At 46.0% G+C, this 143,196-nt stretch overlaps 2 protein-coding genes and 1 long non-coding RNA gene across 19 annotated transcripts in view; 1 reads left to right on the top strand and 2 right to left on the bottom strand.

Annotated features, from left to right (window-relative positions):
* Nucleotides 1-14,525, top strand: part of ELP4 (elongator acetyltransferase complex subunit 4) — a 139,130-nt gene extending 124,605 nt beyond the window's left edge. The window contains exon 10 of the mRNA XM_053946050.1: nucleotides 13,941-14,525. Coding sequence (XP_053802025.1) covers nucleotides 13,941-14,072 — 132 coding nt within the window. The 3' untranslated portion in view covers nucleotides 14,073-14,525. The remainder of the gene's footprint in view (nucleotides 1-13,940) is intronic.
* An 11,029-nt stretch (nucleotides 14,526-25,554) lies between these two features.
* PAX6 (paired box 6) lies at nucleotides 25,555-51,128 on the bottom strand. 17 transcript variants are annotated; one of them, XM_053946144.1, is made up of 13 exons: nucleotides 50,970-51,128; nucleotides 46,877-46,997; nucleotides 44,349-44,491; nucleotides 37,613-37,743; nucleotides 36,677-36,718; nucleotides 36,368-36,583; nucleotides 35,627-35,792; nucleotides 31,179-31,337; nucleotides 30,309-30,391; nucleotides 29,910-30,060; nucleotides 29,671-29,786; nucleotides 27,495-27,645; nucleotides 25,555-26,675 (listed from the first exon to the last, which is right to left on the bottom strand). In XM_053946144.1, exons 3-13 carry the CDS (start codon nucleotides 44,359-44,361, stop codon nucleotides 26,590-26,592), a joined length of 1,314 nt encoding a protein of 437 aa, XP_053802119.1. In that variant the 5' UTR covers nucleotides 44,362-44,491; nucleotides 46,877-46,997; nucleotides 50,970-51,128; the 3' UTR covers nucleotides 25,555-26,589. The 17 variants fall into 17 exon arrangements, with proteins under 17 accessions (XP_053802119.1, XP_053802120.1, XP_053802121.1 ...); XM_053946145.1 differs by lacking the exons at nucleotides 46,877-46,997; nucleotides 50,970-51,128 and adding an exon at nucleotides 44,695-44,738; XM_053946146.1 differs by lacking the exons at nucleotides 46,877-46,997; nucleotides 50,970-51,128 and adding an exon at nucleotides 44,596-44,650.
* Nucleotides 51,129-60,625: 9,497 nt separating this feature from the next.
* On the bottom strand, nucleotides 60,626-82,713 carry LOC128789851 (uncharacterized). The gene is made up of 5 exons (XR_008431547.1): nucleotides 82,220-82,713; nucleotides 80,455-80,725; nucleotides 71,972-72,101; nucleotides 64,876-65,011; nucleotides 60,626-60,957 (listed from the first exon to the last, which is right to left on the bottom strand). It is a non-coding gene; the product is annotated as an uncharacterized LOC128789851 (long non-coding RNA).
* Between the last annotated feature and the right edge of the window lie 60,483 nt (nucleotides 82,714-143,196).

Below are 143,196 nucleotides of genomic sequence, written 5' to 3'. Positions count from 1 at the left end.
GACAGGCTCAGGTACAGTGATGTTTGTCAGTGAGTACAGGACAGCTCCTGGAATAGTAATTACAAAAAAAAATGGAACACAATCCCCAAAATTTATTCTAATTTAGGAGAGTGTTTCTTAAGTGCAACAGCTTTAGAAAAGCCATAGAAATATTTCTCCCAAACTCACTGGATTGTGTGCTTCAGTTGTTGTTAGTTATTGGAGGATACCATTAATTTGTTGAGATGGATTGGATGACCTGGTTTGCTGGGAAAGACAGACTTATTAGAAAGGTCAGTAATTTATACTACTACAAAAATTCTTTTGTTCGGCCCAGGAATGACCTACTTTTGCCTTTTCTTTTATATCTCTATGAAACCCAGAGATGCAGAAAGTAGGGCAGGAGATACTGAAGAGACATTTGCCCAAATAATGTGGTGAGCTGCTGTTAGGTTATTAACTAAGTTCTTATTCAAGGAACCAGGTACAAAGCCATAGTGCTGGGGGAGAGGGCCTGTGCACAAGCACAAGAATCTGTTAAGAGCAGATATTCCTCCAAAAGGGGTGACTTACAGTCTGCATTACTTTTCATCTGATATTATTATTATTATTATTATTATTATTATTATTATTATTATTATTATTACTGTGCAGATATCTTAAAGTGATTGCTTTGTGATGTTGAATGAATTCACTGTGGTCTGGTATTGAGATTGGTTTTAGACTGTGGAAAGGATAGAGAAGGAGGAAAAAAATATTTTTCTATAGTTACAGCAAACCAAACCACTCCGTGTGTGCTTCCACTGCATGTTTTGAAGTGAAAACCCCTTTTGTTTTCTATGTCTCTTGTCAAAAATACGAAGCTTTAGTATGTCAGTGTAGTCTATTCAAATGGAAAGAACCATTTAGATATTTTTTTTTCCTTTAGAGCCTCATCTTTTTCCAGTGCTCTAGCTGTTCCCCCTGGCAAGTTCCAGCTACATTCAAAATACTCAAATAAGATGGTCTGATAAGGTTGCCTTGTCTCTTAGGTTTTTACTTATTTAGAGGAAGAAATGTTTAAATGGTATTTAGAAGAAATAATTACACAGGGAGTACAAAATATATTTCTTACTGGTGTTTCTTCCCTCCCTGCAACCTGTTTTCATGCTATGGGTCAGGACTTAACAGCTCTCAAGAGTGTCTGGCTGAATAGTGGCAGGCTGCTAAATCTCAAATCAAGTGCTCTTCAAAGCACCTTACTTCACTTGAGATAAAAACTTGAGGCAGGTTTTTTCTATCTGGCCTATTCATCAAGTATAATCTACTGAATTGTTGACATTTCTAAACACTAAAGGGATTTTAAAGATCTTATTGCTCTAAAGAGACTTACTTGTGGTACAGAATAAAGAAGTGAAATGAAAAAAATACTGACACATGAAAAGTACAAAACTAAATAACTGAAAGCTGAAAGCAAATAGCTATAATTTGGCATATAGTTTCTTTACAAAACATATTTTTCATGTAGGAATCTGCTCAAATGTTCAACCCTCCCCCTAACTTTCTGATAAATAGCAATGTTTATTTTAATCAAAATTAGTCACAAAAGTCTTGCACTTAGTGTGATACCAGTTTCTGTCATTCATATTTAATATATTTGTTTTCATTCACACTGGGAGCCACTGTCTGAAACAGAGCTGTTTAAAAAGAAATTAGGGTGACCTGTCTTTTAACCTTTCCCCTTCTCATTCCGTGTTCAAAGTTCCTTTAAAGCGTGGCTTTCCCAAAGCGTGGGCAGAACCACTGCTTGCTCACCAGTGCAATTTTTCTTTCCTTTTAATGAGCAATATCAATCACTGAGTAAAAACATGCCACCGTGAGTTTTCATAGCAAAACGGGTTGGGCCAATAATACAGAGATTAAATTACACTTCAGGGATTTCTGGAGTCTAAAGATTATTTGGAAGTAACACTACAAAAGCCTTTGTTACCTGGAGTTTTAAAGTGTAGCTCTGAGTCACGGGGGATTAGTGCTGCAGAGATGTTAGAATATGAATTATGTAATGTCTCCATCCTTACCTGGGAGTTACAGGAACTGAACATAATTCAGTGGCAGTTTTAGGTTGAGAAGACAATGACAGCAGAAATAACTTTTTTTTTTCCTCTTCTGGCCTGCCTTTTGCTTCAGCACGATGTGTCTCCCAGTGGCATTCATAAGTTTCTAGCTTATGAAAAGCTGCAAAAATAAACTGGTTGTCTGTTTAGCAGCCCTGATTTGAAAATGTGCAGAGTTTTGTAAACCAGCAATACATTTATCTATCTGAATGATACTTGCTTTTAAAGCAGAGGTTAGTAGCAGTAGTTTGCACTTACAAACTACTTTTTCACCTCTCTCTCACTGTTTTAAAGTGATTTGAATAATTTGTGTTCCTCCACACGTAATAATCCTGCAAAGCAGACCCAGAAAAATACCTGTAGCAAAGAAGAGCTTGTCCGTGCATGAAAAGCAAAATAATAAAAAAATTAAAAAAAAAAAAAAAAGGGATAAGAAGCTCTAGAAAATTAGCCTGCTTCAAAAAGCTATTAAATTGTTCCTATCCCTGAAGCCTTACAAATGTGATAATTGTTGTGTTCTGGTCGTGCAGTATGTTTCTGCACCGAGCTGAAGCCCTCGTGTGTGTGGAGGGAGCAGGGCTGTGGAACAGGGGCAGGGAATCCTCCCCGTGGGCAGCCAGGTCTGAACGCCCAGAAATTCTTCCCAGCCCTGCTGGGCTGCCTAGCAAGGGAAAGCTTCTAATTCCAGCTGACTTTAAAAAGTAAATACACAGCACAGGGCTGTTCCAGCTATAAAACAATAACCCCCCAACACTCCCCCAGCTAACATTTACTTTTGGAGTTGGCAAACCATCACTGAAATGCACTTGTAATGGAGACTTGCCGGGGTGGGTTACCTGTCTTGGAGCAGAACCTTTCTGTGAAGTGTTGAAATCTATCTGGATGGTTTTGTCAAGAGGCAGAATTCATTTTAGCAGTTATTCTGTGCAGTTGTACACCCTCAGTAATGGCTTTTTAAAGGAGGGTGTTAATGAGTTTTCTGAAACATGACATGAGCTGAGACAGAAGCCTGGTGAATTACGGTGAACTTTAGCAGATAGTTTTGGATGCAAACTCAAATGTTTGTTTAGGTTTTCACTTTAGCTGAAATTTTCGAGGGTGACAGTAACACTGTAATCCTGGAACAGATGCTTCTGCTCTGAATGCTGTTTCTCCCTCCTCCCCACATCCACAGCTTTTGTTTGTACACACAGTGCCTCGAACACTCCTCAAGCCTCCCAGCAGAGAGACTCAAGTTGTTGTAGAGCATCGTGGGCATCACCAGCAGCTCTGGACCATTTCCAGTGAACCATCTGTGGTGTGACAGGAAATCTGGGCTCCGTGGCATGCTGCAATGCCATTCAGAGAAGGAGCAGACACACTGCAGGCACTGATTCAGTGAGAGGCTTCACGGAGCTGTAGGACTGAATTCCTCCCCTCGACCTTTTAGACTGGGAGTTAAGAATTTGGTTTAAGCGAGTCACTGGGGTTTCCTGAACGATCAGCAGATATGGACAGGCACTTGCAAGGAGGACTCATCCCACCCTGGGTTTATGATGTAGCTTAGGCTGAATGGCTGACTTGCAGACAGCTGCAATTAGGTGGAATGAATCCATCAGGGAAGAGAATGTGACATGAACATCAGCATCCACCCAGGCTGTCCTGAGAGCCCTGGAATTACCCAGACTTGCCCACGCTGCTCTTACGTAAGCTCAGGGAGGAGATATTCAGCAAAAAGAACAGATCCACAGGAGAAATGCCCCTGCTTTGGACATAGATGATAACATCAGACTCGTGAACTACTACTTGAATTTAGAACCATATTTCCTTTCAGGATTTAGACAATATATTCCAATCTCAACAATATATTCTCAAGCTCATGCCTAGATTATGTAACTAGATTATATTAACTCCTGGCCTCCATCTTTCCCTTTCTTCACTCCATCTTTTCTTCAGCCCTTTGTCTCTTAATTTCTTTCCCTATGGCTGTTCTCTTTCACTCACCTTTCTGAACATTAACTTTTCAGTTAGAAAGGAGAAAAAAAAAAAAGACTTTAATAAAGCATTAATACGGTATTTATATATCATGACATTTTTCCTTCTGCCTTGATATTTTGTCGTACCCATTGTGTGTATTCAGACCATAAACTCTTCAAGACAGAGACAGTCTTTCCATTTGTGCCTGATAAGAACTGTTATCAGCATTACTGTAGTGTGCTGTGTAATATTTAGTCCAGTTCTGCCTCAGATTACCATGGATTTCTCTGGATTCTGGATCAGACCAGCAGTTGAACTCCTTGGGCAGCCTATAACCATTACTGATGGATCCAGCCCTTCTTATAAGCTTCTTCATTATCCAGAGACTGCAGCTAGAATATAAAGGGTCTGTATTTTTATCTTCCACTTGAGTCCCTTCACATGGAACAAATCCACGTGTTGGAATTTTTCTTTGGAATGAGTTTGTTTGGACAATTGTCTGTACTTTCCTTTCCTGACACTGAAAATAATGACTGGAGCTGCACATCCATAAACCCACCCATCTCTACTCTACTGGAACTGGAACTTCTTCAGCCACCCAAAATACCCCAGGGGTGAATTTTTACACAAACGTGTACAGAATTGAATTGTATTGGTGCAAGCAAGAGTCTCTGAACGACAGCCAGTGTTATAAAACTAAGCTTTAAATTCAGACTCAGGAATCCAGATTTTTGGTCAGAAAACAGAAGCAGTACCATGTGGCACATCCAAACAAATCAGCAGAGTTTGAATTGAATTCTCCTGGATATTATCATATCCCTTCTGTAAAGCAGACACACTGAAAAGCGCAGTGTTCTGAAATGTTAAATGGATTTTTGCAAAATCTGTCAGTAAAGGAAGTAGGTTTATTAATGGTTTTTCATTTTTGCCCCGTGCCCTTAAAAATGCTGTTTAAATAATCTGTACTATTGGAAACCCCCATTAAAACATTGCTGTTCTGTAAATCAAGTGAAAGTGAGAATTGCCCTGGTTTTATTTTACATTCTCTAAGTGGTGGAAAATAAGAGCTTTAGAATTGTATTCAAATATTCTCAGTAGTATTATCTATCCTTTAGCAGACAGACTGATATAGGTGGAAGTTTATTACTCAGTTATTCTTCCTGGAAGCCTTCTCTCAACACCTGGGGTTAGCAATAGTTAACACCATGATGGCTTGGGTTGTGCTTCAGCTTAAAAAAAAAAAAATAAATAGGACTTGCATATGGTAGATATTATTTTAACAAGAGTTGATGTAGTTGTAGTTTCTCATAAATCAATCACAGTTACCTGAAATGTAGAAAAATTTAGAATGCTGTTTTTAAAAGTCAAGTCTTTTGTTCTTTATGGCCAGTTTAGAAAATGTATCTCTTCCTGTGAACTAAAAATGGTGATGTAGTGTTGATGAATATAGCAGAGCAAGAAGAAGCTGAGTTCATGTCCATTATACAGAAGAATAGTTACCCGCTGTTTTATCTCCTGGATTTGGTAAAATACTGAGCAAATTGTAACATGAACAGGAACCTAAAAGTTTCATAGTGAATGGTTTAAGAAGAGTTTGTGTAAGACTGAAATGCAGCCATGAGAGAATAGTTTGGCTCCATTCTCTCCACAAGACAAATGCTGTGGATGGTGAGACCCCATCATTATTTGTGAGCCAAATTTCACAGCAGCCATATGATTCCTGCCTATAAAAGAGAATTAATTTCATCAGAATATGGATATCTGGTGCCCCTCAACTTGTGAGCTTGGCAGGAGAAGAAGCCAAAACTTGTAGTAACCTCTATGTCAAATATTTGAGAAAAACCTTTCTCTCTGGAAGAAATTTAACCATGGACCTGCACATCTTAGAAATTACTACTGGTAGTGAAAAGTTAGGTGATAATAAGAAGACATAAAGGGGAAAACATCATGCAGGTGTTGGATTGTGGGCAGCATAAGCTGGAGGGAGCAGTGACAGGAGCTCAGCCTCTATCAGCCTCTGTCTTGTGGGGGCTTTATGGGATGGGGAGAGTTCTGCTGCCAAGAGGAGTGAGTGGGACCTAAAGCTCCCCAACTAAGAGTCTGCATCTTTCATTTTCCCAGCATTCCTCAAATTCTTCTCCCCACCCCCCTCTTCCCCCCTGAACCAAATCCCTTCGGCTTTGGTGACTTCAGTCTTCATGGAGTTGTAGCAAATGGAAGCAGAAGGGATCTGGAGAGGTCATTAACCCATCTCCCTGCCCCAAGGCAGGGCTGCAGCCATACTAGACTGATAAGCTTCTTTTTTTTTATTTTTTTTTTTTTTTTTTTAGTCAAAGATCCAAATAAATGAATTGTAAAGATTTTTTTTGGGAAGTTTGGGCCCTGTTGTTAAAGCTTCGTGTAACTGTTGACAGAGTCTCAAGGTTGACTTCAGTGAAATTTCTTTAATTGGAATCAAATTAAGGACAAACTATCACCTCATTTTTAATGAGATTCAGCGATTTTGCAACATTCATGTTATGGGGTTTTTTTGCTATAGCATTACACTTAAAATAGGTGTGAAAATATATAATGATTTTGAAGTAATACACAGAATTACTCGGGGTTTAGATTTGTGCCAATACACATATATCTGCTTATCACATTGTTGCTAAAAATTTTTGTATTCTTCATTGCTTAAAGGATTTTACAGAATATGTGATTTTTGTAGCCATCTCTAAAGCAACCCCCTTGATAAAGTAAGATACACTGGCAAAAGCACTTGCTAGTATTTTTGTATAGCAGGATTGATTTTTTTAATGATAAATAAATATTGTTTAATAAAAAATATTTAAAATAAAATCACATTAATAAAATTAATTTTAAAATAAATTACATAAATGTTAATATTTGTTTATTAATTTAATAAATTATATTTATTTAAATAAATATTTAAAATACTAATTTTAAAATAAATAACAAATAATAAATAATATTTATTTAATAAATAAACCAAACGTAGCAACCCACTGGAAGTTCCTGGAATAGCCACGATGTGGATATTTACATTCCCAGAAAACCATCAGTGAGTATTTGGTCCTGTGTGCTGGGACTGGACTCACTGAGTGCTCTGTGTCCCTTCTGAGCTGTCCTTTTACATAACTTCATCTTCCACTTCTGCCTGGGTTTTTTTTTTTTTTCCCCCGTTGAGAACAGATAAAGTAATTTGGAGTTTTCTTCAGGCAGAGGGAGGAGCAGACACTAAGTATGCAATAAGTTTTGTCTAAACTGTTTTCCTTTGGTAATGCATGCCCTAAAGCTGTGTGCTTAGCTGGCTTCGGTGTAATTGTTCCTGCCCTGCAAAGCCTTCCTGACTGCCCCAAGGAGCACCACAACTCACACCCAGCCCCTTCCCCAGCTGGGCGCTGCCCCAAAATATCCTTCTTCCAGAGCCAGCTGTTCCTTCAGCCAGTGAATGAAAGTTGAGAGTCTGATTCTGAAGATCCCGACTTTAAACCTTCCTGAGAGCCTCTCTGGGTGAGAAGACAGCGTGACCATGTAATTAAACACGCTGTAATCATGCACAGTCAATGTTGCACAAAGGAGGTTTGCTCCAGCATTCCCTAGTATTTCACTGATAAACTTTACCTTCCACTGATCCATGTCTAAGTTATGCAAGGAGGGTGATTACAGGATCCCATTTTCACTTGCACGTTTACTTTTGCCACGTTATGACCATTTTTGCCATAAACTACTGTTGCCCTGCCAGCTTGCTCTTGGCTACAGAAAGTTGTGTGTTTCTGGAATATTTTAGTGAAATTGTTAAATGATTTGAACTCATGTCTAGCACTTCTGCCATGGATGGGGTTTTTGGGGTCCTGTGCCCTGTTTGGCACACTTGGTGCATAAAAATTGACTCTTCTCCAGGTGTTTACCTGCTTTTAGGTGCAGGGGAGCCACTGGCTGTGCCCACAGTTTGGGCTGAGGAGAGGGGCAGGAATGGGAAGCAGTGCCAGCAGGGGAAAGGAGGACAGAGCCAGAACAGGTGAGAAGAGGAGGAGAACAAACCAGGGGATTGTTAAACATTCTGGAAAAGCCAGTCCTAACTGGCTGAGGTTTTGTTTCTGAAATGAAATAAAATCAATAAAAGTAGATACCTTTTGCTGTGTGTTTTATGTGCCTCAATTCCCTGCCTCTGAAATGGAGGTCACTTTGCTGCCTTCTCTCACAAGAATATTAGGAAAATAACACAGTTGGTATTTGTGAGCACAAGGGGTCGAGGCAAGGAAGGGGAGCCTGGTGCTGAGTTTGAACCTAGGCTTTAGGAACAGGAGCAGGGGCTGGAAACAGAGGCAGGAGAAATGCAGGAATGTCAGGGGCAGGAATGAAGAGCTTGGCTGCAGAAAGCTGAAGACTGGGGACTGCAAATAACATTTTTGTCATGAAAAGCAGTTGTGGGATGAAGGCCTGGGCAAGGATTGCGATTGCCAATGTGAGCAAAATCATCCTGATTCTTGCCAGGCTGATCAGAGAAAGAGAGCTTGAAAGGGGTGGAGGTCAGAGCCTCGGAAACAGCAGAGAAGTCTGTCCACCAGAAGACATTTTGTGTTTCACTGGGACTTTAAATGTGATTGTTTCTCTGCGGTCAGCAAATATCTGTGAAAATATGGTGCTGGTGTTCCAGAAGGATCACAGCCTGTTCATACCATCACTTACTGCCTTAGCTCAAGTGACCACAATGTCCCTATTGGTGCCAAAAATAAAGGGTAATTCCTTAACCTGTAGATGTCTGTATAGTGCCGTGCAATGAATTTCCTGTTTGTTTGTGGCTTAACATTTAGAATCTTTTTTAAATTGTGTTAATATATTTGTTAGGATTAATATTTTCAGCCCTGTATAAGGGCGCACAGAAAACTTCTCCACACAGAAAATATCTCCACACAGAAAACTTCTCCAATACACAGAAAACATAAGGAATGATATTTTGAAATACCTGTGCAGGCTGATCTTAATGACAGGATAACATTCAGCTGTTTTCAAAGGACTCAGGTGTGGTTTGTTGTTCAGAATGGGTCTGGTCTGGGGATGAATGTGGTATATGCAGTGAAATGTGCTTGCTGGAGAGCCAGCAATTTTTCATCATGTTTGAAGTTGGGGTTGTGGAGGGATGGATTGTAGAGGAAAGGATTGCAGGAGGAATGGTCTCATAATTAAGACGTGGAAGAATATCATAGATAATCATAGGAGAATATCATAGGTCTCTGCCAATACCACTGAACTTCTGTGTGGTCATGTTGCTTCAACACAGCATTTTTATTTCAATACTCTTTATTTTGTGTCTCTTGCTTTCTGAGTGCCTGACTTGGGGATCCTTGAAGAAATACTAAGCGCTCAGCTGCAAATTAAGTTAGCATTTGAACACGTGAAATTCTGTAAAATGCTAAATATTCTGGAAAAGCAAGTCCTAACTGCCTCAGATTCTGTTTCTGAAATTAGGAGATACCTTTTGCTGTGTGTTTTATGTGCCTCAATTCCCTGTCTCTAAAATGGAGGTAGCATTGCTGCCTTCTCTCACAAGAATATCAGGAAAATAACACAGTTGGTATTTGTGAAGCATTCAAGTGCTGTGTACTGACATGTGCTATTGAAAAGCCATTCTGTCTTCAGAACAAGGTTTGAATAGTGTACAATAAATATGTCAGAAAAGCTCAGAGTAAACAGTGACGAGAAAATAAAACACTGGCTAGCCAGTCACCAAAGGAATAGCCAGCCACCAAATGAGCACTGTGCATCCTCCTCCCTGAAGAAGATGGGGAAGGAGAGAACGAGGCCTGTACAATGAAATTCTGTGTCATAACCAACACATCTGTAAAAGCCTGACTCACTTCCAACATCCAAACTGAATTTTTTTTGCTTTTCCTATCTGAATCTTTGCAAATTTGTAAACATTCTTCTGTCTGTTTTCTGAAATAGAAGTATTATAGTAGTATATATTAAAAGTATACATTCATTTATAATATATATACTACTATATATTCTAAAAGTATATCTCTATTTATTTACACTTATTTATATTAAAAATACAGTAGTATATATTCTAAAATAATATGTTTATTTTAGAATAAATATTAGCAAATGAACACAGTGTTGACATAAAAGACCTTTTTTGTTTTCTGGCCACACTTTTAAGTCCAGGGCAGTGTGTAAATAGACAGTATTATAGTAGTATATATTTTTAAAGTATATTTTTATATATATACTATTATAGTAGTATATATTCTAAAAGTATATATTTTTTTTTCTAGAATATATACTATCTAGTCTAAAAGAGTGTATATATGTGTATACATATATATGTATATAAAAATATATAATAGATATAATATTATATATATACACTATTATAGTCATATATATTCTAAAAGTGTATATATATACACTTTCTAGAATATATAAACTATATATTCTAAAAGTATATATATATCTATATAAAATATATATAATAGATATATATATACAGTATTATAGTCGTATATATTCTAAAATAACATTTATCTACATTTATTTATATTTAAAATATAGTAGTATATATTCTAAAATAATATGTTTATTTTAGAATAAATCTTAGCAAATGAACACTGCATTGACATAAAAGACCTTTTTTGTTTTCTGACCACACTTTTAAGTCCAGGGCAGTGTGTAAATAGACACTATTATAGGAGTATATATTTTTAAAGTATATTTTTATATATATACTATTATAGTAGTATATATTCTAAAAGTATATTTTTTTTCTAGAATATATACTATCTATTCTAAAAGTGTGTATATATGTGTATACATATATATGTATATTAAAAATATATAATAGATATAATATTATATATATACACTATTATAGTAATATATATTCTAAAAGTATATATACATATATATTATATAAAATATATATAATAGATATATATACACTATTATAGTAGTATATATTCTAAAATAACATTTATTTATCTACATTTATTTATTTTTAAAATATAGTAGTGTATACTCTAAAATAATATATTTATTTTAGAATAAATATTAGCAAATGAACACAGCATTGACATGAAAGATTTTTTTGTTTTGTGGCCACACTTTTAAGTCCAGGGCAGTGTGTAAATACACAGTATTATAGTAGTATATATTTTTAAAGTATATTTATATATATATACACACTATTATAGTAGTATATATTCTAAAAGTGTATATATATATACTTTCTAGAATATATATACTATATATTCTAAAAGTATATATATATATCTATATAAAATATATATAATAGATATGTATACACTATTATAGTAGTATATATTCTAAAAGTATATATATATACTTTCTAGAATATATACTATATATTCTAAAAGTGTGTATATACATGTATATAAAATATATATAATAGATATATATACACTATTAGTATATATTAATAGTATATATTCTAAAAGTGTATATATATACTTACACATATATATGTATACATATATATGTATATAAAATATATATAACACATTTATTTATATTTAAAATATAGTAGTGTATACTCTTAAATAATATATTTATTTTAGAATAAATGTTAGCAAATGAACACAGCATTGATATGAATTTTTTTTTTGTTGTTTTCTGGCCACACTTTGACGTCCCAGGCGGTGTGGCAGGATTCGCAGCTGTTCCCTGTATTTAGTCAGGGATATTTAGTCAGGGATATTTAGTCAGGGATATTTAGTCAGGGATATTTAGGCCCCGAGTAAGAAGAGTTTGCTGGGTCTCGGTTGTGTTTGCAGCCCAGAGATGCCAGCAGGGAGTGGGAGAAGGTTGGATTCGCTCACTTGTCTCTCCACCTCCCACATCCCCCCGCCCCTAGCAGAGTACTGTACACATTTTTCAGAAAGCAAATGCGATTGAGAGATCTGCCAAGTGCTCCTCTGTATTTCCCAGCTTGTCCTTCTCTGCTTTTCAGCACTGTCAGCCCCTCCCACACAATCCAAGGCGTACCTTGGCTCTTCCCAGCAAAGCTTTTGCTCAGCAGCCAGAGGAGAAAGGCTCGTGCCCTGTGTGTGATGTGTTGAGGCATCACGAGCCACAGGCCAGAGCCAGAGCCAGGCTTAACCTGCCTGGGAGTAAGGGGAGAGCTGTGAGTGAAGGATTCTCTGCCACAGCACTGCTTTAATGCAGCTAAAATTCAGAGCTGCAGTTGCTGTGTGGTATTTACAGGGGTGTGGGTTGTGCTTCACAGGCAGTCAACAAATGCACACCTTTCTCCTATTCCAAAACTGAGCTATGGCATCTCATAGCCCTGGACACAGGCTTTCCTGCTCCTCGTGCATTATTACTTTCTGCATTTCCTTCCCTTGGAGAAAACAACAGCCCAGTCCTTCCCCCAGTGCTGCCCACAGCCAGGAGTGGCCAGTGGTGGGAAAGCCTTGGGAGCATCTTCCAAGTTACACCCAGCTGCACGGTCTCAGAACCAGCAAGGAATTCTGCAGTCAGCTCACTGAAAATTCAAAGATTTCCCGCACTTTTTAATCAAATTCTTTTGATAGAGAAGTTCCAAAAGTATTGAAGAAAAGGGAGCTGTGTTTACGTGTGGTAAAAGCAAAAATGTAGCAAAAGCTGAGAGTAAGGATAGGCCACAGAGCCTCCTAATTCAGCTTTGCAGCCACTGCTGTTCTCCTGTTCCCTTCAGCAGCATGTGCATTTTAAAGGAACCACCCAGTTTAGCCTTTGCCTATTAAATCTTTCAAGAAACATGCTCCTTCCATGATACCAGTTTCATAAATTATTGCAGTGTGCAGAAGATGCTCAAGCGTCTCATCTGACCAGCTTTCAGTGCCTCGCTGGGTCCAAAAGCAAGCCAGTCTCTAAGCAAGGAAAACCTCGGTTTTCCATTCATTTTCACCTTACTTTACAAAAGCTAAATGGCAATGCCATGTCTTTTATATACCTCCAGCGTAAAAGACCCTCAGAGGGAGGGTGGAAATATTTTTGTCAGGGCTGAAAAATCAGGTTTATTGCGCGAGGACCGCGTGCTTGTGGGCAGCCGTGTAGCCTCTGTCTCTGTTTCCCCATCTGTAAACTGGATTTAATGTTCCTACAGCCCACTGGGTGGGGGGGCAGGCTTTGATTAACATGTATGATTGCCTTGTACAAATGCAACCGCTGTCACTGCTTGGTTTTATTAGCCACTATCAGTAGAATATGAGGGGGAAACACGTAGCAGAATAATGTGCAACCAGGGTGAGCGCTCTCCTTTTTGACCATCATCTTGTAATTTATTTTCAGACTCTTGTGCACACTCACGTGTGCATATTTAAAATAAAACTCTGCTTACACTGGAGTGCTATAGAAATCAAATAATTTGGTGTAGAAGTTGACATGCAGAAACATTGATTTTTGAAGGGAAACACTGATTTTTAAAGGGAAAATGCACACAGATAAAATAAAATACCTTGAGCAAATTTGTATTTTGTTTAGGAAATTTTCATAAGGCAAAAAATCCGTTCCAATTTAGAGAATCCAGTATATTGAAAACACAAACCTGATCTTTACAGAAATTGTAACACACAGTCAAGAAAGCAGTAACAAAATTTAAAATGCTGTGCCTTTAACACGTCAAATAAGCATTATTTATATCATTTCTGTTGCGTTGAGGTTTTCAAAATATAAGTATTTGGAACATGAGAAGAATATTGTGGTAGATAATTCTTTTTCTCTCTAGAAGAGTGTCAGGGAAGTGCTTTATTTGTGTGAGTAAACACGGATCAGTCAGGGCAAAGACAGCGTTTCGAAATGCGCGATGCAAAAATAATTTCTCTTTTTTTTTTTTTTCTCCATGTTTTTCTCCCTCTCTCTCTCTCTCTTCCCTCCCTCTCCCCTCCTGAAAACCTCCTGCCACAGCGGCTGCATTTGCCTCCAGACTTGTCAGACACAGTGAGCCGCGCGAGCAAACAGGATCTGGCAGGATCCGCCAAACTGCTGAGCTCAGGATGTGGCGCCATGGCCATCGGCAAGAAGCACCTGGACTTCTAGTGATTTCTGCTTAGCAGCTCCACTCACATTCATCTGACACCCTCATTAGGAGTGTTAATGACTTATATAAATATTTTTCTTAATGATTTGACCCAGCAGTCTTTAAAAATACGTGTTGTCATATGATGCCTTCCTTTTTTTCTTTTTTTTTTTTTCTTTTTTTTTTTTTTTTTTTTTTCCCCCCCCGTGTTTGTTCTGGTTTCTTTGTACTAAATTTGGTCTTGTTTGGGTTTTGCTTTTTGTTGGGTCCTGCCATTGTTCTGCTCCATTGGAAACAGGTAGTATTTTCTTCCTTTACTTAAAATACAAAAATTGCAGCTACCCTTTCATTTCTATTTTTTTTTTTACATTAAAAATAAAGGGATATTTTTTCCCAAAAGATTTTTTTATATACTTAACCTATAATATTTTGTATGAATAATGGGTTTATTGAAATAAAGGAATGGAACTAAGCCATTTGTTGTCATGTGTTATTCAAACAGCAAACTACACGTTTCACTTCTGTAATTGAAACACCATTCTTAAATATGAAATAATACATTTATAATATATAAGATTGTTTTTATTCTAATATGCCAGTAATTGAGGATGGGGGTGTTTAAATCAGAATATATTATAGATAATTTCTTTGCCTTATGGCTTACTACATGCATTAAAATGCATTTGAATGGAATTTCCTAGCCAGAGAGGAAAGAATTGATTTCCTTATGCAGTTCAAAACAGTAATCCCAAACAATTGAAGTCAGCACTATGAAATTATGTCAACAGACATAATTCAAGATGGAAATTCAAAGCGACAGCTACGTTAATGCTGGGAAACCAGAAGAGTGCATTTGAGCTGGGGGAAGGATATCACAGCGAGCTGGTCTAAAGCAGGGCAGAATACACAAGTAATTCAGGCTTTTGTACCCTCACATACACAATTTGTGAACTCCTAACTGTTCTCTGGGTATCCCCATCAAACAAAGGAACAGTGAAGCAAAGCTGACCTGGGAATTCAGGTGGTTTGCATTCTTTCTTCTGAGGCTGACTTCCATTTTGAAAGGCAATATCTTCTTCTCTGCAGAACTTCCAAGCCACCCAGCTGTAAGAATTGCATTACAGTTTCAAAATTTAGCCTTTATAATAGTGTATTACATGGCTGGAGTGAAATTGAGTCTTCAAAGAACATGTTAATAGGATGCAGTAATGGTAACATATTTTGATGGGTTTGGAACCAAGACTTAGGGAAGTGGTTTGCTTTTTTTTTTTTTTTCTCTCTGCAATCCAGGTTCGACTTTATTTTTTTCTTGACAAGACCGTGTAAAACAAAGACATAGCTTTTAAAACTGTCTAACTAATATGATGAATGTCAATCACTTAAAAAACTCCACTGTAGCATAAACACATACTGTATACAGCTTTTATTCTGAATTAGAATAATTGAATCAATGACAGTGATTTGCCAGGATGTCAAATCTATCCATCATATCCTGTCACTACCAGTTTATTTTTTGTGATCAAAATCAAAAAGACTACTATTTTGTCATCAGCTATTTCATTAGTAGTAACAATCAGGTTTTCTCTTCTATATTTTTTAGATATGCCTGTTATATTTTTAATTTCTAAAGACACAAATCCTTTTTAAATCTTTTCAAAATAAAGTTTCAGAACTGAACTGTCAGTTTAGTGAAGAAAAAAGAATCTACTTTCCTGTGCCAACATATTTAAAATATTATCATTGATGTCTCAAACATTTTTTCTCTTTTTGTATTATGTGTAACACTGAATGGAAGTTCTCATTAGATACATAATTGTGCCTTTTGAAAGCGTGGAATAATTTAAATACTTAGGATAAAGTGATTTTTAACAAAGGAGAAGTTTTACATAGTACATCTTTTTAATGTAAATAACACAAAACACAGTATTTCTTCGTGGAATATAAAGTCACAAGGCATATAAATTGCTGCCAACATATTTAAATAGGTCATTGACTTAACATACAGGGGAGAAAATATCATTAAAGTCACAGTGCCATTTCTAGCTAAGATATTACCTGATAGTTGTTAGTGTGCATGCCACGTGTGCATCTGTAAGATTTCAGTTTCCAAAACTTCAGCAGGCTAATATCAAAGCTGGCAAACAGTTTGAGTAATAAAAGGAAGTCCTTCTACAAATCTGCATTCGTTTGTTTGGTTTTTTTTTTTTTCTGAGTCACTAAATGTGCTTTGTAAAGGAAGTTTTAGGGAAGGCAGATGGCACAGTGTTGTTTACCTAAGGCAAAGACGTGAGTGTTGGGAGATTTTTAGTTTTCTAAAGATGGGGTAACTGAGTTTAAAAGATGTGTTTTAAAAGATTTTAAAAGATTTAAAGATTTAAAAGATTAAAAGTGTTTTAAAAGATTTTATTCTATTATTAGTCTCGTAGAAGGGTGAGATATAAGAGATGTAATCCAGTTTAATCTCTCTCTTCACAATGTCATCTCTGTTCTTAAGTCATAGTCTTAAATCAGAGTCTTCTTAACTTAATACACTTTATCTCAGTATTTATATACAGATATACAAAACCATATAAACTTTCAATCAAGTTTTCAAAATCTTTTACAAGTCCATTTCTCAACAGTGGAGCAAAATTTCTCTTCTTTTCCTCCAAAATCTCCTATCAGTTACAACTACACGCGACAGTGGCTTGGCTACTCCGGGAAGCTGAGAGGTGAGACAGGGCTTTGGGTGTGCTGCCTGGGGTAGATATGGGGCAGATAGAGGGCAGATATGGGGCAGATAGAGGGTAGATAAAATGTAGATACAGTGTGGATAGAGTGTGGATAAAATACAGATTTCAGTTGTTGCAGCAGCGGCAGTTTTGACTTGGGAATCCAGAGAAATCTTCACCTGGTGATTTTCTGTGCCTTTTCCCCATGACAACTCTGTGCCTGTCAAGCTCCTGGGTACAAAACATCCTTTTCCAGTTCTGGCTTCCCTTGACTTGAAGGCAAATATTTAACCAAGGGGAGCAGCTCAGGTAATTGAAGAATGGGCACAGCCTCCTCTGCCAGGCCGTGGCAATGTGCTCCCAGCTCCTTTTGGCATCTCCAGAGGCCCCTTGCTGGCTTGGAGGGAAATCTGTGCCATCCTCACTCCTGCTCAGAGACTGAACAATGAGGGGGTTTTGTTTATTGCAGTTTTTTTAGTCAGAACTTCCTACTTTTTAGCAGGCTCCAAACAGAAACCACCAAGCTCAGCAGGGAAACAATGGATTCATCCCGGAGAAGACGTTTCCCAATTCAGCACAAGAACCTGATCTTTACAGAAATTGTGACACACAGTCAAGAAAGCAGTAATGAAATTTAAAACGTTGTGCCTTTAATATGTCAAATAACAATTCTTTATATAATTCCTGTTGTGTTGAGGTTTTCAAAATATAAGTATTTGGAACATGAGAAGAATATTATCGTAGATGAGTCTTTTTTTCTGTTTGTAAAGACATTTCAAAAGCAATTTCCAGGGTGCAGCTGAATTCAATTTTCTGTAACAGTAGCTGCCAGCATCTGGAAATGGGCATTCAGCTACTCCAGATTTGATACCTGTGGTAGTACACAACTGGTTTAATATTTAAATTTCATATTAAGTAGTGATGCTGTTCCAAACACAGCTTTTGGGAAAGTGCAAAAGCCTAACTCAAAATAATCTTTTGCCGTGCCAGTATTGGAAGGTGAGCTGCTAACCAAGTTTCTCTGAAACCACAAGCTTGTAACACATCCCATTAAAAATGTGGCTATAAAACAAGAACTAAACTCAACCACACACTCACATGCATTAAACAAGTATTTCTCCAAGATCATATCTTAGAAATTTAAAGTGTTCTTCTTTTACCTGTGCTGGAGAAACATTGTAGCTACAGAGCACAACAGAAATGGGAAAGAAGATGCTTTTATGCTTTTAAGAGATGGTGGAAGCAAGTCCTATCCCCCATGCCATCTACTTGGGATTTCTGTTTTCTCTGGTGAGCTACATGAGTGCAGGACCTGCCTACATTTCTTTTTTTAATCACACTGAGCACATGATAGTGCTTATTCAATAATAAATGTACCTGTGTGGAAGAAAAAAATGAAAGTTAATCCTTTTCATCTTAGGAAAAATAAAAAAAAGGCATCTCACATGGTGGGGAGATAAGAAAACAAATATTCCACCACTCTTTTTTTTTTTTCCAGGTTCTATTTAATATAAGCAAATGTTAGACTGTTTTTCCCCAAAAAATTAGGGAAAACCCTGTATTTCAGCACCTGAGTAGATGGAACTTTCAGGACTGTTGGACACCAAGCATCCCAGAGCATCTGCTGAAAACTTGGCTGCTTCTTTAAACTCTGAAAGGTATCAGGCACATCAAACTAATTTACAGACCTCCTGTTCATATCAAAACAAAGATACCTTTTATGTTTTCAGCATTTTATTGCATGAGGATTTTCTAGACCTGCAGAACTTAATCTCAAAAGTCTTCCAGAGAAGTCAATGATTATTTAGACCAGGAGCAACCTGGTAAGGTAAGGTCCAGAGGATCTTTTACCATTTAGAAGATCTAGAGAATTTTTAACTGCATATTCCTCTATATATTAAAAAAATGTATTTTAATGTCTTCTGGCATTGAAGATAAATGTAAAACCTAAAATATAGCAAGATTTTTTTTTAAAAAAAGTCTTTATGCTGGCAGAGTTTGAGTCTGAATGTTCATAGCCTCAGAATCTTCTCAGCACTTAGAGTGCCAGAGGTATTCTCTTAAAAGTCTTCAAATGGTAAATTTTGGTGCACCTTCAGATGTTTCTTTTGAAGTCATGTTGAAGCAGATGCACTAAAGAAAGCTCTTGCTGGAATTTCATGGGGCTGGACTCAGAGAAGAACAGAAAGGATGAATAGATTGAATTTAGGTATGAAACCAAGCAGTTTTCAGTGCCTGTATTTTGAGATAGTTTATTGTGTGGAGAAAGAGCTGTAAACCTGTTGAAGTGAAACTTTTCAGCAGTTCATTGATTTAATGCAAAACAAGTCAGAGCTTCTACTCATAGGCCAGGGCTGTTTGTGCAGGGCATCATCCTTGCATGGCTACAAAACCAATTTGGCTTCCTGCCCTTTTTTAAATCAGGACAGGGATTCTTCAAGCAGGGCTTGACACCAGTTCTAGCTCCACTCTCTCCAGCTCGCAGCCACAGCTGGGAACTGCAGCTGTGGCACTTCATTCCTGACCAGGGGAGTTTCAGTTCATCCCTCTCCTTCCTGGGCACATTCAACAGTCTCCGTGGATCCAGCAGGTGAATTTGTCAGACACAAAGGTTCCTCAGCTGTGTAATGAAACTCCTGCCACCAGCACGGCCTTGCACTTGGAAAAGGTGAGCTCATCACAGAAACACAGGATGGGTCAGGCTGGAAGGGACACAGCAGGTCCAGCCTCCCTGCCCAAGCAGGGCCACCCCAGAGCACTGGACTGTGTCCAGATGGGTCTGGAATACCTCAGGGAGGCAGCTCCACAGCCTCTCTGGGCAGCCTGTCCCAGTGCTTCATCAGCCATGTAGGAAGGAAGTTGTTCCTCGTGTCCAGGTGGAGTTTCCTGTGCGTTTCAATTTCTGCTCAGCACCACGGAAAATGCCTCCCATCAAATACTGACAGTCATTGATTGACAGGATCCCCTCTCAGCCACCTCTTCTGGAGGCTGGACAGGCCCAGCTCCCTCAGCCCATCCTCATAAGAGATGCTCCAGTCCCCTCATCATCTTTGTTACCCTCCCCTGGATCTGCCCCAGGAGCTCCTCGTCCCTCCTGTGCTGAGGAGCCCAGAGCTGGGCACAGCACTGATAAATAAAACAGCTCAGCCAAGGCCAGATAGGGAGTGACAGAGAGAGGAAAGCGTTTGGAAGAATTCTCCAGCATGATGAAATTTCCATTTGTGGTTCTTCCCAGCCTGTGTCCAGGATAGTTCAGCACATTTTGGAAAACTACTTGAGCGAGAAGGATTTTGACAGCACGAGGAGGATTTTGGCAGCACACTCGTGGAGACAGTGGAGCAGTTAAGTCCATCTGTGTGGGAGATTGTGTGGGAGTCTTCCCAGGAGCCAGCTCAAAACCAGGGGGTTCATCCCAAATCATCAAGGTTCATGGCTGAGGGGCTTTCAACATCATTATTGATTCTCCAAGTTCACAGAGGCAAATAGAACTTGTCCCAAGAAAACAGAGGGAAAAGAGGGGGAAAAGGATGGAAGCACAGGGAGGAGAGTGGATGGAGCCACAGTTACTTTTGCAGTCCTTGGCTGTATAAGTCTCAATGAAGTTTTAAATATACCCTAGCCCAAACAGGTGTAAACCAACAGCAGTTCACAGAGAGCAATTGAATCATAATACAGAAAATCATCAGAACCAACAAAAACTTAGTTTAAATAAGAATCTAAAGGGTTTGAATATGTACTTTGCAAAGTAGCAGTGTTGATTTAAATTCGGAGAAATGAAAGTGGACAACTTGCTTCTTTAAAAGCAAAAAAAAAAAAATTATAATATTTAAATGGCAGGGTTTTTACTTAATCCAGTCTGACAGAGGGAGTTTTAAAAATAAATAAACCCTCCCCTGCAGTATTTGAAGCACAAAGCTGCAGAATACAGACTGAGTATGAATCCAACTTGGCTAAGTAAAATCTAAAGGGTAAAACATAAACAGTTACAGAGAGAAATATATATTTTTTTTCCACTCATTATAAAGTAACATATTTATTGTAACAAGCTGAACATGTTTATCTGCTATATGCAGTTCCACGTAAATCAGAGCCCTTCTGTTGCCCTGTAGGTAATTTCTGTGGAATAACTGTTCATAAACTTCTCAAAATCCATTGGTGTAGGCCTGACCTGAAGGAGGTTTATCTGTGAATCTACAAACTTCTCTGGTGCAGCTGGAAAAGCTTGTGTGTCCCAGGAGAGGAAGAGCTGCAATTTGCAACCCTCACCAATTTTAGCTGCCAGAGAGTACGTGAGGTCTGTCAGGTGCCTGGAGGCAATTGCAACCTCTGCTGGAGGATTCCAGGCGACTTACAGCTCCTGTCAGGCACCTGAAGGTAACAAGGATCCTCCTGGGGTGCTCACAAAACCTCTGCTCACCAGCTGACCCTCCTACGATCCGACCCAGGCGGTGAGGCTCCAGCTCCAGAGACCTCTACCAGCCCAGCAAAACCAGTCTCAGGGTCCTCTGTGGGGGCAAAGCAGCTCCTGCACACATCAGACACACATTTTCAACATCATGAGCCTCTCACCAGGGATATAACCAGGATGGGGAAAGGGAACAGCACAGAAGGCCCTGAAATTCTCAGTGTGCTACAACACAGTCATCAGAGGTCCAAACTTGAAGGAAAGCAGGTTTCTCGGAGATTTCCACCACCTTCCAAAGAGACAGCAGGGGTTCTGGCAGCTGGGGGTTTCATGGAAATCTACAACACATCAGCAGCTTGCATTACCAGACTGATCAAACGGCCTCATTGCTTTGGGGTTTCATTCCTGCAGATCCTATGAAAGCACCTTCATCTTCCACGTGATCACTTTTGCAAACTATCTTAGGAGAGTGAATTCTCTGGGGTAAGCTACCCTAACTGTCTGCTTAGGCACTGGGGTTTTCTTTCTTCACAGCTCAGAAGAGAATGCTGGGGGAGGAATTATTTTAAGCTCCATTCTGGAGCAAGCACTTGCCAACCTGGCTCCTGTCCAAACTGTACTATCTTTGTACTATCTTTGTACTATCTTTGAGAAAACAGGGACTGGAGGAACCTGCACGAGATGCACAGTAGTGCATCTCGTGCAGGTTCCTCCAGCCCCTGTTTTCTCAAAGAAATACTGAATGGTAAAGTGTGTGAGAGACTTCCTAGCACCATTCTCCAGCTCCAAAAGGAGCTTTGTTTTCCACCCAAAGAGGAGGAGCGTGGCTCTGCCACTGGGCAGTGCAGGGCTTTAGGGGTTCCTGCACCCTTCAGCCAGAGAAACACCCCCACGGTGCTTTCTCCCCCTCTGAACAAGAGCAAAGAGCCACCACAGACTCCCCTCCCAGCCCTGTAATTCCGATTCCCTCCCCTGTTTCCAGGTGAGGAGGGTGTTGTTTGGGGTGTCTGTAGGTGCCAATCACACTCTGATCAGAAACAGGGCTGCAAAGAAGAGTTATTTTACAAGGAGATCCTACACCATTCCCAGAGTGGAGAAACCTTATCAGCTGCATGTGGCACAAGGCTCAACTGCTGAAACTGAGGACAGAAGCAAACAGAAATGAACTGGGGAAAACAAAAAAACTTTAAAAGAACCACACATTTTCTGGTTTTCTAGTGCTGTTTTTACCATGGAAAAGTGGAACTAATTCAATACTTAGCATAACTCTAAACTGCACATATTAATTACCCAGAGAAAGGGAGGAAATGTATTTTAGTCGGTAATACCAGAATAATCAATTTTTAAAAAAACACAAAAAGCCAGACACCTTTGGCCACTGAACATGAGTGAAATGAGACTTCCAAATGGTTGGAAAGCCTGGGGGAGGCAATGTGCTGTCAGTCCCGAGTCGTTGTCTGCTACTGTAATCTTGCCCCCACAAACAAATCCCGTGTTAGGCTGCCTAAAGGGAACCAGCCCATTGGGGGCATTTTGCTCGCTTTATAAATAAAAAAGCCCAGCTAAAAAGAAGAGGGGAAACCCCCTTTCAGCGCTCCACCCTGAGCGAGAAAACAGCTCTCCCTGCCTCCTGCGGCAGGGCACATGCTGGCTGGTGCTTACCTTTTAAAAGCAATTAAAGGCGGTGTGTGCTCGGTGCGAGGCGGCTCCAGCACGTGTGTCACCCATGCGTGTCTGCTTCGCCATTGCGTGTATGGCTCATCATCTGTCTGCTCTGAACAATAACTGTTAGGTTAGCAGCCTTTTCACTTGTAAATGTAAATATTGTATCTAGAACACAATATTTGAAACACAAAATACAGTGTTATTAAGACAGCACTCACACATCAATTCTTGTGTGACTATAATTTGTGAAATGCCTTAGGAGGGGCTTATAAATAAAGTATAAGGTGCTATTATGAAATACATTTTAACCAAATGCACAGAAATGTCTCATTCCTATTGAAATCAATAGCAAAACTCCCACTAATTTCAGTGGTGAAAAGAGGAGAGACCCTTGGAAATCGCTGCGTTACACTGAGCAAACACATCACAGCAGATTTCAGTCTTCACAAGCAGTACAGCTCTGGAAGAAAAAAGGGGGTGAAGATGGGTATTAGAGGCTGTTTAGAACGCGCTGAAGATTTTCGTCCCCCGCTCCTGCTGCTGGATGCGGTGCCTGGCGAGGCAGCACGTCCCCAAGCAGCCACGCTCCATCCCCTGCCCGCTCACAGCGGCGCTCCGGGGCCTCGCCTGGCCCCCGGGAAGGGTCGGGGATCCGGCAGCGGGGCTGGGGCCGAGCCAGTGGGGGTTCCCCGCCCCAGCCCACCCGGGGAGATGCCCCTTAGCTGGGCTGGGGACGCGGCGAGCAGGGCAAGGCTGCCCGTGAGCCGCAGAGCCCCCGGCGCGCACGGCAGCGGCTCCGGCGCTGCGGGCACCGAGCGCCCCGGCTTCTCCCCGATGTGCAGCCGGCCGGGGGCTTCTCCCCGATGTGCAGCCGGCCGGGGGCTTCTCCCCGTCCACAGGGCACGGTAAGGAGCCAGTGAGCCAGAAATGCCTCCTCTCCGCCGCGGCCAGCCGGCCTGTCACTGAAATGATCTCAGGGTCCATCCGCGCCCACGCGGCTTTGTCGCACGGCCGCGGGGCAGCCTGCCAGGGAAAGCCTTCGGAAGGGCTGGCGACGGCACGATGGAGGCCACCGGCGGCTGGACCACAGGCGGTGGAGCTGCAAGGCCGGGGGAAGCCAGGAAGGGCAGGGAAGAGCTATGGGGAGCTGCCTCTGGCCGCGCATCGGCACCTGCAGAAACAGCAACCGGCGCACAGAAGTTGTCGGGGGAGGAAGGGATGGGAAGCTCTTTTCCGTTCCTGGTTGAGCAGAAGTTGGCATTTCCATAACAAACTGCATTAGTAGGTATAAACACGATAATTAGCTGTAGAAGTGCTGGGTCGGTACCTGTAATTAATTGTTCCCGGAATCGAGTTAGCTGTGTGAGGAGGCACCTGCCTGTTGTGGTGTTTAATGCAATCTGTTTCTTTCTTATAAATACATAATGTGCAGGTCTGATAAAAATATATGCTAAAGAAGTTTAAAACTGACGTTTCTTTGACATTTGTGAATGGATGGCTTCCAGGTAATTAAAACTTAAAATATACTTAAAACTGACCAGTATCAAACTCAGAGCTCATTTTTGCTTGCTTTAAGCTCTTCATTTTAATAACTATCATCTCATGCTTTGAGCGAAGCTGCTCTTTTCCCCTAAAGGATTCGGATTTGACACGCATTTAATCTCATCTGCAGCACTGCAACCACCTCAGCAGCACAGCCCTGCTACCCCAAGTCTCCAGTGAAGCGCTATCTGCGGTGACAAATATGCCAAAAGGAAAACATAACCAGCCTGGATGGCATCTCTGCTTTACAAAGGCTGCTTGTGATGCCTGTGCTTTGACTCAAAACTCCCCGCACGTTGGCTTTTTAATCATGAGATCCCTTTTTCAGCACAGCATCGAGAGTAACAACTGCAGCACAATGAGCCAGCTTCATAGATATGGGAATGTTTAGATTTCCCTGCCAGTGACTAAAGGCCTTTAGCTTTCACTAGCCAGTCCCAGCTCGCATTGTTGTTGCCTGTTGATTTGTCTTCTCTCATTATTCCTTGACATGCAGCTCTCCACCCACGCCCACACTAACAACCCTCACACAAAGCGCATTGAGGTATTAACCAGGTTACAAGTTCAATGGAAAATTACACTAAGATTGTGCTGTGTGGCAATATAAAGGGATGGCATTCACTCTCCCAAAGAGCCTGTTAAAAACACAGCTGGGTTGGTTTTTTCCCCCCCTTTTAAGCATCCTAACAAAAACAATTTTTAGAAGTGGGGGGGTGTATATCTGGGTGTACGTGTGTCCATACGTCCTTTAGGTACAATGGGGACAGACAGACACAGGCCTGGCACGGTGCAAATCCCCTCTGGAAATTCTGCTGGGTTCTGGAGTTCGTTTAGAGCATCCCCAGAAACCCCAGCTAAATAAACAACCTCCTCCTGCTCTCAGTTAGATAAGTGAACCTATCTTCTTTCTGTTAGCCCAAGTTACAGGCTGGTGGAAGGGCTGAAAGTCTGTAAAAGTGCTCCTCAAGAACCCCTCCTTACTGAAAACTGAAAATAAAATCAAAATTAAACTTAATGTTATCTTCTTTTTGTCAGCCTAAATTACAGGCTGGTGGAAGGGCTGAAAGTCTATCAAAGTGCTCTTTAAGAACCCCTCCTTACTGAAAACTGAAAATAAAATCAAAATCAAACTTAATGAGGTTAACCTAGCACAGTAACAAAATTTGCAACACCACACTATAAGGTTAAAAAGAAAATAGTATAATAAAGGAAATACAAAGGCTTTGGCATGGTTTTTACAATCAACAATGGTTAATCTTGATATGTAGTTGTGAACAACTTCAAAACACTTAAGTTTAAAACTCTTGCAAGCACTTTTAATTGATTAGGAATGAATTCTAGATGCACAAAGATGATTGGACTGTGAACAGTAGTACAACTATATCTAAGAACAATTAACTCTTGCCGACCAAAAAAGAAACGTATGATGCATGAAAATGTGTATAAAACATCTATAGAATATTCTTGTCAAATATAAATGAAATTAACTTTATTATAGAAATCATTCTGGGAGATTTCTAGGGAAGACAAATACTTACATTTCGACATAAAACAAATCGGATTATATCGAAGACACAATCTACCTTTTATCTATCAAACTCTTTTCTTCATCGAAGTTCTCTCTTAACCCCTGTTTGCACATAGCTTCAGCCGTTAACAACCTTTGGAAATACCAACAGATATTTTTCTTACATAAATCTAGTGCGTATTGTTCCAGGTTTAATTATATGCAATGGAATGATACAAACTTGGAACATCAATCCATATTCTATGAACAGATTGGTAGAAGTATTCGATATATCTTGATAAAACTCTTAAATTCGTTAAATTCGTGGCAAAGCTTGTTGATCATGGCTTCTTTTTTTTTTTTTTTCCTTTTCTTTTTTTTTTTTTTAAACAACTTCATGACCAACACAGATCAAACATCCATCCAGTCTACATTGTTCTTTTTTTTTTTTTTCATTATAACATACAAATGCCCATTTACAAATAATACACCAAAATGAATAAAAGTTTGGATACCAAAATGAAGATTTGTTCCAACTGATATAATGCCTTCAGTGTACAAAGGTCCATGTGAAAGTCTTTTCCATGTGTTACAGCATAGGGCACAGTTGCAGTACAGAAGTACTCTGAGAGCCATTCTTCCTTTATAAAATACTGCTGAACATCCAACTGTTGTCCATATAGTCATTTACAGAATTAACACATGTTTTACTGTAATCTTGGCCAGTATTGAGACATATCAGGTTCACTGCCAGGAACTTGAACGGGGACTGACACTCCAGGGGAAATGAGACCTGAAAATCCAGAGGGGAAAATGGATATTTTAGTTTTTCTATACATAGCACAATTTTTGCTTTGTGGTTTCACAAAATCTCACCATCTACCAGCCTGTGGAACCGGGGGTTGGGGGTGTATATATTTTAAAAATTATGCACATCTCAGGGATTATAAAGTAATAAATAAACTTTCATGCTTTGAGATAAATGCCAGAGCCTGGGCTCATTTGTATCAGTTGAGAATTCAGCCCAAAATACACTGAACAGTTCTGTTCTATTATTTTGAAAAGATGTTTTGGATTGCTCCTGTTTCTGCTGACTCTTGCCCTTTTTTGCCCTGATTTGCCTTTTTTATGCATGGGCTAATATTTCTACAGGTTCCCTGCCTCTTTGATAACTTCAAACCTTTAGCAATAAATAACGTCTGACACAGACACGGTAAAAATGTGCCCAGTTCTGCAAACAGTTTCACATACACTTAACCTCACCACTGTGGATACCTCTGCTGAAATGTAATGCTAAAATAAATGCTGATTTAGAATTTAATTATACAGGGAAGATTTTGGGGGATGGGGGGGCTCACTAAAGAGCTTGCCTCTGTCCTGCTATTTCCACACCACCTCTGTTAATCAGCTTTCTTTCCATCTAGTCCTCCAGGAAGCAGCTTAAAAATCGGAATTTTTTGGCTCTAGTTTGCAAGGTTATACATTTTCATCTTCTGCCTGGTATGGCAGCAACCCATCCCAACAGAGAGACCTCCCCCGGTGATGGGGAGAGACTTCTCACAGGGAATACAGGTGAAAAGCCTGATGGCTGGAGGAGCAGGGGGTCACTCACCTGTGGAAGTGGTGCCAGAGGTGCCCATGGGCTGGCTGTTCATGTGTGTCTGCATGTGAGGAGGGGTGTATGTATCATAGCTCCGTCCATTCACCGATGGACTGGTGGGCAGCATGCAAGAGTAGGAGGAGGTCTGGCTGGGTACCGGGGGCTGTGGGGGCAAAGCACAAAGTGGTAAGTGGCCCTGCAGGTAAAGGCAGCATCACACTCTTGGGCACGGACGTGCCAGCCCTCAGACAGCAAAAAAAATGAGCTTCAAGTTTCAAATTCAGGCACCCCGGTGTAAAGACCTATTTAGGAGCCCAACCAAGCAGGCCCTTCCTGGAGGCTTTTGGGCTAAAAACCAGCGTGGACCATGCTGGCGCTTTTTCAGACAGATCCCTACATCCAGATGCTGATGGAGGTGTTACGTCCCTAAGCCTGAGTGCTGCCCTTGTTTATATCCATGTAAAATGAAGATGTCTCCTACCATTTGCAGCCAGAGACAGGGCCAGCATCTTACCTCGCACTTAGTGCTGTAACTACAATGTAATTAACATTTTAGTTGTAGTTGTAACTAGCATGTAAATAACATTTTAGTTACCTCTCACTTGGTGCTGTAACTAAAATCACTCCTCTGAGGCACAGAGGCTGGTCCTGCGTCTGCCAGCGTGGTGCACATACACACAGACCACGTGCAGGGCTGGGGGGACCAAGGCTTTGAAGGGGAACCCCCAAACCCCATACACACACACGCCTTGATCCCCATCAGAGCCACAGCCGCCCCAAACCTGTGCCAGCCACATCCCAGAACAGACATCTCCATGTACCTCAACTCCAACCCCTAAAACCCAATTTGCCAGGGGGAACAGCAGCTGGGGGCAGGGGCAGAGGGATGGCACAGTGCCAGGGAGGGACCAAGCAGGGGCTTCTCCTGCTCCAGGCTGCTGGGTGAGTGGGGACCAGCGCAGCCTTGACCCGTGGAGGTCAAGGTATTCCCAGCCCGAGCGCACGAGAGCCGACACGTCTGCACACAGTTCCTGCCTGCACACCCCTGCCACACGCCTTCTCCAGCAGCACTGACAGCCCCACTTGCTTTGGGACAGCACTCAACGCCCCGTGCACCCGCACAGAGATGCCAGCGGCTCCCCGCTCCGAGCCCGCGTGGCTGCCCTGCCACAGTGACCACGTAGGCAGCGTTTTCCAGTGAGGCTGTGCCCCTGCCCAGGTGCCCGGTGGTGAATCAGGGGCCTCCTGCTTTCCCCAAGGGTCCCCTCCTGGATCAGCCTTTTGATCTTTTGTCATTTGCTCCCAGCCCGCTGCCGGGGACGGCGCCGCCGGCCTCCAACGTCACGAAGCAGCGACCTAGCCAACGCCGCTCCTTTCCACAGACTTGCAAGACTCTAACTTTATTTGGTTAATTTTGGTTCAGCAATTAGTAACATCGTAATTGCCGCAGCGAAGGAGTCAGGCTCTCTAATCTGCTCGCCTGTCTCTAGCAGTGGTCAATGCTGTGTGCCTCAGACAAAGCTGTAAAACTCCCGTAATTGGCCAGCACCTTCCTAGGCCAGCCCCACCATTAAAAAAGGAGGAATTTTGCATCTGAAAGGTCTATAGAAACAGACCCCAAAGGAATAGATTTCTTCCTAACCCAGCTGGTGATCAGCTAATGCTTTCAGGCATGAGGATTGACAGCTCTTGCAATTCTGGCTTAGCTGGCATAACCACTGATGCTAATCACATCCTTCCCTCTCTCAGGTGTTCCTAATGTGCCGCTGCCACGTTACCTACATCCAGAAGGTCGGGTCCCTCCAGCAGCTTATTCAGGCAGCAATTTCCACAATATGGCATCAGCAAGTTCCAGAGGTTAACCACTTTTTTTTTTTTTTTTTTCCCAAACAGCATTCTTTTATCCCAGATTTGTTGCCTTGCAAATCTGAGGACTTTTCTCTTTAAAAACCTGAGAGAAGTGCTTGTTGAGCAGCACATCTTTCAGTGCCCTTTCCCTTCTGATTCCCCCAGACAGGGCATCGTTTCAGATGCCAAGGAAGCCTTTGGGTGCTGGTTTCCCCACAGCGCAGTTTGGGTCTGTAATCCTTCATCGTGCAGAGGAAGGGTCCCCACCCACACTCCCACCCAGCCCAGGGGCTACCAAGTCCCCAGGGAATGTCGTGCCCTGGCGTGGCACTGGACTTACTTGCATAGGCAGGTTGTTGGCCATGGTGAAGCTGGGCATGGGCGGCAGCGCGCTGTACGTGTTCGTGAGCGCCGTGTCCGTCCTGCCCAACATGGAACCTGATGTGAAAGAGGAAACTATAATAGAATAGACAGATAGATGGAACACATTAGTTTAACCACAATTACAACTGGCAGCACAGCCTCAGAGTCTCATTTGGCCCGGAGGATGGACGGACGTGAGCGGGTTGGCGGCATTACCGGGGGTGGTTGGTTGTGGGATCGGCTGGTAAACGCTTGTGCTGAAACTACTACTGATGGGAATGTGGCTGGGAGTGTTGCTGGCTTGTCTTCGCTGGTTCCTCAGCTTCTCTTCCCTTCTCCATTTGGCCCTTCTGTTGGAAAACCACACCTGGAAATACAGCATTTGAGAGACGTGAGTGACCTTACAAGGACTAGAGGCACAGGGCTTCCCCCACGTAGCTCGAGAGCAAAGCAGCGCAGGTGAAAGCAAAGCCAGCTGCTGCTATTTTCCTGAAAGAGGGACATGGGCAAATACCTGATCATAAATATGGGTTGCCCCATGCTTTGAGAAGCCAGAAGTAACAAAATCAGAATAGTAATAGTAAAAACAGTTGTAATTGCAGGGCAAATCAGTACCTGTATCCTTGCTTCAGGCAGGTCTATTTTAGCAGCTAGTCTCTCTCTTGCAAACACATCAGGGTAGTGGGTCCTCTCAAATTCTGCAGAAGGAAATATTCTTGCATTAGCTGCAGAGCTGATGTGGCTGGCTGCAGAACCAGAGCTGCTCCTGTGCTGCCTGTGCTCTAAATGCTCCCAAGAAGCATCACTGTAAGGGCAAAGCTGAGCTTTCCGCCTGTGTGTTAGCAAGGAGGACGCCTTGCCTGCTGTGGAGCACTGCCACGGGGATGGGCAGGCTTGGGTGCAATGCTGCATCTCTCAAGAAGCAGCGAGGGCTTCTGCCTCCACCGAGGGGGTCCCCAAGGCAGCTCTGACCCTGTCACCAAGAAGCGAAATGGCACGTCGCTAAATAACAGCGCAAAAGGAGGACGAAGCTCCGCGGCGGGTCGGAGGCGAGGTGCGCCCGGGCTGGCCAGGGAAAAGGGCACCTGCTCCCAGCCCCGGGCACTGGGGATGGGGAGTGAGCGTGGGGGCAGGCATGGAGGACTCTGCCAGCCCCCTGCCTGCCCTCGCCTCCCCAGCGATGCAGCACAGCGGACGGGAGGAGAGTTATCCCCCCAAGAGAAGCCCGGGGTGCAGCATCGGTGTCATCTGTGCCCTGAACACTTCGCCTTTGGAAACCATTTTAACAGCTTTCCCGGGGCACGCCACGGCCACCAATGAATGTTTGGAGCTCTGTGAATAAAAGAGCGCGGAGGGAGCCACAGAGTTTAAATATATACATATATATATAAGGCACAGGAATGCCGTGCTCACGTTCAGCTGGTAATGTAGTCGGGGCACATTTTGTTTTCTCTCCTGCTTCGGCCGTAGGAAAATGTCACTCACCTTTCTCAAGGGCTTCGATTTGCTCTTGGGTAAAGGATGTCCTATTTCTCTGCAGCTTCCTTTTCAGCTGGAGTCTCATTTGGGCCTCGTCTGAGTCCTCTCCATTAGAGCTGATGGAGTTAGTGTTTTCCCCTCCTCCCTCCTGTTGCGGACAGCCATCTGTGGAACCGAGAGAGTCAGAAAGTGAAATGCAGGTACCCTTGTTTGAAGATCCCTATCAGAGAAATAATGCAACTGGAAACGAGTTCAGCCATGTTTGCTGACACCCTCCCTTAAAAATGTCTCGGGTATCAAAGCAGCACGGCGCTAATGGCACAGGTAACACAGAAACATTTCGGTTTCCAGCCTTATGTAAACATCGGAGATGAGGAATTATGATCACCTGGTCTTAATTTCATTTTGTTTTCCCTCTGGAATAAAACCTGCATAAAAATACTTTCCCCTGAAAGTGATTCTTTCCATGAATCCCTGGTGGAGTGCCATGGCAGTCTCCTCCGTCTGCTGCATTTATTTACCTATTGCTATATTTAAAATAGTGATGTTCAGTATTTCAGATTATCTATAATCAGTAATTCCTATCTAATCAATTAGATGTTGATAGGTTTGCAGAAAATGCTATTAAGAAACCAAACCAAGCTTGTAATCTTTTTAAAAAAATATTTATCCAGTTTTTATTTGAATTCTGCACAGTCAATTTCATTTTAAAGGTTGTGAATTTAGAAGTGCCTGCATTGTTCTGCAGTTTTATTCAACTATTGTATGAGTGTGCATTGCCTTGACACCTATTACTGAGCACAGCTGTAATTATATCATCACCAAGAACAGGCTATAATTGCTGAAAATGGAATTTTATATTTAGATAAAAGGACTGTCCATTCTTTGTAATGTGTTGCACCAGAGAAAAGTAAGATTTCTTTTAAAATTTTAACATGTAATTTTAAAAGAAATAGTAGCGAGTTCACTAACTAGCTAAATACGCTTGTTCTGCAGCTGAGCGTTTGGCATACCATTTAAGTGGTACATTTTTAATTAGGGCATTTCCACCACTTTTAATGTAATTTCTGTCATTAAACAGGGGAAAGTTTCATTGTGCTCGGCGCCCGGGCGGAGGCGGCTGCGGCCCGGGGCCGGCTGCTCTTGGGGGGCTCCGCGGGCACCCCCGGCCGCCGGGGCCGGAGGGACGGAGGCTGCCGGCGAGGCAGAGAAGTCGTTGTCCTAAATGAGCTCTCCCTCTCCTTTCAAAGCATATTTTTCGAAGCGTTTTGATGTCGCATAAAGAGGGAGCCGGGGTGAGGGACGCATGGGCTACTTATGCTAATTCCCTTGAAAAGTTACGCCAAAAATAAATAGCGACACTCCCGCGACATCCTTTAAATATTGTGGGAAATCAACTTTAAAGTAATATCATTTATAATCGGCGAACAATGGCCCCGGTCTTCAAAGCTCGGGGGGAATTGTGACAGGATCTGGTGGGACCCTTTCAACCACTTTGAAATGTTTTAAAACCCGAACTTTCTCCTCCATTTAAACACAGGGATTCAGCGGCCGTGGTCACCATATGGGCGGCCGCAGCCCCATTGAGGCGGCCGGCGGCGGGTGAATAGCGGGGGGGCGGGGGGAGCCGCCTTTCAGGGCACACAAAGCCCCGGGCCCGGGGACGGCCGCCGCGGCGGGGCAGCGCCCTGCCAAGCGCGGGTGGCAGCGCCGGGGGCCGCGCCCGCCCGCGGAGGGGCCGCGCTCACCTCCGCCACCGCCCTCATCCATCACTGTCCGCTCGGGCCGCGCCCGCAGCGCCCGGGGGCCCCCCCCCCCCCCGAGCCCGGAGCGCTCCGCGGAGCGCCCCGAACCTGCCGGGGAGCGGAGGGAGCCCAGCGGGCCGCTCCCGAACCGGGCGCCCCCGCTCCGAAGTTTTGAGGCCGTACTTTGCTGCCGCCCCGTCTCGGTGCGCTCCCCAAAATCTTTCAGCCAGCTTAAAGTTTCACCTAAACTCGCTTATGGTCATTTTCAACCCTGCCCCGGACAATTAAGATATCTTCTTTTTAGACACACACCCCTTTTTTTTTCTCTTTTTTTTTTTTTTTTCTTTGGGTTTTGGTTGTTTGGTTTTTTTTTAAAGCCCCTAAAAGAAGCGATCTCAATAGGGCTGTTCCACCTTCCAGACCTAATCCGTAAGAAAGCAAGTGAATGTCCGTCCCTATTATCCTATAGCCAGACCATCTGACGCTGGGTATAGGATTTGTTTCCTGGAAAAAAAAAAAAAAAAAAAAAAAAAAAAAAGACGCTGGGAAATAAAATCATTCCTTAGTTTCTTAGTGTCTTAATCAGTGAGGCGGAAAACAAGCAAAAAAAGATAGCAAACCAATTGCTGCACCTCTCAGCTATAGAGCCGGGATCAAAACATTGTAGCATCTGTTGAAAGAGAAAGTGTCTAAATCCTATAGAAGGCTTTAGTCTTATAAGAGAGGGAGGGGAGAAAAAAAGATAAGAAACAGTGTCTCGGTGATCCCTAAAACCACTAAATCACTGGAGAATTTCTCCCGGATAGAGATGTCTCTTTTTGTTCTGTCAGCCCTCATGTATCCATTATTTTATTCACTGCTGCATGGCGTTTATCAGATTGAGACCATATTTGTACCCCTCTGAGACCTAACCTCGCCTTATGCTTTTTGAGTAATGGACTCTTAAAATCCAGTAACATACCCCTGCAAGGGAAAAACATTAGAGGGAGCATGAATATTCCAGAGGAAATCCATTTTATTAATTTTAATTTTGCCATGCGGATGTTTTAAGCGCCTGCCTGCCTCCTCCTCGCCTCTGCTGCCCACGCACACCCGCGCCCGCGGCCCGAGCCAGCCCTGCCCGCTCCGCACCGCTTCATTTTGGGGTTTCGGACAGGGCTCCCGAGGCCCTCCGGCCGCGCACGCCCCTGCCCAGGGCCCGCGTTCCCCTGCGGAAACTGCGCTCGTCCCCGCGCCACGGGAAGGGGCCACCACTGGCCCCCAACGAGCCACCGCCCCCCCCAGCCCTCGCCTCGGGCACGGGCGGCTCCGCCGCAGCGCGGCCCAGGTGCGCCCGCACCGCACCCGCGCAAGGGCTGGGCCTCCGAGCACCGAAAATTCCCCATTTAACGCCTTTCCTAAGACAAAAAAAAAAAAAAAAAAAAAAATAAAAACCCCAAAAGCGCTCCCCGGCGCGAGCGGAGGGCGCCCGGCCGCCGGGAGCCGCACGGGCGGAGGGTGCGCTGCCCTGCGCGGCAGCGCTGCGCGCCTCGCCTCTCGCTGCGGGCAGCGAGCGAAGGGAGCCGGGGCTGCCGGGAGAGCCCGGCCGGGCCGGGGCGCTCAGGTAAGGGCGAGGCGAGGGCGGCTGGCGGCAGGAGCCGCCCCGGCTCCTGGGGTGGACATCGGGCAAAACAAAACGCCAAAGGAAAACCCCGCAACCGGACAACAAAAAAACACCGAAGTGGGGGTGGGGGGAAGCGAGGGCTCCGCTCTATCTTTCTAGTGTCCTTCATAGACTGTTTTCTTCTCTTAAAACTGACATGTCTAATTGGCAAGCGGTGCCATATCGTGTCCAGAGGTCTCCTGTGGAACATTTCTACAGCTGTCTCCTTCAACTAGACGCTTATTCATGTCGCCTTAATGAGAAACAAAACGATCTCTAATGAGCAATTACATAGCGACAGAATTGTTCCCATAACAAATTCTTGCGTGTGACAGAAACATCCTTTGTACCAGATATTCCGCACACTGTTACCGATTTTTTTTTTCCTTGCGGGGTGAAAACAAAAAGCAGGTTGTTGTATATAGACACCTCTTCTAAAGGAATGACCAGAGCCAGGGAGAGCCGAGCCTCAACAGAGCCCGCATTCAAAAAGAAGCCATTAACCATCTTAAGTATGTAACGTAACATCCCATTATCCTTCATATTATCCCCTTGTCATTCCTACAACAAATACCTATTAATCTTCAGGATAAACAGTTTCCTATATTTACAAAGTTGTTTCGGGTCCATTGAGGAGGAATTATAATCAGCCCTACGGAGATAGTTACCGATCGCCCCGGCTTTGGGGAGAGACCCCGGCGCGGGAAGGCGGCCCGGGCAGGGAGAGGGACCCCTAATTACGGGGCGATGGGCGAGGTTAAGGCTCGGCCCCGGGTCCCGCCCGGCCGCCGGCACCGCAGCTCGGCGGAGACGCGGCTTTGGCAGTGGGTGCTGCCGGGCTCCCCTGCCCACCACCGGGCCGGGCCGGGCCGGGGCCGGACGCCCACACCGACCCACCGGCCCGCACCCACCTGCCCGCAGCCGCCCAGGGAGGCGGCGGCACGAACGCCCGCCACCCTCCGCCCGGCGGCCGGGGAAGGGGCAAGGGCGACCCGCCGGTGGTCGGGGCCACCTCCACCGGGCGAGGCCGAACCGAGCTGGGGAGCGGCGACCGCGTTGTCCCTTACCTTGTGTGGGCTGCCCGGGTACCGAGGTGCCGGGATACCAGCCGGGTCGGGTGCCCCAGGTCCCCGTCTGCCCGTTCAGCATCCTTAGCTTGTCGTACATCCCGTCGGCACCCATCTGTTGCTTTTCGCTAGCCAGGTTGCGTAGGACTCTGTTTATCGACGACACCTGGAAGGCAAAGGACAGGAAAGGCAATGGTAGTGCGGTAGCGCGCTCCCCGCCAGGCACCCGCGCAACGCCCGCGTCCCCCTGCGCAGCGGGCGGCTCGACCTGGGCGCAAGTCAAGGCTTCCCTGAGCGCCGGCTGCCCCGCACCGCCGAGTCCCAGCCGCCCCGACTCGCTCACTGCTGCTGGTGGTGGTGGTGCAAACAAACAAACAAACCACGGGGGAGGGGGAAGGAAAAAAAAAAAAAAAAAAAAAAAAAAAAAAAAAAAAAAGCAAAGGGGAAAAAAAAAAGCCCCAAACCCAACCCTGCAAAACCAGAGTGAAGGCTCCGACTGATGCTTGCGGTCCTGAGGCGCCAGGCACAGGGGTGACCCGCATATTGTTTTTTATTTTTTTTTTCTCCCTCCTTAAAGGCATTTGTCAGATTCTGTATGAAAAAATGCGTCTGACCCTGCCACATGCAAATGATGTGAACCTGCTATCCTCTCTTCTGATACCAAAACAAAGGAAGCAGAGGCTCGCTACGGCTACCCAGCATTGTACACGGCACACAGGAAGGTTTTTTTCATGAACTTACACTGGGTATATTATCGTTGGTACAGACCCCCTCTGATAGTAATCTGTCTCGAATCTCCCACGCAAAGATGGAGGGGCACTCTCGTTTATACTGCGCTATTTTGCTTACAACTTCTGGAGTCGCTACTCTCGGTTTACTACCTCCGATTGCCCTGGGTCTGATGGAGCCAGTTTCGTAATACCTGCCCAAAATTTTACTCACACATCCATTCGACACCTGGATAGGGAAGCGGACAGAAAATCACATTATTAATAATTTCAAGACAAAAATAAAATTGTTTAAGTATGCATTAAACAATGACAAGCTTACGTTTTGATTGTCCAGCACTTGGACTTTTGCATCTGCATGGGTCTATAACACAAAAATATACCTTAAATGGTATGAGAACTTACTTAGAGAGTCTTTTTTTTTTTTTTCTTAAAGAAAAAAAAATTACATTCGTGGCCCTACCCTCTACAAAAGTGATACTTTAAAAACATTTGGAAGAAAAAAAAAATCATCTGGTCAAAACGTAATTCTCTTAGTATCAAGGTTAAAATACGCCTTAAATGCGAACAATAGGTAAACCAGTCTAGTCTCCATCCTTCTCACTGCTCTTAGCCAAAGGACTTGAGGGGGAAGGGGTGAGCGAAGGGTTTTCAAGACCTACATTTACAAAATACCCCTGAACTGCGCCAGATTGCACGAATGTCCGTAAGGACAGATTCCGGGCTAAAACAGCGTGGCTTTGAGGGGGGTTCTTTTCTCTCTCTCTCTCTTTTTTTTTTCTTTTTTTTTTTAGGTATTGTTTTGCTTTTTGGAAGAAAAAAAAAAAAGTAAAAATAAAAATAAACAGTAAGCCACGCCAAATGCATACAGATATCACAAAATCATAAGTAAATACGGGGGGTAGGGAGGGAAGGAGAGGAAACTGAAATTATGCCGAGCCGTATAATTCAGTTTATTACAGCAAACTAACTGTAACGACAGCGCAGGTTATCACCGGATGGAAATAAGGGGGAACGAAAAGTAAAAAATTTAAATATTTGCAAAGGCATATATATGTATATATACGCATCGAAAGGTCTATTTGCAGCAACAATCGAGCAGATGGATCGTTTTATTAGGCTGGAAGGCGGGTGGTGGTGGTGGTGGTGGGTGGGTGTGGGGGGGTCGCATTAGCGCCCGGGCGCCCGGCGGTGACACAGCGGCGCTGGAGCGGAGCGGACGGAGCGGTGGGAGGACGGGGGGCGCCGCCGCCTTCACCTGCAGGATCCGGGAGATGTCGCAGGGCCGGGCGCCGCTGTGAGCGAGTTCCACGATCTTCTGCCGCGTGGAGTCGGGCAGCGGCCTCCCGTTGACGAACACCCCGCCGAGCTGGTTCACGCCGCTGTGACCTGCGGGAAGCACAGCGCCCACCATAGCACCCTCCGCTCCCGCCCGAGCCGCGCAGCCCCCGCCGAGCGACCCAGCGCACCGCTGCCCTCCGCCCCGCTCCGCTCCGCTCCGCCCGGCCAGGCCGACCGCTCCCCGGCCGGCTCCGGCCCCGGCCCCGCCGCCATCCTCGCCCTCTGCTCCCCGGGAGCCATCGCGGCTCCGAAAATGCGTCCACGGCGCACTCCCCGTCTGAGAAACCCGCGGCAGCCACAAACCCCGAAACCCAACCCAAAACCCCAGAATATTCCTGGCTGGTTCGCCTTGGGTTGTTCCTTTGCTTCGCCTTTTTTTTTTTTTTTTTTTCTTTTCCCTCCTCCCCGCCGAAAAAAAAAAAAAAAAAATAAAAGCCCAAAGCCCAAGTCCAAGCGAGCCTGCCTGCATCCGCCCAGCCGCAGCTCGCTTCGCCAAAAGCAAAGCGAGAGGCTGCCTCGCCAGTGCCCAACCTGAAGCTCCAGGCTTTGAGGGTCTCCCTGGAGAAGCTCTGCTCTACGCGCTCTCCGCTCTCCTCTCTTTGGAGCCTCCTGATAAATTGACTCCAAGAGCCCAGGCTTCTTAGCAATAAATAAGCTCCAAATATAGAAGAGGGGGAAAATATGATGAGCCTCTCTGACATTTGTCTTTAAAATAAAACTAGCTGCACGTCAAGTTTGAGCTTAATTTCTGGAAATAGGCGGAAGTCGCCCCGGATCATGCATGGAAGGCTAATTGAAAAGATCAGTTGGAGCACTTGTGGCAGGCGTGTCACTTTATGACAGTACTCTGCTTTTGAAAATTGCATCGTCACGACAAATAGTAGCATGATAAAACGACCCTTTCTGTCCGCATTTGGATATCACTCAGACTAGATTGAACTCTACTCGCTCTCCCTCCGAGGGAGGCTGCGGTTTGCGGTAGCCGGGGGCTCTGCGCGGACACACCGAGGGGGCGCGCTCCCCGCGCAATGGATTCGAAGTGACATCGGGGCTGGGGAATTTGCCGCCCCGGCCCAGCAGCGCGGCCGGAGCTGCGACCTGCGCTCCCCACCGCGGGGAGGGAGAGGAGCCCCGCGTCCCTCCCCGCCTGTGCCCCGGGGGGCGGCGGGCTGCGCCCCGGCGGGCGGGCCGGCCCGCGGCGGCGGTGCGGGCCCGGGGGCGCAGTCCCGCGGCTGCTTCCCCCCCCTGCTCCTCTGGCCCTCGTGAACGCGTGCGGGGGGACCCTCGCCGACATAAAAAATGGCAGCGGGGAAAGCAAAATCAAAGTTTCACTTAAAAGGTTAAGCCTTAATCATTATATAATTTCCCTGGAGAGCGGTGTAGATCTCGCCCAGTGGCAATGATTATGCGCCTTGTATTCTATTGCTAGTCATCTAATAGGAAAACATATGGTGTCAATTTGGATGCTCTGCACCATATACACCCAGGAGTTATTAACACAAAGCCTGAAGAGCCCGCCGCGACCTTTAAACAAAATAAAGGCTTCACCCGAATGATATCTTTTCTGCGTTTTGCAGTGGCGATCCCAAACGGCCGAGTGAAGGCATCCCCCATTACCATAAACCCTCGGCACGCCACGGCCAAGGGCAGCCGCCGCCGTCCTTGCGAGGCACAGGTAAAACCTTCCCCGGGCTGCCGAGGCTCGGTTTTTGCTCGGGATAAGTGAAAACACATCGCACGCACACGCAGCGGCCCCGGAAGATAAAAGAAGGAGAAAACCCCCACAAAGTGACATCAAAACAAACCAAATTTAAAAAAAAAAAAAAAAAAAAAAAAAAAAAGGGAGGGGGGGAAAAACGCTTCATCCCTAAAACCTCTGCTTTTCCGGATGCTCCTCACACGGGGGACAACTTATTATTGGGTGGGATGATAAAGGGGTGGGAGCCGCGCGTCCCCTGTCAGGTTCCAGAGGAGCGCTGGGGTGGGGGCCGGCTGCTCCGCGCAAGGGCCGCGCAGCTCCACCTGCGCCCCTCGCCGCCGCTACGCGCGCAGGATGACGGGGCCCGCGGGGTGTGGGGCTCACCCCGCGGAGGATCCGCGTCCCGAGGAGATGAGGCCTACTCCGGACCGGCTGGGACCTCACCGGCAGTCCCTCCGCGCAGCCCGTTTCTCCGGGGCGCAAAGAGAGGCCGCTTCTCCCGGCCAGCACGCCCGACTCGGTGCCCGTGCTCTCCCGCCCTGTGCCAGCGCTGTCCCCTCTGAGAAGCGCGCAGGCCTATCCACGAGGTCTTAAACCGCAACAGCAACCCCAACAACAACAACAACACCACCACAAAAAGCCTCTCCCTCCCCCCCCAGAAAATTAATAATCCACAGAGGCATCAGCAAATAAACCCAGAAGGCGGCGAGGAGCTGCACCTAACGCGGAGTGGCTTTTTCCTGCCCAGCTCCCGCGGCAGAGAAGGCAGGGACGCAGCCTGGCCCGGGCCTGGCCCGGTGGCCCGAGAGCCGTGCCAGCGCTGCCGGGCCCTTCCCTTCCCCGCCGCCCTCGGAGGTACCCGCGCCCCGACGGGGCGGGCGGGCGCCGCCGGCCGCGCAGGGCCCCGCTCCCGGCGGAGCCGCCTCCCTCCCCAGCCCGGCCTGAGCCCTCCGCCCCGCTCTGCTGCCCGCTCCTGCGCGCCCGCGGCCGCGAAGGGGCGCGGAGTCACTTACTGTTCTGCATGTTGGGCTGATAGAGCAGTATCCCACGGGGGTCGCCTATAGCAGTCTATCAGTGACAAAATAGGCGTTAATCAGGGGGAGGCAATGCACACGGTTAAGCTGCAGAGAGGCTAATATCTCACCGGCTAACTTTGTTATCCTTAGGCATCTTCCCCCGGTTCGTTTAAGGATTTGGGGGGCTTTAATACCTCAAGGCAAAAAAATGTTCATATCTATCCCTAACTCGCAGGGGAAAAAAATTAAGAAAAGCAGCCCGCCAAGTGGTTTCTCGTTTTAATTGCATGCAGGTGGCGTATTGCCTCGTCGTTAGTGCTCTTCGCTGAGGTGGTGTATTAAGTGGAGCGACAACAATCACAAAGAGAGTCCGAAGTCATGTTTTTAAACTTGCCTGAAAGCGGGGTGGACTGTCCTCTCATACAATTTAGGGACTCGCACATCTGCGTGTCACTAGTTAAAGTCTTCCCTCTAGGACAAAGCAGAAGAAGTACATTAAAAAGTGTGCAGCGACGCCGGGAAGGTGTGCGGGGCGGCGGGACGCGGCCCGGGGGGAGCGGAGCGGAGCGGAGCGGAGCGGAGCGGGCGGCGCTGCGCGGGGGCTGCGCGGGCACCGGCGGCGGGGGGGGCACGGCGGGGGGAACCTTCCGCCGTCTGCCCTGCGTGCTGGGAGCGGGGCTCCATTTTTACCTCCGGGTATTTCCTCGAGGTTTTTTTTTTTTTTGGTGGTTTTTTTTTTTTTTTTTTTCCTCTCCCCCTTTCCGCGCGGCGCTAGCAACTTTTTCTCCCCCAAACTCCCCGTCTTGTGATTAACTTCTTTTTTGGTCTTTAGATCTTCCCCTTTTTCACTGTACTGTGACACACGCTGTCTACCTCGCCTCACTGCTTTAAAAAGTAAGAACAGGAGGGGGTGAGAACTGTTAAACAAAGCCTACAGAAAGCGAACAATGGCCTCCATTCTGCTCCTCTACCCAAACCCCGAGTGCAGAAACCCAGGCTCCTTAACCGGCCGCGCAGCTTCCCAACTCAACGGACCAACAACCCTCCAACTTACAAAGAGCAGAGAAACAAGCCCCTTCTCCCTTCATTAGTGCCTGCCTTGACCCAGCGCCTGGACAGTCCCCAGCGCCTTCCCCCCCACCCCCCCCGCTCGCTCCCTCCTTCCTTCCACTACTCCCTCTCTCCTCCTCTCGCCACCTTCCTTCCCTCCCTCCTTTCCTCTCCCCCCCCCCCCCCCCGCCAACCCCCGGCCCACTTATTTATTTATTTATGCGTCCCCATGTATTTATTTGAAATCGTCGCGGGGTGAAAATGGAAAAGTAATTTCTCGTTATAAATATCTGGCGGTAATTGTGTTACTGGTGCGAGTTGTTAGGGGTTGTAAAAAGATACAACAGCTCAGTGGGGTGCTCAATTGGGGAGGGACAATTACAATAAAGAGCCCATTCAAGGGGGTTGCTAAAAAAAAGGAGGTAAAATAATGAAATAGTCGCAGCCTTCATTTTCTCTCCCTTTTTTTTCCGCCTAAAAATACTCATTCTCTTTCTTTTGCGCCTATAATGAATATTAATTTTACTCTTCCTGCATATGATGGAGAAATCAAAGAGGCACGTTTCCCCATTCAGGACTAGCCACGGTATAATTTATTAAGTAGCTTTTAGTAATCTTAAATCCATAAAAATAAACATCAAACAAGTACTTTCTCGCAGCGTGAAGACTTTAACTGGTAAATATTTACTGCTCTTTGGAGAGCTACCTGATTAGCAGCAGAGCAAGCTACACTGTACTTCAGTGGAGACGTGGTGATATCTCCTTCAGCTGAACTGAACGTGAAGTCATCCCTTTAATACACCGAACACGTCTGCATAGACACACACCGGACGGGAAACCCCCCGCTCCAGACACGATTTCCTCCCCATATTTCATGCACAAATCATAAACGCGGGGCCTACGGGGCGAAAGGAGCCATCCGAAAAGGCACCAGCAAACTTCCAGCTCTCGGCTCTGCCCGCGCGGACCTCAGAAATGACAGAGTGGGTTTAAAAGAAAAGAAGCGGGGGAGGGGGAGAAAAAGGGGGGGAGAAAAAAAAATAAAAAGCCGCGAAACAAAACAAACCCAAACACAGCCGAAAGCGGTTTACAATAGAGGGCGAGGGTAACCAAGGTCTTCAGCAAGGTAAGAGGAGGCGTGGGGCAAGGAGCTGCGTGTCTGCTCAGCAACTCGCCACCGCCTCCAGCCAGCGGCCCGGCAGCCCCGGCCGGGCCCCGCACCGAGAGCGAGAAATCGCCTCCTCCTGCCGTGCCCCGCGGCACCCCCGGGCCCGCGGCACCGGCCGGCTCCCTCCGAGAGCTGGGATGCAATTTGCCGTGCCCCAATAGGCCAGGCCTAATCCTCAACTCGGGTTTTAATCTCGAAATCTTCATATAATCTCGTGGCAGAAAGCATTTCCCCCCCCTCTCTCTCCCGGTGAAACCGTATTTAGGCGTTAAGGGCAAAGTTTCGCCTTCCCGGGGCAAACGCGAAAAAGATAAAATCGAATCGGTTTGCGATGAGTTGCTGGTGAAGGTCCGCAGCTATAAACATTTATTGTCAAGGGCCACTTTTATTATCTTATGCCCCTAAAATAGAGAAGATGCACTCACTTTTCTTCTCTAGTAGGTTGTTGTCGTTTTTCAAAACAACCTCTGCCAGGTACATTAAATCATTCGAGAAAGTTTGTTTTTAAACTTTCCAGAAATTATTCTTGCTCTGCGTGCCCATGAAACCCCTTCGTGCAAAGCGTTACAAGGTTAAATTCAAACCCAGATTTTTTTTTTTTTTTTTTTTTTTTTTTTTTTTTTACAATTGCACTTGCGATTTAAAATGGAACCAAGTTTATTCTTGTGCTTCGCTGGAGCAATTTTTTTTTTTTTCTTGCATGGCGAAAAGTTTATAACTTCTTAAAAATTTAAAATAATAAAAAAAAAGCTTTGCTGTAGTGAGGGATTGCAGAGGCGGATCAAAGGGGCTCTTGTAGAAATAAGAGATGTTAAGGATTTTTAAATATTAAAAAAAAAAAAAAAAGCATATCGATTTAAAAAGGGAGCAAAAAAAAAAATTCCCCGAAGCGGGAGCACGACGAGCCCCAGTGCCGAGCAGGGACGGGGCGGCCGGCGGGGCCCGCCGTGCTCGGTGCGGGCCGCTCCGCGCCCCCGGCGCTTCTCCCGCGCCGGAGCTGGGAAAGTTGCCGGCACTAGGGACAAGTTGGGAAGATCCCCGGGTGGCTGATTAAAGCTGACAGCCCTTCAGCTCCGCTCAGCTCCCCGCCTGTACCGCGCCTGGGAGCTGACTTGGCCTAGGATATGGGTTCTTTTTTTTTTTTTAATTTCTTTTTTTTTTTTTTCCTCTCCCCACGCAACTCTCCCGGCCGCTCTCCCTCTGTTTTTCTCTACCATCAGGAGTGAGCCTCCCCTAACCCAGACCGCAGAAGACAAAGCAGAAGCCGGGGACGGGGCCGCCCCGGGGGCAGCGAGGCGCCGCTTCCCTCCCTCTCTCCCTCCTTCCCTCCCTCCCACGCGGCGTGGCGTGGGGCCGGAGCCCAGCCCGGCTCCCGCCGCCCCTACGAGCCGGGCACCGGCAGCACCGGCACCGCGGACACCGGCGCTTGTGGTTTCCCTGGCCAGCAAACGCTGCGTGGGAATTACTGCTGCTGGTGTTGGCATTGGTTTCCGAGTCAGATGCTTTAGCTTTTCCAGAGGACACGGGCTTATGTGAAAGGCAGAAAGTTTGTGAGCTCCTGGGCTGGAAAGTTCCCTGGGAAGCTCTCCGGAATGCAAATGGGAATATGAGAGAGAAAGAGAGAGAGAGAGAACGAGAGAGGAGGGGTGAGAGAGAGAGCCCTGCCTAAATATTAAAATGCGAGGAGGGAGAAGTTGGGAGAATAAATGAACAGACTCACCTTTATGAGGCATCCTGTCTTGTTGTCAAAGCTCCTGTCAATAGTTTAAGAGCGCACTGATTTGAAATGATGGTGCTTTAAAAAGAGTTGCCAGCAAAATAGTTTTTCTCCACTGAAGCTGCTGGTTGTGTGATCTTGAATTCCTGGGAAGGAGACAGAGATTGACAATAAAATGGGCTGTCAGTGACTGGAGAGCGAGAGATAAAAGAGTGTGTGAGTGAAGTGGGGAGAGAGAGGCAGAGCACACCTATGCTGATTGGTGATGGTTCAAGTGTATTAATGTGTGTGTGCCTTGGTCTCTGCCTCGCCTCCACTGCTCTTCACTGGCCCATTAGTGAAGCCTGACCTCTGTCATCATCTTCCAGCAAAACACTTCCTCCCTGCGCCCGGACCCGAGCGGGAAATGCGGCGGAGCCGGGGCCGGCGGTTCAAACCCACTAATCACTCCGCACCGTGCAAACGCCGCCCGCTCCCACCCGAATATCGCCGTATGCAAAGCGCCGCCAGCGCCTCCCCGCCGCCCATTGGCCGCCGCCGCCCGCCCCGGCCCAATTGGCCCAGGCGTTTGAATATGAATGCGCAGGGCCCGGCGCCGCCGCCGCCGCCCGCAGCCCGCGCCGGCCCCGCTCCGCTCCGCTCCGCCGGCCCCGCTCCGCTCCGCGCTCCGCCGGCCGCGCTCCGCCAGCCCCGCGCCGCTCCGCGCCCAGCCGCGTCCTCAGGTCGGGCTGGGGGAGGGGGCCGCGGTGGTGATGGCGGAGGAGGAGGAGAAAGAGGGGGGGGGGGGATCAATTTGCATTTAAACAGTTCGCTCCAGTCCGACAATGGGAGATAAGGGGGAAATAACATTCAAATGGTAAAGACATAAATATTTGGGAGACAGGCGCTTTGGCAGCGGGGCTCCCCGAGGCCGCCGCGCTCCTTCCCCGCTCCCGGCGCTGGGAGAGGGAGGCTCTGCCCGGCCGGGAAAGAGCAGAGCAAATACACCATTTACTTTGTGTATTGAGGGCTCTTGTGAAAGGCCCTGAAGAGTCCTTTACCAAACACTCACCAACTTCTCCCACGTGCCATTTGTTGACTAAGGGCTGCCGGGCTGATTTTTTTTTTTTTTTTTTTTTTTTTTAAAGATCCCACGGAGGAGTTGGAGAAGGGCAGAGCCGGGCGCTGGGCAGTGCTGTCGCTTTGTGCCCGTAGGAAGAGGCTTCCCCCCTCCTTCCCTCTCCTTTTGCAAGGGACCCCCTTCACTGGCTGCCAGAAACTCAAGGGGGAAAGTAAGTAAATGACTTTGCTGCTCTGACCACACACCACAAGTACATTTGTTGAATGCTGGACTATTAAGACACACCTCAGTAAACTCTAAAGCAACCCCTCAGCGCATGCATTTAAGGTTACACTGGGAGCACCAGTCCGAGCTCAGGGTGTCCCAATCGGTTATGGCGAGTGGTCCGGGGGGGAGGGGGAAGGGGGTCTGCATCGGGAAAAAAAACAATTAAAAAAAAAAAAAAAAAAAAAAAAGCTTGGGGGAAAGAAAGGGAAGAAGGAGAAGAGACAGGAAAAAGAAATTCCAAGAGCCACCGCGGAAAGTGGAGAGTATGAACGCGCAAAGCATAAAATGAAGTCGTAGCCGCATACACTTGACTTCTCTTGACATGTGAAAAGTGCTAAAAGTCAAAGCTCATCAATAAAGTATCTTGAAATTGAATAAGAGCCCTGACAACCATTGCATTCTTAAATAAAGTACAATGAGGAGACAAACGACTCTGCCAAGGAGTTTGCATGTGAGTGAAAGGGCTCCTCAATGGGAGCGGGATAATGGGCTGCTCGGCCGTCATGCACTGTCATCCCCTGTCCCGCCGAGAAGCTGCCACCGCTCCCTAATAGCACAAAATGGGCTCTTAAGAGACTGCTGCCTGTCCCTCCGCCGCTCCCTTCCCTACCCTTCCCCCGAGCCGCGGTGCCGCGGTGAGCACCCCGCTCCGCGCCCGCCGGGGTTGAGGTGGGCACCTTCCCCCCGGCCCCTTCTGCAGCCGGGGGGCGGCCCAAGCAAAGCCTTTCCTCGGAGGATGCGGGGAAGGGAGAGCGGCCGCGCTGCTGCCCCGGGATCCAGCCGGCCCCACCTGCAGCAGCTCGGGGCTCTGCCGCCCTGGCCAGGCCTAGGTCAGCCTGCGGGGCTTGTTTCCTTTCGAGTTTTGCCCCGAGTCACGCGTTTTTGTAGACACGGAGCCGAATTCCGCGATGGACGCACGGGAGCGTTTGGGTGTGATGTGACGGGGATCCCCCCCTGAAGGTAAGGGCAGCCCGGCCGTGGGGCTCGGGGCACCCCAAGGGGGGCTCTGCCAACACCAGGGGCTCGGGCAAGCTCTTCCCTCACCCGGCTGCCCCCAGCTCCTCGCCTCTTCCCCAAAACTTTCCAAAGTATCATCCGCCACCTAGTTGACCTGCCCGTGGCCAGGCATCCTTCCAGGGGCGCAGAGGAAAATTTCCAGAGCGGCAAAGGAGAAGAGAAACAAAGTCCAAAGTGAAGTACGAACCTGTGTGCCGTGTGCCTGCCCCCCCGGGCAGGGTGGGCGAGTCCCGGCGAGCCGTCCCGCGGAGCAGCCGGTCCCCTCCTAGTTGCCGCTGGCCGAGGCCGGCCGTCCCGCCGCACGCATCCTGCGGGCGAGAGAAAGAGCCTGCGATTTGTAAACTCGCACCAATCTCGGAGGATCCAAAGGGATGTTAAAAGCTGGGGTCTAGTCCTTTTTCTGGAGTGAAGTCAGTCGTGTCCGTGGCTTTTGATTTTTTTTTTTTATCCTCCTCTCTGTTGTTGTTGTAAGGGTTTTTTTGCCCTGTTGCACTCCCTCTCTAGCAAATAAGAGATTTTTTTTTTTTTTTAACTCTTGTCCACAGGGCGTTAAAGGGGGAAAAGAGAAAAACCACTTTGTCCGAAATTGCAGGCAAATATCATTTTTACAAGCTCTCAATTAGCCATCCCTTGGATTAGCACCTTCTTACGCCTCCTCGCCAGAATAAAGCAGCCGTAATCTTGTTGCTATTTCCCCCTCGGGCGCCGCGGGCTTTGTGCTCCCTCCACCCAAAAAAAAACTTTTAACGCCCCCACCCATCCAAAAAAAAAAAAAAAAAAAAAAAAAAAAAAGAAAAGAAAGAAAAAAAAAAAAAAAAAGAATAAAAATCCCTCCCTGTGCGGGGAGGGGAGGGCAGGGGTGAGGCGGTGACGTCACGGCGGGGTGCGGGGGGGCGCCGCTGGCGCGGGAGCCCCGAGCCAAAGTTGGGAGGAAGAAAGAGCAGCGGGCCGGGCCGGGCCGGGCCGGGCCGGGCCAAGGCGGCAGCGGGGCCGCCCTCCCGCCCCGTCGCGTCCCGCGGGGCCGGAGCTGTCCCGGCGCCGAGCCCCGCGGGTCCGGCGCGGCTCCGCGCCGCCATTTTACCTCCGCCCGCAGCGGAGGGGCCGTGCGGGACCGGCCCCGCGCCCCGCGGGAGCGCCCCGGGACCTGCCGGGACCGCCGCGCCTGGATACCTCCCAAGGAAACGCTGTGCTTTCTCTTTTTCCTTTTTCCATCTAGCAGATTGCCACTCGCCGCTCTCCCTCCCTGCCCGGCCGGCCTGCTTTTCCTTTTCCTTTTTTTTTTTTTCCTTTCTTGTCTTCCTTTTATTTTTTTCCCTTTCTTGATTTTTTTCCTTTCTTTTTTTTTCATTTCTTTTTTTTTTCCCTTTCTTTTTTTTTCCCTTTCTTTTTTTTCCTCTCTTTTTTTTTTTTTTTTTTTTTTTTAATTTTTTTTGGAAAGTGAATTTTCCACTTTTAAAATGTCTCCGCTCGCCTTTGTAACTGGGGGAGAGGGGCAGCAGTGCTGTGAGGTGCTCGGCGTTCCCTTCGCCCCAAAGCCCTGCCCTCCTGCAGGCTCAGACCGCCCCCCCCTTTTCCTCTTTTTCCCTTTTCCGAGGGGAGGGCTGCGCCGTGGGACCCCGCGGCCGTGGGACCCCGCGGCCCCGGCCCTCGGCATGGACTTAGGCACTCTTTGAAGATTTCTACTTTAAAATCCGCACGGGATTAATGTAACTAGCATTTTTCTGCATCTGGTTTTTGGGTTTTTTTTCCCCTCCCTCCACTTCTTTTTTTTTTTTCCTTAACTATTCCCAACAAAAAGAAAAAAAAGGGTGTAATATAAAAATTGTTTAAAAACCAAAGGTAAGTAACTATTATACGTGGCAAGACGCGCCTTTTTGTTTGTTTTTCCTAATTAAAATATTTTTCACTTTTAAAATATGATCTCGTGCCTTGGTATTGATTTGTATCAAAGAGCAGCGTTTGCTTCCCTTTCGTATTTTGTTAGGTGTTGAAAGCAGAAAGTGCTGAGTTAGAAACTCCACTATCGTCTCGTTGTATTAATATCTGGGCTGCAAACTACCTTTTTTAATACCCAGAAAAATGCTTAAAGTCCTCTTGTCCAGTTCGGTCTAAAACTGAAGAGATACACAAATCCTGACGTCTTAGACTACAATGCTTTTGCCTCCAGGACACTTAATGCCTATTTGTATATGTAGAGACAGTGTTTGAAACCTATAATGCGCAGGACACTGAGTTAAGTGGAGCTTTTCTAGTTTATAAACAATCCGCGAAAAGTTTGGAATCGATTTAACCTCTTTTATGTTGGCCTTTTGCACGAGGCACAGCTCCGCATGGCAGGCTTAAAAAAAAAAAAAAAAAAAAAAAAAAAAAAATAAAGCTTTCTGGACCTTGCCGAAGTCGCTCTGAAACTGGAAGACGGACACACATCTCTCTGTACGAGAAAGCCTTTGATTATAAATATGGGAAAAGTGTCGTGCAACCAGACCCGCTCGAAAAGCCTTCAGAAAAGAACGGGGGGTGAAAGCTTAGAGCATCCTGACGGGCTTTTTAAATGCTATTGATTGGGACAAGCTGTTCAAAACCCCAGTAACAGTTAATCTGCCTGTTAATCAAGCCACTAAGGAGCTCAATGCGAGTTTTATTAGCAACTGGAGAACACAGGCGGCAGAACGGATCAAAAGCCTACACCCTTGATATTTGTAAAACCAGCCTTTCCCAAAAATATATTTTCAATTACACAGTAATTCGGAGCTTCTCAGGGCTCGCTCGCAGCCCCACGCAGATGGTTCCGCAGGCGCTGCCAACGCCACGAAAGCAAAGGGAGCAGCGTCGCGCTGGCCCCGCCGAGGTGCGGGGTTAAAAATAAAGCGTTAAGGAGGTGTCCCGCTCTCGCCTCTCTCCCATCTCGGACCCTCCCGGCCTCCCGAAATAGCAGCAAAACCTCCACATGGCAAATCACGAGGAAGCGATAGAGAAACTCCTCGTATTCACGTCAATTGTGTTATTCGGCTGAGGGGTGGAGGGCTCTTTTTCTTTTAAGCTGATTTATTGCGGCAAGTTTGCAGGGCATATCTCCCTTTGCCGATCCTTTTGGTAGAAGCTCTCATTTAATTGTTAAAAAAAAAAAAAAAAAAGTTTAAATAGCGAGATTCGTAATTTGGAGAACCTAAAAGTTGGATTTCAATTAATTTAATGACCAGAAATATTATTATATCGGCTAAAATCAACATTTGATCTTGTCATTTTTTTTCAATGCAATCCGATTCCTTTATATGTCAGCGAGATATGCATATAAAAGACTATCTGGTCAGAGGTAATTATGTCACAGCTTTTTCTCGGCATGACAGCTGGATAAACACCATCTCCAATAAACATCTCTAATTAGGGAGGAGGATCTGAGATAGATGGTGTTTGATTTATTACTGAAGGAGAATGTCCATTTACCGGTATATTATAGTGAAGCATCACAGGGAGAGTTCCCGCTAACGCGCCATAAGGAGTATTTGGAGACGCTCGAAGACAGGTAAGCGGTGTTTTAGGTTTTAAGCTGTTATTTTGTTTAGCGTTATTTCGGAGGAAGAACGGCCTTTCTAGTGCACCTCTCTTTCCCACCGACGCCCTGATTTAGCAGAGGCACCCAGGGCTGGGAAGGCAACCCTGAGTTTGGGCGCCCGGAGGTGGTCGCCAAGAGGCGACCGGACCTTTCCAAGCCGAGCGGGGCGACCGAGCGTCCTCGGCGAGCGGCGAGCCGCCGGCGATTCGCGGCGCAGAGCGGCCGGGACGCGGCCCCCGACGGCAGCCCGGAGGGTCAGGGACTCACCCGGGGCTCGCCTCCCGCAGCCCCGCCGCCGGACCCTCCTCCGCGGGGCCGTGCGGGCCGGGGCCTCCGTGCCCCGCTCCCGTCCCGGGGGCCGGAGCCCGAGCCGGGCGCCGTGCGGGGTTCCTCCGAGGGGCGCGGTAACCCGCGGCTGCCCCCGCCACCCGAGACGGGTCACGGCGAGGGAGCGGGGCCCGGGTCACGGGGCGGGGGGAAGGGGAGGGGGCCGCGCCGCCCGCGCGGGGGAAGTTTGGGAAACGGCTCCACCGCCGGCCGCCCCCTCCGCCCCGGGGCGCCCCCTCCGACGGGCGGGCAGCGGCCGGAGCCGCTCCCTCCCACCCCCACCTGTTGTGCGGGGCTCCGGCCCGCTGCCCTCGCCTTCCCCGCGCGGGGTGGGGGTGCCCGGGGTCGGGGTGCCCGGCCCCTCCCGTCGGGAGAGGCCGGGGGCGTGCGGGCTCGTTACCTGTCAGCCGGAGCGGAGGGTCCGGGCGCGGCGGTCCCCGCGGCCGGGAGGAGGTACCTGGCGGCTCCGGTGGCCAATTTCCACGCGAGAACCTGCCACACAGTTTAAATGTCAATGACAGCAAAAGAGGGGTGCTGCCTTTGCACTAACTTTCCCTTAATATCCACGCCAGCGCCTCCCCCATTGGCTGGGCCGCCCCGGTGACGTCACGGCGGACAGTAGTTAGCTAATGAGACATTTTAGGCGACACGAGCGCGGACGGAGCGAGCCCGGACACCGCCCGCCCCGTCCGTGGGCACGGCACGGCTCGGCCCGGCCCCGCCCCACCCGGGGCTCGGCCGTGGGACGGGACCCCCTTGGTCCGGGGCGCCCTCGGGCAGCGGCAGGGTCGCTGCCTCCTCCCCGCTGCCTCCCGGCAAACGGGGGGCTGCGGCCCGACGGCTCGCCCCAGCCCAGCCGGCAGCCGGGCCTATCCCCGGCCTCTCTAAAACCTCAGTTTTAGGCTGAGGTTTGGCTTCTTCCCTCCTTAAACGCCCTCCGCGTAAGGGACGCTCTTGCACGGGGAAAAGGAGCCCCCCCCCCAAAACCTGCCGCAGCCCCGTGGCTCCTGCGGGAACGCCGTGGCCCCCAAGCCCTCGGCTCTCCCAGACGGGAGGGCGGCCGCGCAGCGCAGCCCGCCCGCAGTGTGGCACCTCCGCGGGCGGTGCGGGCCCGGCCGGGCTCCCCGTGCGCTCCCTCTCCCATTAGAGCGGGAGGGAGAGGCCGTTATTTGCACACACTTGTCAGGGTAAATAATTCATCGGCCAAGAGAGCCCCCCCGCCGCCCCGCCGCCGATAGTTTTATTGAACTGCACTTAAATGTTTCATGAACCTGCCGCCCGACCCGGCTGGGGCGGGGGCCGCGGGCTCCATTAGGAGGAGGCTGGGTGGGCCGGGGGGTGCGGGGAGAGCGCTGTGCGGGGCGCTGCCCCGGCCCCTGCTCCGCTCCCGAGGCTCGGGGACCCACCCGGGGCAGGGATCCCGCTCGGATGCGGGGTGACCCCGTCCCTTTAGGCGGCCGGGCCGCGCAAGTCCCGCGCGTTTGGCAGGTAGCGACGGCCCCGAGGGCGCTGCCAGGAAGGGGTTTCGCGGCGCGTTTGGAGCCGCTGCCATTAAGGGGCTTGCGGCTCCCTGCAACCCGGCAGGGTCCTCCAGGGAAGCGTTGGAAACACCACGGCTCCCGCCTGCTTATCTGGCTGTCAATAAAAGGAGATGGCTCCTAAAGCAGGGCCAGGTGCTGCCTCCCCTGCTCTCCAGCGCGCCGCTCTCCAGAAACTGCTCAGGCGTGAAGCCAAGTCTGCTTGGCCAGGCCTCGGCGGAGGCAGGCAAACAGCCCCTCGCCAGCGCCAGAGCGCTCTGTTTGCCTTTTTATCTCCCAACAAAAAATAAAAAATAGGGACAGAAAGAGGGAAGCGAGGCAGGAAGGTGGGGGAGCGTGGGGAGCAGAGTCCGTGTCTGGCCGAGAGGTCGCCTACAAAAGAAAAAGGAATTAAAATGATAATAATAAAGGACAGGGGGGAAAAACCCCTGCAAAGGCTGCGCTGGGAGGCAGGCGGGACCCCGGGGGCGGCCTCGGGATGCTCCGCGGCGGGGGAGGATGTGGACAGGCCCGGGGTCACCCCGGAGCGGGCGGGGTGTCCGGGGCAGCGGCCGCCCCCCGCCCCGCCGCGCAGCCGTGCGGAGCCTCCGCGCCCCGCCGCGCCGGGCAGCGGTGCCGGCGAAACGGGGCGGCAAAGCGTCTCCCCCCACGCCTGTGTGTGTCCCCGCTGATTTTTTGCTCCTGTCGCGCTCGGGTGCGCGACCTTTGCCGAGCCGCGGAGGAGGGACGCGGCTCCGCGCTGCAGCGCGGAACGGAGCCCCGCGGGCGCGGAGGGAAGCGGGGTCGGTGCGGGCGTCGCCGCGCCGGGCAGGGGATAGGAGCAGGGGCACGGCAACGTGTTACAAATTTATAAGCATTATACATATTTGATTTACACTACGTTCCGAAGTTGTGGGCTTTTTCTTTTTTTCTTTTCTTCTTTTTTTTTTTTTTTTTTTCCCGAGGATGCCCCAAACCCCCGTGTTCACATAGATTGAGCAATTCTCAACACACACTGTAATAATGAGCTTTAATTCTCTATCCAAGCAGAACTTGAGCAATAATAATAAGCACATCAGAACAATTTGTTTACTGTGGCATTGCACAGGCTGCAGGGTCCAAGACTAGCTACAATAAACGGTAAAAACCAAAGGAAAAGCCCTAGAACAGGAAAAATATTGCGATAGAAACGCGGTTTTGGCTTTCAAGGAAAGAGGTACTTGACTAGCATTGTAGCTCGGATATTTTGCCCTTGTCCAAGGTATGTGTTTTTTAAATACTTTCTTTTTATTCCCCCCACACGTTTCTTTGCTTGTCTAACATTTCTCTTTTGCCCCCAGGATTGCGTTTAAACCTTGGTGCAGAAATGTAATTTTGCTCTTGTTTTGTATTGTTGGTTGGTTGGTTTTTTTTTTTTTTATTTTTTTTTATTATTCTCTCGTCCTGTCGGCTCAGCCCTCTCGCAGTTTAATAGAAACTGAATAGCTCCATCTCTTCGAATAAAAAATACCTGAGTTATTATTGAAATGGCTTTTTGTGTGCTGCCTCGTGAAGTTGGGAGAGCTTTCCGGCTGTTGTGCGGCTGGCAGCCTGCGAGGCTCTCCTGCGACCTGGTAAACGATTGCACCTACCCTTCTTGGGAGCACTCGCCCAGAGCGGGCTGAGCCGGCTGACACGGGCACCCCGGTCTGTGAACCCTGGCGAGCTGGAAACTTGTTGGAACAAGCGGGATTAGTGTGCGGGAGTGTGTGTTTGGGGGGGCTCTCATTTAAGGCGCTGCAAGAAACTTCTGTCAACTGAAGCGTCCTAAAGACAGAAATTTAGCAGAAAGATAACATTTCCCCTCGCGAAGAATCCCACTGTAGCCGACTGTATAATAAGAGTATTATTTTCAATGCCGTAACCTTGTTTCTCATCCGAAAAAAAACAACAACAACAAAAAAAATCAAGGTTAAAAAAATGCTTCTTGCCTTAAAAAAGAGAAACGTATAGCTAGAAATCATTTCTTTATACCTTAACTTTGTAGCTGGGTTTTCTCCCCTCTCGCTCTCTCTTTTTTTTTTCTTTTTCCCCGAAGACTCCTAATGCTATTAATTTGTCGAAAACTTTATTCTGGGCTGTCTCGAATTATTTCCCTTCTCTATCCTTTAAAACATTTTCATAATAAGCGTGACTCCGGACAATGTTTGATTTGTTTTTCTCCCCTCATCCCGGTTTAGACTGAGACATTAGCTGAATTCCCTGGGGGTGATTGGATGCAATTCGCTGAAAGTCGACAGGCACGTCCTGGATGTTAGAAATTCACTTTTCCTCAACGTGACAAGGCTGAGTTCGATCTACAATTGTATTTGAAAGGGCAATGAGCGGAAAGATCTCCCATCATTAAAACCTCCCTCTTCTTTAGCAAAATAACAAGATACTTCATTTGCACACAAACACTCAGGGAAAAAAAAGAATCCCCAAACCCCAACCGACCCGCGATAACTCTTTGATAAAACGCTATCTCTGCATAATTTGGGAGGGGGACACCATATATCAAAAGGTATCGGAGGACCCCCAAAGCGCCCATGTGATCAAGTTGACTTTTTACTTTAAATCTTGAATAAGATGTGAGTTGTAACAAGGGGATTTGCACTTACTCCATGACCCTTGTAATTGGATTAAATATGGACTGAGACGTACAAAAACATACCAAGATTGACACCTGCCAACTGGACTTCCTTATGATTGATTGTGATGCTTCGTGCTGGCAACAATAATGAAATAAATTGTATGGATAAAACAGCACATTTGTCATTTCCGTGCCATAAGAGAGGAAGGCAGCGTGTTAGGCAAGCTGTTATCTGACAGGCAAGAACAGCAGACACAACTAAAGAGCTAAACAAGGATTCCAGACATTGACAAGACAAATTATAACTTGTCACAACCTTTTTAAATTCAGAAGTTTTCAATTAACATATATATTGCTGTTACATATAAGATCGGGTGGACTTAAAACATAAACAGGCAGGGACGGAGGGCGGCGGAGGCTGCGGAGCCGGCGCTGCCCCGGCTGCCGGCGCTGAGCGGAGCCGCGGCCCCGGGAGCCGCCCCGCCGCCCCTGCCCGCGGGCACGGCTCTGCCGGGGCGGCGGGGCCGAGCCCGCGGGGGTTCCCAGCGCGGAGAGGGCCGCGGAGGGTCCCAGCGCAGGCAGCGCATCCCCCGCCCCCGAGGCGCTCCGGGCTTCGCCGGGGATGGAGCGCCGTCCATCGGGCCGGGATGCGGCGCGGCGGCGGCGTGTCCTCTAGGGAAGCGGGCGGGATTTACGGCTCCCGGCGGCGATCCGCGGCGCGGGATGGATGCGGAGCAGGCGGCTGCCGCGCCCCTCCGCGCCCCTCCGCACCCGCGCGGCGCCGCGCTCCCTGCCGGCTGCGGGCCGGGCCGGGCGGCGCTCCCGCCCCCGCCGGCCGTCGGGTCTGCAGGGATCCCCCGCGAACGGGGAGGAGGCGGCCCCCGCGGCACCCCCCGAGCGACAGGGGCCGGGACCCACAGCCGGCACCAGCCCCGCTGCCCCGGGGGCCACCCCGTCCCTCGGCTCCCGGTGGCCACTGGCGACCGCAGCGGGGCCGTGCGCCCCGGCGGGAACAAAGCCGAGGTGCTGCCCAGGTGGGAAAGGTCCCCTGCGGGGTGATGGTGGGTGAAGAGGCACGACACACGGGGCACATGGTGGCACAAGGACTTGAGTCTGGGCTGGCTTTTCCAGGGTGCCCAAAGAGGCAGCGAGACCCGCTGGGGCGGTGCTCGGCTTTGGGCCGTCTGGTCCCGCCAGGTCATTGCTGGGTAAAGAAACAGCGAGGCGGGAGCGGGCTCACCTGAGCAGGGGCCCCGCTCCTGTCGTCACCCTCCAGAATGCAAACGAAACTGCGGAGCGTTTTCCCCCGTGTCGTGGTGCGCTTTGTCCGAGGAGATGCTGACCTGGCCCGGCCCAGCGAGCACCCCCCGGGAGCAGAAAGAAATGCGGCTCTCGCTGGAAACCGTCGGGTCCCGCTCGAGGGGCGACTCCAACTCTTAGACTAATATTTTCCACCCCCGTTTCTTTAGTCTGAGCGGGATTATGCTGGGTTTGAGGTGACCGACAGTAGAAGTGCAGGGGGTGCAGCACCGCGGCTTTCCCGGCCATCCCCGGGGACGGAGAGAAAGGACTTTCCCCCCAAAACCCCGAGTCGCAACTTGGGAAAAAATAACTAATGTTCCAAGGCGACCTTTCCATTTGCTGTAATTACTGCCAAACTCATTCCTCTAAATTAAATGCTGCCAGTGATTTGAATCCTTGTAACGCAAAACCCAAGTTCCATCGAATTAGTTGTAGCCTGCCTGCTTTCCCCAGTGACTGCATCTATTAACATTATAATCTCAAACACCATTTTTTATGTAACACTATTGTTAGTAAATCAACTCCTCAGGTCCACAGAGACGCTGACCTCTGTCAATTCAGTGAAAGTGTAATTATCTCCCCGAATCTTGGACAGATTTAAGAGATTACATTTCAACTAAATCTATATCAATGCTAATTTTTTTTCCAGACTCCAGGTGCTAGGCACTCCGAAATGGTGTTTCTGCCCAGCAGAATGGGTTACAAAGAGGAGAGGGCTTGCTGTGTAGAGGGCCAAAAGAAATGAAGCCCCACATAAAATTACACCTTTTTTTTTTTTTTTTTTTTTTTTTTTTTTTTTTTGCTACAAAACCTGGTTCTTGTATGGCAAAGTCAAACAAAGCAGCTATGCTAAATTAGCGTTAAATAAAGGCTAGTTTAATGCTCGGTTACAGTCAACTGGTGTATATTTGATGGCTAATTGTCTATCAAAATTAAAGAGAAAAGAACAAATGATTCCTTATAAGAAGGTGTTAAAAGCTTCGACAAAAGGACACTTCACAAATATAATATCTGTGGATGGCGAATTGTCCTTTTGAAGCTTTTTTAATGTACTGAAGGCCTGGGACTCCCTAGATATGAATAATGGGGAGAAACGCGCCCTTTTATTCCGAAAGAGCCTCTTTTAAACCAGTCGCTCTAATAAATCGGCGAGGACAATATTCCGGGAGGAACGGGAACCGCGTTGCTGTGATTTCCGACGGCCACTTAAATAAATAATGCCCCGGCAGTAAAAAGGCATTTAAATGTTATTTGGTTTGCGCTTAAAGAGACCTGAGCGCCTTCCCGGCGGAGAGCAGCTCTCCCTTGCAGATCAAGCCCCATCAGCAGGCAGAAAATAGGATTTGTAGGGCTGTGGGGATGGGGATGGGGACGGATCCAGCCTCGGCTGCCCCGCGGCCAGGCGAGGTGCGGGGTCGCCCGCCCCGCATTTATTGCTTTATTCGGACTAATGGCTCAGGAAATATTCCACGGGGCGGAGAGCGAGACGGGGAAGAGAGCCGCGAAAATGAGAGGGGAGAAGTGGCGAGGCCAACCAACCAAAACCTCCCGTGTGAAGTTAATCCAAGAGGATGGCGGCGAAGCGGGCGCCGGGGCCGGGCGAGCCCCGGCGGCTCCGCGGGCGCGCAGCCCCGCGCAGCCGCTCCGCGCGGGGAGGGAGCGGCCCCGGCGCCCCCGCGGAGGGCGTGCGGGAGAGCCGCAGTATGCAAAAGAGCCCCGGCTAAATCATGCAGCAAGAACGACAAACCGTCTGGAAAATGGACCCACGGAGCAGCAAGAATGTACTTTTTTATCTTTGACAACTTGTGTCCTAAAGAAAGTATCTTGAAGATAATTGAAATGATTACAATTCATTGCTGCCTCACTTTGAGTGGGAGCAGTCAAATAATGAAATCTTAGTAATACAGCAAAAATTTAATTTCCATTGCACCGCTGCTCGAGGTTTCCCTTTTTCTTTCTCCCTCCTTTTTTTTTATGCCCAGCTTCCCCTAGAAATTTTGTGCTCGCACATAATTCTTCACTTTGTTGCATTATTTCATCTTTTTGGGGTTAATTCCCATCTCCTCGTGCCCTTTCTCCTTTAGTCTCTGGAACTTCCAGGTGATGGGTGCGGGGAATCTTCTGGAAGGAAATATCCCAAGAGGCTGGGGAGGAATCCTCAAACTAAGTCCAGGCAGGCCGGGATGGGTGCTGCAGCCTGAGAGCAGATTTTGGCTAGCTACCCCCTCCCACAACCACCTCTGGTGATGATGAGCAGGGGCTGGTCTGTCTCACCCGGGGCAGCAGTGAAAATTCATTTTTAGAAACTGATCTGGGACTCAGTCCCTGTAGGTTTATACTATTATTATTAATTATTATTATTATTGTTGTTGTTGTTGTGTTGCTAGCATTTTCATATCACAATTATTATTGTTATTGCGTTTTCTTGCTATTTTCACCAGAAAAAAGTATTTCCCAGAAGCTGCAGGGTGCCCCTGGTGATGCCGGGGGTTTGACTGAGGTGCTTTTTTGCCTGAGCTTTGGGCTGCAGGAGGCCACCAGGGCTCACCCACGCATGGAAATGTGATGGGGCCAGGGCCACCCTCTGCCCCACGGTCCCCCAGTGTCCCCCCCGGCTGTCCCCAGCCTCTGTGGCAGTTGCTGGCTGTGCTGCTGCCCGGGATGCCTGAGCCCCTCTGCAGCCTCTCACCTCGCAGATTGTGCAGGAGGCAGCCTGCCTTTTAATCCAAGTCAGGGATGGACCAGGGTACATCCTCAATGCAACTAACTGTTTCTAAAAAAAAGACCATCTGGTAATTGTCTTCCTTTAGATCTTCCCTTAATTATGCTTTTAATTAAAGATGGTTCAAGGCATTGGACCACATGAAGGGCAGTAATTACAAATTACATTACAAACCCAACAGATGTAGCTCTATCTGCTGGGAAAAAGGTACCGGAATAAAATTTGACTAAACTTTAGGATAAATTAATCCGCTGCCTTGAGAACAGAAGCACATTTTTTATTATGCAGACTCTAGCCAGGATTTAAGTTCTCTGTCATGATTGTTTTCATATTTCTTTGACATCTATTGATTTGGAGGCAGCTGCAAGGCTTTGTCACAAGAGAGAAGAGCAGTCACAATATATTAGCTTGATGGCATAACTCGAATATGAGTAGGAAGGATAGAAACATGACAGGGAGCCACGTGACTGAGTGATGGGTCTCCAACAAAATAAAGAAATTAATTTTTAATAAAAAGCTTTAAAAATACCACAGCTAGTGCAACAGCAAGGGGAGCGACAGAAGTTGTTAATTATCGAGTGTTAGAGCCTCTGAAATTTAGCCCCCAAGACTAAGAGGGGACGGGCTTTTAATTCCCAGTCAGGACTGGTGAAGTCACAAGGAGCACAGCCCCCACGCTCCTGGGCTGGAGCCCACCCTGCCCTGGCAGCCAGGCCTGGCTGGGGAGCTCGGGGCACGGCAGCAGGGCTGCCCTTCCCCGCCGGGCGCTGGGAATGAGCATCCTGCTCTGCCCAGGGTGGCTCAGGGGCAACTCTCCCCGACCCCAAGTGGGGTTTATGCAAAGCAATGCAGACCCGATAGCCTCTGTAATGAGGGAAGGCAGTGCAGGCTCAAAGATTTCCAGGGGGAACATCGCCCTGCTAATCTGTGGTCACTGATGGCTCTGGATATGCTGCTTAAAATGCCTCTTCTGGGGCTGCAGGAATACAGGCACAGGAACCCTTAGAATGACCTGGCTGGCACGTTGGGAGGAGATCAAGAGACTGTGGGTGTAAGGCTTTACAAAACCCAGTTCTGGTTCAGTGGATAAAGACATCACTGATGATCAAGAGGCTGTTTTTAAGTCTACATCCAGTTCAAAGGATGCGCCTCTCTTGCGTTTTGCCAAAATCCTGTGCTAAACGTACAACTGGGAGCTCAAAGTATTTGAGCAGGTTTGGGCAAGGTAACAGAATTTCCCTGTCTGGGGGAGGCTGTTAGTTGAAAGCAGTCATTGAAGTCAAGCTGGGGAGCAGGGACAGTGAGGATTCACATGTCAGACGCTCCATCAGACCATTAAAAAGAAATTAATTTGGGACGTTTCGCCTTCCCCTCTCCCAGCTCCACCTCTGCGGAAAAAGCACAACAAAAAATCCAGGCAGCTCCTGAACTTGGGGGGGGTGTCTCCCCTTCGAGTGAGGCACCTTCAGTGTCCCTTGAAGGTGAGACTGGACATGGGAGGCCTTGGGGATGAGGCTGCTCGGGGCTCCCCCCTGCACTGCACCCCAAAACCCCAGTGAGAGCGGGAGCAGCGGCCGTGCCGCCCCAAAGGTCACACGGAGCACACTGTAGCACATCTCTGCCTTCCCTCTCACACACAGACACAAGCAGGGATGCTCTTCCTTGCTTTCCAGCGTGCCTGTGCTCAGCTGGGCACGGCAGGGCCAGGCCCTGCGCTGGCAGCACAGCCCAAGGACAGATCGGTGCACCCCACCCCAGCTGTGCATTCACACTCTCACACACCCTCTGTTAACAGTGCCACGTTTCTTTCCTTCTGGGGCGTGCCAGCCCCATGGATGTCTAACCCACTTCCTTACCCACTGCTGGATTTCCTCCCGTGTGGGGTGGAGGAAAGGGGAGCAGGTTCTCGTGGCCTCTTGTGGTGTCAGGAGGGGACTGACTTGGACAGACCTCTCTGAATGGCTCTCAGCCAGCTCCCAGTAACGCCGCTGTGATTTAGGATTGCCCAGTGTCAGTAGGTATGGCCACACCACGAGCCCGTGGGCAGCACGTGGCAGCTCCTACACTCTCATTTCATTTCAAAATGGGCAAACGGTAACGCTCCTCTATTCGTAATTTTAGCCCCGTGTTTTGCTATCACCTCCCACTTCCTGGAAGTGGCCCTGATGACAAAATCCCGTAATCCGAAAGGAGAATAATTTCAGGTTTAAAAAGTCCATGTGTTATCCAGAAAAACCTGTGTAAAAAAGGTAAATGGTGAATGTAAGATCACAGAAACTCCCAAAAAGCTCCTACTGCTTATTTATATAGAACTTTTCAAAGGTATTTGCATATCAGCAAAAAAAACCCCTTCTGCCCCGAATTGCAATAGTGCTTTTAGACCAGATGGGATATAGATGAACTTAAATATATTAATATATATTAATTTCACATATTTATATCTATATTTATATTCGACATATATAAAATACATCTTTAAATGAACCCAAATCCAGAATATATTTATATGCTATATAGACAGTGCAAAAATAGAATCTAAATTTTTCTAATAATAATTTTTGTGTGATTTAATTGCTCTGCCCATGGCCCCATGTGTCTCCATTCAGAAAGGATGCAACATGTTACCAAACAAATGTTTCTTTGTGAAATATGTGAAAGACTACAGATGTTTCCCTGATCTGCTGGGTAAATCTCAGAGCCCTTTTGGTGACGTGGTCTGCACTTGTTTACACAGCAAGTAAGCAAGTGAGGCGTGCTTTAGTCTGAGCTGCAAGGCTTGCCAGCTATAAAGCTAAAGCCATACATACAGCCCTGGCTTTCACAGGTCTGATCCAAGGCTGGGTGATGGGATGGACAAATTCCCAGGTCCACGTGATGTGGTCACTGGGCTGAAACCACAGCTCATCCAGTGCATGGTGATGTTTATGTCAATAACTGAACAGCGCAGCTTTCCTCTCTGTTCTTCTTTTGCCATCTACACTAAGCACATTTTTCTCCCTGTTATGGCCTAAAATATTTCTTGAAAAATGAGAGTCCTTACAGCTATTTAGTGTGGAGAATGCGCAGTTTTCTGAATTAATTTCGTGTTTCTGGGTTTCTGCCTGGTGCACTGGGTAGGGGCTGGAAGCAGAGAGCAGCTGAAGTGTGTGAGGATTCTGTGTCTTTAACAGTGCCTCTCGCAGCGTGGTCGCTATCCACGTGAGAATCCTGTCTCATGCAGCAGTGATGGAGCATAAACTCGCAGTTCCAGAGGTGTGGAGTAGATGCAATAATGTTTTTGGAGCTTATTCCTTGGAGTTTCTCTGAGCTGATGTTGTCTGTGGAGGGTCATGAGCTGGGAATGTCTGTGTGATTCTCAGCAGGCAAGGCCAGCCCTGCAGGTCAGTCTCAGGGACCAGAAAATCCTCCTGTAGGGCTGACACATGAAGCCATGTTTTTAAAACGTGTCTACATGGAATATTGTGGTTTTTCTCCAGTTTTAGAGGCAGGTTGTCTCGATTACATATTGCCCTAGCAAACAAAGGGTGAAAAAATACTCACTCCAAGCAGAACAGAAGCAAACTTAACACTTCCAAAAAGCACTGACAGTTACTTTCCTGGGCATGGCAATGCCACGTTTTTCAGGTGTAATATTTTGTAGTTCAGTCCCTGTTAGATGTTTATGTGAGTCACATTGTGCTCAGGGCACAACTTGCTCAGTGGTAACAAATTCATTTGTGGTGGGTCAGATTCCACAGGCTTTACTTGGAGGCCAGAAAACTGCCCATTCTGCACCTCCACCAGCAGGTTATTTCCAGCTGGGTTTGGGAACAGATGAAAATTTGGGCAAAGGAAGAATATATACTGATACATTCTTCTTACAATAAGTGGGGCAAGCTTGAAGCTGCTGCGTCATTTGGGATGACAGAAATAGCCCCTGATGACAATATTCAGGGTTTTTCTGGGAATTCCCAGTAACTCCAGGTCATATCTATTACATGGTTTTCCATGTAATACCCAAATACCTCCCTGGTCTCTGTGTGTGCATTAAATCTTATGGACTAGCTGAAATCTGAACATTTCTTCATACTCCTATTTTTTTTTGTTTCCTGATTAGTTAAAAACTGAGAAGTTAGAGTTATTATTAGGGATTTCTCCCTATTTCCTTTAGCAAATAGCTCAGTTGTTCTGATCCAGTGAGTTGCAAACCTTTGCTGGTAAACATCTGCAGTGCACTGAGGTGGATTTGCACAAAACACCGTGTGGGTGTGTACATTTGAAGGACCCTGAGTGTGTGCATTCACACACCTACAGACATGGCCCCTCAGATTTCTGTGTCTCTCAGAAATAGAATCTCTTTCTGTTACAAGGGCAAATTTCTCTCTTTATAACCTGCTTTGGGGCAAGCATGTCAAAGGGATGAGGCACACATGTAAACTCCAGATAAAGATCCATCAGGACAGGAATTTTTCTGGATGTCCATTCTTACAAACAAGATTTACTGATTGGCACTGAGAGCCAAATGCTTCCTCCACATCCCCAGGTCACCAAACCCCACCAGGAACGGCAGCTAAGCTTGTGCAATACAAGTGGATTCCAAAGCAAGGAAAATTTGGAGCAAAGCAGGAAAGCTGACAAATATTGAAACAGTTTGCCTTTTCTTGTCTTAGGAAAAAGAAAAAAAAAACAATGAAAACGTTGGTGTGTCTGCAATTGTCTGGCTGCTAATTAGTGGTGTGCACCACAGTTGGGTTTGGAAGGACCCACACACGGAGCTGAGCCTGCCCAGCTGGGCAGCAGCAAAGCTCCCTCTGCTTGCATTGACTCTTACACGGTTTCCCCAATAAAATCACAAATCCAAAAGCAAACCCTGCCACTCAGGGATGATGTATAGATTTGTCACAGTCCTTGGAGGACTGGCAATCCTAAAATCAATGGCTGGATTACGCTGATCCTTATCTGTAGACGTCTCATCTGCAATAGATAAAGTATTGATAGGTTGCTTCATTTACTGAAGCATTTTGGATCTCCATGTGGGAAGGCACAGTGGAGCAGTAATTGCATTTTCTGGTGTGGGAAACGCTTCTTAAGGAAGCCAAAGCCAAGGCATTTGATGGGCTGTGAATTGCTGCTGCCTCCTGGCACACGTCTGAGCATACATTTGATTAGGATATTGCTGTGCTGCACATTTTTGCAATAGCCACAGTGCATTGCTGATTCAAGCACTGGCGTGCAGAGACGTGTACATATATGTGAGACTCTGTGTGTGGAGACAGGGAGATGGTCTTCCCTGGAGATGTGCATTTCTAGTATTTGGTGCTGCTTTTTCACCACCCAGATCTCCAGCTAATAGTAAATAGTGTGATGTGAGAAATCCCTGAACAGTCAGATTAGTGGGACTACTGGGACATTAAAAGATCCAAACTCTAATAGTTTATGTTACCTTTTATGAGCTGTAGGACTTTACCAGTAATAGTGGGAGGTCAGGAGTAAAGGGGCTGTGGCCTGGGTATAAATTTCTTGTCGGTCAGATATTGTTAATTACAGAGTTAGAGGATGCAGAGCAGTGGGCAAGTGCTACACACGACAGACCTACTGATTTATTTGATTAATTGATTTATTAATACAAGATTAATGCTGACCATGATGGCAGGAGTGTGCCAAAGCCAGATTTACACCTAGATGTAAAAATCAGAGACTAAAGATGTGCAGGAGAATGCTCAGTGTCCCCGAGGCCGATGGAGTTTACCCACTGCCCTTCCCTTTTCCTGTCTGCTGCTTTTCTGCAGATGTCACTTATTTTACCCACAGTCTGCAGGTAACAGGGAAGAGCTACGACTCAGATACTGCAGATTCTGCACTTGCATGTCCAGGTTTTACAGACAATAGGGTGTTTTTCTAAGGGTTTTTTTTTTCATGAAGTCCCTGTATCCCGCGTGATTTGTCTATGAGTCACATTCTGAATCCCCCTATTCAAACAAAAATCTCCCTTTTACTCTCTGATTTTGACTGACAGCCATAACATCCTCAGATGGTTGTTTCAGAATCTGCTGCACTGTTTGTGCACACGCACACAGCTTGCATCCATAAATAAGTGTGTTAAATTCATGAGGGTGCAATGGAAAACCAGATGTATCAGTAGGTGTTGAAATTCTTAGATAATAAAGGAACTTACAGCAGCTTTATCGATTCATTTTCCTGGTCTTCAGCCATGCTCTTAGTGATGTTTATTGCACAGAGCCATGTTCTTTGCATATTTGGAGGAGTAAATTAAGCATCTGTGTTGCATGCACATCTCTTGGAGCCTACGCCTGAAGCGAGATAAAAAAAAAGGAGCTAAAGTTAAGGGAATATTGCATTCTCCTTAAAAATACCCAAAGAAAGAAGCTGATACAAACAGTGTGCTTCATAGTGAATAGACAGAACCAAATGCACTACTTTTAAATGCCACTCTGGCCGTTTCATTTTGAGTCAAAGCAAAGCAGTGGAAAAAACCATGGTAAAGGGAGGAACCATCAGTGGGGAAGAATAGACGTTAAGAGAGAGTAAAGTGTAATGAGAAGAAACCCAATATTGACAGATCATGTAGAGCAGAAGGAGATGGGGTAGAAAAACGCAGTCAAACACAGACAGAAATATGCTGTCTAGCAGGAGGGAGCAGCCACAGAACCAGCTCCAGTTTGTGTGACTTGCCCTTCCCTACACAGCAAGGAAAGCTCCCTGGAACGTAGGAAACTTTCCAGAGCCCCAAATCACACAAAAGACACAAAGGGAACAAAAACAGAGCCACGTTCAGCCCTCCAGCCTGGCACTTCCTCAGGGCTCCCACAAATCCAGCCTGGCTCATTCTGGGCATGAAGTGCCTGAGGTTGTGGCACCAAACCCCCAATTTTCAAGGATGGCCCAGCCAGGCTTTTGGGCCATTTCTTTTGTAATTTATCCCTGGTGCAGACAATGTTTGCTGGAGTGTGGCCATGGTCCTTGAGGGAGCCTTCTACAAACCCCTCTCCTAGAAATATTCCTCATCTGCTTCTGCAAGGGATTTCCTGGGGTTCTGCATTTCCCCAAATCTTTACAGGCTCAGAGGTCTGGACTTACTTTTAAAGCAACATCCAGGAGTGGAACTGATTTTTGGTTAAGGAAAAAAACTAATGAATATACGGTTATGGTAACAACAGAGCAGCACACCCTTGCATTAGAGAGCTCAGAAATAAATTGGACATGCTTAGGCTTGATGTGCTGCTTTGCAAATGGCTTTGGTCTTGTGTTGCACAAAATAATTTTATTTTACTAATAAGAGATACTCCAAAGTCATAAAGATTCACTGAGTATCCAGCACTTGCTTAATATTAGTGATTGGTGTTGATTGTGTGCACTCTGTATTTTACCACTATTCAGCCACCTATAAATCAATCACCTGAGGAAATTCGTTGAAAAAACTGCAGAGGTGCATTTCTGAGCACAAACCTCTCTCACGCAGTAGAACACTGGAGTTTTACTAAGTGGATTTTACCTCCAGGAATAAAACACTGCACGCACTCATTTTGCACACTTTTAATTATGTTTTATTGCCCAGCAAGGCATATCCACAGACATCCTCAGGTATATTGAGAGCTGGTGTGGTGGCAGAGCACCTGTGTCTGGGGGGTCGCTGGAAACTGGACGTGCAAGCAGAAGCTGGGTGATAACAGCAGATTATTTAGGCTGCTTCAGTACTGCTCAGACATAGCAAAAAAAAACCTCTTCCAGCATGTGCAAAAATGGTAAAAACACAGAAAAATATTACTCTGGCACCAGCTGCTTCCCAGCCATTAACAGTCAGCCTGAAAGGATCTTCGGTGGTGGGTTCAAAATATGGATTTAAAGCTAGAAAAATGCAGTGTTAAATAGCACAGCTGTACTCTCCTGAGCACAAACCAAGGCATCAAACACAGGAAAACACAACATTGCACTCCAAACATTTTTTTTTTCAATCAAAGCAAGAAGGTGTTTGTAAATATTCAGTGTCCAGGACCTGCTTGAAATTCTCGTGCCCAATTTTCAGAGATTTTGTGCCCAGGCATGGGAAGAGGCTCTGTTTGCTCTTGCAAGATGCTAAGTTTTTATTTATATCTATAGGAATAATTTATATCTATTTTTCTATAGATATATATAAATTTATATGTATATTTATATGTATATGTATATTTATATTTATATTTATACATATATAATATATATATATAACATATAATATATATAATATATAATATATATATATATAATATATAATATATAATATATAATATATAATATATAATGGCAATTTATATCTATATATATATTAAAAATACCATATATTTTATAAAAGTGTAATGGAGAAAGAGGCCAGATGCTATCTCAAAATTGCAAGTGATCTCCTATTTTCCCTTGTATCTGCAGAATATTATCAAAATATGAGCTGCACAGTGCAATAGGAGAGGGAATCAGTCCTTGAGATCTTAGAGTCACAATTTTTTTCCTCTGACAACAAGAAAATCTACCCACACCTCCAACTTTAGGAAGAGTCAATGCAAGCACAGAAATCCCCACCAGCCCCTGCCCTGAAACCAAGTTCCTAACTTTAGGATCACTTTTATCTGAGTTTCTTACACTTCAGCAGAATGCAGAGAGCTTGACAAATTCATTTTGCAAGAGAAAGTCTCCTACAACTTGTTTGCTTTTTCTGGCTTTCAAATGGGGATGCAGCAAAGCATTCGTAAAAAAAAAAAAAAAAAAGACATTTTTTTCACTGCAGTTAAACTAAATTTTACAGGGACTGGCACACCATGGTACACACTGGTGGATATTAGTGTTGGTTCATAAGCAGTGCTGTTAAAAATCCTTGTGCACGTTTCATAGCAAGTTCAGCTATTTGAGCTCACAGATTTCGCCTTCTCAGGCAAGCAAAATGATTTTATTTTGCAGATAACATTTTGTTTTTTTTTTAACGCAAATTTACAACAAATTTACAACAAGAAATTATTGTTAGAAACGAATGCATTCTGGCAGGACCCTGAAATTATAAGTATGCATTGAAGTGGATTGCTCAGCTTAATCTCCAGGATCTTTGACTTCACTAAGTAGGTCAGACCAGCAGTGAATGCAGATGCCATAAGACATGGTTAAAAATCTCAGCAAAAATACAGGAAATGAGCAATCCCATAACTCGGCAACTCAAAGGATATTTAAAAACCCTCAAACCCGTTCCCAGGTGAGAAATGATATTTCCATTAGCTCTATGTGCAATTTGCTTTAAAAAAGCACCGACTCAGAGGCAGCTGCTGGTGGCAGAGGCCGTCGAAGGAGCAGTGAGATGACACATGGGTTCAGCAGGACTCTGTCCCTGTTTTGCACAGGGGGCTGTCTGCACACAGGGCCCTTGCAATGCCATCCCATGCCGGAGTCTCCCCCAGACTGGGGTGACCCCGGGTGGTGGTAAAGTCTCTCCTCCAACTCAAAGAAAGACTCAGCAGTCTTCAGCCGTGTGGTCTCAAGGCAGTTCATTGCAATAATCTCAAGGCACACAGACTCCCTGACATTGTCCCTGACTCCTTCTCCCTCTGCGTCTCTCTCCGTCTCCCTCCGTCTTCATCTCCCCCTCCCAAGGGGCTGGTGCCATCTTTTATATCACACATCACCTATTAAATATTTATAGTTTTTCCCCAATGCCTATCACCTATATTGAACAGTGGCTTTCTACTCTAAACCCATCTGTGAGTGCCAACACCACCAAGAACATGGGGAATAGGAAGGAGAAAGAAGGAGGACAGGGCACGCCCAAATCCCTCCATCTTAGAACATCTGACCCACATGTACAAAACTCAGACCCCTCTGTACAAGGCTTAAACCCCCCCTGTACAGCACTCAAAAATCCTTCCTTTCACTTTGTGATTACTTCTATTATAATATCTAAACTTTTGTGATTTCTTGTTCTTCCTGCAAGGTTGGTAAATTGTTCCATGGGTCAAACTCAAAACCACAGGGGTTTCTGGCTGCCTGCCAGGGTCTCAGAGGCTTCTGCCCTGGGCCCGGAACATCCAAGAGTGTCTGAGGGACACCTTGGGTTCCGACAATCCCAGATCTGCTCTTGAACAGCAGGAGCCACCCCAGGCATCCCGGGAAAAGGTGCCTGGGGCCCAGGCCTGGTTCAGGATGCCAAATGCTACCAGGAGCTTCACAGAAAATGGTTTTCTGTGTCGGTGCTGTACAAAAATATCCCCACAAAAATACCCTGTGCCTTCTGCCAGGGCTTTGGGTTGTGGTGAGCGAGGCGGGGTCTGGGGTGCAAGGTGGCTCTGGGGATGTGCCCAGCCTGGGAAGGGACAGAAGTCACAAGCCAGCCTTGGGGGACAGGGTGTGACCAGGGATGGCAGGTGCCAGGATGTGACCAGGGCTGGCATGTGCCATGGCGTGGCTGAGAGCAGCAGCTGCCCAGGGGCAGGGCTGGGGCTGGGAGGGGGAAAGAGCCATACCAGAGTCACCGAGGTGCCCCTAGGTCACCTGCCAGCCCCCAGGGGCACAGGGGTGCAGCCTGGGCACTGCCCTTTCCCTGCGAGCTCCTGGGTGCTCCGGGGCACCTCTGCAAGGTGACATCTGAGCAGGTGGCACCAGCCTTAGCTGCTTGGAGGTGTCACCAGATGGGGAACGAGAGGGTGGTGCCAGGAATTGATATGCACAAATAATTTGTAAATAAATATCTAGGCCATGGGGCTGCAGGTTCAAACCTGCAGAGGGTCTGGGCGGGGAGAAAGAGGTGCTGGCCTGGGGACATGACACTGTCACAACTGGCCGTGGTGGCTGCTGTGAAAGTACCTTTCATAAAATTGTGGCAAGACGGTAAAAACAGCACATTTAGGGGTTCCCTGTCTCCACTTTTGGGGATTCCCTTTCCAGTCATAGACTGGAAATGCGTATCTGAAGGAAAGCCCACGGCTGACCCTGGGAGCCCAGACCCCAAACCACAGCAAGCATCACCTGCCTCTTGACACCTGGGTGAGCCAGGGGCAGCCTGGAACCACCTGGCCCCGGGAGCATCCCGCTGCTTCACACGGGGTGTCCTCAGACTCTGAGCTTCCTGTGCTAGAGGAGGAGTGGGAATTGCTGACCTGGGATGCTGGTGTGGGATGCTGATGTGCGCTGAGGGAGTTGGGATGCGTCCTGCTCACCTGGTGCCACAAACCCGGGCTGCCCATTGCTCCCTGAGGCTGGGATGGCCAAAACCGGGACTGAGCCTGCTGTGGGTGCCACGGGCCGGGTGCTGGCAGCAGCGAGTCCTGGCTGTTCCTGGTGCTCTGGCCCCAGCCCGGGATGGTGTCGCTGCAGCGGGAGCTCAGGCTGTCACTCTGGCCCGGGATGGAGCCCAGGATGGAGCCTGGGATGGAGCCCTGGCCCGGGACAGAACCCGGGATAGAGCCCGGGATGGAGCCCGGGATGGAGCCCTGGCCCGGGATGGAACCCGGGATAGAGCCCAGGATGGAGCCCGGGCTGTCACCCTGGCCCAGGATGGAGCCCAGGCTGTCACCTTGGCCCAGGATGGAACCCGGGCTGTCACCCTGGCCCAGGATGGAGCCCGGGCTGTCACCCTGGCCCAGGATGGAGCCCGGGCTGTCACCCTGGCCCAGGATGGAGCCCGGGCTGTCACCCTGGCCCAGGATGGAGCCCGGGCTGTCACCTTGGCCCAGGATGGAGCCCGGGCTGTCACCTTGGCCCAGGATGGAGCCCGGGCTGTCACCTTGGCCCAGGATGGAGCCCGGGCTGTCACCTTGGCCCAGGATGGAACCCGGGCTGTCACCCTGGCCGAGGATGGAGCCCGGGCTGTCACCCTGGCCCAGGATGGAGCCCGGGCTGTCACCTTGGCCCAGGATGGAGCCCGGGCTGTCACCTTGGCCCAGGATGGAGCCCGGGCTGTCACCTTGGCCCAGGATGGAGCCCGGGCTGTCACCCTGGCTCGCTCCCGCTGCCGCTTGCCAAGCGAGCGGCACAGGGGAGCCAGGGGATAATGCACCACATTGTGCTCTCGCAGCACCTTTTCCCCTTCCACAATCTCACCATTGTGCGCCTTTTATCACTGTTAAACTCCAGATGAACATCAAAGGGAGAGAAGTTCATCAAAACAGGGGCGAAACAAAAGGCTTTGGAAGCGCGGGGAGGGCGCAGCGAGCGAGGCGGAGGCGGAAAAGCTCACGCTGGGTACAGAGAGCCCCGTGGGGCTGCTCTGAGCCCGCACTTGTTGCGGAGCTGCTGGAGCTCATCCCTGCCGTGCTCCCGGCGCATCCCGGCGGTGCCGCGGCTGGCCCGGGCCGGAGCAGCCAGCCTGGCAGAGCACATCCTTTATTCATGCGAGCGAGCGGCACTTGCTGCTCAAAATATAAATACTGAATGCTGTTTGCTAATGAAGGGCTCTCTAACGACAGCTGGGAGGCTTTGGTTTTCCCCAGGAATAAACGCTGGGAACTCAAATAACCGGGAATAGTTTTGCAACTCACGATCGTGTTAATAAGCTATAAACCGTGCAAAGTGTACCAGCCGCTGGAGAATTGCGAATTCCGGTTGCAGCTCATGCACAAACTCTTTTTTTTTTTCGTTTTTCTTTTTTTTTTCCTGACTAAAAAGCACAAAAAGACCTAGTGGGAGATGGGGCGAGGGAAAGGCTGGTTGTGAGATTAGCACTTTTTGCCAGGGGAAGGCAGTGTGGGTCTCCTTAGGAAGACGTTCATTAGCTAAGGTCCCGTTCCAGAATGAGCCCGAGCTCTGCTCCAAAGCCGTGGACATCTGGGACAAAAACCAGTTGGTGGTGTCAATGGCATTTTGATCCCAGAAATAAATATTTATTATTTACTCGATTCCTTAACTTTTACCCTTAAATAAGAATTTTTTTTTTTTTTGGTTAAGGCAAGCTTACATCTTCCCATTTCCCATTCAGTAGCTGCTCCAGTCCAGTGACAGAAAACACAACAAAGGGGAGCAGACACTGAAAAATGTCTCAGCCCGCAGTGAAGGGGGTGAAAAAAGCTCACAGTCTTGGAGGAAAAAAAAAAGGATGACTTTTTTTCAAGTATCTATGAAGAAATACACTGATTATGGATTTGAAGAACTAGATCACAGAAAAGAAAGAGAATGTCTCCTTGCAATCACAGAGCCTACCAAATTCCAGTTGAGGTGATGCTCATTTTGTGCCAGAGAGACAGCATATGGCACAAAGCAATTTTCATTCCCAGCTCTAGATAAAAAGTTTGTTACCACGGGCTTACCTGGGGATTGATTTCTTCAACCCAAAAGTGAAGGCCTGAGGATGATGGGCTGTAAGGTCTGCTTTGGTGGGTACTGGTTTCTCTACTAAAATAAAGTGAAAGGATTTGTAGGCAGAATGATACCTTTATCCTAAAAAAAAAAACAACCCTGCTATTAGTAGGCAGGAAAATGGAAAACAGCAAATATAAATAAATATCAGAGAAGGGGAAAAAAATCCTCTTAAAGTCTTGTGAGATCAAGGCCAGCCATGGTCTCTTGCCTACCTTGTTTTTAGAAGTGACCCATGCAGGGAATATACGTGCCAAAGAAATCCATGGGCTGAGGAATTAGGTGGTGTGATCCAGACAAAGGACATTTTTTTAAGCCCACATAATGCTGAACATAAAGATAATCTACAGCTACAGCTAGGCCTGCAGGTTGCTACAAAACCCCCAAGAAAGCCTCTGCAAGAAGGGGTAAACAATTAACACAAATTCTAAATCAATGTGCTGTCACCTTAATAGCCAGCGAAGTCAGCTAAGACGGGTGTAATATGATGAGACAGTTTAATTCTTGTTATGACATTAGCTGCAGACTTTTACAACAGCTGAAAATGCTGGAGTGAGAAGAGTTTCCAATTATCACTGAGCTCCAATACACAACTCTGGATTAGGCTGAGGCATGAACAAGGGCTCCTCAACCTGGAAAACAACACGGAGCAGAGGCTGCAGAAGTTTCTGAAATCCTGTGAAGATATTCTCTCTTCTCCCTTCTTGCTGATACCTTTTCACCTCCCGAAAAGGCTTAATTCAGATAAAATAAGCCCATTTTTAAGAGCCTTGCTGGGAAACCAGCTCCTAAGCTGTGTGTGCTACAGTATTATACACCATAAATCCCCACATCCAAGGAGGTGAACCGAACCAATCTGAAACGATTCTGTTTTCCCAGCATTAAGCTTCAGAAAAAAATTAAAAGTCACCCAGGCTTGAAGGCAGATAGACAGGTAATAAGCCATGACAGCACTTCACGGGAATCCACAGGAATAGGCAAGCAGGTCTGGGTGTCAGCCATATAAAAAATATGATCATCAGAGCCAGAGCTCCGAATTATGCCGCCAAGTGTGAGCATGTCCACGGTAAAGGCAAGCGGGCTGTGAACAGGAGCCCCAGGCAGTGGCGAGTTTAGCTGAGGGCCTGCCGGCTGGGGAGGCTGCACCCCTTCCCCTGAGAAGGGCTAAGAGCCTGGAAATGCAAATCCCTGAGCTGGGAATTCCAGGCTGCAGTTCCCACAGCAGCAAGGAGCCTCTCCTTCAGGGTAACGCAGCTGCGCTCACTGGCAGGGGATTTGGTTTTCATGGCTTGGGATGGTTCTGCCCCAGTTTTATTTCATACCTTGTTTTTGAACTGGTTTTTGTGGTGTTTTTGTTTGGTTTTGGTTTTTTTTTTTTGTGAATCTCACAAGAGCAACACTCCTCCTGGACCTTACTTACACAGGAAAATTTGTCATAACAAACCATCCACCTCTTCCACAGCTTTTATCCAACTCATGTTTCCCACTGCAAACGTGGGAAGTAGCTGGGTGGTTTGAAACAGTGACTCTTCAATCCAAAAGTGTCCCATTCTGTATTGCTCGTGTCACATTGCTCTGCCTATTTTAAATATTGCTTTTGGGAAAGATTGGGTCACTCTTTCCTGTTCAGATCATAATGAGAGAAATAATTTTGTCAGGCTTTTCCTTGTACAATACTTCTGGGTTTCCTCCATGCTATTTCCCATAGCTGGGAATATAGGCTTTGGAAAGGAGAAAAGTAAACTGGTAAGAGGATAACTGGGAAAAGCCCTACCCTGAGCTGGGAAAGGTCTTTGCTGAAAAATAACTTATAATTCACTAAAAGGCCTTCTCCACTCTCATGAAAGCCCCATGAGTGCTTCACATGGACTGATTACATCCCAGAAGTCCCCCCTGCTTCCAGGCTGGGTAAGACCTTTGCTTAAAAATAAGTCATCTCTCTCGAAAATGCTTTTCCCCCATTCTTTTAAAAGCCACGTGAGTGTTTGCAGGAGTCACCTTGGGTAGCCTGGACTTCAGGGAGCAGCGAGGGTCCCACAGCCTGGGGCACTGTCTGGCAGCAGGCAGGGAAAGAGAGGGAGAAAAGCTGACACTCCACTCAAAGCCCCCAAATCCTGGCAGGAGAGACCTGCCTGAAGACACTCCTTGTTTTTTGCCCCTGTTCAACGCTATTTGTTTGGCCATTCATTTTTAAAAAGGTTGACCTGAGAAGCTGCTGCGTCATGCAGTACCTTATTCTGCACGGTAAGGTAAGATAATTCCTCATTAAAATGGTTGGCTTCCAACCTCCTCCCCTCCCTGGTGAATGAATGAATAAATAAATACACTTCAATGTGTCCTGGATATGCTTTCTCTGCTATTTCTAAGGCAGAGAGGGAAGCTCTGGGTCTGGCATGCATCGTCCTCTCCCAGCTGCTCCAGGGGCTAAAGGGCAGCTGAGGGGTGGCTGTGGGGTGGCACTGAGGGACATCCTGGGGACACCTGTACCCCTTGCAGGTGACCTGTGTCCTCCAAAACATTCCTGACCTGCTTGGATCTGTGCTCAGCCCCTTCAGGTGCCGTTCCCCTCCTCTGGTGCCACCTGCCAAGCTCCTCGTTCAGGATGTCTGTTCCTCTCCCAGAAATTCACCTCCAGCTTTTTTTATTTCACAATGCCAAATCCCCGGAGTGAAAAGGGGATTTCATGCCTTTATATGGAACTGCAAACCTGTATTGAGCCTCCAAAGATGTTTTTATCAAAAAATCTCGATGGCTGCCAACTTCCCTAAATCCCAAACTATCATTACACATTTGGTCTTAGACAGGGGATTTTTCTGGATCTTCCCTCCTGACCCAGTGATAAAGCCAAGTTGGTTTGAGATTGAAGATTCATTTATCTCTCCTTGGCAATTATCTCTATTACTGCCCACAATCCTTCCCAATCTTTTTAAACAACATCCTGCTATTAAAGCCACTTGGCAAGCATTTAAAGCCCTGGGATAAGTTAACCATGCACAAAATATCCCACTTGGGGAAGGATCCAGCTATAAAAATAAATGGTTTACGTTCTGAAGGCCACAGTTCAGGATGGGCATTCTTCATTTGTGAAGGGAGGTCATCATTGCTGACAATAAAATTATGTAGGACCTGATCCTCCCCCACTGAGCTCAATAGCAAAATCCCTCCTGATTTCAATGGTGTTTTCCGGGGTCAGTCGCCGGGAAAGCCGACATTCCACAAAGTTGCTGAAAATCTATAATTGGATATATTAAGAGAGCTTTCAAAGAGATGTCAGATTTGGAGGCTTAGTGTAAACTGTGCTGCAGAGGGGATCATTTCGAATAACCAAATCAATAAAGCTTTTTTTTTTTTTTTTTTTTTTTTTTTTTTTCCCAGCGTTACTTTTCTGCTTGATCCCCGGTGACGGAAAAGCCGAGCTCTGGAGAGACACGGAGGAAGGGCTGGGAGCCTGGGCCACCCTCTGGTGACCTGCTGGGAGCTGTGAGGGGTGCAGTCCTGCGAGTGTTTGATCCAGTGGCTTTGCTTACACCACGGAGGTAACTCGTGCGTGTAAGTCCTGGGATACCGAGCCCTTATTTCCATGGTGCTGCCGGTCTCCTGTCACAACACATCTCCTCGGGAGATATGATTGAGAGTTTTGATTAGTTTTGCTGTGCCTTACGTGTCTATATTTAGTAAAATGCAGCTTGGTTTGTTTCTTTGGAATGAGATATGGATTTATCCCCCAAATGCATTTTTTTTTTTTTTAAACTCATGAGCTGTACTTCAAAGTGTTCTTTAACGCCACTTTGGTAATGCTCACTGGTAGCTCTTTAGGAGCTGGAAATCTTCCATTTCTACTTACATGGTCCTTTTCTGGCTGATGAGCATCCTTTTCCCTTTGGTTCTCACGCAGAGAAAGGGCCACTTGGCACGTGGCAGCTGTGCCAGGCAGGGCAGGCACAGGGACTGTAGCCTCAGGAGGTGGATGCTGCTGTGCCTGAGGGGTTCCACTGTTGTGGGACCTTGGGGAAGGGATGCTCCAGGGAGCTCCAGGTCACTTCACCCTTGCAGCAGCCTCATCTGTAAACCTGTGTGGGTCATCTCCCCTCCAGTGCCCCCGTGCCATCTGCCCTGGGTGTGCAGGTGGGGACAGGGAGACACCCACAGCTCCCACAGGTGACGCTGGCATTGGGAACTGCTGCAGGTCCCCTCTGTGGTTCAACCACACTTTCCCAGTGCTCTTCTTCCCCTACCCTGTCCTCGAAGCAGTCCTCCATGGGGCCACAGTCACAGAGCTTGCTCCTCCTCCCTAGAGAGCTTGATTGTTTTCTCCTTTTCCTTTTCAGAGAAAGCTGAAATTCAGTAGAAGCTGATGAGACCACCATGGAGAAACGCTGGTTCACCACACTGGCTAGCACCAGCTTGGTCTGGCTCCAGCTCCGGGATGTGCAGCCTACAGACACAGTAATGAAAAGAAATATTCTAAAAAGGATGAGTCAGCTGGAGGCCAGTGGGGAGAACGTGCGGGATCTGACTGGAATTTAAAAAGTTGTGAGGCTCCACGTTGTTTTGAGGCCTGCCAGCGGAGAAACTCGAACACGGGAAACGCTTTGTCATCTGGCATAATTATGTCACTTTGCTGGCTAGCTGCTAAACTCTCTTCAAAATGCTTTTAGACAATAGTAACTTCATGAAATGCAAAAACTTCTTGCTGACACTGATAAGGGCCTGCTTTACATGTTATTGAAAACTGTCTTCCCCAGAACCCCACCAGACTGTTGAATGGCCATGAAATGTTTTTTTAGTATGTATTAGATGACTTACCCATTAAAACAGTTGAGGTATCTTCACACCTTCACTGCTGTGCTGTAAGCTGGATGTGAGCTGTGAGTACACCCGTGCTGCTAGTGCAACTGATGTCTCAGGTTTTGCCTTTTCTATTTTTCACATTCTGTGCTGCTTCAGTGTGCACTTCTGAGCTTCACATGAGGGGATGCTGAGCTCTGTGCACAGAGACAAAACAATTCCTGCTCCAGCTGGGCACCAAGGACAAATGATCCAAAGCTCAGGCCCAGGAGCACAAACAGCGTGGGCTGGAGAGAGAAAAACAAGCAGGATGGGAGTGCCTGGGCTAAAGCTGGAATGGGACAATGAACTGCAAGGTGCAAATGGAGCAGAGCTGATCAAAGTGAGAGCCCCTGTGACTGGGGGTCTATTTTTTGTGACCATTGTGGTTCATCCGGGGTGCAGCCCTGGCTGGGTTCTTGTGCTGCTCAAAGTGGATCCATTGAGGCCTTTTAATGAATCCCTGCTTCATTCTTTAGCTCTGTCTACTCTCTGTTCTAGATCAGCCTTCACAAGGCATCACAACCTGGATTTCCCTGCTTGATTTTCTGTGTGTTTGCACCGACTGGGACACCAGCAGTTTTGTGTGAAGCTCCTTCACTCACTCCTCCAGCCAGGTACCAGCACATCCTTCCTGGCTACCCAGCATTTGTATAACTTGTGAGGCACATAACTTTCAAAGATTTGAAGCTTTGGCCATAAGGTTCTTTGAATAAATGACGTCAGAATTACTTCTAATTGTAGCGTGGAAATGCACCCCATTCCTCCCCTCCAAAGAGTGATGCACCCAGTCCTACTTCCCAGCCTGATGGGGAGAGTCTGAGCTCCTTTCTGGAGCACCTCCTAGCTCCAGGGGTGGTTGGGAAGGAAATGCTGCTGACAGGCTCTCACTGGCCATCCTTTACAACTGCACTATGCCTGCCTTTCCTGCATTCCTTCACCTTTCCTTCCACTGAACCTGGTCATTCCCAGGGATGCCGACACAATCTGTGGAACTGGCCATGGAAAGGAAGGGTGAGGCACAGCTGATTGCTGCCTCCTCTGGAAGGAGCAGATCCCTCTCCCACGTGTGGATAAATGAGCCAGCACTTCAAGCAGACTAAACCAGAGCAGGCCACTTCCCTGAGTTATATCCCATAATCTTTAGTGGGAAGCAGGGAAGCATCAGCAATGCTTTATCGCTGTCACGGACATGGTGTGAGAGGTTATTCCCCAGCTGCCTGGGATGGTTAGCAAAGGGCTTGAGGTGAGCTCAGAGCCATCAGCAGCCTTCAGCGAGGGCTTGTTGAGGGCCTTTACACTGGGAAAAGAGGCACTGGTGAGTTTTAGATGAGGCAATCAACCCAGTTTTCACCCCAGGAAAGTGCTGGAACAAATAATCAAACAAGGCCCAGGGGGGAGCTACCAATAGGGATTTGTCAAGAACAAAATATGTTCAATCACTCCAGTTATTTGCTATGGCAGGGGAAGTCCTGGCATGTGGAGAGAAGCCATGGAGGTACCCCTGCCTCCAGTTTTCTCTCACTTCAGGAAGGTAGTCCTTCTCAGGAAGCTTCCTTAAACAGGGCTGGGCAATGTGGGTTGGAGGGAGAGATCCTGCAGCCCCCAGTGACAAGGGGACAGCAGCAGTGCCTTCAGTGCCAGTTTGAGCTGGTTGGGCTGGTGGGTCAGCCTTGCAACCAGCCACTGCTAAGTTGTCACTCCTGTCCTGGAACTGGTGCTACCCAATTCCAGCCTCAGATGACCCAAAGCAAAGAGGGGAGGTGGGTTGGCATCCAGGATGACCATTTTGGGCTGGAAGGAGCAAGGTGCAATGTAGGAGGGACAAGTGTGGTGAAACCAGGGATGGGGTGAAGCACAGCCAGGTGGGTGCCACGCTCCCATTGGGATGTTTTGCTTTAGGAGTAGCAGAGAGCCTTGAAGAGCCTTCAGAGTTGAGTGCTGAAAATTATGAAAGGCTTGGAAAACAGGATTTATATGGAACAGATCAATCACCTAGAGTTGCTGAGCTTAAAGAGGAGAAGGTGCTGAGGAGGACGAGATTATAACAACGTTCAAGTTCATTAGAGAGAGTGACAAAGGGGGAGACTTGCTGTCTGTGTCCTCCCGGGTAGGACTGCAGCAAAGGGGCTCAGTGCGTGGCAAAGGGACTCGGTTCAAGCCCGAGGCGTGTCTTCCCTGACAGCAAAGCCAGTGAGAAGCCAGGACAGGCCGCAGGGATGGGCCACGGGAGTCTCAGGGACCCAGGGGATCTTCTCTTGGTGCAGAGGGACGGTCCCGTTTCTATAACGCCACAAAACCACCGTATGGATTTCATTAGGATACCTCCTGGAATTCAGATTCCTCTCTGGGCTTGTTCCTCTGCCGCAGCTCACCTGTGTGATGCTGTGCTCCGGCGCCAAGTGGGTGTGAAACGCTGCTGCTGGGGGATGGATGTGTGGCTGTCGCACACCTGCGCTCCAAAGTGCAAATAACTCCCCGGGCTGCGAGCCGGGGGGCCGGGCACTCTGATTGATGAATTTTCACAGCAGGTGAGAGCAGCAGGAGACACACACATCACAGATTTCACGTACAGACAGCGGCACTCAGGAAGACGAATGGAGTGAATAGCTCAGGATGTGGCTGCTGGGTCAGCCTCCAGCATCACCCAGTGGCAGCCAAATCCCTGCCCTCAGCCTTGGCATGAGGCACCTGCTGAGATGCGGGGGGGGGGTGACACAGCTCCTGCAGGCAGCTCCCAATTTTCCTCATTACCTGCTCTGAGATTCCCTCAAAGATAAGAGGCTCTTGTGCAAAGCCGCTAATTTAGTCCCAGCAAACAAGAAAATAAGTCTGGATGTGAAAGGCTGGTGGGATTTTGACAAGATGCATGTAGAGGTTGGGCGACTAGTCTTAATTAGGCCATCTTTGTTTACATTTGATGTTTATCAGCTAATTGGCATGGCAAGGTGTGAGTCACACAGCTTCCCTCTGGCATGAAATCAGTTCGCAGGAGAAAAACTGGGAGAACAAATGATCCCAATTATAAGAAAACCCACTGTGCTAATTACCATCCCACGGAGTACGGAGCCTCCCACCCGCGTCCTTCCCCGGCATCCCCCAGGCAGGGGCCAGCCCCGGCACACTCCTCCCAGCCCAGTTCCCAGCCCCGGGACCCTCCTCTGGCACTGCGGGAGCAAAGGTGATGCTTCACCGGCTGCTCATTTCATGCCCCACAGCATTTCCCCGGGACCGAGCCTGCTGCCTTCACTGCTGCCCTTTTTGTTTCCCCCTCCAAGGTTTTTTTTTTTTTTTTTTTGTTCGGATTGGTGGACACCACTTGGCAGCTCGTGGGGAACGTCTCATGCTCCCAACATCATGATACCCACCAAGTCAAAGCCTGGATGTTTGCTCCAGTGGAGCTGGACTGGAGCCTCACTGCTTAGGCTAATTAAAACCAGCAGTCAGACCTTGCCTTGACTCTATCCTCCCTCCCTTCCCCCCGTTAAAAATATTTTACACCATCTCTAGGTTGACCAGTTTCCTGCTCTACCCTCTTTCCACTGCCATGGCACTTCGGTGCACGCGCTCAGACGTATTTTAGGTGTGTATTTACAAATGTACTTACTGTGAATCTCCACCTTTGTCACCTCTCTCCATCCTTCAGGGAGATGTGCTGCCCCCATTCCCTTTCAGGCCTTTCCCCTTTACACTGAGGGTCCAGTGTGCAGGAATGTTTCTTGGCTGCCCTTGAGGTGAGTGATGATCCTGGAGGCTTGGAAAAGCCACAAAGCTCAGTGCTCTCTGTTGCCCTGTGTCTCTCTTGTCTTCCCTTCTTAGTAGGGGTAACAGATGGCTGAGGCTTTCACCAACAGTCCCGAACACATTGTCACTCCCAACTGAAAGTGAAATATTCAGTGGCATTTAAATTAAATAGACTCTAATGCTTCAGTAATATTAATTACGGTTTCATTCATCCCTGGCCTAATAAATCAACACATAAAGATAGGATGATCCTGTGGCTGGCAGCAAAGCAGGGCTATTCTGCCCTTTGTAAGGTTATGCACACAAAGCCCCCATTCTTACAGGGACATGATGGCCCCCTCAAACATCTGTGCTCAGCACCACTTGAGGAGAAGCCAAAGTGGTAACATTTAAACTTTTCTTGTCCAATTTGTCCACGCAACAGGGCTCGATTCAACAAGAACTTGCAAGTTAAAATTATAAAACCCATGTTAAGTGGGCGAAAACTTTTCAACGTTTCGGCCAGGGGGTCCAGATTTATTCTGGCAGCTCCAGGAAGCCAAGGGCAGGGCATCCATTCTCACTGCTGAATTTGTTAGCCCAGCTTCAACCTTTAAAAGACGGGGTTGGGGGTGGAGAAGGCTGGAAGGGTTTGAAAACCTCATGGTGCTAAGCTAAATTTCAAGATTTGAGGAGGCCCAGGGCTACAATTTTTCACAGAAATTTTTTTTTTTTTTGGTGTGTGAATATCACAAGGGAAATAGGCTCTGTACTTCACCAACAACAGGTTTTCCCCCCTCGCTGCTATACATATGTAAAAGGAGGCTAATAAAACGGTTGAAGAAAAGATCACTGCTAGTAAATCTTCTGGAGACAAAACCCTCCACTTGTGATGCTTCAAAGCTGCCCAGAGCTACCAGTTTACCCCAAAAGTCCCAGCTCAGGGCTGCTGATTGGAAAATAAAAAGCCCTGCGCATAAAAACTTCACTCCAATTGTTATGCAGTGAATGTGACGTTTACATACAGCAGCTTTACTTGACCAAATGACTCCCAAGTATACAAACGAAGAGCTTGTCACCTATAGCTCGGCTCCTTTGGAAAGGTCCAGCTAGAGTAGGTTCACAATGAAAACAAGTAGATTATAATGACAAAGCGATGCCGTGTAAGTGCGTCACAGAAAACTGAGGCAGCTGAAAAAAAAAAAAAAAAAAAAAAAAAAAGAAAATGGAACGGGAATTAAAAAAAAAAAAAAAGCCACAGAGGGAAGGTATAAGCGAGCAGCAGCCCTTGAGGCAGGCAGCGCAGAGGAGCAGGCTCCTGGGCAGCCTCTCTGCGGTGCTGTCCGTGCTGCGGGAGCGGCACAGGGGCTCCAGCCGGGACTGATGCCGAGGTTCCAGCCGGGACTGATGCCGAGGCTCCAGCCGGGACTGATGCCGAGGCTCCAGCCGGGAGAGCAGCGGTGGGGAGCCCGCTCCTGCAGGTAGCACACTCCTCCTCCCAGCCAGCGCCCTCGGGGATGCGCTACCGGCATCAGGCTGCGCCCAAGAGCCGACCTGTACTTAAGTGCTTAACAAAGGGATTTTCGGAGCCAATTCCTTAAGAAGAAAACTATTTAAACTACCCTGGGACTAAATGCTGAGGAGCTTACCCTAAATTCTCGCAGGTGGAGGTTTCCACTAATCCTGCTGGACTGCATCACGCCTCTTGTGGTTCGTGCTGAGCCAATAACACCGGGGCTGTGTGGTGCAGGTATTTCTGTCCAGGTGTTTGACCGATGGGATCTGCCACTGTCGGCCTGGGCTTATCCCACTTAAACCCCATTAGCTGCTTGGATAAGCCCTGCCTGTCGTTAATGCCTATCAGTTTGAGAGCTTTTAGCGTGCTTTCTCTGGGTGTCCCGAAAATGACAGCATTTTATGAAGGCGCTTTCTGGCAGCACCACTTCTCTGCAGCCAATGTCCAGCTGCTAGGGGATCTGCATGGTCAGGCTCATCTAATTTTGGAGCTGTGCTTCAGGCTGCTGGGCAGCTGGCACCAGGCTGCCCATCGACTGGGGTGTGCCTGCAGGACTCCTGCAGCCCTGGTTGCAATTTTGGCACGTCAGTGGTTTCCACCTGAAAGTTCAGAACGTTGGTGTGTTTGCTTCAGGGAGGTCTTCTCCCTGTTCTTTAACAAGGCAAAAGAAAAAAATAAGAAGAAAAACCAACCAAAAGAACAAAAAAAAAAACCGAAACAAAAAAAAAACCAACAAAAAAACCAAACCAAAACAAACAAACAAAAAAAAAAAACCCCAAAAAACAACACAAAAAAAAGTGATTTATATTTGTGTTACCCAGAGCAGGATGGGAAGAACATAAGACATAAGAGAGGGGTTGACACCCAGCAGTCTCCTGTGGGTGTCCCTCAGCAGAAGTTACCTGTGAAATGGTGCAGGGCAGGAGGGGCTGAGTGTGGGGATGGGATGTGCCAACCTTTCCACGTTCACCTTCCCAAAGCAGAGCCCGGCCTGGCTGCACAAGCAGGGATGAGCTCCCTGCAGTGAACATCCTCCCAACACAAGAGCGGACACAGAGCCTCTGGAAGGACTTTTTGAAACAGCAAGGATAGGAAAGAGAGCCGGCCCAGCCTTCCTCCTCACTGCTTCTCTGCCTCCCATTAGCCTCGCAGCGAATGCAGCACAGCCGGGTGGGCCCACAGCTCTGGGGATGCTCCTCGGGAGGCAGAACTCTCTTTTGCGTGAGGAGAAAGCCTGGCACCGAGGATGGGTGCCCCTGGGCCACCGATGGCCCCTGCCTTGACTCCAAGACAGGCTCCTGGTGGCGAGGCCAGCCCTGAGCGAGCGGCAGAGCCAGGGCAGGGCTGTGGGCGGGCAGAGCCCTCAGAGCGGGCAGGAAAGGATGGCAAGGGGCTGTGCCACAGGGAGCGGGGGGCTGGGGAAGCCTGTCAGGGAGCAGCAGCAGCTGCTGCACCCCGGGGCATGGCTCGTCCTCTCCCGGCTGCCTCCACCAGCCTGCCTCTCCAGGCGAGCGGCCGGAGCTGGCCCCGGGAGCCGGGATGTCCCCGGGAGCAGGGATGGCCCCGGGAGCAGGGATGGCCCCGGGAGCCGGGATGGCCCCAGTAGCCAGGATGGCCCCAGAGCCGGGATGTCCCCAGGAGCAGGAGCTGGCCTTGGGAACCGGGATGGCCCTGGGAGCCGGGATGTCCCCGGTAGCCAGGATGGCCCCGGGAGCAGGAGCTGGCCTTGGGAGCCGGGATGGCCCCAGAGCCGGGATGGCCCCGGGAGCGGAGCAGGCCCCGGGAGCCAGGATGGCCCCAGGATCGGAGCAGGCCCCGGGATCGGAGCAGGCCCCGGGATCGGAGCAGGCCCCGGGATCGGAGCAGGCCCCGGGATCGGAGCAGGCCCCGGGATCGGAGCAGGCCCCGGGATCGGAGCAGGCCCCGGGATCGGAGCAGGCCCCGGGATCGGAGCAGGCCCCAGGAGCGGAGCAGACCCCGGGAGCGGAGCAGGCCCCGGGATCAGAGCAGGCCCCGGGAGCGGAGCAGGCCCCAGGAGCGGAGCAGGCCCCGGGATTGGAGCAGGCCCCGGGATCAGAGCAGGCCCCAGGAGTGGAGCAGGCCCCAGGAGCGGGGCTGGCCCCGGGGGCCGCTCGGCTGCTCCGTGCCCCAGCTGCTCCAGGGCCGTTGCAGCAGCTGAAAGGGGAGGACGCGCTCCCTGGCATGTCCTAGTTCCCATCAGCTGCCCGGGCAGACCCGTTGGAATCAGACAAGGGCAGCACGTGTTGCTCCAGCCCATCCTTACCCAAGCCCGGCTCATTCAAGATCATGAGAAAAAAAACTGGGGCAGGAGCTGGCTGAGAGCCGGGGTGTGCTGCTGGGCACAGGAGCTGGCAGCAGAACATGCAGGGGAACCAAAGGCAGGGGGTTTGGAGGGCAAATATGTGTCCAAAGGTAACTGGTTTAGGTTAATCCATTCAAAAGAGTTGATGGTAACCTCAAACTAGTCTCTTTTCACTTCTAGTTTGGAAAAAAGAAAAAAAAAAATCAGAGTATCAGGACTCAAAAATTTGTGTGTGGTAATGCAAGTCAACATTTTGTCCTACCTTTACTGTTTACCTATCTTTAGGTGCCACAAACTGCTCTTTACCTGCTGAAGGGTCTTCAAAGCCCATCTACTTCCATGGACTGGGAGCTACAGCAGAAACCAGTGGAGGGGCTTGCTGTCTAGGCCATGTGTAAATATATTACAAACCCCTAATTCATTCATTTAGGCTACATTTAATTTGGAAATACTCCACAGCCTGGTCTGCAGTCAAGGAGTTTGGCTGTGAGGGGACTGGCCTGGATGACACCTCCTCCTCACGTATTTATGAAGCACAGGAAACATCTGAATGAACAACGTTGTTAAATCCCAGACAAAAGTTGCAGAAGTCCCCTGGCTTTAATCAAAGAAGCGTTGTTCACTGCTTGCAGATGAGGTGGAAGACACAAAATTCACCATCCTCTCCCCAAGAGGAGGTCAGCAGAGGTTTTTCAGCGGTGCAGAAAGTATTCCATCAGCCTGCAGGCTGGGGACATTTGGGGACTATTACCTAAAGTGCAACATGCCAGGTTAAACCTTGACTGTTTTTGCTGCTCAGACATAAACCTTATGCAACCTGTTATGAGCTAGCAGGAGAATAAGTTGAAAAACATTTTTTATATGGCAGAGATTAGCAGGGAACATTTCACTGAATTTATCTCAAGGTATAATTTGCTAACATCTTTTTCTTCCTTGCTCAAAACATTCCCTGGTAGTTATTTTTAGTAATGGCATATATGTTTCCTAGTAAGGCACTTTGCATTTAATAGTAATAAGAAATAACATTATCTACTTTTTATGATTGAAGATTAAGGAGTCTATTCTAATAGCTTTGGTTGTCAACACAAGGTCCTCTGGTACTATGTTTCTTAGCTTCCCTGTTGTAAAAGAACATGTCTATGTAGATATTATTAATTTATCACTGCACAAAACAAAGTTTATGGACACTTAATATTTAATGTGCTGTGAATTTAATAATAAAAAATTAAGACTCTACCTTACATCATTTTTTATCTACCCGATTTTTATTCTTCTCATTAGGTCTTTATGGCTCTATTCTAAGGTTTTAAACCCCTTACTCGGGTCTAAAGGCATTTAGTTGTGTGTGCTGAAATGTAAATACTTCATCTCTAGCCTAGCTGAATACAAGGACAACACCATGATGATATTAAGCATTTTAACCATATGTGGAACAGAGGGCTACAAATACAAAGCTGTACTGAAGTCAGCCTGAGGTGCTACAGGGTACGTGATCCAGAGGCCTCTTGCCTGGTCACCACAACACACAGGCTGTTCTTTCCAAAAGCTCTGATGCTTTGCCTGGTGCAAGGGGAGGCACCTGTTGCAGCTCCTCCAAGGGCCTACACTACTTCTGTCTGAGCAGCTTCTTGCATAAGCATGACTTAAAAAAAAAAAAAAAAAAAATTCTATCACAAAAGATGAACAGATCTTATTTCTTCTCTTGGCTTCAGCTTTCCTCAGTGCAACCTGACATTCCTTGTCATTAGCTGGAAGTGCTCAGAAATAAACAGAACTGCTGGAGACCTTAAAGTGGGGAAAGCATCTTTTGATGCATCAACTCTGCACGTTCCAGCCCCAGCTGAGGGTCTGGCTCTGCTGTGCCTCTCCACCCATATGCATACAATATTTGATTTTGTTCCTACAGCACGGTGCATTCTAGATTTCAAGTACCGAACATGATTCACCCTCATTTCTTTTTTTACATTTGTATCATCTAGCCTAGCTGTTGAGGGTTTAGTTGGAAGAATAATTAATGTTTGGTTGATCATCTGAATCCCAACAGCTCATCCCAGACAATGTTTCTTGACAGCAAATCCCGCACCGCAGAGATTAAGGAACACATTTTCAAATGTCAGAAGATGAGGACTGCATGCAGAAACGCAGCCACATTCACCAGCACACCCTGTCCTCTGTGCCCTGAGTCCCCAGCATTCCCACCACAGCATTCCTGAGCCACAGCCCTGCTCTGATGTGATGGCATCCAGCACGGAAGCATTTAGGAATGCACATCACCAGACGTGCATGTAACTGGACACTTGTGCATGCAATTATCTGACCTGAGCACCCAGCGTGCCTGTGCCTCTTGGGGTTGCACATTCTGCAATCCAAAGCAGCCGAGATTTTAAGTGCCTGGAACAAAAATAGAGAAGAAGCCTTCATTTTTTACAAATCTGGCACCGGTTTACCTTTTTTTTTTTTTTTTTTTTTTTCCCCTTGAATGAGACAGAAAGGAAATGTTCTCCAACAAAAGATAAATGACAATCAGAGCTGCAATATTAATATGCCAGGGTATGGGAAACAAGCAGGATGAGCCAGAAAGGAAGCAAACATTGCTGGGTGATAATCCCGGGTGGAGAGCCACTGTCAGGGCTGCTCCTTCAGAAAGAGGGATGCATAGGGAGAGGAGAGAAGCAGGGGTACTATCCATAAAGACATTTAGAAAACAACCTAGGAAAGCATTTGGAGTAGAAAAACTGGTTTTTTTTTCTAATGGATGGGAAGAAAAAAAAGGGGAAACTGGGACTGATGACTGTTGGATGTCACCAGGCCCCCTTGAGAAGGCTCACAATTGCCACTGCCAGCTTAATTTGATACCCAGAGAGCTTCAACAGGAAAAGTTCAGGGCCCTCTTTGCTTTGGCTGCCTTTGCTGGTGGGACAGCATCCCCTGGGCACTGCACTGCCTCTTCCTTTGGGGAGGAGGAGACCTGCCCGAGCTTGGCCTTAGAGGAACCTGCACAGACACTGCACTCAAGAGGAGAGGAAGAATTCATATGTCTGCATTTTATGAGATAAGGCTTCACAGAGTGCCCTGGTACTCCCCTGAACTCCAAAAAATGGTCATCAATTTAAGCACCACCAAAAGATAAGACACTGCTCATCAGGGAGATAATTTGGCATTAGTGGCCAAAGTATAGGTTTGTTTCCCAATAGGTTGTTTCATAGTACTAAAACTGTGATCCCTGGAGAAAATGTGAAAAAAAGGCCAGCTCCTTTCCAGTCACAGGAATCTCCAGCTATTTCACTAGCAATGCCAGGTGTGAGTATCCTCCACACCAAATAACAAAGATGTAAATTTACATATTTACATTTATGGGGGTAGGAGTCTGCAGGGGGGGGCGTCCCTTTGCCTGCCCCTCCTGGCAGTCCCAGGGGCACCTCACTCCTCCCAGGGCTCAGGAGCTATCAGAAGATGATGATTTCAGGGGGTGAAGTATTTCAGTGGGTGAACACAATGGGAAGAGAGGGCTGTAATCACCTGGGCAGCACGAGTTGTCTGTCATGTTCCCCCCTTCCACTCTCACTGCTACTCTGAGGAGCTCGTGTTCAGTCCAAGAAAGAGTCCTCGCAGGTCAGAGCTGGTGTGAAAAGGGGTTTTCCTCTCACAGCCTGCAAAAGAAAATGACTCAGTTCCTCCCTTCTCCTTTCAGGCCAATCCTTCGTGCAGCTTGTCACTGACCTGCTTGTAACAGGTGACTCTCAGCACAACACCCAGGGGACAGAGCTGTAAAATGCCACCAAACACAAACCTCTCGGAGCCTAAACAGCCTCCACCAAACATGAATAATGGCACCTTGCCTTTCTCAGAAGGAGTATCACTTCCTTGAAGAAATGAAAGTAACAGGATTCTCTTTCTAATTTTTCTTATTGTTTTCACACTCCTGCAGCTCTTGGAGTCTATTTCTGTTGCAGTCAATGACTGTGCTGCCTGCAACACTGAGTGACACTTGGCTCCAGAGCCTTCTACACCCACCAAGGCTGGGACTGTGCCCTATCAGCCAGGCTTGTTGGCTCTCACTGTGGCCAACTCTCCCTCAGAGCCAGCCTTGTCTTACTTGATGCTTTGCTGTTCCATAGTTCTGTGCAAACAAGTCAGTTTCGAATCTCCCTCCCAGGCAATAAGCATTTTAGAGACACAAAACCCACACAAAAGTGTATTATAGGGGCTGAGGAATGCTGGGTGACCCAAACAAGAGGCTGCTCCTTGAAGATCTCATGATCCAAGTGCTGCCATATGAAATTTGGAAATACACATTTTCTACAGCCGTCCCTTGGGTCCCAAGCTGGATCCTTTAATTGCAAGGCTGGTGAGAGCTGCTTTGTAATTTGCAGAGGGGTTTGTATAATGAATGTACATATTTAGTGAGAGGTGATGAGCCCTTCTTCACCTCCCATCCAATGAAGCATTAGCACCACCAGTTGGTCACCAGCCCTGAATAGCACCCAGTCCCAGCTGCAATAAAAGCTCAAGAGCTTTGTTCAGCTTCTCCAGAGCAACGTGCTGTGCCCTCCAGATGAGCTCTTTAGTTGGCCTGAAGCTGAGGCAAGTCACGTTAAAATGGCAGCAGTGCATTTTTTCTGGGTTTGTTGATAGTACCTGATCTGTTCCAGCTTGAAATTTAAAGCTCACTAATGAGGGAATCAGAAACCTATAATGAGGAGCTCAGCTAAATCCCAGATCACTCAGCACAGTCATATTTTTCAGTTCACTGGTGAAAGGCTCAGGAGGATCCAGAGAAAACACTGTTAGTGTTTTGGACTCCTTGAGCATCCTGATCCAAAGATGTGCTAATCTGCAGAGGGATGTGGGGCTGGCTTCAGTTCTTGCCAAGCTGCTCCTGCCTGGCACACAGCTGGATATTCTGGATATTCATGGGCACCCATGAAGTCTGGATTCACACACATACCTGCAGTGGTGGCCACGCCTTCAAAGAGAGGCGTATCCACTCTTCTTTGCTACTGGAGTTTGCATAAACTGCAAATATTTTCCCTTTTCCTGCTTTTCTGCCTTCCTCTCCCCCCATGTTTGCTCATAAAGAGTGTACAGGAATTCCACAACGCTAGCAGAGATTTCAAGTTTCATTCCCACTTCTCCTCAGGCCCCTGGCATCACGCAGGGACTCAGAGGAACATGAACCACCTTTGTGCCTCCTTGCAGGCCTTTGCTGTACTGAGGGAATCTAAAAAAGCCTCAGTGTAAAAGGGAATCACCATGTCTGGGCTGTTTCAGCCCTCCCTTTGTGAGTGCCTGAGGTGGAGAAAGGGCTCTCTCCAAGCCCACGCTCTGCAGGGAATAGCCCCTCCTGAGAGAGGAAGCAGTTTTTCAGCTGGGGATAAGCTGAACAGAACCATCAGCCATCACACCAACGAAGTGATTCTGGACACCCTCCCAAATTCCAGCATCAATATCTGGCCCATGGCACCAGTTTGATTGGTAGGTGGGGGTGCCTGAGTGCCTCTCCTCCTCCTCCTCCCTTGCCACCACATCCTGCTGTCCTCCCTGCCAGGGATGGCAGCTGGCAGTGGCACCTGGGGCAGGGATGTCGCTCTCAGAGCCAGCGTGGCCAACACAAGGCAATGCTCCAGACGTTTGGCGCTCGTCAGGGTTTTTTAATTAATCTTGCTCATAGGTGGGGTCTCTGTGGCCTCCTCAGCTGGTCTGCTACAGGCACGGAGCAAGGGGCAGACTTTGCCAAGCCGTTTTTCCCTCCAGGACCTGCTGTGGTGAGACACAGACACCGAGCCCAGTCCTTCACCATCCCTCCTGAAGCCCGAGGGACCAAGACTTGAAAGGCAAGAGAGGTGGGAGAAGGAAAGAAGGGCTTGGACATCACTTTTTTTTTTTTTCCCCACTGGGAAAGTTTTGATATTCTTTGTGGTGGTCTTGCTGTGTGCTTTAGGAAATATTATCCTGGTTTACTCTTGATAGAGTAAAATAAAATAAATAAAATAAAATAAAATAAAATAAAATAAAATAAAATAAAATAAAATAAAATAATAAAATAAAATAAAATAATAAAATAAAATAAAATAAAATAAATAAAATAAAATAAAGCATAAGAATAAAAAAATAAAATAAAATAAAATAAAATAAAATAAAATAAAGCATAATAATAAAAAATAAAATAAAATAAAATAAAATAAAATAAAATAAAATAATAAATTAATAAAATAAAATAAATAAAATAAATAATAAAATAAAATAAAATAAAGCATAATAATAGAATAAAAATAATAAAATAAAATAAATAATAAAATAAAATAAAACATAAGAATAAAATAAAATAAAAATAATAAAAATAAATAAAATAGAAATATTAAATCAAAATAAAAATAATAAAATTAACAAAATAAAATTAAAAATAAAAAGTAAAATAAAAAAATTAAAATATTTTTGCTTCCCCTTTACATTCACATTTCCCTCTTCCTTTGTAACAAGGAGCTTCTGTTTGAGGAAATTCCCACAAAAACACGTCAAGAGTTGAACACAATATAATCTATGATGTGGACTAAGACATCATCGGGGTCAAAACCGTAGAGCAGACTATGCCAGATCTCAGCACGAGTTTGTCCTGCTGCTGGCACACGGTAGAGGAGCTCAGCTCCTCTGAGTAACAGCAGAACTCCTCACCTGAGCAAGCATCAGTGGTGCTCAAGCCCTGCCTTCAGAGGCTGCAGGGGCTTTGGGAGGTTTTTTTTTTCCTTTCAAGAGGTTGTTAAAATTGAGAAACGGTGCAGCCCGTAGCTTGGCTGCTCCTCGCAGGCTCCCTGGTGCTCAGAGCTTTGCTCCCTGGTTCTCGGGCACGCAGGCTCTCTCTCTGAAGAGGCTGGGCAATCTCCAGTGCCACACAGCACTCAGAAGTGGCACTTTTAGACTGTAAATATTATATGCTGCTGTAAGAACATTTGAATGGTAATACTCGAGCAATTACTTTCCTTTCAAGATCATTAAACACAAATCTGACTTGTGTTTTAATAGGACTGCCAATGTATTTAATGGGGGGCAGTAAAGGGTAGGTTTTTTTTTCTAATGGATGAATGTTTATATTATTATCCACTCTGAGACCACATGAGGAGGAGCCTGTATCACACTCATGTGTTTTATCTCAGCCTTTTCCTCCCAGTATTCCATTTTTTCTCAGTTCTGCATCTTACAGCACGATGCTAAATACAATAAATTCCACCACCGTATTCTGATTATGAGACAGAAAAAGGACCAAACAGAGTCATGCTGAAATGAGCTCCTGATTGGCATTTTCATCATGTTTGTTAAGACTGCAGAGAGAGGCAGTGCTTGGCAGGGTGACAGTTTTGGCCAGTGACACCTGCTCTGCAGCCACAGGACAGACTGAGGAACAGCCCTACAATTTATCAACTCCTACATGGCACTGCAAACACACCTGGGCACTGCTTGGGCACATCCCTCAGCAGGGCCAGCAGGTGTTTGTCCCTACACTCGCTCCCACCTGTGCCTGGGCTGCCCAGAAGAGTGGGCAGCAGTGTGGGACATGCCATGGGTGGCTGGGTGTCCTAGTTTAGGGCAAAATTTGGGAGAAGACCTCCGGAAGGAGCCCCCAGAAAACAAACCTCCCACGGCCCCTCCACCACCTGATTCGGGAAGGATTTCCTCAGAGAGAAATGGAAAAAAACCCTGCTTATTTAACAAGCAAAAACACTCCCCAATAAAAAAAAAGAATCAACACCAGATGACAAAACCCTTTCACCGTTCTGAAGAGATGACAAATTCAGAAAGTCTCTCCTGGGAGTGGTCGCCCAGCTATCAGTCTCCGGCGCTGGGGATGGCTGCTGCAGGTCACAAAATGCAGGCTCTCGGTGTTTCTTGGTGTTTCCCAGGTCCAGGTCCAGAGCAGGTCCAGATGATATTCAGGAAAAGGAATGGGAAGGGAAAAAAGAAACAGTCCAGGGTAAAAATTGCACTGCCTAGCTAAACTAACTAATAAGCAAAAGCAAAAGCAAAAGCAAGCAAGCCAAGCCAGCCAAGCCTCTCCTAGACACAGAGCATGGGGGGAGCTGAGCAGGCTGATAACAATACAAACCAATCCTTCACTTTCAGAGTCAGTCCTGAAGGCACAGAACATAATATCAGGCATAAACAGAACAGAGGATTTGGGATACAAACACCATACCATCACCCTAGGACATTGGGTCTGCCCTGGAGCTGGGAACTGCTCTGCCACAACACAGACACCCTCACCATCACTGCCCTCAGCACAGGAAAGCAAAGCAGCTCCCCGGGGTCTTTTCAACTTTGGGAGCAATTTGGACAAATCCATTCCTGACTGCTTATTTCACACTATTTCAACACCTGCATCATCATCAAGTTACCTCACGTATTTTTTACTAAACGTGGAGCATGGGGTGGGCAGGAAATCAAAGCTGAGCTGCTCCTCATCAGGCTGTGCATTTTGGGAGCTGAGGAAACAGCAAATGCTTAGCAGGAAATTGTGACTATTTTTTAAGATTCCCACTCACACATATACCACAAACACACCCCCTCCCCTGCTACCTGCGGGGAGCTCAGAGCAAATGCAGCGCTGTAGGTTGTGTGGTGTTATTACCATTCCCAAAATCTGGGGCTCAGGAGCACATTTGCCTACGGGCAGTGCTTCCTGTCATTCAGAATTTAACCGTGGGCATTTGTTCTTTGGAACAGCACCCAGCTCAAGACTGTGGGCATGAAATCACCTGCATCCTCACTGAAACGTTCCGGGTACAAGTCTGGATGTCTGCTTGTTAGGCAGTTTTGGGCAGCAATTATTACAAGCCTTACAAGTAGATTTTAGGAGATGCTTGTAGGTTTGCATTGTGAACATTGCAATAAAAACCACCAGGAAGGTGGCTTTCAATGCAGAGGTCATTCAAAGATGGCCAGGAGTTAAAGAATAAAGCAAGCTTTGAGGTTGGCTATTTCTTTGCATTTTAGTGGGCTACAGCAAAAGCTATGCAGGACCAAAATTATATAAATTTATAAACAGAACAAAAATTATAAACAGAATATATTGGACCAAATTGATAAACAGAATATATTGTTCTAATAAATCAGAACCTGTTCAGTGGTGAGCCTGTCCCAGAAATGGATGGCATTCCCACTCCTAAAGGGGAGCATCCCAACCACCACAGCTGCCATGTTTGGGACTATTATTACAGAAAACTGTTGACATTTTCTGGGTTAAGGATGGTTATCTGGAATTCATGGATAATTTAGTCCTTTTGCTTGCAGAAATAGTTTGATATGCTCTTTAAATAAGAATATAAAGAGATTGATGTGTGATGTTTGCGGGTTCAGATGTTCTGAAAAGTGATGTTCCTCCTGATGGAAGAGAATAAAGCTTAAAAGGGGATATTATTTATAAAAGCACCACCATGCACAGGCAGTGTTTATTTACCATTTAAATGCCTCATTTCTGTTCTGGCTGTCTGTGCTATAATTTGCACAGGCACTTAAACTTGAATATAAATAAATGCAAAGAAGTGGTTATGCAGAGTTAAGATGAGGAAATCAAGTGCTAAAAGGTGGAGGCCACTCCTGCCTGATTGGATTAGCCATCTTTGGGGACATCTAGGAGCCATCCACGCTGGAATTGGAGGAGCTTGACCAGAACATCAGTGCAGAGATTGAGTGTGAGCACCTGCCCGTGAGTGAAACGCAGGGAATGCCACGAGGCACCTCCAGTGAGTTGCCAAGATCCTCAGGATGGGAACTGCTCTCCTCTGGGCAAACTGAGGCACTGGCTCTGCTCCAGGATGAGGGCAGCAGATGCCAGAGAGCATCCCCAGGATGGCTGGGAACATTTGTCACTGAGAGGGGGAAACCAAACTCCTTCAGCTCTGTGCACGCCCACCCACTCCCAAATCTGTAAACAACTGCTTTGCTTCTGCTTGTCTGACCCCCCCCTCCTGTGCCTGTGGACATATTTATGGTAAAAATGCCATTTTAGAGGTGCACAGCCTCTTGGGATGTGCTGCAAGGACCTGTCCCAGGCAGGGCAGGGCAGGCATGGATGATCCTGGGGTGGGAGGGAACCCTGAGGTTCAACTGCTGGACTCAGCAGGAACTGGGTTTATGGTTGTGTTTGAGGAAGGAAATCTTAGGTAGAGTTTGATTAAATTATTAGGAATATAATTATTATAAAATAATTATACTAATCTGTGAGGAATAAAAATCCATCATCTGGTTGCCCTTATTTGTCTAGACAAAGTTGTTTTGGCAGAGGAAAGGAAGGCACCTGTTGCTCAGTGTCTATTAAAAGGGTGAAAAAATGGCATCTTTTTTCACCTTGCTCCAACAAACTCATTCCTGGAGCTCCTGAGAGCAGGCAGTGGGCAGGCAGACGGGTGTAAGGACAGCTCATGCCACTCACTCACCACGTCTGCTGTGCTGCAGTCCATGGGGAAGGTGTTCTCACTTGAGCTCTCCTCCCAAAGCAGCGGCCGTGGTGGCTTCCAGAGCACAGCTGTGCCATCCCTGTGCCCTGGCACACTGGACAGCCTCTCCTGCAAGGAGTGAGGGAGCACACGTGGGGCACGGGGAGCAATCCAGGAGCAGGGCTGAGCCGGGGTTCTGGCGTGGCTGCTGCAGAGCTGCAGTCTCAGGAGAGGTTTCTGTGCTTGGAACGCGCCGTGTGGGGACAGCCAGACCTTCCCCTGCTTCTGCTGTAGCTGCAGCAGAGAGAAAAGCCTGTGAGGTGTTCAGTGCCAGCTACACTGGGGGCAAAAGAGTGGAGATGTGTTTGGAGTGGCGGTGATCAGTGACTGCTTGTGACTAACTTGTCAGAAGAGCCATCCTTATCTTTCTTAAGCCACTGCTTCCCACTGATATTGATGCCTTTCAGGGCATCAGTATCACTGCAGCATTATCCAAGAAGCACACTGCCACCACACCACCACCAACTGAGCACTGCTGCCTTGCCTCTGCCTGACAGGCAGCAGGCAGAGTGTGAGCCACGCTGTCTATCAATTAAGTGAAAAATAAATAACAGGAAGAAAGTTATATCTTCAACAGTGCATTCGCTGGCACATACATATTTATTAGACAGCAAATAAAATGCTGCTTATATCATGTTTATGTGCCTCATGAAGCCCTAAAGTAGTCTGTGGTGTCATGGTTTAAATGATGGAAGACAGATGCAGTGGTATTGCACATTCCTCAAAGCAACCTGCCTGATAAAGCTCTGCTCTTTAATTTTTCTTTCATACCCTGGTTTCGTTATTGCTCTGCATCCTGCATGGGACACCAGGCCTTTCCAAGGATGCAAAAGAGAATAAAATTAATTCCTAGACATTTCTCAGCCTGCAAGTTCTATTGCAACTTTATCCCAGTCATTCAGTCTTCAAAGACAAGCCAAAGGGAGGCAGAGGGAGCAGGGCTGATCCAATGGAGTTGCAATATGTGGGTGAGGTGAGTCAGGAAACACAGCAATAAACGTGTGAGGTTTGCTGGATGTGTGTGCAGCAAGGGGGACTGTCTCCTGAAACGTGGTTAAATATGTAAACTCTGCCTAGGGAAAATGTTTATTTACCTAGATTGACAGCAATCAGGATAAAAAGCACTCAAGATAAGTGGCTCTTTAGCCAGCTTTAATTTGTTGATGGATGGATTGATGGGAGGATGGTCAAAGAAATGACAACATTACTCTCTGTAATGGAGAGATCTTGTCTGCTGGAGTTTGCAGTACCACTCGGTCTAATTATTCCTGATCCATCTATGAGCAAACTTCTCTCCCAGTGAGACAAGTTGTCATTCCTTCTCTTTAAATGAAAAGATAGGAAGGTAAAATCAAGAGCAATTAGAGCAAAGGATGATGGTATCTTCTGCAGTCAAAAATTTCTACAAAATCATCTGTATTGCTTAAAGATGGTTTACTGTATTAATTGAAATAGTTGTGCATTCTATTATGCAGTTTGTATGGGAACAGATGGCCCATTTCACAAATTAAACCTTGTCTTTTTACATTGCTTCAACAGAATAATAGTCAATGAGCATGGCTATTGTAAATGATCCCAAGTTCAAACCTTGCAGCATCACAACAGGCTCCACATTTCTGGTGGAAGCTAGTGGAAAAGCAAGGAAAAAAAAAATCACTGAATTGACTCACCACGTGTGCTCCACCATGGCCATGGCACAGACAAAGAGCAGCTCATAAAGCTTCAGTCTTGCTCACACCTTTTCTGGAACACAACACAGACCAGGCCCCTGCTCCTGCAGCACGGGATAAACTGGGAGATGGGCTGTGGGCTGGCAGAGCACATGGATTTTGTGGTCTGTAGTGAGAACAGCTTCTCAGGCTCACAGCAGCAGTGACACAGCTGAGCAAGGGTAACTGTGCTCTGCTCTGCTGAGCACTCAGAGGGGACTGCTTGCAAAGCATCCTGAGAAATATCCTGCACTCGCTGCAGGAGCTGCCAACCAGCAGGACAAACTGATGCCTCAGACCTTCTAATCTGGCTGAAACATGCTTGCTCCAGGACTGGCAATAAAAGAACCAGTAGCTGCTTCCCTAGCCAAGGAGGCTGATGAAACCCAGCAGAGCTGAGGGAAATCCACGGTGACACTTGTTTTCCAGAGGTGGATAACCTGCAGTTTTTGAAGGATCAGTTAACTTTAGTTGGATTCACCACATTTGGGTTAACCCTTATCAGTGTCACTGCTGGAAAATGCATCTAGAGTTTTATTTTACGTGGGCTGGCACAGGGTGGGTGGCACGAAGGAGGGCTGAGTTCACAATGTGAGCATGAGCCTCTCAGAGGAAAATCCACCATGGGGGGGAGGTGGGAACTAAATTGGCATCAAATTCCCTTAAGCCTGGACCCACTGAGCATGGGGGTCTGCCCACCAATGTTTGATTTGCTGAAAACACCTGGGAGCCCTCAGGCAGCTCTCCTGAATGCAGCTCTGGGGGAGAACTCAGGCCAGATCCCATCCAAGGCACTTCTGCATGCCTTGGACCAGCCCCAGCTACATGACAAGCACATATGCTGCTCCTGGAAATCTAATGTGGAAAAAAAAAAAAAACCTGGCCTAGATTGTAGTTTATAGGTCTTTTCAGCAGGGCTGCATGAAGCTAATGACACAGAAAGCCATTTGGGTTAAATTGTGAAACTGAAAGATGCAGCACCTGCTTTTATGCTTCATGTGTTACTAGAAATACTTCTTCCTTTCTGAAATGCAACACAAATGACAATACAAAAGAAAACTCTGCAGTGACATTGGTGGCATTATCAAGAGGGGTTTCATCAGTGTCCCTGTGCACAGAAAGTTGCAATCAGCAGAAACAGCAGACATCATCATGCCACTGCTAAACCCTTGGTGCCCTCACACCTGAGATAATTCTTTGCCCTCCTGATCTCTCGCTGTAAAAAAGGGCAGAGGGATAAGTTTTAGGCAAGAGAATGTTCCAAGCTATGGAAGAGCTTCCATATGAGCAGAAACTAAAGAGCATCTAGTTATGCTGAAAAAGGGACTCCTGAGGGAGAGAAACGTGGCAAAAAGGTGTGGAGCAGGCAAATCAACCTGTGAAGTGCTTTCCACAGACAGATGGGAGAGAGGGCTTCAGAAACCAACAGAAGTGCTGAGTTTAACAGAAATGCAACTTTCCAGGGAAGCTGTGGAGGTCAGAGAAGTTACAGGAGGTTATGCTGATCCCTTTGGGGAATGCCAGGGACCCTTGGTGCAAAGGCCACCCACCCTGGCTGCACCCACCTGTGCTGGGGCAGAGCCTGTGCCCAGCCCCTGTCACCTCAGGCAGTGGGGCTGGGGGGCACAGGGATGCCCACCTCACCAGGCAGCCTTCAGGAGGTGCCCCTGGCACCTCTAAGGGCCCTTTTCTGGTGGGTGCAGCTCACAAGACACAAACACCACAAATATTGTTCAACATTTTCCTCTTCCCTCCTCAAAATCCAGAGAAAAGCCCTGACTCAAGATGATTTTTTTTTAAATTTTTTTAACCAGTGAGAAGGGAGCATTGCCAGAGAGTATGAACCCCTGCAGAGATTTTACTTTTGCTATTGATTTTATGCGTGAGAAGCTCAGGTACTCTGATAGCATCTGACAGTATAAGAAGCCAAAGAGAGAACAGAAAGGCTAATACAGTAACAATGTCACCAGAATAACTTGGGAATTTTTTGGAAATTGGGTGTTTAAATCTGTCTGAAATACCTCATTGTTTATCAAGCAGGGAAGTGTTTCAACAACAACAACAACAAAAATCTTTTTTTTTTTTTGGATCTTTTTGGGCTGGGGAGGGTCTTGAGGACGTGTCAGTCCCTCCTGGGGCCAGTGCACTCATGTTCAGGGTTTTTAACATAAAACTAGCAAACCATTGGCATAAGCCAATGCCTGTGGGAAGCGCAGCTCTGGAGAGCAAGGGGCAGAGATTGAAGGCCAATCCCACCCTTCCCAGATGTTTAATGCCACAAGAGGGGCAAGATGTTTGGGATCACCCTTCTGGGCAACCCATTCCTCCCTCCAGAGAGCCTGGTCCTCATGCTGGGCTTCACACCAGAGGCCCAGCCCTAAAAAAAAATAAAAAGTAAAAAAAAAGGTGGTGAAGTCCTGTCTAGACTGCCTCTGCACTGAATCTGTCCCCAGATGTGCCCAATTTTGGGCATTCGAATTTGTGTCACAAATACTCCTTCATGAAAAAGACGAGCTCTTTCCATACCTTCACTGGATGACTGAAAGTCGAGAGACTAAAATATCTTTCATTTCAGTTCATTCAGTGCAGCAAGTCTCCCCCCTGTAACTGGAACCCACCCTGCTGTCAGGGAGGGCACCAGAGCTACTGCAGAGCTGGAGAACCAAAAAAAATGTACATTTGAAGTGACAGCATGAAAAAAGTGCATGGGGGTGAAATATAATTAGCTGAGGCAAGGACAAGTAGGTAAGTCTCCACAGTCATAATTTATGGGGGATATTGTTATAGTTATTGCCATGCAATTTAACAGGAATACACCAGAGCAATTTTCATATCTTAAAACATGTAGATGAATTCATATATATGAGAAAAGTCTCAGAACTCAAATCATCCAAAATAATCAAGAAAGTTATTATCATAAACAGCCACAATTAACACGGGGATCCCAAGGGATGAGTCTCAATTTCTGATAATCCTAAGAGAAAATGAAATTATTAAAACTTTAGTGTGGGAATGGTAACTACATTCACAGCCCTGGGCACACCCCAGCACTCTGCAGTCTCCACCAGTCACTCCTCTACTGTTCCTTTGCCAGTCCCAGAACCAACAAATTTGAGATTTCCCAAAGAGAGGACACGCACGGTAATGAAAAATATTGGGAGTGACCCTGCCAGATTAAATAGAATTTTTTTTCCCTAACAAAAGAGTGTTCAACTACTGAAGAGAAGAAGGAGCATGTTTCAGTACAAGCTGCTGGGGATTTAAAGTTGCAAAGTGCTTTATGACAGCCTGTGCTGCCATCCATAATTTACAGGCTTCCTTCCAAGGTTGCTGTCAATACAGTATTGCTCTTATCAGCTGCATAAATTATTTCTGCCACTGACATAGAATCAAAGAATGGTTTGGGTAGGAAGGGACATTTAAGGTCTTCTAGTCCAACCCCCCTGCCATGGGCAGGTGATGCCTCAGGTTTCAGCTTTTCTATTTTTCACATCCTGGGCTGCTCCAGTGTGCACTTCTGAGCTTCACATGAGGGGATGCTGAGCTCTGTGCACAGAGCAGGGAGACAAAACAATTCCTGCTCCAGCTGGGCACCAAGGACAAATGATCCAAAGCTCAGGCCCAGGAGTACAAACAGCGTGGGCTGGAGAGAGAAAAACAAGCAGGATGGGAGTGCCTGGGCTAAAGCTGGAATGGGACAATGAACTGCAAGGTGCAAATGGAGCAGAGCTGATCCCAGTGAGAGCCCCCGGCAGCGCTCGTGCATTTTGGGACCATTTTGGTTCCTCTTGGCTGCAGCCCTGGCTGGGCTCTGGTGCTGCCCAAGGTGGATCCATGGAGGAGATCCTTTGAATCAATCCCTGCTTTGTTCTGTAGCTCTGCCCAGCCTCTGCTCTGGGCCAGCCTTCACAAGGCATCACAGGAACACCTTCAACTACATCAGGCTGCTCAGAGCCCCATCCAACCTGCCCTGGAATGCTCCCAGGGATGGGACAAGTGTCACCTCTCTGGGTAATCTGTACCAGTGTTTCACATTTTACAAAATGTCCTCCTGCTAGCCAGCTAAATCTATCAGTTTTTGTTTCAAATCATCCCTTGGCCTAACTCAACAGGCCCAGCTTAAAACTTTTTTCCTTCCTTTCTGATAAGCCTTGGAAGGCCACAGTAAGGCGTCCCCAGAGCCTTCGCTTCTCCAAATCCATGTTTCCCCAGTTTAGCAAGGAGGATTTTGGGGCACATGTCAAAGGCCTTACAGACCTCCAGACAGGTGACATTTGGAGCTTTTCCCTTGCTGATGTGGCCACTCCATTGCAGAAAGCCACCAGGCTGGTAAGTGTCCTGGCCTTGTACCATGAGCAAAAGCACTACAGTAAGGCAGGAGCTGCCACGCTGGCTGTCCTGAATCCCCTCTCTGTTGTCCATGCTCCTCAGCAGAGCTCCTGGGAGGATCTGTTCCATGGCACAGCCACACAGGTGAGGCTGACAGGTCCGTAGCTCCCAGGGTCCTCCTCATCTCCCCTTTAAAAGATGGGAGCAAAGTTTTCACTTTTCAGTCACCTCACCTGGCCGTGCCACCATTTCAACAAAAGGAGACATTAATCATTTTAATTCACACTTAAATTGCTGGAGATTATCCACTGTCCATTAGATTTCAACAATACCCAAACGTTAGCTGCTCTAATCACATGCTAAAATACAATAACTACCAACTCTCACAACCATCAGAAAAAATCAATCACTCCCACACTGATCAAGTCTCTGCCTGTCTCAGAAGCCTTTTTTCCTCTTCTTTTCCTGTACTTATGTGTGCCCAGTGTGATTTCAACTTAATATGCAGCCAACCCTCATTCCTCAGAGCTGCCTTCTGAAGGTGACCAGCTTGTGTTTATACCTGTTTCAGTCCACAGATATGGTTTAGAAACACTTGCTCTTCTCTCAGGGCATGAGGATAGGCTGGAGGAGCTCCTGAGGTTTACTGTTGTCTTTAAAAAATCTGTTCCTCAAGCTTCAAAATGTTGTCCCAGATTTGGAAAGGGAGCACTTACTCAAGAAGGAGGGATGAAGTACTGCAGCTGTCAGCACCATTTCAGGCATTTCTGGAGCACAAAATCATTCTCTGTCTGCTTGCCCTGTCCTTAAATAAGAACAAAATGAATCTCCAGATAATGCAATTTAGTGGTTTTACCTTTTTCATTTTGAGGCTGGAGGTGAGCTGAGCCCTTCTCTGAACCACAGCAATGAGCCCCATTAGACCAAGCCTGACTTTCGAACAAATGACTCTGCAATTAAAGCAGGAGCCCCACAAAACTCTTACAAATTAAGGCTCACGTGAAATTCTTAAGATCCAAATTATACATGTATCAAAGAAAGCCCATTATGTTATTCCAGGGTTGGTTTTTTTGCAATTTTTTTTTCCTAATACTGCCAATCCATGTCTGTAAAAATCTTCTTCCTTCTGTTTGCTGAATCATGCCTAGAATCCATATTAGAAGTCAAGTGTAAAAAAAAAAAAAAAAAAAAGAGGGGAAGATGTGCTACAGGCAGCTGTTGTTGTCAATGCCCTTTCTTTCCCTGCAATAAAAGTCACACAAAAACTTCAAACCTTGCTGGGCCCCTACTCCTTACTGATCACCTCCCTTCAGATCTGTAAAAGGACAAATCTTTTCCTAGCAACAGCATTAACCCATTGGCAGGGGTTTGAAATCAGGCTGGCTTTCTTTTCTCCCTTCCCACAGCTGGCAACACCTTTTGCTGTTCCTGCGTGCCCGTGGTCCAGAGTCTGTTTTTAGGATGAGGAGCTGTTCCACAGGAGCCCCAGCGGGAGCAGAGGCTCAGGGAACTCACCAGAGGACGTGCTCTGCTCTGGTCAAGGCTCTGAATGACACAGCAAGGGAAGGGCTGTGGCAGCACTCAGAGGGGAGGGCTACAAGCACACAGCAGGAAGTTTTATAATCCAGCATTAATTTGAATATGTGGGATTTTTTCCGACACCCAAGACATTTTTTTTTCTGAATCTCAAGACAGTAATTAGGTTGTTAGTTGACAAGACTCAATAAACCATGATTGTGCTCCTTAGTCACTGTGAGATGCCCCTCAAATAAGAAGGAACACAGGTAAGCATGACCACATAAGAAAGGTCTACAGCTCATTTCACATATACAAAAATAGATACAGAGGTAGCTATATTTTCTAGCAGCACCTAAAATGTTTTATGTATGTGGTTTTCAATCTTCTGGACCAAATTGTACTGTGTTCCTTTTTCACAGACTACCAACTCAATAACCTTATTTTCTGTCATCACTCTGAGGCACCAACACAATTGTCTGCATCTCCAAGCAGATTTTGGCTGTGGAGCTAAAGGAGCCTTTGGACTAAAGTGCTTGGGAGTCACAGGGCTACCCACTTGTGCATCCTTAACCATGCTAAGGGTGGCCTGCTGGAATCCTGTCTGTTTCTGGGGAAGGACCCACACAAAAAGAATGGACCAGAACAATCAAAGGCAGGTGGAAGTTCAGCTCCAAATCTGAACTTTCTACTGAGACAACACAGAACACTAAAATCCCCCAAGGAATTCACATTACAGAACTGAAACAATGTCGGTTTTGTTTTGGTTTTTTTTTCCTTCTTCTTCTTTGCGTACTTGTGAAAATGTGGTATCTGTGTCTACAAATGCCAGGCAATTCCAAAAGGGAGAGGATGGAGGTCATTTAAAACACACAAACCACCTGGTAATCTGAGTTTTATCATAATGCTACCAACACTTGGTGAGCTACTGCCATGCCTGCTACCCACTGACACTTCTCACACAAGATAAGGGTGAAACCCAAAGATATGTATTTGGTGATACATCAAGGCTGAAATGAAATGAGCAATAGGAACCTGATGTATTTTTTTAAAGCATCTCCTGTCATCTAAGAGGCTTTTTATCAAAGCAGTTCAAAAGAGTTTTTCATTCAGAAATTCCTGAAGAAAGCCTCCAGACAGCTGACCACAGTGGGTCTCCAGAAGTGTTGTGATTTTTTTTCTGAAAGGAAGCAAGATGCAGAATCCTGTAATCTGCTCCTCAACCTATGATCTCCTTACCAGCAGGTGAGGTGGATTTTGAGAGGGGGGGGGAACTGGGCAAGCACTTGAAAGAGATTTACTGAGGGCACCAAAACAGACAAATTGCATGAGACTCAGGCAGGCAGACTCTTGAATCAAACCCAGCCTGAGCCTAGGAGGGTACATAAATATCATAGATATTACTCCCACCCTTTATTTCTTTTAAAAATATATTTCATAGTCTTTAGTGCTTCAGTTTCCTCTCAAATATCTATACCTACCAAGGGGTTAATTCCTAACAATACATAAATGGCTTTTCTGCTGGGTTCCATACAGATTACATCTCAGGTGTTTTAGATGACCTCAGGGTGAGGTGACTTTCCTTACACTTCTGTGATACACCTGAGAAAGTGGTGACACATCCAGAGCAATTCCTTTGCCTTGCACTTCCTTCCACGTATGCATCATCATCCCTTATTATTTTTATTACTTATATTTTTGTGTGTCACTACTAGGAAGTTACATAAGGTGATTAATGCTCTGTGACTGTGTAATGACTTCATTTGATTTGTGAAAAAATAATTAGAGAAGAAAGAAACCGCCCTTGGAAAAAGCCATGAGAGCAGATGGAATGGTATGTCTTGGGCGTGGGAATGGCTCCACAGCAGTTTTTGGGAAACAATCACTGGGGGATTTTGCTCTCCTGCTCTGCTTGCTCAATCACCACCTCAGTGACCAGTCTCTCTTCTAAATAATCAGAAAAGCTCAGGAGAGAAATTCGTTAGGGAAATTTGCCCTTCTTGGCCAACAGGTTCATCTGAGTCAAGCTTCTCTAAAACTTTTGACTGGCCAGGGCAGTCCTTCCCCGTAACTTGAGTGTTTATCAGAGGGTTTGGTTCCTTTTCAGAGGACAAATCATCATGCTGGCATCTCCACACCCAGGTGGGAGTGAACACAGACCAACCTCTGCCAAAATAATAACAACAATAAGGAGAGATGTGTTGAATAAGTGCTTATGCTCGGCCACTTCCTCTGCTGATGGAGGAGGAAGCGAAGGGGAGATTTTCAGAAAACAAAAGCAACCCAGTGCCATCTATTAGCACCTTGCAGTAGGGGCTTCACACTTCAGCGCCATGCATTTAGGACTCCACAGCTTGCAACAGACCTCAAAACCCTTGTAACCCTTCCTGCAGGATTTGGAGCAGCAGTAGCTACCCCGAGGTCATTTCTAAGCCCATGTCTCGTTAGTGAGGGCGTGAGGCTGTTGGGCTGTGTGAGTGCTCCTGTCCAAAAAGCTGTTTGACCTAAGGAATGACTCCATCCAGCATCTTGGACTGCATCAGCCACACAGACCTGGGAGCAGCCCTACAGGGCTCTGGAAGATGTCACTGGAGTGTTTGTGCCTAAGCTGGGTGTTCAGCTAGCAACCGAAACAGAGCTGAAAGGGAAGGATGGTAGGGATGCATGGATAAAGGTTCTCACTCACCCTTGTGTTTCACTACTGAAGCCTGATTCTGCAACAACATCGAGTAGGTTCCATCAAAAACAATCTCCCCTTCAAAAACAACAAATCCACAAAAAAAAGAAGCAGCATTAGGAGCAGAACTTAGGGTCTAATTCCACTCTCTGGCAAAGCCAGGGTGTGCAGAATAGGATTCCTTTCAGTCTTAAAAGCACCTGTTAGCTCACAGTCCAAATGAGCTATACTGGCTTGTTTAATCAGAAATTATGAGAATTTTAAGTCTTGGGGGGGAAAAAAAATCTCAGGATTTTAAATTCTGAGCTTTCTCTATTTACCATCCCTAAAATTCTTAAGCTTCTTCCAACGTTAAAGTCAATACACCTGTATTTGTGACACCAAGAAAAATGTGGGATTTCAGAAACCTCTCAGCATTTGCTGGTAGAGAGAACCAGCTGGGACACAAATCTAGTGTTGATTAACTGATATTTTAACACACTATTTATGCTTAAAATTTCAACTTAATTAAGTGGCTAGTTGGGGTAGAGATCAGAGGGAGCTCATATGCTTATTTCTATATTACGGATCAAGCACGTCCTCAAAATCTTATTTACCTCTGAGAAATGAATTGGGGCAGAGTAACGAGTGCCAGGGATGAGTAATCAGTGCCAGGTTAGGCATGCTTCAGTGGCTTGCAAGGGATGGGAAGCTCCCTGCCACAGCAGCTCCTCAGCCCAGACTTACCCTCTGCCTGGCACAGTGTCTGGTCACCGTGGGTTCCCGCTGTGCTGCTTTTCACCACCTCAGATGGCCGCTTCTGTCAAGTTTATACCATCTACTTTTTTGGCTTTCTGAGGTTGGTGTCTCCTTGCTCGTCTCACAAAAGAGCTTTGGTTGTGCCTGTGACACCAGCCATAATTCAGACTGGCAAATGCTATTCAGCTCCACCGGGCGTGCTGATGAGTTCCCACAACGATGGCTCAGGCCAATTTCCCAAATACACGCTCCTTCTTGCCCGGAGATCGTCGGCCAAGAGCTCACGAGTGAGCAGTGCCCTCTTTCCTGCAGAAAAGGAGCTCTGTGCGCCGCCCAGGTAGAAATTCAGATGTTGGAGGGGTGCTTGAATCGGGGCTGGCCATGCAGACACAATTAGGGGACGTTGCACCTGCCAGACCTGCAGCAGATATTCACGTTGCTCAGAAAAAAAAGGGTCGTGAGCAGAGATGTCAGACTCTGAAGCTCCTGAGGAAATTATGCTGTCAGCAAAAGGCCAGGCAGACCCCCGAGACGGGGGAAGCACGCCAGGAGGTTCCTTTTGCTGGGAAAAGAGATTTCCCTGTGGGGAATGGGGGCTGGCAGCTGCACACCTGCCTCCTCTGCAGCTTCCCAAGTGCCTCCCCAGATGGGAGCGTTTGCTGTGGATGGCCCACGCTGCTCCGAGCAGCTTCCTGAGCCCCGTGGCTGCTGTCAGGGGAAGAAGAAACAGTATGTGAAACATGGCATGGTTTCATCTCCCTGAAAGGAAGCAGATAGCACAGTGGAGAAAATAATGTTACAGCCCCCATGTGTGGCTCAATACTGGTGCTTGAAAGCATTATTCAGATCCACAATAAGCACACAGGGAAGAGCTACTAAATGCTTCTAAATTACCTTGCAATGAATTCCCTGTGTTTGCCACCAATTTTTTTTTCAGTCTCCATCACCATGGCACGTAAGCAGCTGATGTAGTGCCTTGCTCCACGTAACTTCTTGTTCCTGAATCAGCTGGACTCTGGATCCTCTTGGACTCTGAAGGACAGGCGTTAAAGAGCAAGAGAGCATTGTTGGAACTGCACCCATGAAAGGCCACGAGACAGGACAGGAGTGGAGCCACAGGCTTTGCCATGGCTGCTTCCAGGAGGTCTGGCTCCAGAAAATGCCCTCAGCAGCCTGTGTCTCCAGTGCTTGGTGGGAGTGAGGGAGCCAGCCTTCCCTGCTCCCTGCCCTAGGGCCAGGTGTGGAGGCAGAGCCCAGGGAAAGGGCTTTCCTCTCCCTCCTGCCCCTCTGGCTGGGCAGCTGAGCTGTTTGAGGCAAAATGTCTCTGGGATCCGGTGCCAGGAAACTTCTCTTTCAAATCAGAGCCATAAGGGAGGTCAGGGAGCAATCTTACTTCCTAAAATGATGGGGGGAGCTGATGGAGTTACTCAGTCACAAGCCACTGAGTGAGAGCACTCAACAGAATGTGAGGGCCTGGGATCCCCTTAGCAGACCCAGTGTCCTTGAAGTGAAATCCTGAAAGAAATCCATTGCAAAGCAGATAAGTCATCCCAGGAAGAGGAGCAATGCCCAGGTCTCCTCCAGGACTCCAGGGAGCACTGCAAAGGCTTTCTTCTTCTCTTTCAGCTTTCCAGAATATGAGTCCTTGGGCTAAATCCAGCATAAACCCCACCTGATCTGCAAGCTGGGAATGAACCAGAATAACTGGTAAAATATGAAATTAAGAGTTCATCCCTTCCTCCCGCTTCCACCTCCTCTCCTCCCACCTTGTTTCCTAAAACTGCTTATTCTAGAACTTATTCCTACTTATTCCTAGAACTACTTACTTGTGTTCTGCCACAGAGGGTCACTGCAGGAGCCACACCGGGAGTTCATTGGGGGTGCTTGACAAAACACCTCTGCTACCCAAATTTCAGCAAGCAGCAGCATAAAAATGTCAATACTTGTGCACCAGTGAGAGAAAAAAAAAAATTGCCATACATTAAAAAAAAAAAAGCTTAGGTTCTCCAGCAGGCCTGAGGTGAGCAATGAGCAGCCTGGAGGTTTGGCCTGCAGTGAGGAGGGAGGGAGCTGAGCATCCACAGGATGCCTCAATACAGTTACAAAATGAAGTGAAGGGCACCCAAAGAGGGACATTCTGTCACCTATTCACTTCTCCTTTCGTGAAGCCACACATAGCACAAAGTTAATTAAAGCCTCTATTCTGAGGAGAAGGAATGTTCCATTTGGTAAATTTAGAAACAGCTGGTTAGTTTTATCCATTACTTTTGTGCTAACATCAGTTGAGCTCATTCAACTCTCTCTTTTTATGAAGCTGTCCTTCCTATGCTACCTGATAGCTACTAATTGCTGCAACTACATTTCTGAATTGCAAATTTTCTGCACTGATAAAAACTTTGATTGCCTGTCAGCTACACATAAGGAAAAGATCACCAGTGCTAAATGAGGTGTTCCACGCTTGGATAATAATGCCTAATGAATTATTCAAAAAAGAATGCTTGAATGAAGCAAACAATTTGAAGGGTTACTAGCAGCCGTAACAGTTCAACAGCCAAAAGAACAAAAGTATCATCCTGAAAATTACACTAATGATTAAAAAATGCGTATTAATTCTACATTTGGAGAAAAAAGAAATGCCAATCTGATTTTAAAGGTTAATCATTATTTTTTCACTAATGCTCTAATCTCTGGGAAAAACACCCTTTACCAATATTTTGGGAGATATAATATTATGACATAGCATATTTATATAATTTTCCAGGCATTAACCCTCTCTGCAAATTTCAGATTTCACTGTGGAAGAATCAAAATCATGGTTTGAGAGCTTGTTACTGCCTACATGATTCTTTCAAGATGCTTTGATAAAATGCCTCTTAGATGATAGGAGATGTTTTTAAAAATTATATCAGGTTTGTATTGCTCATTTCATTTCAGCCTTGATGTATCACCAAATACATATCTTTGGGTTTCACCCTTATCTTGTGTGAGAAGTGTCAGTGGGTAGCAGGCATGGCAGTAGCTCACCAAGTGTTGGTAGCATTATGATAAAACTCAGATTACCAGGTGGTTTGTGTGTTTTAAATGACCTCCATCCTCTCCCTTTTTGGAATTGCCTGGCATTTGTAGACACAGATAGCACATTTTCACAAGTATGCAAAGAAGAAGAATGAAAAAAAAACCAAAACAAAACCGACATTGTTTCAGTTCCGTAAGGTGAATTCCTTGGGGGATTTTAGTGTTCTGTGTTGTCTCAGTAGAAAGTTCAGATTTGGAGCTGAACTTCCACCTGCCTTTGATTGTTCTGGTCCATTCTTTTTGTGTAGGCCCTTCCCCAGAAACAGACAGGATTCCAGCAGGCCACCCTTAGCATGGTTAAGGATGCACAAGTGGGTAGCCCTGTGACTCCCAAGCACTTTAGACCAAAAAACAACTTTAAATGGCCCCGGGCTCAGGCCCAGTTTGCAGCACAGCAGCCTCCTTGGGGTCAGGCACCACTAAAGGTGCTCTCCAGGGAGTGGCTGCTGAGCCAAGCGTGGCCTCAGCCTCACCAAAACACAGCCCAGAGTGTCTGAATTACTCCAGACTGGCTTTGCTGTGCAGAAGCCAAAACCTCACTGTTCATGTGATGAGGGATTTGCTAAACGAAAAAAATGGGTGAAGGAAACAAAACCCACACGTTGTAACCCAAATGATGTTAAAAACAACAACTATACTCACATAACTGCTGTAATATGTAACTCTTTCCATCCCACAACTGATTGTACCTTGAAAAAAAAGTGGATGGTTATTAAGGGAAGAAATATTTTCTCTAAATGGTCCTGGCTAAAATGAGAAGCATAATAGAAAAAGAAATCCTTAACAAACCATGAGAATTTCACGGATGTCCAATGCTGACACGTTTTCAGCTTTCATAAAAATATATTTCCAAGGCCAAAAGCGATAATTTATTATGACAGACTCTTTCTGGTTGCCAAAAAGACAGGAAAAAAAAAAATCTGAGAACTAAATATCCTGCAAAATATTAGCCTTACATGAAGTCCATGAAAAACAGCAGCACAGTGGCAGTGTCATGTTTATCTGCTGTGCTGGTAAAACACTCCTGGCTGCTGTGTTTGGAGCTGAGCTAACACAAACACACCATTACAGCAGAGAGGTCTCCCAGTGACAGCACAGTGTGGACAGCACTAAGGAAAGATTTGGAAAATAGCATTTATTACAGTGAAACCCAGTCAACCACTTTGCTACCTCTGCTGCATTTTTACAGCTATGAAGCCTTTGGTATTAGAGGCCAATTAGTGATTTTATTATGAAGATGTTCAATGTCAAGATAACACTTCTTCTCATTTCTGGCAGTGACACTGAATGGTGGATAGAAGAAATGACTTCAGGAAAGCATAGCTGACCATCTGCTTAGGCCTGCTCACTCACTGATGATTAATCCTTTCCCTCGAGGACAATGTCTCCATGTGTTTCTCTCGCTGTCTTTTTAATGTCACAAAAAGAGGTTGATAAACACATTCAAGTCACAATTAAAAAACATTTTAACTGACCAGTTGCCACTGATGATATTATTAGACAGTTTTAGTCACTCTTGTAACAATGTGTTTAGTGGTGTTGATGTGAAGTGGAGATGAAGTTTCTTTAATCTCTTACCTATTTTTATGTTTAGGTGACATTTAAATGTTTACCTTGATGCAAACAAGCAGTCTGCAGGAGGCAGGGGGAGAGGGTCATTTTTTGACTCTGCAAAAGCAAAAACTCTGGAGGACTGCAAGGCAACTGCTGTCCTTTGGCTGGGATGGGGGAGGAGGAGGAAGAGGAGGGGCAAAAGACCCATCAGAGATTGTGGGATCAGAGATTGCAGTGCCTGTCCTGCAGACCTTAGGAGTTAATACATTAAATTCTGACTCAACAGGAATCCATCAAGTTGTGAAAGAGGGAGTAGCAAGGAGAGGCACAGAAAGTGGTTTCTTGTTGAAGCCAGGTTTGACTTCTGATTTCATCCCTTATGAAGAGGAATTTTCAAAAGCCCTGGGGTAACTTGGAAAACCAGGTCCCACTGACTTTTAATCAATTAATTAGACATATTCTTGAAACCCATGTAGATAATGAGTGAGCAAGCTTACAGCCCAGTCCAACCTGGTGGTGAAATTGATGGCAACGTTTGCTTGATGAAAGATAGTTCCAGTGCTTAAGTAGATTAAGTAGATTTCCTGTGGGCACTGCAGGGAAAAAAAAAAAAAAAAAAAAAAACAAACCCAAAAAACCAAAAAGAAGCAAAAAAAAAAAAAAAAGTATGTAAATTATGTAATTTATGTGGTTTATGTAAGAAAAAGCAGTTTCCCAGTTCAGAAGGAACATTTCATGGGATGAGATATGGTAAGAGAAGACAAGCAGGATCTCATAACTCAGAATCACTGGTGGACATAACAAATCAACTGCCACACCATGATCACTGGTGGCTGGACCTCGTGTGGCACAGAGGAGACCCAGTGGGGGAACAGGACTGAGGAGGACAGGTGATTACAGAGGTGGATTCAGGAGGTTTTGTCTGAAGTATTTTTTTTTTTCTGCATAATGGCAGCAGGAATGGATTCTGAAAGCTTATTTCCTCATTAACCCAAAAAATAGGTAATAAGGAAAAGGCCAGGATTTTAAATGCTGGACCCATGAGAAGAAGTTGTTGCCTGTAAATGGTTTTTTTTAAAATCATCCGGATATATCTGCACCAATTTTCAGTGTAATTGAATAGATGCTTTATAAAGGGAGAAGAGGAATAACCCTTGAAGAGGCTCTCAAGGGATGGTTGATGACATGGAAAACCATTTGCCCCAGTCAAATTTTTGGCTTTAATCTGAGATGAAGGGTCTAAGTCATTTAAGGGTGTTTCTGTTTACCCCTCAAGCTTCCTGGAGGCAAGAGAGAAGCTTCCGTGATCAATATTATCAAATGGCATGGGGAAGCACAGGGCATTGCATACAAACATTCCTTCTTTTTCAAATCCTGGGGACATCTCATCTGCTAAATAACAAGGCACTTTCCACATCATAACCCACAACAGGTCAAACAGACCAATTCACTGTAGTGGTACAGGATAAAAAGTCTGATTTCTGGTTTATCAGAGTTGTTAGAAAATGGAAATTAGGCAGTAGGTGGTACCTTGAGCACAGTTTTGAGGGTGGATTACCATAACAGATCTAAGCAAGTATCAGCAGGTAACAATATCTAAAATTTCATTTAAAGACTTCTTCCTGCAAAAAAACTCCTATGCCTAATGCAGACTGTAGTGCTGGATGTGAGAGGTAAATTCATCAATTCCCAACATCTAGTTCATATATCATCCCTCTTAAAAAATGCTATACACCTCATTGCTTTAGGATGTTGTTTCCAGTGATAATGGAAAGAATCCACTCTCTTTTTAAATTTCCTATCCCATTTCCTTTCACTTAAAAAACTCTTTTATTCAAACAGTTTTTAACAGAATAGTAAACAAGATTTTTCTTCTTCATTAAAAAAGGCTATCAATTTTTTTTTTCAGACCAGTGATAACTTCCAATTAAAATTTTATGACCAAAATTTTCATAACTTAAAACTTTGGAAACCAAATTATTCAAGAGTCTCAAGGAGACTGCTCAAATGTTCAGACACCAAGAGTGTTCAGACATTCAGAAAAATAGACTTTTAGTTTAAATCATCCTGCTAAGCTCAGGAGAGGTCCAATTTAAAATTAAATCATAAGGAAATTGCACTGACAATTCCAAAAGAAGGAATGGATCTGGCCTATGCTGTTGAGCTAGAAACTCATAAGATATATTTTAAGAGGTGAATCAAAGGCTGTTTTGTTTGCAATTGAATTCTGTCAGGGGTAAATCCAGAGGAAAGTAAAATGTGCTACAAAGGTAAGCTTTTAAATTTCTTTTTCTTTGTGCATTTGGTTTGTGAGAGGTTTCCAAGTAATAAAAAGATGACTTGGTAAACAGAATGTGTAACATGATCCTGTAACAAGGGGCAATTCCTTGCCTTCAAGAAGCACAGCTCGGATGGCAAAAGAAATTAAGTAAAACATTAGGAGGATAGTGACAGATTTTCATAGAGACATTTCAAAATGTTGACATCCAAAGTAAATTCAAAGAGATTAAATGGCTTTGAGTAGTCATGGAAAAAAAAAAAAATCACATAGATGTGTCATCAGCATAACACTGGGAGCTGGAACTCAAACCACCCTGATGGCTAAAAAACAGGAGGAGAAGCACACACCACAGAAATAATAATCCCACAGTACCCACCAGCAGCAACTAAAACGACCAATTCTAAGAGGATGTTAATTTTAATGAGCTGCACAGTTCTAACTGTAATTAAGGTGTCAGCAAAGCTCTACAGGTATCCTGTGGTCAGGAGGGTCATGCAGACAGGGCTCTTGTGACTTGCCCCTGTGGCTGTGGCACCCCCTCAGCTATTAGGAATTTGAGCACCCCAGGCTTCTACCCAAATGTCCCAACTTAGCCCTTCCTTAAAAAAAAACACCCCCCCAAAAAAATCTTATTTTTCTGTTTCTCCTCTGTCACTTGGCAGCCCTGCTCATCTGCTTGGCCACCTCTCCTACAAATTGAGTGTTTTTCTGGTGGCTCTCTGTGCCTGAAAGCCCTTACCCCTTCTCTTCCTTCCATGCCACATTCCCATGGCCTTCTCCCAAGCACCAGCTTGTAATTCTCAGCAGAAAGTGCCCGTCACACCTGGCAAAATCAGCTGGAAACTGAGAAGCTAAAGCAGAAAAGTAGACTCCAGCTCGACTTAAGGCAGTGAATTCTGAGACACAGGACTGTAAGGTGAAAATAAAGTGTTGGGAGTCACAGCAGCCACACAGGAGGATAATTGGAAGTGCTGGTGTTAACTCTGGAAGACCAAAACAAATCACAGGACACTGCCCTGGGCTGCTAGATCTGGATTAAGTAATTAGTTCATCAGATCTCCCCAGATCCAGCTGTGTGCCTCAAATCTTTGCCATGAAATGTTTAAAAACACAGCGTGTGCACATCGTGAAAAGCCAGATGTGTAACCAAACCCACGTCACCCATTTCACCTGAGCCTTGCTACACTGCCCTATGAAACATCTGTTTCATTTCTCTTTACTGCACCAATAAAAAAAAGGAGAAACTGGATGGTGGCACCAGGGTGGCTGCTCCAGCACATTTTAAAATTCAGTTCCTGCACTTTTAAAGCTCCAAGACCGAGGCACTTTTCTTCATGCATCCAGCTCACTTCTTTGGTTTGCATCCTAACAAACCCCATGAGGTATGGAGAGGAGATTTCAGAAAACCTGAGAAACTGAGGAACTTTGGGTCGAGCTGGAAAAACAAGTGATGAATGGGCAGGAGAAATACACTGTAACAGAGAGAAAATTAAATGCCAAAGCCAGTCCCTTCTGCTTTCAGCTTTTCCAGTGTTTCTCTCTCCGTGTGTACATTGCCTAGGACAGCCATCATCTAGTAAAGACTATTTTGTAAAATATTCTAGAGGCTCTTTATGTTTGTCATCCCTGTATCAGGAACAATGTGCAGTATTTCACATTTCTCAGTAATAAATTTAATTTGCCATGTGTCAGCTCAATTACTGAGCTGATCTAAGGCACGATGGATGTTTCTTGCCACTCACTTTGTGCTCAGTATGCATCATAATTTAGTATCATCAGCACATACAGTGCATTATGGTGGGCCTTTCTAGCTAGGTCATTTATTTAAAATCAAGCTATGAAACCAGGTATTAATCACACTTAACTCTTCCCTTTTGGGGGGAACCCTCAGCACAGAAAATTCATTTTCTTTCTTGTATTTCTGTGCCACGTCCTTCTCAGCCCCTGTTAGGTTCATCTTCAGAAGCAGCCTGTCATGTAGATCCTTATCAGAGATTTTCTGAAAACCTAGATAAAATATGTCATATGCACTGCAATTATCTACTTTATAACTCCTAAGCTCATTAAAGAGGTCAATTAGTCATTATTGCCTTTTTTAAACCCCCTCTGGCAGCCTCAGGTTAGACTTTGGCTCCTTAATGCAGGCAAAGAGAGCGAGTGCTCCCAGGAGCCAAGAGCTCCTGCAGCCAGAGCTGAGCGCCAGCACTTTTAGAGGGGAAAAAAAAGGGAGAAGAAGAAGAAAGTAACTGCCCACTGTTCCACTCACATATTAAATATTGATGAAAAGACTGAGAAAATAGAGCTGGAAGTGTAGAGAAATCACATCTGAGTGAAGGAAAAAAAAAATATCACGGGGAGAGCAGGAGGAAGGGCGGGGGAGTGAGCACTGCAGAGCACTTCTGTAAGCAGAAGCTGAAATTAGCAGGGGGGGGTATCTATTTGCAAGCAGAACAAATACAATTAGATGGTCCCCCTGCTAATTTTGGCTTCTGGTTGCACAAGTGCACTGCAGGGCACACACACCTTCCTTAGCATTTGCTCCTGTTCTGTGCTTTCCAGGTGATACCTGTGAAACAGCCCCTCCTTTCTGAGTGCTGACTGCAAGCACCTGGATGAGTCCTAGCACTTCATCCTGAAAGCAATCACGCAGATTTTGGGGTGGTTATTGCTAACAAAGCCTGCCTGGCAGCACGGTTTCTGGGTCATGGGTGAACCAACACATCCAAGCACCCAAAAAGTCTCATGGCTGTCTTCTGCTGCTGCTGCTGACTCAGTTTCTCTTGGGTCCCAGGTAGGACCACAGAGAGTCGTGTGAAGATGGAGACAGCCAGCTCAGTGGGGAGGAGAGGACAGAAATGTGTCCCAACCCCAGCTGAATCTCCACCCAGGACCCTCTGCAGAGCATCTCTTTGCTGCTGACCATGAACTGCTCACAACTGGTCTCCTTGAGGCTTTTGCTGCCATTGCTGCGGTGCAAATTGAAGGAGAGAAATGAAATGGAATAAGAGAATGAAAGAAGGCTATCCCTGCCTCCATCTCATTATCTCTGCTGAAAAAAATGAGCAATCATGGCAGTGAGAAACAAAATCTCTGAGGAGTGCTACTCCAGGCAGAGAAAGCAGTGTCAGAGGGAAGGAGAGCATTAATATGTGCTTTTCAACCAACTGCATTTCAATTTACTGCTGGACTCTACCTCTCTTTCATTAATTTAGGAGCGTTTCTAGTTTATTCTGTAGTCTGTGCTCTACATTTTACCAGATTAGATGTCCATTTTCTTTTTCCTTAGCTTTGTTTAGCAGTGTTTCATACGATCCCATTTCCTTCTGTTTGCAAGTTTGCTTTATCTATATTTCACAGCTGCAATCTGGGCTGTCCACTAGCTTATTCCTGTGTGATGAGTGATATCTGCTAAAACTGCACGTGAACTCCTTTTTCTGTGTTCCCTTCAAAGTTGGCTCATCTGAAATGACAAATTGCTGTCTTGCAACTGGCAATTATTAGTTCTGGCTTATGAGTTTTGATCTCTAAGGTAATTTAATGTGTAACCTTATTATTGTTACTCACAGCCCAGGACTCTATCTAAAAGTCCAATTTGGCATTGCCTCCTTAGCTATTAATTGCAACCCAGCTGAGATGTGTATATATGAAAATGAAGCAATACTTTGATGAATAAACCTCTGCATCCTTTCCTAATACACACATTTTTAAGGGCATCCAGCTAATGAGGACAACTGAGGTAGGTCACACACACTGTACTACTTGTGAGAATATCTTTTGTATTTACTAAGATTCAGGTAAAAAATATATCAGAATGGATATTTTTGTAGACTAAGCCAATCCTGCACAATGACAGGCTTACAGTTATTGATATCTGCAGTGTCCTGAGTTCATTTTATAAATAAACAGTTCTGCTGTTTTTCTCCCTGATCCTCCTGTATCATCCAGGCTGAATCCTTTGAAAGGCAGGAATATGTCCATTTGCAGCCAGTCAAACACACAAAGAGCTGAGTTATTCTACCAACAAATACTCAGATTTTTTTGCATTGCTTCCCAAACCAGATATATTAATTACTAACCTTGTTTCCAAATGACCCATTGTGCACTGGATATACTTACTTGTGCCAAAATTCCCGATGGCTTAAAAAGCTGATGGAGCTGAAATTTATTTAAGAATCTCAAGGAGTCTGAAATAACAAAAAAAAGCTTCATCCTGAAGAAAGGCTGGAGTCTAGACTGCCCTTTGCATCTCCTGTAGGAGACAAACACAAACAGTTACAAAAGTAAGCAATAATAAATAGCTTCTTGATTCTGGATGAGAAATTAGGGAGTTTTACCTTCATTTATTTAAAAGTTTCCCTGTTTTTGAAGACTTGGTGTCTTTTTTTGGGGTGGATGTGGGAGTGTGTTAACACATTCCTCTGCTCAAGAGTACGATCATGCAAACCTGCTCGTTATTGACAAATAACAGTGAAGGCATGGTGCTGTCAGAAGGGTTTTCTGTGGTGATCACTGAGGAAACAATGCAATTTCAAATTTTGCTCACACTCCTGGATCCTCTGTAGTAACTCTGGTTCCTGTGAAACAAGACCACCATGGATAGGAGCACTTGAAGACCATCACGCTGGACCATGACTATTTCAAAATGTTTCAACACCCAGACTTTCAGCAGTCCTCACCATCTCTGCAATACTCAACCCACTAATTGTTCTGTGGCAAAACCACGTGCCTGGGAACAAAAATCCTGTAATGCTCAGTAAAAGCCACCCTACTGCCAGGCAGCCCTTGCCAGGACCGTAGGCATGGAAAGAAAGTGCTACGTAGATTAAAAGTGGGCTCACCTGCCAGGCAGCATATGTTTCACTCCTGTCAAACCCAAAGGATTGAGACAGATGCTTATCTCACCTCCTGCACCTTTTGGAGAGATCGTGTCATGGCACCCCCACCACCAGAATGCTTTCTTGTGCAACACAGCACCCTCTCTAACACAACCTGAGGCTTGCTGCTAGAGGTTTTCTTCCACGTCAGCTCGCCTTGGCTATCTTGAGTTTTTTTTCCTAAAGTGACATGCTGGAATTCCCTCCACGCCTATCAACCTGGAGATACGTGAGGTGCAGTGAATTGTAAACTTTCACAACTGATTTACATGTTCCAGGTTTTAATACCCTCTCAATTCTTAAATGGAGTAAGGAGGACAGTCTTTAGCTACCTTTGACAGAGATTATTCCAGACATGGCCTATTTTTCATGGTACTCATTTATTGTACTTGGTAATTAGCTATATGGCCTTCTGCATTGATTTTTTTTTTCTTTCTGAATCTACTTTAGGTCTGCTTCCTAAATGCTGGATATGGTGTTTAGTGACACCACTTCTCTGTTTATTCTGCAATCTGGCATATTTGATAATTCATTCATTTCTTCACATGACACCAATTGGCAAGGAATAATCTAAGGCTGGAAATAAAATGGGTTTGGCTGTCATAAGATGGATAAAAGCTCTGGAATGGCTGCCCAGCAATAGGAGTACTGAAGGCCAAAAATTCAACTGGTTTTTTTTTTCAGATGAAGCTTACCCAGTTTCTGAGAAGGTTTGTAAGACCTGACAGATTCTCTCTGCTAATGAGGAAGTGGGTCCCAAAATACAAAATGCCTATTTCAGGCATTTGAGAGATGAGTGTGCACACACAGGATGATTCATCACCAAACAAAACATCCAAGCATTTTCTTGAGTGTGTACAAAACAAACAGAGAATTAATCACAGCTTGTTACCTATAAGCTTTCCTTTGAGCCTTGGAAAGGCTGGCTAACTTTGAACAGCACAGTTTCCATGGGGGAAGTCTGACTTCTAAAACATTTAGGGGGCACATGCAGTTGACTCCTGATGCACCATGTACTTGCAGTTTGGAAGGCTGCCCACACTGGCAGTCAGATCCTGCTCTATGATATTTTTTTTTCCACAAATATCATCCATCTCATCAGCTATGTGTTTATTTGCCTACATAGCTGCAGCCTTGCTGGTTGGCTAACCAAGCTAACTTTTCCCCAGATTTCTGTATTTACCTGGAGACTGATTTCAGGAGGTTGCTCCACCACAACATTCTGCTCTCCCACACTTCCTTCTTGCTGCTTCTGTCTCCCAAGCCTTCTGCTGCTCCTCTCCCCCAAATATGTCTCACTGCTGAAGCTCCTTCCAGCTTTACCTGTATCTCTGGTCCTGTGGTCCCTTTTTTTGGGATCATAGCAGGTGGCAGAATTCAGAGTCTGCTTCCTTTTGGTTCGTTCTCCACCTTCACCACATCTCTGATATTCCTGGAGAGGGCTGGGAGCCACAGCAGCCCAGAGAAATACCCTCCAAAACACAAGTCACTTTAGCAGAGGAGGCAAATGACACCCACATCTACAGCATCTAGACTACACCTGCAACCTGTGTGCTGAGCTCTCGTGCAGCACATGACAAACGTTATCAGCTCCAGGATGGGTGCCCAAAACCCCTGGAGGAGCTCCAGCAAGGGACCTGCCCTGCCTCATGCACTGCAAGTGCTAAGGCCACCTGAAAGAGAGCAGAAAAGCATTTCCTGTGCTGTGTGTCTGTGACCAGAGCAGACACCAAGGCTGTGACAGGCTGCAAAGAGCCCCACGGGACAGCACTGTGAAGGTGAAAGGCAAACCCAAGCACAAAGGCAAAGAAGAAGCACACGAATGCACAAGCATTTAAACAAATCAATATGCTGCTCTCCAGCAGAGCAGGCTCGGGGCTCTGTTTTACACATTCCATGCTCCAGTCATGGCCAGGAGCTCAAGGAGTGTGGAAGGAGGCCTACCACTCTCAAAGTCTTATTCAAAGCCACTGCAGTCTCAGTTTTGTTACTCACAACCATTTTAAGTATTTGTTGTTGGAAGTGTGAGGAAAATGCAGAAGCTGAATTGAAAATTGCTGTGAAGATGTGACAGTCACAGTAACACGATGTCTTTGCAGGATGGACTACTCACAAAATGCCTTATATAATCAGGTGCACAACAAAAATGTCTGAGTGCATCTTGGTGTGTATCAGGTGAAACATGGAGTACCTATTTGGCATCAAACCCAGCTGCTTTTCCTTCAGCATCCATCCCTCTTGCAATAGCTTTAGAGAGAACAAGACACAGAAGCATGAGAGGGCAGAGAAAGAAGACAATGATAAAGATATGAAAAATGCCCGTTTAATTATGCTCCAGATTTTATCTCTGTTTCGTATCAGCTCTCTCTCTTTCCCTTCCAAGAGAAATAACTGGCATATGCTTTATTTTGAAAGTAGATTGACAGCAAAAAACCAGAGAATTGGCCATGAATCCTGGCATCAATCTCCCTCCACAACAGCCTGTGACTGAGTCAGAGCTATTGCTCTCCCGTTCAGGTCTGAGGCACTACCAAAAAGGATGCTATTTCCCCAGCACCCTTCCCAGCAGCAGTATGCACTGTCTAGCAGGGATGTTGCAGAGCACTTCAAGTGCTACAGAATTTTCTCTGACTCTTGCTTTCAATCTGTTCATTCAAAAACTCAAAGCCAAAAGGAGGATAAGGAAATAAATAGCACTGCTGTTCCAGTTTCCTTCTTATCTGTGTACTCACATCCTTCTTCTCTCCACTCCATGACAGCACCCAAAATGTTATCTTCCCCACTACAAGCACACTGCCTCATGGAAACCCTTCCCTGCTTAATTTGAACTCATCTTTTACTCCCTTTGTACAAAACCCACTGTCCCCCACAGTGGCTTCACTTTCATCTTCTCTGCTCCTGTGCCTTCTGCTTGCACGCATTGAAATCTTCCTGAAGATCAGTTGGCATCTTTGTTTTTTTTCTGCTCTGAACTTGAGACAGTCCTTAACAGGCCACCCTAAATATTCCCACTTCCTGCTCACACAAGGAATTGAAATAACCTGCAGGGTAACTCTGCAGCCCAGCTGCTGAGCTCAGCACAGGACACCAGGTACTCTGGAACACAAATTCTCATGATTTATAACAAGTCTGCTCCTTGCCTCAGCTTCACCTGGGCAAAGCCCTGCACCCCAGCCTCTTCTGCAACAGCAGGAGGAATGATCCTGTACAGCAGGAAGGTGCTCAGAGCCACAACTGCCTGCCAGCCGATGAAATGGTGCACTGTGTAACCCACAGAGCCTTACTTCAGTTTTTCATCTCCCTTCAACGCTCTTCAAAGTAACCACGGAGCTTTTTACTCGGGTGGGGAGGTGGAGGAGACTGACTTCAGATGCAGCACTTGCTCCCTGAGCTTCCCCAGCTCTCACTAAAGTTTCTGGACAGCTAGGATGAAGAGAGCAGCCACCTTAGGGGGTGGGATGGAGAGCACACAGCCAACATCCTTCCCCCAGTGATGAGAGGGACCCAGAACCAGAGAGTGCAGTGCTGATCCTAACAAATGCTCCTGGTCTGCTCTACTCCGGTGCTGAAGAGCATCTCCTCTTAACTGAAGATTTTATTTTGTTGTCTTCAAGAGAGTGCCTGAATGCATTCCTCAGCCAAATGTCCCAGCTCATCACCTGTGCTCCCTGCAAACACCTACAGAGAGCTGAAGGCAGACTTGTGCTGCTTGTTGTAGTTATGACAGCAATGCTGCTCTCAAATAATGCTGCTCCTATGCTTGACCCCTTTAATCAAGAAATTTTCCTGAAGCATTTTACTGTAGTCTCTTCAGGAACAATACTTTTAGCAGTGCAGATATTCAGTGTGATGGGCTGTGGGACTTGGTGGCAGAGGGAAACAGCTTCAGAAAAGAGACAAGGGTCCCTTCTGGCAAGTTTTGGATGGGACCATTTCTGTACCTCAGGAGCTCACAGGACTACAACTTTTTCTTTTCTTTTATCTTTTTTTTCCCCCAGTTTGTTTCTTTGTTTACATAAAGCTTATTTCCCCCCAGTCACTTAAAAAATAAACTGAGGTACAGCTTAGGTACATTTTTGTTTCTGGACAAATCTCCTTGAGCTATCACTTATCCCTTCCTTCAACATCACACTTCGCTTAAGTGACTTCTCAGAGCTAAGCCTGTATGGAACTGACTGTAGTATTTTATCCTCACTGTGAAATATTCTTCACTTCTGTGACACCAACTAGTCTTGAAATGCTGTAAAAATGCTGACAGAAGAAATACCAGAGAACTGTTTCAAAAAGCTTGTGAAGGATCGGTAGGTCCAGAGGTGTTTTTGCAGCATCAGAACAGCTAGAGGACATTTAAAACCAAACGGAAAAAATTCTAGAGGACACAGAGGATTTAGTGTGTTTGAGGGAGTCACCAACATGAAAGGTAACATATTTTGGTGGAGGCTGGAGGGGACAGGAGCTGATGGACAGTATGTCAGCCCTATAGTAGTAGCAGGGGGCAGGCAGTGCTGCTGGAACATGGGGAAAGCAATGAAATGAGAAAGGTAAATGAAGCGAAGTGTAGCATCAGGCAGAGGCCCCAACATCACAAACACAGTTGCAGTGTGCAGTCTCATAGATCCCCTGAGTTTTACATTGAAGAGAAGTGACAAAATCATCAGGAGAGAAATGAGAATGACCAGCAGAAGCCTGAGGAGGAGCAGTGTGAGAAGGGAGTCAAAAACACTAAAGAGCTGCCTGAGGTTAGTGCTACTGGACTACGATTTATGAAGGGATATATTCAAAACTGCCTCAAAGGTTAAATGTGAAGCTTGGACGAGAGAATGAGAGAAAAGAAAACCTTCGAGAGTCCAAGACGGAAGCAAAATATGTGGTATGTACAGCTCAGCCAGCACAAGTGCTCTGGAAGCTGAATTCCTGAAGGGCAGCTCTTTGTTTGGCTGTCTTGAAGTGGCACTCCCAGTCGTGTCTTTGTCATTTGAACCCTGGTGGCTTCCACTGCTACAGCGCCTGTACCACAACAAAGGACGAGCCCTTAAAATAAGGCTGTGGGATGTTCATTAAAACCACACCAGGCTTCCAGGATTTCCTTTCCAGATGGAAGCACCAGTCCACATATGTGCGTACACACAGATGTACGTGCACACGCACAGATGAGGTTGCATTTTCTCCTGCCCATCAGAACTCTCAAAAATCCCTTTTAGCTGTGTTTTAAAGTTTTTCTTAGAAAACCAGACACAGATAAAGGTAATTTATGCCAGCATGTTCCACAGTCTCACTTTGGAGACCAAAGCATTACCTCCCAAATAAAAGTCATGGTAGAGTTCTATTTATAAATCCCTCTCTCATTTAGGCTTTTCCCTGCATTTAGGCTTTTCACTGCATTCTGGAAGAAGCCATTCCCCTTCCAAAGCAAGTGCTCCTATGGCTCTTTCCTGGTCCCACATCCCTGGCTTCCCCTTTGCCTTTGTCCAGCTGCATCAAACAGAATCTTGCCCACCTACAGACTGGGTGTGGCCCCTGAAGGGTGGAGTTTATGGCCAGCTCACTTAATTTTTCACCCTTGACAATTATGGGGCTTGTTCTGCTTTTAATTCAAATCATATAAGCCCTTTCTCACTTAGCTTTGTTACATCTTTAATTACGACCTTAGGTTGAGGTGGTATAATTTTACGTTAAGAGATATGCCAGAACTCAGGTACTGACATCTCCAGGTTTCATAGAAATTGCAGGGATCATAGGAATTTAACCTGATAATTACCTCAATATTTCAAGTCAGACAATCACCATATAAAATAATTATGGGTTGTTGTTTTTCCAAATTCCCTTTGTGGGTTACTGTAGGTGACTGCAGGTTAGAATATGTGATGCTAGATAGATATAGAAACAGAGATAAAGAGGTACAATAAACATAAATATGAGATTATTCATGTATCAGGAATGTCAAAAGACAAAGAGAGGCACCTCTTTTAAGTGCATAAAATAGAAAATACCACATTCCCAATTAAGGGATGGGAACGTTCAGGTCAAGGAGTCTTTTCCACGACCTCTTCAGCCACAGATGTGTTTTTCCCTATACGGCTGGCAAGGATTGGCACAAATGGGAGCAAAACCACCCTTGGTGCACTTCTTGCAGGAAACCTTCAAGAACTGGCCCTTATGTCACCTATATAAATTGTCTTTTACTAACAGAAACCTTCTTGGCCAGCACTTCATCATGTCCCTTGGCACAATCGTGGTGATTTAAGCTATTAGCTACTACTTCCTAAGATTCTCTTCCTTTAATTAAAAAAAGAAAAGAAAGAAAGAGCAAAAGGAGAACATTTGAATATACTGCAAACTGATTACATTTTGTGGTTTTTTTTTTCCTCCTCTTCAAAATGCCAATGCTTTTGTTATCTCTTGCAGGTAAAGATGCAAGGGGAAAAAAAAAAAATTACTTGGCGTGATTTCCGTCATGTTGATCCTTCTGGGTTCTCAGATATTATGATCCATGGAAAGTCTGGATTCATGCTTACTTCTGCTCTTCATTAAGGCAGTTGTAGTTGAATTGCTGGTGGGGCAGGCTGCTGATACAGTAGGTGGGCATGCTGAATAAAATACATACCACAGCTGTACCTGCCCTTGTCAGAGAGCCAACCTGCTTTACGCCAGTCTGTTCTCCACTGCTTCCTGGTCATAGCCCATCTGTTTCTGAATTTATAAAATGCTGAAGAACACAAATATCTGAACCTATTATAGGTAACATGCTTCAATTAAATTCTGATTGTGGAGATGTGCTTAGACTATCATTGGTAATGTATCTCCTTCAAATTTGCCAGTAAAACAGACACCCGCCCCTAGATATTTCTGTGGAATTCAGAGGCTTTTCTGTGTAGTGGCTTCTACATATGGTGCACCTGGCCAATATTCTTGCACTTGCAAACAAAATCAAGACCAAAAAAAAAAAAAAAAAAAAAATCTGCCAAGCCAGAGTTTGGAAGGTTACTAAGACAGATTAGATAAAAACCTACATAGAGGGAGAGGTTCCACAGTAGGAGCCCTCACAGGTGAAGTAAGCCAGACAGCTATTAACCTGAAGTTTTCCAGTAGCTTAAAGCAGTGCTTCACATTTCAGGTGGACTCAGAGATGACATAGAATGATAATGCACACAAAAATGATTAAACTAATAAAAGTTTATCATGTACATGTAATTTTTGCACTGGGGGTGAAACACTCAACTTTTCAAGGTCAGTTTCATAAAAACTATGATTTAAAGGAACTCAGCAGGCTGCCAATAACTGATTTAATAGGAACAGACTTTAAACAGAAAAAATAGGTGAGGGATATATCCCCAGGAAATTTGCTGAGGATACCTACAGTACCTATGATTAAACTATCTGTCCTCTGGATGTCATCATTGCTCTTTTTTTATCCCGTTGGTTAAAGATTCACTTATGTAGAAGATAACCACAGTCCTAAGGAAGGGGTGCATTATTTTTGGTGGCTCAGTGCATTTCCAGTTAGAACTGAATTCACAAGAGTGTGGCCCATATCATTACTATTTATGATCTACCATTAACCTTTTTCTATAATGCAGTGCAAAAAAAGGAAAAAAAAAAAAAAAAAAAAAGACCCCCTGCATACATTGCATTTGACGTGAACTCACATCTCTGCTTCAAGAAGCACTTTATGCCTCTTCACTAAAAATTTCCATCTTTCCATATGTGCAGCTGAGACGTAGCTGCCAGTCAGCAATAGTGTTTGCAGTATTTGCAAAAAATCTTTGCTTTAACCTGGAACCAGAATTTAAGATCTCAAAATAAGGCGCTTGGTTTCTCTGGCAAGGGAATATTTCATTAGCAGCGATGCACCAGAGCTGAAAGGAAAAATATGGAATACACCTTACTGCGACAAGGCTGACCCTGAGAGATTTGAGAGAGAAAACAGAGCAATGTGTGGCACTGCAGATATTTACCATATTCCTACAAGATCTCTTAGAAGCTATTATGGCAAAATAGTCTAAGTAGGAGCAGATCCAGGCTGAATCATTCTCCCAGCATGAGGTGTGATCTGCAGGATCAGTCCGTGTCTCACAAACGGGACAGACCCTGACTGGCTGCAGACTTAGGGTTTATTTTCTGTCTGTCTCATACAAGCAAAAAGCAAGAGACACAGGGAAATAACAACATCCATGCAAACACAGATCAGAGACAAGATGCCAGCCCATGCAAAGCCTTTTTCTACATATTCTTTGAACCAACAGCGTAAAAGAAAAGGTGTAAAGTCATTATACTCTAACCAATTAGAAAAGGACCCACGTGGGTTTAACACTAACAAAAGGACTTCTGTGAACATCAAACAATACACAACAATTCATTATGTAAGATGGAAACTTTTTCTATCGTTGCAAAGCATATATCTAGGACTTTTCAAATCTTGAGCTATCAATAAGTTCTTGTTCTTTACATTTAAATGTATTCACTTGGTTCTTAAATTTCTAGCTTCCCATGATAAGGTTTTGAAATTTCTTAGCCTTTCTTAGCTTTATGTCTACTTTCTGGGGCCTTTCTGCACTTTCTAAAGTCTTTTACCTTTTTATATTCCTACAGTATGAGGTTGGATTCAGAACTTCTCGGTACCTTTCAAGTCCAGATGGATCCAAAGTCAAGGAGGGGCTGCCTGTCCTGGAGCACTGGAGCTGCTGGCACATGGTGCACCTGAACTGGGCCCAGCCAGGTGGGAAGGAGATTGTCACCTTTGTCACCTCTTCTGTTCTTGAGCTGTGCCAGATGTTCATCAGCAACCCTCCAGAAATCTCCTAGAAAAAGGTTCAATTTTAGCAGCATGGGGAGCACTCCAGAACTCTTAGAAATACAAGTATGATGTCCTTCTCCCTTCTGCGTGGCCACTGCGCACAAGGTGAGTTGTCAGAGAGCTACATGGCACCAAACACCTCTCCAGCTTTCACAAAATTACCATGGAGCTTTCAGAGAGAGAGAGGATGCCCAAGTAGCACTTAACATACTCCTTCCCAGCAATAAACACTCCTCACTCACCAAATTGCCCAAGGCTGAGTTTTCCAGAGGTGTGGGGATAGGTGCTCCATTCCCAGCTCTACCCAAAGTATCAGTTCACACAGCTTTCAGCAAATCACTTGCATTTAGCTCTACAACAAGAACCTAGACTGAGCTTGCAAGAAACAGAGCTCAAGCCAGCAAAGCAAGAGGCACCTATAGTCTGTTAGTTTTCCATGTGTCTCTGATTTTGGAAACACTCAGAAGCCTCATGCTGTTAGCAGGGTTGGGCAACTCAGCATTTTCCTAAAGCCTCAGCCCTAAGAGGATTGTAAAATTCAATAGTCTTGTAGGTAGCTGACAGGTAGAGCAGAATGTGTTAAGTGAGCTAACTGGAGAAATCTTTCAAAATGGGCCCTTACCTTTTTTTTAAAGAAGACGAGGAGGGATCCCTCATCCTTATTCTCAATGGTTATTGATGCCACAGGTTTTAACTTTTCTATTTTTCACATTCTGTGCTGCTCCAGTGTGCACTTCTGAGCTTCACATGAGGGGATGGGGAGCTCTGTGCACAGAGCAGGGAGACAAAACAATTCCTGCTCCAGCTGGGCACCAAGGACAAATGATCCAAAGCTCAGGCCCAGGAGCACAAACAGCGTGGGCTGGAGAGAGAAAAACAAGCAGGATGGGAATGCCTGGGCTAAAGCTGGAATGGGACAATGAACTGCAAGGTGCAAATGGAGCAGAGCTGATCCCAGTGAGAGCCCCCGGGAGCGCTCGTGCATTTTGGGACCATTTTGGTTCCTCTTGGCTGCAGCCCTGGCTGGGCTCTGGTGCTGCCCAAGGTGGATCCATGCAGGAGATCCTTTGAATCAATCCCTGCTTTATTCTTCAGCTCTGTTCTAGGTCAGCCTTCACCAGGCATCACTGTGAGGTAAAAAGTCAGCTTCTGAGGGAAGAGCCCATTTCCAAGAATCCTTACTTCTATTTCAGGGGAAACTCAGCAACAGGTGACAGAAGAGGAATAAATTCCACCCTGCTGGAGGGCTGTTTCTCAGCAGAGGCCAGCCAAAGCCCCTCCACCTGCTTGCCACAGCCTCAGGACACGGGCCTGCACAGATGTGAACGTGGCAGAGCTGCACCAGCCCAGCACTGACAGGCCCAAGCTTTGAGGAAGCCCTTATATGCCCAAAGGGCTGTGCAAATATTGATGGGCTTATCTCAGAGCCAACCCCCTTGGAGGATGTGTTCTTTATCTTTACCATGGCATCTTCTCCTGACTACCCAAGACTTTCAGAGGAGCTGTGACAATTCATTTATCACAGCCAGTTCACCATTTTGTAGTGAAGTACAAAGCAGAATTATTAAAAGATGTATTTTAGGATGTTCATTCCATTGTTTTTAAGAATCCTCTGGAGATGTGAAAACATGGCCAGAAAAATAACCTTAATGTGCTGCCCCATTTCAACACTGGAGTTTTGCCTTGCATGTTAATGTGTATGTTTTCATGCTTCAGCTACACTAACTGTACTCCTTTCCTGTTTCTATTTATTTTGGAAGCAATATATGTTTACTAAATCAGTTGAAAAGTGTTAATGATCAGCTCATAGAATACTAATGTGGATTCAAATTACTTTCACATGAATCAGGACAAATTAAAAAATACTATTTGATCATAAACTGCTTCAAATCCATGTCACAAGAACTCTGGTACCTTGAAATAGAGATTCCTTTCTTTCATTTTGTTAAGACCTCATTAGATAGTTAAATTGATCAAAAAGGTGTGGGGACAAAACCACATGGAATTATCCATGGTTCACGTAACAAAGAGAATGGATAAACAAAGAGGAGGGTATCAAAACCAGCTGCTCTACAAGCAGTGCCTCTTCCATGTGCCTGAGAAAGAAGAAGGGGACATGTAGGTGCAAGCAAAAGAGTGGTGACATGGTTACAGCCAGCCCTGACCCACAGCACAGCTTTGAGCCCTCAGGTACAGAGGTGAAACCTGGTAACCTATGAGCACACTGGGCCAAAACACTCCCGAGAGAAATTTTGAGAAATTGCATCCCAGAACGTGCTCCAGAGACAATCTCATTCCAGTGACATTTCAGCACGACCCTGCCTTGATCTGAAACAAGGCTGTGCTTCAGAGCTGCCTTTCAGGTGCATTTTACAGACTGAAGGTAGGAACTTTGTAGAGTTTTTCTCCTCTACTCTGCTATGCCATGCCCACCAGCCATACCCAACTCACAGGTGACAAGGAGCACCCCACCCCTGGCAAACCAGCCTTTGTGGTGCTGCTGCTCACAGAAAAGCCTTTTACCCCCCACCAGTCTGTTAAAAATCTTCCCTTCCCAGGCTGCCAGAAGCTGGAAGTGAACCTCTTAGTGCTTCATCACTCAGGATGTGATGTGCTGTCCCCAGAGAAACATTTCTGACTTGGGTGCATCGTGAGAATGCACACGGTGGTTGCTGGGCGAGTCAAACCAGCATTACTGAACAAATCAATACTGGAGGGTAAAACCAGCCTGGGGAGGCAAATTGTAGCAGCACCAGGGCACTTGCTGGATCCCAACACAGTGAAAATGCACAGGTAGAATTTAGCTCTGCTCACCTTTTCCTTATTTACGATGGAAAAATTATGGGTGCAATATTTCCTTAATTGTGTTGTCCTGAATTGTGGTTTAGGAACCTAAGGCAGGACGGCAGGCTGGGTTTGCCTCTTCCACTACTGTTTTGCAGAGACCAGGTAGAACATTCAGCTTCCTTTACTCTTTTATCTCCTTTTTTAAATTAAAAAAATGTACTTTACCATGGAAATTTTAAGCATGACAATTCAGACTCATTTAGGAGACTATCAGAAGGAATAAGCTCTCCAGCCTACTCTATTTCATTCAAGACAATTTTGTCTAACCGATTTTTAACAAATTTAAAACATTGCCCAGATCTACTCTAGCTATGAGGCACTGGTAATCAAGTCAAGCACCATTGACTGTGAGAATAGTGAACTGTAGAAAATGACTTCTCAGCATTATGTAGTGCCACAGCACAATTTAAATAACACGTTCATTATTCAAGGTCTCATAATTCCTACATATAGAAATAGAGACAGGGAGCTGAGAGAGGCTTTCAAGCTTTCAACAGTTAAATAAATAAGCAACCTGTATCATTACAACTGCTCTGTGCGTTCTTTAAATACCTGATAGGTTGTTGGAAAGTCCTTTTAAAATGAAATCCAGTAATACTAGGTGCTAATTTCAGCTGAGAGATGCATATACAGACAGCTGTTACACACTGATGCTGCTTCTACAGGAATGAACAGAAGATTTGAGAGGAACTCTGCTTTCTGGAGAGGAATCCCAGCCATTGTTATTATGTTTATGTACAATAGGGCTCTTACAGTTGCAATTACAGAAATCTAATATTAAAGTCATGCTCTTTTCTATAATTTAAGTGCATGTAGGTATTTGTTTCTGCACAAGGTGGAATATATTGCAGATGTATTCATAGGCATTCAGAAGATTTTAAAGTGAAATTGTTGAAATCACATTCTATCTGACACTTCTGGTAGAACCATGGTTGAAGAAGGGTATTCCACAGTTTTTTTTTTTTACAGCACTCAAACCCAGTCTCAGAATTTCCTGTAGCTCAGTAATTTTCAATATACTTAGAATATATACTTTCCATACATACTTAGCTCAGCATACTTAGAGTAATGTGACTTACAAAATATAAACACGTGACCCTTAATATAGAAATAACATGTACAGATACATTAACCTGAGCTGCTTATAAGTAATTTTTAAAGAAATGTACCAATTTAATATTTGCTTTTGTATTTTGTAAAACGAATAAATTTGGCAAAAACTGTTTCTTCACTATGAGGGCAGTGAGACAATTAAGTGTGCTTCCCAGAGAGGCTGTGGCTGCCCCATCCCTGGAAGTGTTCAAGGCCAGGCTGGATGGGGCTCTGAGAAACCTGGGACAGTGGGAGCTGCCCTTGACAAGGGGAACTAGATGATCCTTAAGGTCCCTTCAAACCCAAAGCAGTCTATGAGTCTGTGATTCTACTAAACAAAGACAAAACAAAAAGAACAAACAAGTTTCACCCATCAATTCTTGCCAAAGCAAAAGAATTCCAAAAGTCTTTCCCTACACCTGATTCTTGCCTACTTGGGACCTGTTATGTGTGTCTGCTGAATTTAATTTGTGAGTGAGAGATTAATTTATGCCATGCTGCTAAAGTGTTAAGTATCTCGGGAGAAAAAAAATTCTCTTCCTTTTCTGAGGAGAAATTCTGTGTCTCTCGACAGAGCCAGGGCAGACAGCTGTGTTCTCTCCTTACTGAGGAAGGGATGAGAAACCCTGTCCTCTTCTGACTGACACTGGAGCAAATCTTGCAGAAACCTGGCACCTCTGGGGCACTTTTGAGTTTACTGTTCACTGCTGACCTCGCAAAGCAGCCTTCCCAAAGGAAACCACAATTCCCCTCCCCTCAGAATACACAGAAATGTCCATGGGTTCCTCATTCAGAGCAGTGCTGCCCAGACACCCACTTACCACCAGGGCAGGGATTGAAAGTAGTCCTGAAGCTTTATAAAGCTTTCCTCTGCCATTTGCCATCTTTGTTGATACTCCAAGCTTTCCCCTTGTCATGAATATATAGGCTGCCTCCATCACTCCCTGTGTTCCATCAGCTTCTCACTCCTATTTCCTGGGCCAGATGTGAACACAATCCCTCCTGAATCCCTCCACTGCCCTTTCCTAACTTCCTTCCTTCATTTCACCACATCACATAGAATTTGCTCTATAATTTTGCCTTTTTGTTATCATGCTACATCTTATATTGAAAGCATCCTCTGTTTCTTAATACTTCTCAATGTTACAAAGCTACTGAAGCTTTAAACCAGATTTGAGCCATTTCTCTCCACTTTCCATGCTGATCTTCATGCACAATCTTTCCTGAATCCTTGCTCGTGACTCAGGGGGAGATATTTCATATTTACCAGTGGATAAGAGCACACACGAGCTCTCACCTACTGCAGGAGGCCTTGCAGCACCTTGCTAACGTATTGTTGCTTTACTTCAGCACCTCAAAACAGGATCTGTCCTGCCAAACATGCATTTATGCTTCACAGTACCTCCTCATCCTCCTCTGAGTGCTCCTGGCACAGCTGAGCTGTGCAGTTGGATGCTTTTCCTTTGAACAGCCTGATTTCCTTCAGTGGAAAAACTGGCTCTGAGAGTAGAGAGGATGCTCCTGTGAAGTCCTAGAGCCTGGATGGCCAGGAGCCCATGGTTACAGGCACTCTGTGGAAAACCCTTCCCACCACACCTCGTTGCTGGTGTCTACTGGCTTTGCTGAGGCACTGCAGGAAGTTGTAGTGGATTTGGCATTATTAAAAAAAAAAAAAACAAAACAAAACCCACCAGGCCATGTCATTCCTTCAGTGAGCATATCCTGGGTTCCTGTGCCTCCTCTGCTGCCTGTGATCTCTTTTGGATAGCTAGCTGTGTGCATGAACACAAACCCTGCAGGTCAGACTCAAATCCATCCTTGCCCTGCGTCCTGTCTTTGGGCTCTTAGGAGGAGATTCTTAGAGGACAAGAATAAGAAAGAGGACAAATCAGAAATCCCTGTGTACACCCTCTCAGCTTCCAGCAATCAGCTGCTCAGGGGACTGTACCATCACGTTAATAGTCCCCCATGGACCTATTGCCAGTAATATATCTTATTTTTTTTGAACTTGGAACATCCTGTGCAACGAGTCCCACAAAATAATTATGCCCTGCATGACAAAAGTTTGCTTTAAATTCCCCGTGTGATTATAACACTGGAAGCCCCTTAGGTCCTGTATTGTCAGAAACAATGCATTAGTCACTCCCTAATCACTTTCTCCATGACACTCATTATTGTGCATATCTCTGTCTTTTTCCCTTTACTGGATCCTCTGAAGGGTCTGGATTATTTACTCTCCGTTATATTTTTATATATATATATACACATATATATATACATATATATATACATATATATACACACACACACATATATATATATATAAATAAATAATATATATATAAAAATTATATATTATATATAAAATATAGAATATACAATTATATAAATAATTTATAATTGATAAAAAGACTATTATATATTATATATATTATTATATTCTATATAACATATATAATATTATAACAGAGATATATTATATATACACAATATATATTTATATATAAAATATATTATAATATATATATTATAATAGAATATATTATTATATATTATCCAGATTATTTACTCTCTGTTATATTTCCTTGTACCTCCCTAGTTTGACCCCTTTGAAACACAGAAATCAACCAAATACAAGATGCAAGATGAGGGCACATTAGAACTGTGCCCAGCATAGATTTTGATAGTTGGATTTGGCCAGCCTTGATTGTGACTAAATTGTGCTTAGCAAGTACACCACTAGGACAAAAAATCCAAATAAAAATTAAAGTATCATTGGCTGACAAATGGCAGCAGTGATAAACTGACTGGTTTCTCAAGAAATAATGTGTAACAAAACAATAAACTGAACAGGTGGAATAAAACATAATAATATAGAAGATAATTTCCAAAACTAAACAGGCAGTTTTTATCCCCAACATCTAGTGGAAGATCCTTTGCTCTGGGGGGAAATTCTTGAAGTTTACCACTTCAGGGGAATGAAAATAAAGGGAAATGCAGAGTTGACTCTGCGATACAGCAGACAATTGCATCTGCTCTGCTATTGACCCCTTGAAGAGGGTTTCAGAAAATCCATGCATTTAAGAAACACTACATGACAGCTTATTACTTCCCAGAACTGTCACTTATCCCTGGCTGCAAGTGACTCAGCTGAACAAATATCACCTCACACTTTATCCTGTATCCATTAGCAACAAGACTGGCTTCCTTATGCACGGTCAGCACAACACCTCCTCTGAAAGAAAATTTCCAAAAAAAAAAAGATACTTTTAGGCTGAACAGCACAATATTTTCATAGAACACTTCTTGAGGCAGCTGCACCTCTGGACAGTTTTGAAGCACCTGTATCAGGAGCTGGGCTCCTCAGCCTTTGCTGTGTCCTGGCAAACTCTGCTGCTCTTCCTCAGCCCACAGTGGCTTGAGGCATCTCTTCACTCAGACAAAGCAGGGTGCAGTCACAGGCAGCTGTCAGCAGGCAAAATCCTGCAAGGATGCCACAGCCTGTGGCCACCTCAGTCCCTGCACAGCCTGACTCTCACAGAGCCTGTGTGATCACTGCAAACTGCCTTGTTCTCATAGGTTTTTCTTTTTTTTTTTTTTTTCTCCCTAATGAAGCAAACCTCTCCCATTAAAAATAAAAGAAAGGGTTTGATACAACAGCCAGGAATCAATTTAGCAGCCAGTGATTAAGGCAACTTCGCTGGGATCTGGAATTGCCTTCTAAGTAAGAATCAGTGCCCTTAACAACCTGCAGAATTAAGCAAGCAGCTCTGTGTGGTGCACAGAGCCCGTGCAGGTGACAGAGACCCAGACAAGCTGCCAAAAACTACACAAGAACAGAGTCCTTAACAGAACATAACCTGCCCACGCTCTTTTCTTTGATCTTTTGAGTCAGTGGATATTTGGATGTTCTTCGAGGAAACACTAATATGCCAAGGCTCTTCTGTTATCACTAAGAAAACAATGAACAGGTTGAGCGGGTGCCTCTCGTTCTGAGGGCTTTACTAATCCAAAAGTTCAGCTCTCAATTGACAGGTAGCTGGCAAAAAAAATTAAAAAAAAAAAAAAAAATTAATACTTGTGTGAAAACAACCCCATGCCTCCAAATAGGGATGGAAAAGTGGAGTGTGCTATCACTCATTAGTTACTGAATCAGTGTTTCAAATTCCTTCTGAGCTGTGCCTAACCCCAGTGAACACCCAACCCCTCTGCAGGATGGATGATAAAGTCTCTCCTCTGGTGGGAATTTTAAAGAGATTTTTAAGGAATTCTTTCACACAGTGTGAAAAAGGGAGAAGGTTAAAAAAAAAAAAAAAAAGCCTGGGTAAATCAGTCTCGATGGTGGCTCGTGGCACAGGACTTCCAGTGGTAAAGGGAAGGAGGAGGAAAAGGATTTGGTAGCCATCTGAATTTAGGTGGTCAGGGAAAAGGCTTAAATACAGCCTGCAGAGTAGGTGGTGTGAAATGGTGGCCAAATCAGCTTTTCACCCAGATAAAATGAAGGAGCTGCACACAGAGAGAAATTCACGGAACCATTGGGATCAGGAACTTTGGAGAAGTTACCACAGGTTGGGATTAAAAAAAAACAAAAAAAAGCTGAAAAATGAGTTCACAATGCCTAGCCAGTATATATATTATATATGTTTAACAAGGCAGATGTAATTTTTTCATTTCTCAAAAGATTTGGTTGTAAAAAATAATTGCATTTGCATTTTTGAATTAATATTTTTTGAAAGGTTTTGCATTATATTCTGTTAAAGAACAACACTACTAAAAGTGTGCAGCAGTAAAATGTATTAAAACCTGAAAAAGCACTTTTATTGGTCATCATATCTGATTATGGGTGCATCTAGTAGCATTTCCAGTGTTTCTATTACTCTTTAAAAAATGCCTTTTGACTATATTCAGGACAGGAATTGATGAAAATATTGAGGAAAGAAAATACTTTAAATATTTATACTAGCTACTTTAAAGGTATAGTAAAAAAAAACAAAAAAGGGTCAAATAACAATTGGAGAGATTGGGATTATAATGTGCTGTTTGAATCAGCTTGTAAAATGAAGTGATATCTTTAAAAAGGTTTTAATACAGGCTGACACCAAGTCAGATATGTCAGAAGAGAGAATGTAGGTCACACTAACAACACAGAATTCCATATCCTGAAATGCAGTGACACTGAAAAGGACTTCAGAAAATCAATTTACCATGAATTCCCTATGCAACCTATGGGCTAAGGTTAAGGCAATACCTGCACGATTATGCAGCAGGCCATGATATTCCAGGTGTGCACCACCGAGGGGACCAGCACTGCTGTGCCCAGTCCTGGCACCCAATTTTCAAATAATGATGATTCTGGGATATTGCAGGGGAATTGAGAACGAGTCATTAAATTATTGGCCGTTGTGGAGCCCTCACCTGTGCACAGCACACTGCACCAGCCACCCCCAAGGAAAGGGCAGGGAAAACTCACCACAGTGTCAGTGCAGTGCTGGACCAGGGCAATTTGTAATTAGCCAGCAAAGCCACAACTGTAAGTAATTAAGAAAGAGAAGGTAGGCAAATGCAGGCTGGAGAAAAAAAAAAAAAAAAAAAAAAAGTCTGGTCTTTTAAAAGGTAAAGTAAGTATTAGGTTAATATTGAGTGCTTGAGAGCAGCAATGTAATAAGCTGATGTCTTTCCAGTCAGAATGAGTGGCTTTACAAAAGATGCATTGCAGCTTGTCTGGGACCTGAGGCTGAAATCACATGGCTGGCATGATGCAAGAAATAACACCAGAGATTCTTAATAACCAGAAAGCCTCAAAATCATAATACAGTCACTAGACTATGAATATTTTGACACAGAGAGGAAACAGAAGTCAAGGAAAAATAAATGTTTGTGTTTACGTGGTCAGCTGTTTACCAGTTATCTTCAAAGCAGAAGAACCCCCAGCAGGTGAAACCGAAACAAAACCCCACATGCTGCTGCCTTAAAAAATGCAGGATTGAAATTATGTCTATGGAAAAAAAATATTTTTGACTGTTTGCTTGTGAAAAGAAGCAACACTTTTTAACCTGCACACAGACAGAGACACAGAGCCAAGAAGCAGGAGGACTGAAGGAGAGACAAATGAGTATTTAAAGATGATGCGTTCAAAGATGCCAAATATTTTACTTACACCTGTATTCAAAAGAGGATTTTAAGCTGCCATTTCAGCACATCTATTCTCCCATTAAAAAAAAAAAATCAATATTAAAGACTGTTATCAAGGCAGTAAATACTGAAACGTTTGCATTTAGGAGCAACAGATCTCCAGAACTGGCTTGTGCGCATGCAAATATTTTCAAGGAAGTGTTGGAGCAACTAATTAAAAACCCCTACATCCTCGCTCATTACCATCAGCTGCTGGAAACTGCTATGTGAGTATTAGCTTTAAAAACCATGTTGAGCCAGCCTTGAAATTTGCAGCTTACTAAACTTTACCACCAGGCAAACAAAACTCTTAAAACAAGAATAAAGTATGAAAAGAACCAGACTGTTGTTATATAAAAGGGAGAGAATGGTGCAGAGTTTTTAAAAAGAAAATAAGGCTCAGAATGTAAACTGCCTCAAGTACAAGCACATCTGATTATTCTACTGCTCTTTCTAAAAACAGCTGATAGCCTTCATCACAAAAAGTGACAAAGGGAACAAAACCAACTTGGGAAGTAAAAATCACCAAAGAAGAAGAAGAAGAAGAAGAAAAGGCTTTCAACTGCTTTGACAATGAGGTGACTCAAAGAACTGTGTTAGGTACAGCACTGTTTATTATGTTAGCAAACAGGAGAAGGGGCTTAAAAATCAGCCAATAACACTGGAATTTGATACAATTATTGAGACTTGTCCAATATTATGAGAATATTATGAACCACTTCAGAAGGGTCTAATAAACGAACTAAATAGGCAAGGAGATGGCAAATAAAGGTCACTGGAGAGAGAGAGAGAGAGAGAGAGAGAGAGAGAGGGATGTGAATGCATATTAGAAGGAATTTCTCCCATGCATCTGTGCTAAAAGGCCAGCAGTGCCACCGCCTCGGAGCACACACAAAACGTGTTTGGGGGTAGTGCCACTGACAGAGCTGGGAGGGCTCCGGTAGGAAACAGAGCTCTTGTGTGGATCAGGACCTCCGCTGGATTTGTGACCGTTGTGGGGGGAGGTGGAAGGGACTGGAGCCGTGGGCAGCTGGCCGACAATCTGTCCGTGTGCAAGAGCAGGCAAAGAAATAAAAGCAAAACAAAACATGTTCCTTCTGCTTCACCGTAAACAACTCGACCACGAAAAGAAAGACGAGGTACAGAGCAGGCTAGGAGGTAGCGAGGCCATTACGATTCCATTTGGTAAAGGAGAGATTTGGCCTTTCTGCTCAGCACGGCCCAAGGAATTGCAGAAATGAAATGGGTCCCAGAAGAGGCCACAGAAATGATTAGCTCGCTGAGGAGAGAGCAGAGGCAGGCTCACCTCCAGCCACGCATCCGTCCGCTCCCTGCCGGAGCCGAGCTGGCATCGGGAGACCCTGGTAAGGAGCTGTGGAGAATCACCCTGGGCACTCACCCCGGGGACCAGGGGAGGGTTGGAGAAGGAAAAGGGACGTGCTGGAGCCACGTTTTCCTGCAGTGCTCCCAGCCCCTGGGGAGCAGGCTTGGCCCAGGGACACTGCAAGCACTCAGTACCCCAGGACCCCACTGTGGGGTCCCCATCCCCTCACGTGAGAAAGACCAGCCAGCACAGGAGACTTTGAAGCCTCTTTCAGGGCATTTTCAAATGCCTTAAGCACTCCATTACCGTAGCTGAAGTCCAGAGATGCTGGAATAACATTGGCTTCATTTATGTGAAAACAGGGGCGTTGTGCAGGCAACACAGCAAGTTTTAAGACTAAACAAAATTATTTTATCTTCATAACAGAAAAAAAAAAAAACATTTCATCATAACTAAGTTAGCGACAAGCCACAAATTGTTCAGTATTTTCTGCTATAACAAGCAGATACAGCGCAGAACAAGAAAATCTGTGCGTTTCACATTATGGTTTTATGTATTGTGCATTGAGCTCGCCTAGGAGCTAAACAGCGTTTGATTTGTGCCTAACAATAAACAGAAAAAGGATTGCCAATTAAGAATGTGGGGCAGCTATTTTTAACGAAACGTTTTTTAAACTTTGGGCGAGGTAGGAGAGAAAGGCAGTGCCATCTGTCGGGGAAACGCGGCCGGTTCAGGGACCGCGCTGGCCCGGCGCTGCTGCGCCCTGGGGAGAACAAAAGCCCGGCCGGGCTCCCATCGCTTCAAAATTGGTATTTTTCCATCCCCTTTGTCAGAGAAGCCGCATGCTGCTACATGTTTAGGTACTGCTTGTAGCTGCTTCTGAAAGAGGACAGCCAGTTTCAATAGCTGCTCTCCTGGATCCGTACTTCACCTGATTCTGTTAAGTTGCAGTCGAAAAGGACAAAGAAAAGTGTATTATATGTAAATAACTGGAAAGTTGAAAGAACACGGTTCTCTTACAGACAATCACAGGCAGAACTCTCCCTTGTTTACTGTAAGAGATGTGCTGCTGAGAGATCTCATTTATTACATTACCTAAGGTCAGGCTCCTGCACTTACCCCCAGAATTGTCTTCTGGACTCCAGCTATCCTCATTCCTGATGGGAGCCCAGGGAATTTACCTGGCTAGCTCAACCACCTAGTCTCTCCGTTCTCTGTGGGTGGCTGGGGCAATTTCTCCCCCAGACCACCTGGTCCCTCAAGCTGGCCTGGCTTGATGCAGGATGAACTTTTGCTGACTAAGAGAGGGAGAGGTGAGACAATCCCGGTGAATTCAAGCCCGGGCTGTGCCAGCCAGCAGCTGTGAGATGAGATGTGTTTAAAAGCTCTGTGCTCCTCTTCAGCAGCAGGTGCAGATGCCCAGGGACAGGGGAAGTCATGGCAGGGCAAATCCACGCCACTTTTGGCCACCCCAGTAGCCACAGAAATGTTCCTTGCTTGCCATCCCATGAGTCAGCGCTCCTGATGTCAAGACTTTGCACTCGAATGGAAACACACAGCACTCCTGCATGGGAGGAGGAGAATCTGAGTCCCACAAAGGGCTAGGCTGGCAAGCTTAGGTGGGCCATCAAGAACTGGGGCTTGGGTGGCTTTTACTCTGCATTTCCACACCGTGGATTTCACTTCAGATTTGTGATTTCACTTTAAACACGCAGCAGCCCAAGAGTCAAACGCGGGTTTCAATTGTTGCACTGAATTTGAAAGGCAATGTATTTAACATTTAAATACACTGCATGCACCTTATGAATTATTTACTTACACCAGCCTTTCTGGAGATGCAGGGATATTCTCACACCCACACATGCATAGCAGCACTAACACGTCCGTGCGTTTATCAGCTGAGTCTTCCAGCTAACGATGCTTTTCTGTAGCTATTTAGCATGTTGCTGCTTTCATTTACAGGTCAGGGTGGGTGCTGGATATCAAATATGGGCATTTTTGTGCCCAGTGAGGGACTGACACATGGGCTAGGATCACGTTGATGGTTATCCAACACAACTGCAGTAGCCGCTATTTTTGCTCCATTCCCACAGCAGCAATAAAACAGCAGCACAAAACAGAAAGTGACACACCAGATACATTGAACAGCAGCTGCCCTTAAAATCTGAGCAGTCCCCACGGACTGATTTGCCATTTGCAAACACTACCTTTTTTTTTTTTTCTTTTTTCCTCCCCCTTCCTCTACTGAGGGGGTCTAATTAAAAAAAAAAGAGGGGGAAAAATGGGATTGTAACAGCAGTGAGAGCAAGGAGTAAGCAGTGAGACCAAAAATACACCACCATGCTGAGGGAGATGTGTGGAAAGGAATGCATCAGTGAGGTGTTTCCTTTAAGAAAAAATTATCAGGAATAGCAGGTGGACAATCTCCTGCTGCCCTGTCCAGTCTTTGCCTGATTAGTAAAAAAATTCACTTTTTAGGCAATACCAAAGCAAGCAGTTGTGTATAAAAGCCAGGTAAGTAGTGAAAGCACATACCAAAAGTGCCCTTGGGCAGGATTAATGTATAGACAAGCTTTTGGAAAAGCATATTTTTCTGTTTTAAACAGGTAGGTGTATTTTGAACTAAGGCAGGAAGACTTATTCTCGTGGTGTTCCACACTGCCCTGTTTTAAGTACTGCATGTCATAAGATGTGGAATGGAAAAAGCACTTTTCTGGTGCCAAAGGGGAGAGGAGAACACAAAAGTACCATTTCACTTGTAAGATGTGCACTCTGATATTTTTTCCAGCTGAACTCTGTAAGTGTGCAAAGTCCAAGAAACAGAATATTAATCTTTGATGAAGCAAACCTAAAATTGTATAGGCTTGGATGACAATCATAATTATATTGTATTCAAATGCCAGGGCTCCTTTCTCAATAAATGCACTGAAAGTATTCTGTAGAACAGTATTCCATGGGGAGACTGAACTAACTCAAGATGATATAGAGGCCAACCAGAACCAGAACTGGAGCTAAAAATATTCAATGACCCAATCACTGCATAGCTTGTGATAGCAGCCTTTTTTTCATAACATATGTTCACAGATATGTCATCATCATCTGTTGTCAGACTAGTGGCAAATAAAGACTTGCAAATTTTCCTCTATTTTTCACATCTCTGCTTGTTCCAGCAGCATCATTGCCTGCTTGCCTTTTATTCCCCATGTCTGGCATGTTGTAGTAATTTTCTGTCATGCTAAGATCTTGTGCCCTCAATATTTGTTTGCCTGTCTTTTTAAAGCACACGTACAACGAGTTTTCTTCTTTTTCCCCCCTCTCTTATTATCTGCATTACATTTACTTCTTCTGATTTAGGAAGGACAGGAATCCCTTTCCTGCACACACCCCAAACAGTTTAAGACTTGAGTCATCCTTTTATTTAATATCAACAAACAAACCAGCCAAATTTGATACTGGATGAAAGTGTAGCTACCAGCATAGCAGAGCTCAGCCAAAAGGACTGTCCCCAGTACCTCCAGCCAGGAGACTTGGAAATAAAATACTTCCCAGCTTCTCTGACTGTTCTGCCTGTGAGTCAGGATGAGTCCCAAGTCTTAATCTCCTTTTATCCTTTGATATTCTCAGGGACAAGGCCAAGGTGTGTGCAGGTTAGGAACACGCCAGGGCATGCTGTAAGAGGTCTGGATGATCTGAACAAGAAGGGACTGGGACTACAGGGTACAGGCATAGACTGTCACATGGATTTTGCTATTTCCAGCACTGGAAAGGGGCCTTTTTTGCCCAAAATATAGGCATTCAAAGTACAGAAAATGAATTTCCAAAGTGTAAGAGCTAGTGAGCATTAACAAGCATTAGTGACTTGCACCCACTACTAGAATTTTGTCATCATGCCCAATAAGATTTTGAGTTTTGCTCAAAAATCTGTTATTCTACGTAGTCCTGGATCAGGAAGCAAGGTAAATAAATCTGTGCAGAACTTCCCACCTCAGTGACCTGAACCCAAGTGATTAAAGACAGAACTGTGTTAAGACTTGTGTACTGCCAAAGCTCACCATAGGTCAAACCCACCCACGAGGTAAATTTTTCATTTACCTGAGGGATGGTGCACCAACCATGCAGATTTTAAGGCTGTGAGTTAAATTTCCCTGATGCTGATGGGAATTTTAACCTCAGTCAAGGAAGTGTCTAGGCCTGAAGGAGCCTAAAGACACCAATAATCACTAGCAGGTGATGATTGTCTGTGCTGAATGATCCCATTTAAAATCCTGCCAGGCATCTATTTGCCTCTTCAGCTCCTTAGTTACTTTTGTGTATCTGGCCTTTGTTATTTGGAGAGTCTTTGGTTTATTCTTCTTTCTATAGTCTTTTGTCTTTGAAGGATTGATTTATTGCTATCTGATATGAGCTACATAATCCAACAAAAATGCCTTGTCTCAACAGTTTATAGTTCTGCTTAAGATTTATGTTTCATCCATCCTTCCAAGGAAAGTACTTGCTTTTCCTTCTTTACAATTTTAAATGTTTGCCTATTCAGAAATAAAATCCTCTCTTAGGAAAGGAAGTTGAGCTGAAGTCTGAATAATTTTAAACTCTGAGATGGCTCCGTTTAGGACGTGCTCTTTGTAACATAAAAACACACACATCCCCTGCTGCCCATGTTCCCCAGTGCATTTTTCCTAATGCACTCAGATTGTTCCTACCCTGCACTCCAGTTCTTCCTCAAAACTTTCTCATTTTTGCCCTGACTTTTCTTTTCTTTATTTAAAACACTGGGCAACACAATTTCCATTGGCTTAACCCTGTCTTAGAATCCTAGAGATTCAAGAGGGAGTTGTTCTCCCACACCTTGGAATGAAGGTTCTACCTTCAGCTTGTGCTCAGAACTTTCTCATTTTTGCCCTGACTTCTCTTCTCTTTATTTAAAGCACTGGCTAACAAAATTTTCATTGGCTTAACCCTGTCTTTGACTCCCTTCTTGAATCTCTAGGATTCTTTCTCCCACACCTTGGAATGAAGGTTCTACCTTCAGCTTGTGCCTAATTATTTCCTTGGTTGTTTAGTCTCTTATCTGACACCTTTCACTCATCCTTGGTCACACACTGAAATCCCACACTGCCTAATGCCCTGGTTTGGAGCCCTCAGTGTGCTGGAGAATTCTAGCTTGCACCAAGGACAGAACATGAGTCTGAATGTTCAGTGAACCAACAAGGCTTTGAGAGGGGGGGAAAGGGGACATGACCTGGGCTTTTCTGCTACAAAAGGCTGTTGTGTCTGGGAGCACTTTGCTCTGGAAAATGGTCACATTTTAAGAATCCAAAAT

Source organism: Vidua chalybeata, chromosome 6 (assembly GCF_026979565.1).
Source record: "Vidua chalybeata isolate OUT-0048 chromosome 6, bVidCha1 merged haplotype, whole genome shotgun sequence".
In the NCBI taxonomy this organism is placed as follows: Eukaryota; Metazoa; Chordata; class Aves; order Passeriformes; family Viduidae; genus Vidua; species Vidua chalybeata.
Note: the sequence above shows the minus strand (reverse complement) of the source record. Positions and strands in the feature narration are given on the sequence as shown.

Excerpts from the sequence above, each read along its gene's own strand:
- PAX6 (XM_053946141.1), bottom strand. The coding sequence starts at position 37,935 with ATGGCTCCCGGGGAGCAGAGGGCGAGGATGGCGGCGGGGCCGGGGCCG. Across the intron at positions 37,744-37,823 it reads GAGCGGGGCGGAGGGCAGCG|GTCACAGCGGCGTGAACCAG; the intron begins GTGCGCTGGGTC and ends TGCTTCCCGCAG. Across the intron at positions 30,392-31,178 it reads AATCGAAGCCCTTGAGAAAG|AATTTGAGAGGACCCACTAC; the intron begins GTGAGTGACATT and ends TTCCTTCTGCAG.